The sequence below is a fragment of the Desmodus rotundus genome, chromosome 5, assembly GCF_022682495.2.
Source record: "Desmodus rotundus isolate HL8 chromosome 5, HLdesRot8A.1, whole genome shotgun sequence".
NCBI lineage: Eukaryota > Metazoa > Chordata > Mammalia > Chiroptera > Phyllostomidae > Desmodus > Desmodus rotundus.
This window is the reverse complement of record NC_071391.1, coordinates 131,005,209-131,132,524: the sequence shown is the minus strand read 5'-3', so window position 1 is coordinate 131,132,524 and position 127,316 is coordinate 131,005,209. Positions and strand designations below refer to the sequence as shown.

At 39.5% G+C, this 127,316-nt stretch overlaps 2 protein-coding genes across 3 annotated transcripts; one reads left to right on the top strand and one right to left on the bottom strand.

Moving 5' to 3' along the window:
• Positions 1-13,764: 13,764 nt before the first annotated feature.
• On the bottom strand, positions 13,765-124,313 carry ACYP2 (acylphosphatase 2). Of its 2 annotated transcripts, none has more exons than XM_024552796.4 (4): positions 123,929-124,256; positions 114,241-114,257; positions 112,646-112,755; positions 13,765-14,551 (listed from the first exon to the last, which is right to left on the bottom strand). In XM_024552796.4, the coding sequence occupies exons 1-4, from the start codon at positions 124,065-124,067 to the stop codon at positions 14,437-14,439; spliced, it is 381 nt and encodes a 126-aa protein (XP_024408564.1). In that variant the 5' UTR covers positions 124,068-124,256; the 3' UTR covers positions 13,765-14,436. The 2 variants fall into 2 exon arrangements, with proteins under 2 accessions (XP_024408564.1, XP_045045375.1); XM_045189440.3 differs by lacking the exon at positions 13,765-14,551 and adding an exon at positions 52,597-52,855 and having other exon boundaries at positions 123,929-124,313.
• Positions 44,650-46,025, top strand: TSPYL6 (TSPY like 6). The gene is given in 4 exon segments (XM_071221357.1): positions 44,650-44,714; positions 45,262-45,371; positions 45,374-45,670; positions 45,673-46,025. Coding segments are annotated over 4 exon segments (825 nt in total).
• Positions 124,314-127,316: the final 3,003 nt, after the last annotated feature.

The window sequence follows — 127,316 nt, the reverse complement described above, 5'->3', positions numbered from 1 at the left end:
TTCTCAACTTCCTCCCTCTTAAAACAAACTCACCTGCAGCCATACAGAATGATAGTTGTTCACTTCTATTTTGAGCCACGGAGTATTACTCTAACATATAAATATATTTATGTCAATCCCTTTCCAGCTGTGAAGCAGTTCATATGTGTAGATGTTTATTAAGGGATATAAGAAACATTAAAAAAAGTGTGCCCATCACAGTCGTGACCACAAGGAGGTCACAGTTTAGATGTGGATACAAGACAGACACGCAGGAGAAAATTCTGGGCAGCATGATGCACAATAGCAGCATGTTATCGATGGTCACAAGTATTAAATTTCAGTAATGATGATACAGTATTATAAAAATAAGCCAGTTGTTCATTATGGGTCCGTCCTCTGCAACATAATGTAGATTTTACAGTAAGTACTGACTTTGTATTGGATAGAAAAAGCCCTGGACTGCTGTTAGTTTTTTCCACTCCTGGCTAGCTAATCTGCCCCGGGAGGGACGCTTCAACCTCTCTGCTGTAGATTCCCACTTGTAAAAAGAAATAGCCAGATTAGATCACCTTTATGATCACTTTCAGCTGTACAATACATTGATTCTACTGGAAAATTTCTAACAGAATCAGTGAACACATTAGCCTAGATAATACATGCAATTTCTCGTTAGTGTTAGGTAATTTGGATACTTGTCAGCAAAGAGTAATTCAAAGTACAATAGTTTACTAATACTCTTTGAGCTAGAACACCATATGTGGGGAAATACAATAGGATAGAAATTGCTCATTGAAGATGTTATAGATACAGAAAATTGTCACCGCTTTATTTTTGAACCATAGGAAAATGCCAAGAAGAATGAGTGGTATGGCTGCATAACCTGCTAGGAAAGCTGAGGCCCAGAAGATACAGCTTCCTCACAGTCATTCCTTCAGTGATATATTTGTGGTACAGGTTAGGATCTCAAGAATTTAGCATAAACCAAAACTATCTGTCATTTCTTTTATTTTAAAAAAAGTTTATTTGCCTGGTACACATGTGTTGTAAAGATTAAATGAGAAAATGCATGCAGAAGACTTAGCCTGCACATACTAAGCACTTATTAATAGTTGGCTGTTAGTATTCTTCCTATTATTGTTAGTAGGGGAAAAGTTCAAGTACATTCACTACATTGTTTTTGTTTTATTGTCTTAGATTATAAAATTTTTTCAAATTAAAATATACTGTATCAGGCAGTAAGAATGAGAAATGTTAGTGTTAGATTTGCCCATCTTTGAGGATGGGTAGGTTAAAAAGAATCCACAGATATGAAAGGGACCCCAAATTTTCTTCTGGTTCAAAGCTGAGTGATTTATATCACATCTTTAAGAGAGAGAGAGAGAAAGAGAGAGACATTACAAAACAAATAAGCATGTTTTGCATCTCCTAAAAGGTAAAGTCTCTAGTATAAATCATACAAATCACTTCTGATAATATGAGATCCTGGATAGTACATTTACATTTGTTCATATGGATGTATAAATAGATGTTTTTAATTTTAGGAAATCTTTTGAGATAACTAATACCATTAGAGTCAGTCTGGGTTACTCCAAAACCATTGTTAGAAATCTCTAGTTTTGAAATTCACCTGACTGAAGGAAGAAGCCTACACTTTATGAATTTGGAGAGTTCTAGCCACCTCTATAAACTCATGATTCAAAGTTCATCTTGAAATAACCCAATTATGATCACCTGTTTAGAAGCCATATGACCAAAGGATGAATGAAAAGTTGGTTTTAGGTGGTGAGAACAGTGAAGGACGATAGTGGTGTCTTAAACAGAGTGCTCATGTAGTAAGGATTAGTCGAATGAATGGCTACGGGCATACGGGTTCTTGGGGAAGGAACACTGCAAAATGAAAGATTGTTGGAGTGTTACCATTCTCAAAAGGTGAGACGTCACTAGTTTACTTTGTCTAGTTTTGATGGTTTTCTTTATCGTCTTGCAACTTTTTAAGGCTATTTTCCTTGTTCATTAGAAGAATTCCAGGTCTATGGGATCACCTTCCTTGCAGGGCATTACCACGTCTTATTATCTAATTACTTAGAAATCCAACATGAGTATCTTGTCTGCTGGGGCCTAATCTCGCTGGACCATGAGAGTTTTAGTTTATTCATCTGAGCTCCCTAGCACCCAAAAAAGCACCTTGCAAGTACTAGGCCCTATTAATGAGATTGACCTAGAAAAGATCTTCTTTATAGCCTACAAAATATATACAACTTTTAATTTTTAAGTGTTTTTGTGGACTTAGGCAATAATCATTCAACAAATTCCTTAGAGAATCTCCCAGTTTAAACATGGTAATTAAAACTTCCTTTTAAGCTAAGCAATTAAGTTCTTTAACTTTGATGGTACAAGTTGCCATTGCTGTACTTTCTCTAGGGCAGGACAACTTAATAGTTACTGAATTGGCGAGTTAGACCTGAATTTAAATTCTAGCTCTGTTATGAAAGCTCTGAGACACTGGGCAACTTATTTATACTTGTTGAGCTTTAGATTTTGGATATGTTTCTTGTTAAGCTTTAAAAAAATAAATGAATAAGATCCCATAAGAGTAGGGATATAGGAATTTATCTTGTAGGGTTTTTATATTAAATAATATGTGTGTAAAGCACCAAAGCAGGCACTGAGTAAGTATTTCCCCCACCCTGTCCCCCCTGTACGCATTGTCAAAGCACCCAGCTACCGTGTGCTACGGCTAGGATTTGTTGTTAGCTCCATTTCTCTTTTTTTTTTTAGACCTCATTGCCTCTAAATCTAGTTTCTCCACCTCTTTAAACCATGGCAATAAAAATTGAATGCAAATTTCTAAATAGGGCCCTCCTAATGTCGCCTAGACTGGAAAGATTAGGAACACTATGGTAGAAGGGTGGGTAAAATAACAAGAAAAACTAAAATTGGCTCAAGTTGTGAGCCCATGGTGAGTGAAGACAGGCTGTGATGCAGCGAACAACACAACCACTGGGCGAGGGCGGGGCGGGGTTGGTGGAGTGTGTGAAAGGTCAAAGTTCTGCTCCGCCCACATACGAAACGTGACCACCCCCACACAATGCATTCTGACAAATGTGCCGCAGTCGGAGCTGTGGTTTAGGTTCCACATTTGGTAAAACAGAAACAATGGCAATCAAGAATAAGTGACAGAAATCACCACCATTCGGACTCGTGACCTTATGGGGTGCCACAATTTGCGACGACACGAATGAACTGCTCAACAGTGGTCATTGTTTTGATACGAATGGGTAGATCTATGATACGTTTGATAATGCTTTCATTCTGCAACAAAAGGGAAGAGTTAGGAAATAACTTGAGCCTCCATTTAAAGAAAAGTGAAGGTTTTGACCTAAAAGGAAATCACAGTTGAGGTTTTAAATAGAAAAGTGCAACACTTTTAATTAGGAAAGGTCAGTTTAGTTCACCTCAAATAACTCCTAGACCTATGTCATTCTTTTCAAAATGGTGTGGCACATAAACATTTTACAAGTCATCACTTTTAAACTATCCTTCTAACCAATCCTTTTCCCCTAATGTAATTATAATGGTATTATGTGCTTCAGGTTATAGTTAATTATTTCAGTATTTGTAAGCTTTTCAAGAGTTTGGAAACTTAGCCATGTTTTTTATCCGCTTATTGTAAGCCTGGGAGCAAACTATTCACTTGATTTCAGTTTCCTTTTCCTTCTTTCTTTGCCAAATTCTGAGGGTTTAATAATGGGTTGTAAGATTCAGTAAAAGAGATTTTATAGGATTTTCCTTTATTTTAAGAGAAGGTAGGCAACATTGGAAAGAAATCTGGTATTTCTGCAATTTTTTGCCAGGTGGAGAATAGATACAGGAAATACCACAGTCTTTACTTCATCTGGATCGTGACTACTCACCCTCGTGGGGACTGCGGAGCCTTGTGAGCCCTTGTTGCAGGAAGGGGTTACCACAATGAGCACGAACCCGGGCTCTGGTGTTGGAAACCTAGACTGGGCGAATCAGAGTCCTCCGAGTGCCCCCGTGCCTTTGTCTGTGCACTCCTAATCTCTCTCCTACCTGCCTCGGCAAGGTTAAAGGAGAGTTACACATGAAGGAGCTTTGTTGAACTGCCCTTTATTAAATGCATCAGCTGGGCCTAGCGGGGTCCTAACATCACCTTCTTGGGGTAGTTTCATAGTACAAAGCAACTCCAGCTTATACTTGGCATCAACCTCTTCTGCAAAACTTTTAATTGCTTTTTGTTTATATTTTATATTCTGTTTGTTTGTTGAGCCTTCAGGTAATTCTTATTTTAAGCCGTATTTCATCACTGTAAGAATATTAGGCTGAGAAGCTCACCCACAAGATACTCTGCTCCCAAATCATATTTTCCCTCTTTAAAGATGGGCCTGAATAGTATAGATGATAGAATCAAATAATTAACTTTAGACTTTTGCTTTCACTGGAACGTGGTTTGATTAGATTGGATAAGAACAGAAAACCTCACTAAAAAATATAGTAATGTATTTTATAGTAATTCTGGTAATTACTAATTACTAGAAAATATAGTAATTCTAAATGTTATTTCACTAGTGAATGCTTATAGTTACATAAAATAAAATATATAGAAACCATATAATTTTATCTTGAGCATACTTCATGGGGTTCTATCCTAAACTTATTATTTCTTTCTATCATTTTCTATTCATATGTAGCAACGTGAGACTTGTGATTTTTTTTTTTTATGATTACTACTCTTTAAGCTTTTCATGTTTACCTTCGCTAGGAAAAAAACTGTTGTACTGTTTAAGTTAGATGCATTATATTCTTCTTTCTGAACTGATTTCTGTATAGATAGGATCAACATTTTGCTTCTCATTCCTATTTCAAGGGACATATAGCACAGACCATACCCCCGGAGTTGAAACCACTTCTTGGCTTGGAGCAAGTGTTATTTTTCTGAAACTTACTGTCCTCATCTGTAAAGAGGTAATAATTATTGCATCTGCTTTTTTTATGGAGTTTTTGTGAGGCTAAAACAAGACGGCCCCTAAGACTCCCTAAGTGACAGGTACTCAGTCCTTGTTATATATCAGCATTAATTGGAATGCACACATCTGAAAAGCTGAGATTGTCTCATACGCGACTGTGTGCCCAGCCTCGGGCACTGTGGTTGGCATCTGGCAGATTCTCAGCACATGTTTCCTGAATGAATGACAAAAGCACCTGGTCGGTTTTATCCAGTCCCTGCTCTTTGCCTGCCAGCCCACTGGTTTCTCCCTGCTTCTGGAACTTTTCACTGACAGTTACAGAGGGACTGGACTCACTGGGGTGTCCTGTGACTTTACTGTTTAGACAAGGAAGACTTCACGTTTTTCATCAGACTGCATATTTTTCCTCAGGTAGTTTCTCAGCCCTCTCTGGCTTTGGACTTCACACTCTGAAAAGGCCTGAGTCTCAGTCTTAACACCGGCTCCATGGGTCTCACAACTCCACAGTTTGGCTCCTCTAGTCCAAACAGTCTGTTCGTCCTGTATTGCTCTGTTTGCAGATATAGTTATACTTATGTGAACTGCTTTCCCTCCTATTTGGAGGAAGGAATTAATTTTCACCTTAGTTCTTGGAAGGCAGCTCTGCTCACCACTATACCTCCAACACCAACTCGCCTTAGTTCTTGGGTTAGAAGAAACTGTTGCTTCATTTCTGGCATCTCTCTCTCCGCCCACTTTCACTGCACTGGAGAAACACTTGTTCAGCAGACTCTCAGAAATGGGCACCGATTAGGACCATTTCACTCGAGGGTGGGCTCACTGCATTAACGGTTAGGGGTGTGCACACCCATGCCCTCTCTATCTCAGCTGGCCTGGCCTTCTCAGTCCTCTCTGTTCTATCTGTAGCTGGATGGAGTTGATGGACCAATCATCCATGGTCATACAGCTATTTGGAAAAAGTGTATAGAATTTAAGGCATGGTGTATAGGAAGTAAGAAGGCTCACATTGGCTTCTCACCCTAACTCAACTTATGTAACCTAGCTCTTGAGTTCTCCATTGTTAAACTGGATCCTTGTTCAGTTAATGAAATCAGTAGTTTGCTATTTGGCTATCATTTCTTGTCTATAAGCTCCTTCTGCAGAGAATCCCGGAATAAGACCAAAGCCACATACAAAACCAAATCCTTGATACCATTCTCTCCCAGGGATGTCCAACCCGTGGCCTGCATGCCACCTGAAGCCCAGGATGGCTATGAATGCAACCCAACACAAAATCGTAAATTTACTTAAAACCTTTTATTTACTTATCAGTTTAAGTAAATAAACCATGACTAACACTATGAATATTTAATATGTGGCCTAAGACAACTCTTCTTGCAGTGTGGCCCACAGACATCCAAAGGTTGGACACCCCTGAGAGAACAACTTACTTTGCGAAGCCTTTATAGCCAGCCACTATAAGGATCTCTTTCTAAAACTGGACCTTTTATAGTGTTGAGAGATATGGCCTATTCTAACCACCACCTATTCACCCCGCTGATGAGGGAGAGGTCCCTGCCTAGGATGATGGGGGTGGCGGAACACAGGACACCCGACACGGGCATATGCGACTGGCAGCAGTTTATTAGCCACATACATGCAGAGCCAAGGGCAGTAGGACACCATGCCATGCAGGGCCACACAAGAACAGAAGGAACCACCAGAGGCTGTGGGAGGCAGGCTTCGCAGTGTCTAGAGGATGAGGTCACTCCTGCTTTCCCCTGGAGGATGTGATTGGCTTGCCTGAATAATTTTGCAGGCTGTCAGGGAAACGGAAACTTGCTATTTAGGGATAAGCAGGAAATGCATCTGCTCCCTTGGAAGGAGGGTGGTTAGGCTAGGAGATCTTTTCCGTGGGCACGAGTGGAGAAGAGAACAGACCATTGGAAGCAGGCCTGAATTTTAGGACTAACGCAATACATCCTATAGTACCATGACATCATTTGCTTATTACCTTGGAATTTTACTCTAGATTTGTGTTTGTGAATGTCTTGTTTCCTAGTCAAATTGTGGGCTACTCGGGGACAGCCAGCACTTAAAAAACAATGCACATCTTGGTTGGGAAAGAAATAATTTACATTAAAATGATCTCTTCTGTCATATCTCAAAGTGATGTTGTCAAATTTAGTAATGCAAATACCATTTAGTACACCTAAATTTTGTCTTTGGACAATGTTAATATTTTAAATTTAGCCAAACATTTACTACTAAAATATGTGCTGGTTGAATTTATACTTTATTAGTGCAGAGTTTCAAATGAGGGCTGCCAAAGAGGCCCGGGTGTGCACCAGCTGCCTAGCTGCAGTCCTGTGACGTGCTGTGGCCCGGCAGCTCTAAACACTCAGGGTTGCCCACATTTGATGACATTTGAAAATAGCTAATGTTTTTTTCCCCACTCTGTTTCCAAACAATGGATGAAACAATAAAATGAATGGGACATTGACATTCTCTTTAAAATCAGAGTTAAGCTTCAGCCCAAATACCAGAATGCTGATGTCTCAGATGTATTATTCAGATTGCACATTGTAGGCGCTCACGGGGCCCATGAAGAGGCTTACTGTTGCTAAATTGAAGCAAATTGACACAAAAGTGGGATGATGAGGAGGTCACAGAGAGATTGGAAGAATTTACAGTATATTCTCTCAATTTTCTAAAAATCTAATTTAAATATTATACTCAACTTAGGTCCATTAAACTAACTGTTTTCTATTTTATTAAAATATTTGTTAAATTGTATGCAACCATAAATTCAAAGCTCTTTCCCTTTTAAAATTATAATATACAGTTAGGCAAATGGCTGAAAGTTTCCACATCTAACTTATTTTTATATTTTCAGAGTAACCCACGGCATCTCTGAGATGGAATGCCTCTCCTCGTGTTTCCTACAGATAACCCTGTCTAGATTCATCACAATGCCGACAAAACATTACTGTTGTAAAGAAACCATTGGTTTCACTTGAACGTGAAAACTTAAAGCTAATTTCCTTAAATTAAAATGAGGTTTCCATTGCTACACTCTTTGTTAACATAGAAATTTCTATCCAGAGAAAAGCACAACTTTACAGGATTAAATGCTAATTCAGTTTCTATACTATTAAATTTTAATTCTAAGTTTTCTGGTGGCCCTGGCCAGTGTGGCTCAGTGGGTTGCAGTATTGTCCTATAAACCAAGAGGCTGTGGGTTTGATTCCCAGTTAGGGCTTGTTTCTCTCCGTCTCTAACTCCTTCCCTTCCCCTCTCTCTAAGATCAGTGGGCATATCCTTGGGCAAGGAGAAAAGTAAATAAACCAAATAAAAATAAAATTTTTCTGGTGAAATTACCACCTCTCATTTCATATTAGATTATTAGGAATTTAATGTATTTGTATTATAATGTTTTAAAAATATTATAGAAAGAATACACACTACATAAAAGTTTGGTGAACACAGATATAAATAAAACAAAATATTACCAGCTAGAGACAGACAAATACTGTTCAATTTCAGTGGATGTTTCCATTTTCCCCCCATGAATCTAGAGCTGTGCCAGCCAACACGGTAGCCACCAGCCACACGTACCTTAGCCTCCCTAAACAACACTCTCCGCCTCAGACACTGTTTGGATTCCCCTTTCCTGCTCCTGCTGTCTGGAAATTGCCTCTAAGCAGAAAAATGCAGCAATTACAGAGCTCACTTCATTTGTTTCCCTTTTTTTAGGGATCAGGGTCCTGTGCTACCTGTTTTCAATGCCTGAAAACAGTTGTTCGTATATTTTGTCCAGTGTTCTAGCTATTTACAATGGGAAGTTAATTAAGCCCAGTGCTTGTCACTACGTCATGGATGATAGTGGAAATTTTTTGTCACCTTATGTGTCTCTTACAATCAGCATATGTTTAGATTGTATGAGGAATTTCACATATACTTTTCACAAAGTATGCATGTTTCAAATGCAAATGCATAAAGGTAAAGTAAACACGCCACACTGGCTTGAGAAAAGTAATCAAGAGAATAGCAAAGACATTTGAGTTTAGCATTTATAGAAATTTAGAAAAGAGGACTTCTGGTACTCAGTGTCTTTGCTGCTCCTTGTTTTTGTTTGTTTCTTTAAGGCAGAATTCTTCTCAAAAGATTCTCAGGGAGCATCCTGATCATATGAAAGAGATGAGAACAGGACTACTCTGATTGGAGCAGGGAGGAGGGCCCTCACCTGTCCTTCTTTCTCATGGCCCTTCTGCAGCTGTCCTGGTACCACCTCCTGGAAGGCCTCTGGCTTACTGGAATTGTGCAGAAGTCCTGATTTAATCCAAACTCTTTTTCAAAAAACTTATTTCCCAACCAAAGGTTAAGATTTATAGTCTGAAATTGGAATTAAATAGAAAACCAGTATGTGTTTTGATTTTGCACTGCCTGTCTTTTGGTTGAGTTGTCCGCTTATTTAGTTTATTTATCTTCAGGCTTGGCTCAGTAGGTACTCAGTTCAAAGGCAGTTCATGAGCTTGAGTTGAATTTGGATTTTTTTGACTTTGCAATTGAGGACACCAAGGCACACTGCAAATGAATAGGTGGGCTGGGCCCAGAATGCAGGTCTTCTGATCCCTAGACCAGACCATTTTCTACCATACTGTGCTGCCTATTTTAAGTTCCTGAAGTTAGTTCCAGACATGAAAATCTTTTCTTTTTAACCAAGTAATGACCATTCTATATTAATAGAGGTCAGGGAGTGCTACTGTATGAAATATATTTGTGGACTATATACTTCCAAATACAAGCTAATTTTTGGAAGTGGATTCTATTTTTCTGTCATTAATTGTGAGTATAGAGATACATGTTTCTGAAAAGTTGCTTTGGTATACAAAGTTGAAAAAATTTAGTTGTAAAAATGGTGAACAGTTTCAAGCCAGGTGAAACTCACAATTCTCACCCTTCCCTCCTACACTCCCACGCCTGCCCCACCCCCTCCATCCCCCATTAGTTCCCTCCTTCAGTGTTGCTCTGCTTAGTTAGCACAGCACCTACCTGGGAAGCACAAACGTTCTTCAGGCTGCAGGGTATTCCCAGTCTCAGATGACATTTGGATTGCTGCTTCTGGACCTTAGAAGCCCACACCCTTCCTAACAGAAAAACCTCACGTCTCTCTCTCGCACACCCGTGTTGCTTCTGTGTACCCGACCTGGTAGAGAGTCTGTCATTTGCCTATTCCCTCCAGCCAAGAAAATTCCATTGAGCGTTACTTCTTGAGTCAGCTTTTTAAAAAGATAGGCTTTTTTTTTCATTAAAAATTTTTTTAAATAAAAAAAATCTTTCAATTACAGTTGACATACAATATCATGTTAGTATCAGGTATTTAACATAGTGATGAGACATTTATGTAACTATGAAGCGATCACCCCGGTAAGTCTAGTGCCATATGACACCACACAGTTACGACAATATTGCTGACTATATCCCTGTGCTGTAGTTTACATCCCACGGCTGTTCTTGTAACTGGCAATTTGTATTTCTGAATCCCTCCACCTCCCCCCCCAATCCTCTCAACCCCCCTCCCATCTGGCAACCATCAGCCTTTTGTCTGTATCTGTGTTTCTGTTCTGTCTGTTCATTTAGTTTTTTAGATTCCACATATAAGTGAAACGTTATGGTATTTGTCTTGCTCTGTACGATTTATTTCACTTAGCAGAATGCCCTCTAGGTCCATCTGTGTTGTCAGAAATGGCAAGATTTCATTCTTTTTCATGATGGACTAATATCCCACTGTATAAACGTACCACATCTTCTTCACCCAACTGTCTATCAGTGGGCACTTAGGCTGCTTCCATATCTTGGCTATTGTAAATAACGCTGCAATGAACATAAAGGCGCATATTTCTTTTGAATTTAGTGTCTGGATTTTTTGGAATACCCACAAGTGGAATTGCTGGGCCATATTGGTTCTATTTTTACTTTTTTGAGAAACCTCCACAGTTTTCCACAGTGGCTGCACCTATTTACATTCCCACCAGCAGTCGATGAGGTTCCCTTTTCTCCATGTCCTCGCCGACACTTGTTTGCTGGCTCATTAATGACACTCTGACAGGTGTGAGGTGATATCTCGTTGTGGTTTTAAACTGCCATTTCTCTGATTATTAGTGATGTCGAGCATCCTTTCATCTCTCCATTGGCCACATGTGAGCTCTCTTTGGAGAAATGTCTATTCAAGTCATCTGCCCATTTTTTGAAATTAGATGGGGTTTCTTTTTTTGTGTGTCTCTGTGTTAAGTTGTATAAATTCCTTATATATTTTGGATACTAACCCTTTATTGAATGTATCATTGGCAAGCGTATTCTCCCATTCAGTAGGTTCTTTTCATTTTGTTGGTTTTCTTTGCGGTGTAAAAACATTTTAGTTTAATTTAGTCCCATTGGTTTATTTTTTATTTTGTTTTCCTTGCCCAAGGAGACATAGCAAAAAAATAATAATAATACTAAGAGCTATTTCAAAGAGCATACTGCCTGTATTTTCTTCTAGGAGTTTTATGGTTTTAGGTCTTACATTTATGTCTTTAATCCATTTTGAGTTTATTCTTTATATGAGAAAGTCACCCAGTTTCATTCTTTTGCATGTATCTATCCAGTTTTTCCCAATACCATTTATTAAAGAGACTGTCTCCACCCCACTGTATATTCTTGCTTCCTTCGTTATAGATTAATTCACCATACATATAAGCAAGTATTTATTTCTGGGCTTTGTATTCTGCTACTCTAATCTACATACCTGTTTTAATGCCAGTTTTAAAATGCAGTCACTTTTATATAAATATGAAAATGATAAATCATACTTCCATGATTCTGGCATGCTGCTTCCAGAGAAGGGTGTGGGCATGTGGAACATGGAGACTCCTGGCTGATTGTCACTGAAGTAGATGCCACCTTTTGTTTAATATTTTTTAAATGTCTAATTCTGACAAAACTAAATGTATCAAAATTATATAAATTAAAAATTCTTTGAGTTTCATATAAAATTTGACATATTAATGTTAAATATAAAATTTTAAGGATTGCTTTTTTCCTCTTGCCTTCTACCCATTCATGAACATCTACTTTTAATCATTTACATTTTTCATCCAGTAATAGAATTTAGTTACATATTGATCATCAAGCAGCCCTGACTGGTGTGGTTGTTGGTGCAGTTAGGAGACTGTGCCAGCCAAGTGTGATTTCCTTACAAGATCTGGGAAGGGCGTTGTCAGAGACAGCGGGGTAATCCAAGTGACATGTTGGTGGCACATCTGTGATCACCGTTTCTCTAAAATCATTTAGCCTCTTTAATGTATAGAGATTTTTTTCAAACTTGAGTGTGTAAGAAATGTCTATTTCCTCCAAATTAAGCTGAGCCTCCTTCCAGCCCCACCTGTCTGGGAGGTGGGGAGCTAAATCCGTCACTCTGGTACTTTGCACCCTCTCTCAGGAGGACATGTAAAGGTCCGTATGCAGAGAGAACATTCAGGAAAGACTTCTCTGGTCTCTAGTCCATACCAGTTACCATGACTACTGTCCAAACCACCACGGTCCTTTGTAGTCAGACACTTCGCAGCACTTTTGGGAGCAGGAATCTGGCTAGAGCCAGGAGCCCCTGGGGCTGGGATCCCACTTTCTGGATATACCACAGCTGCTCCCTTCCCAGGTTTAATCCTCCCCCAGATGTGCCGCTGAGGAGAAAGGCACAGGTCTCTATCGCTTGGGAAATCCACAGCCTTTGGTCCTTTTCCAAAGTTTAGGACAATATCCTTGTTTCTTTGGCTCTTGTCACTTCTTCTCTTTTACCCGCTAAAGGCCTATAGTTGTCTTTCTTCTCAACTCACAACATAATGCCCTCTTTAAAATAAAACCTTGGGAGGAAAGTTATCTTCAGGGTATCTGGCACCAAAGCCCTCCCCGAGGTGAGGGAACACAGCCTTGTCTGCCTCCCTTAAACCAGGAGCGGGGAACTACACAGGTACAAATGAGTGTTGCAATAGGTACTCTGCGTAATATTTGACACCTGTCATACTTAATATGATGATGGTATTAAAGAAATGGGAAATTTCCTTTATTTTAAGGAAATATTTTAAGGAAATATTAAAGGAATATTTTTATTCCTTTAATAAAAATAAAGGAATATTTTTTATTCCTTTACTTTAAGTGTATTTGGAAAGTATTAAAAAATATCTTTGTCATCCCCTAATGCTGTGTTGTCTTATATATGTATTTGATATCAATGTTATCATCATCCATAGAGTTAACCTTCCAAATAAACAAAGTCGGCCAGCCCTTCATCTCCTTTTCTCAGTTCTGATCTCGCAGCAGGTAGAGAGAGACCTGCATTCTTTCTCCGCGCCCTGGAGTGTAGCAATAGCAACTTCTTCCATAGATAGGATGGTGGTTTCTAACCTGTATTCCCAAGACGCTTGAAATTGTCCGGAGGACAAGATGCAAGAGGAAAACGAGACCAGCTGTGCAGCGTTCCAGGGACCTCGTCCCCACTTCACTCATGCTGGTTGTGCTTGTTCGCTTTCTTTATGTATTACATTCCTGGTAAAATCTTATTTTAATGGAGTATATATGCAAGTATACACCCATTTGAAATCCCCCAGTATTTTGAGTTAAAGTTCTTCCTTTCCAATAGTGTGATTCTATGGTATAGAAATGAAATTCCCCTTAAAATACTCTGTTGCTTAATCATTTGCATGACAGGCCAAGTTTAGGGGATAATATGATTTATTTAGAGTCTCCGTCGGTTCCTTTTCTAGTTAAAGGATACCCATCGCGGACGGCTGCTGATACAAATCTTGCTGCTTGCTGTGCTGAACTGTGGGTTCTCTTCAGTTGACATCCCTCCTCTGTTCACTACAAAGAACAGTAAGTTCACAGAATGCATGAGGGAGCGAGCTCCAACCCAAGTGCCGAATCATGTTCTCAGTCAGATTTTTAAAATTTAACTCTTTATTGATGTTATTTTATGATTATGCTGATCATTATATACATTTATATCTAACTACTGGTTCTTTTTGAGTAATTAAAATTACTCAACTTTAATAACAAATGATCTGGAAGGTGTTAGGGTTCAATTCAGACAACAGTACCTAAAATAATTTTTAAATGGTTAATTTTATTTATTTACGTCTAGCCTAGCCAAATAACATGTATACTATAACATTCATTAGAGTTAGTTTCCATGAAACAAGTTTAAACTAACGATTCGTACTAAATATTTTGTGATGACATTTTTTATTTCAGGACACTATTTTTTGGTTGTTAAAAACATAGTTGAATGAAACTATTTCAGGCTCAGACATTTTAGTAATACATACAATGTCGCAGCTTTCGGAACAGACTCCTTCTTTATACCCTACTCTGCTACTACCACCCTAGTACACAGACCTGAGAATATATCGTGTCTTGTGCAGGATGAACACTATGATTTTTATTCCTATTAGTATCGAATACTGAAATTAGAATATTCCAACTTAGAGATGGTTTTTTCGTTAGAAAAGTCCGTGCGGTCAATGCGAGAACTGGGACTTCCAACCTTGCTCAGCCAGGACTTCCTACGAGACACAAACAGATAAGCGCAAATGAGCGTGTGAAGTGTGCATAGATCAGCTGACATGATCCCACGTTGGGAGTTTACTTTCCCTAAGTCACTGTTGCATATAACAGAAAATAAGAACTCTTTTATATTGTATACATCACATATGTATCAGAATACCAGAGTCTACTAATAATTACACATGGACAAAATAAAGCTAATACCAAATTAAATACAGCCGACTAGTGTTTTTGAAGTTATTTCACCTCTCTTAAAACATCCAAGGCCATTATTACTTAGCTCTTGAGCTACAGAAAAAGATTAAAATATTTTTACAAAGAAGTAATAAAAATATTCTACCATTATTCTTTCTTATTACCCAGCACATGGTAGGTATGGCAGCAGGGAGGGAGAGAGAGGATGAGAAGGGGGAAAGAATGGATGAAATAATAAAGAATGTGATTTTCCATAAACATTTAGATGAACATTTTTTCTTATCTATTAAAAAACCATTTCTTACCATATATGAGCAAATTGGCTGCATTAAAGGGACAAGTTAAATGTTTTGAAACTTTTTCTGTTCATATAGTGCAATGGTTTTTAATTTATTAGCAGTATCCCTGTGTTTAACTTATGCATTTGGGTACTTACCCAAGATGCTTCCTATATAATTAAGGCTTATTGTAACAGAGTTGACAACTCAGATAACAGTTGGGATGACAGATTAGGTGGGACTGCAGGTTAATGACATGAGGCCATTTCACACCAGTGGCGGCAGTTGCCCGGCTTTTGCAGAAAGGTCCCATGACTTTCCTCGTATCTCCAAAGTTCTTTCAGGTTGTGAAACTCATGCCGTGTGAGCTGTGCGGTATCATATTAGCGATCTCATGGAACCTTGAATTTAAACATGGTCTGGGCTAAAGTTGTCTGATTAGCTGGAAATCACTGCTAGGCAAGAGAGGAATTCTAATGCTTCCAATTGCCATCGTGCTGTGTAACACTCTCTCTGGTTCTTATTTGTAATAGTTTTACTGGGAAAGGTGAATTTTTCCCTTTCTTCTTTCTTGGAAGCCAAGCCATGAGCACAGCGGCACATGTTCTTTAACTCATTTAATTAAAATCTTAAAAAGTGGAAATTGCATGTGTTGAAGAATAAAATTAGTTATCACGAAAAGGAGCTGCTGACTTCAATTTTACAAGTCAAATCTCCTTACAACCTTCTAGAAAAGAAAAGCCAGAAATAACAGAAGCTAACATTTATTGTGAACCAAGTGCTCGGCACTGTGCTAAGTTCGTCACACATACTATTTCCCTTAGTCCGCACACTAACCGTGTGAGTTGTAGTCCGTTATTACCCCTAGATTACTGACGAGGAAAGAGACACACAGAAGAGTTAAGTCACTAGTACAGGGTATTGCCGTAGTTTAGCAGTGGGGGGGTGGCAAGTGATCAGATTCTGGATGTATTTGGAAGGTACAGTCAAAAGATTTGCTGACAGACTGTGGTGAGAAAGAGAGGGGACTAAAGGGTGACGTCAGGGTAATACGTTTGAAAAACTACCTGCATGGTGCTGTCACTCACTGAGATGGAGAGGCTGGGAGAAGAGCGGATGTGGGAGAAGAGCGGAAGCTCAGTTTTAGAATGGTAAGTTTGAGGTCTCTATCAGACCGCTGAACAAGATGTTGACTGCGCAGCTGGATCGATGGGTCTGGCTGGAGGGGATGAAGTTTGGAGTTTGTTGGCAGATAGAACTAAAAGCCAAGAATGCATAGGATCACCAAGAAAATGAACATAGATAGAAAAGGGAAGAGATCCAAAGACTGACTGCACCTTAGATCTACCCTGTGGTAAGAGCTCAGGGAGAAGGGGAAGAACCAGCAAATGAGAGGAAAGCATCCAGTGAGGTAGGAGAAAAGCTGGGACAGCATCCTGTCCTGAGTCAGATGAAGCCCTCCGGGAATAGGGAGGGAGGCATCGGGTGAGTCAACACTGCTGCTCCCTGGTCAAGTAAGGTGAGGACTGAGAATTGGCCACCAGAGTTCACTGGTGGCCTTGACAAGAGCGGTTTTGGTGGACTGAAAGCCATATTTGAATAGGCTCAAGAGAGAATGAAAAGAGAGGAAATGGGATCAGTAATGGATAGTGGGCACAGGAGCTGCTAGGGACTAATCCACCGGAGCTGATAATTCAATGTATTGAACTAGTTGGGATCCTGACTACCTACCTCAGCTGGCCTTCAACTTCATCAAGAACCTCAGCAGCAGACCTATGGCCAAGGCGGAATCCATGCCCCTGGTGGGGGCAGAATGGTCATGTGGTTAGGTGATTCGGCTCCATGTACACTCTGTGTGTTTGTGTGTGTGTCAGAGGAGGGCCACTTTGTGCTATGGCTCCCCACATGCCACCCTTGGTGCTAGGAGCATCTTGTCTGACCTGCCTGTTCACTTAGGAGTGTTCTGGTCACCAGTCACTTGGCGAGCCCTACGACCTCAGTCTTCATGTGCTGCTCCTGCAGTCGGCCTGTGACAGGTGTGGCTCAGGTCTGGCGGTGGCAGGACAGTTCTTCTAAGCAAAAAAGAACTAGTCCCAGATTTTCACACAAATTTATGTCTAATTACTGAGGATTGGATACACCCACACACACACACACATTCACCCTTAGTGTGGAAAAGAACGACATAATCAACCACAACCAGTTAATTCAATTACATACATATTTAAGTGGCATTGAATGCAAGGCATATTCTAGATACTGGAGTTTCTTCCCTTAGTTACTCACACTCTACTAGGTTCAGCAAATAATAAAAATAACTAATAATAAGGCAATGTGATTTTTATATAAAGGGGGAGAGGAATTGGGGCTAACTTCTGGTCAAGGTACTCAGGGACATCTTTGTGGTAGCAATGGCATTTGAGCTAAGTTTTAAAGAAAGTACTATTGAGTTTTTCAAATCTTAGAATGGGGAATGGCAATTTAAGCATGACAGGAAACCAAGAAGCATAGGAAGAATATTGATAATATTAATTAAAAATGTAAAACTTTTACATTTTTAATTTCATTAAATGGTCGGAGAATGTCTCAAGCAAAGCCAAAACAAAGAGCAAACTGGAAAACTTATTTGCAGTATTCTCGCTATATGAAAAGCACTTAAACATCAATATGCAACCGTAGGAGGCGAGGAAAGGTGACAGGATCGGACAGAGGGAGAAGTTGGGCAGAGATGCTGCCTCCATTTAGCCCTCAGCCAGCACAGAGGAGCTCTGATGCTGGAACGCCCTTCAAAGCTGTCCAGAGTTGAGGTGAGAGGGCCGGGTCCGCATATTCCCACCTGAACCAATCTGTGGAGAAAAGCTGCCCAGAGAAGGAGGTGTGACCTTTCGTGAGGTGACTTCCTTCTGCAGAGGCCATTCCGGACTGAGGGCCACGTTCCAGCAGCATCTCCAGCATCTGGGGAAGAGACCCTCAGTCTTGAAAGGGAATCTGAGGCCACTGCACATGCTCTCACACATGGGCGAAGGGAAGGAACTGAAGATGCAAGGCAAAGGAAAGGCAGTTGGTGTGACGAGGTCCCAGGACAGGCTGGAAGAAATGGGACACACCTAATCTGCACAGAAGAGAAGGCAACGGGGTCGAAATAATTGGAGAGCAATTTGGATACAAAGAGGCATTCAGATGAGGTAGCCCCCATTTTCTGAGTAAAATAGGAGGAAAGGTAACTTACTGATGGGAGGTGGAGGTAGAGTTGAGGAATTAAAGAAAGGGTATTAATAATTGCCACAGGAATTAACAGATGTTGACTGAAATGAAAGAATTAGTGGAGAGCAATGAGGGCCCTGAGGTTAGACTGGATGGCCCGGGCTGCAAACACGCCTGCCTGCCGCTCCGTGTGCTTCCTTCGAGGCCTGTCCTGCAAGGATGGTCCGCGCTGGTGGGGGAAGGGGTCAATGCCTGGGCCAAAGGCTTCTCAACAGGGACAGTCCACCTGAGGGGCAGACGGAAGAATCACTCAGATGTTTCCTGGAGTGAGCAATGGAATGCGGGATCCCCATGTGGAATAGACTTGACTTTGGCCAGCTACACAGCTGTGGTCTTACATTTATCACGGTGAGTTGAATGAACCATTTCAGTGGGGAGCCTCTGATTTTGGTATTTTTATATCTTTTTTTCTTGGACTGGTCAGATCCTCCAGGGAAGACACACCTAATATCCTGCCTAGAGTGCACAAACCTGGCTTTGCATATTCTGGGACTCTGGGAAGAAGGTTAAGTCCTCAACATTCCATCTGTAACCTTCTCCAAACCCCTCTGCTTTCAGCACCATAGCCCTTTTTCAGTTGTGCCCAGAAGACCTCTCCAGAACATGAAACACCGGCTTCTGCCTGGGCGTGCGGGACAGCTGCTCCCCAGTGTGGGGTTGGTGGGGGGAGGAACTGCTCATTAAACAGACTTTCAATCAGTCCTCCTATTTTTAACCCCACCTTTCTACCCACTTCCATCCGCCTTTGCATTGTTGTGGGGGGGGGGCGTTCATTGTGTTAAATGGGCCATTTCTCTGCTCCCACCCACCCAAGTCTTATAATTCAGGTCTGCATTACCACTAGCTCACCTGCTTTCTAATTTCCAAAGTTTTGTTGCTATAGCTTTCTTTCCCATTCTCTGTTCTTGTGGATGTTTAAACCCCTTTTAAAAAAAATCCATTTTACTCATACTTAGGTGCAGTCTAGGAGGAAGCAGGTGAAGGTATATGTTTAAAATGGTAACACCTTTAACTGAAAGTATGGCTTTATCCTCTATACTTAAATCTTTAATCCATCTGAAATGTGATTGCATTTATGAAAAGAGATGTTTTAATTTTGAATGGCTAGATAGTTTCACCAGCACAACTATTACCATATACTCAATCTGCATATGTATATCTTTCTAGACATTCTATTTGGCTCCACTGATATCGTCGGTTAATCCATAAACTAGTTCCCAACTATTTTAATTATTATAGCCTTAGACTACACTTTAATGTCCAGTAGTCCCTACGCTGCTCCCCTACCTCATTAGTCTTCTATTTCTAAATATCCTGTTTGTCCTATGCCGTCTACTAGATGTTGGCGTAACTGTGTCCGATCCCTTCAAATCCTCTTTTGCATCTTAATATAATTCAGAGAGATCTGACAGTCTAACAAACATTTAACCTTGTCATCGAGAGTAACAATTTTCGCTACTTTACGTCTTTATGTTCCTTATCAAAATTTTGTCCTTTGCTTAATTCAAGTCCTGTACTTTTCTTGGTAAGTTTATACTTAGATATATTCTATTTTTCTTCCAATGTTGAACAAGATGCTTTTTAATCATCATGTTCTTAAACTAGCATATAGGGAAACTAGTGATCTCTTACATTGTAAACAGATGCCTTACTGAACTTTCTTAGTTGTGTAACAGTTTCTCTTTTCTTCGGGGCTCCTAGGCAAACCACTTTTTGTATTTTTCCTGAATTCATCCTGTCAGTCAATTGTTATCACATTGCCAGGACAATTTCAAATTGCTCTTTATTTTAGGCTATCTGACCACATTGGCCACTTACGTGTCTTTCAGAGAAATGCCACAGTAACTATGCAGAGAAAGCAACCTTAACAGTGTCCACTCAGCCAAGGGCTCAGTCAGCATGACCATAATACACCACTCTGGCTCCAGCACATTTTACCTATTCATTTAATAGACTCAATTAATATTAAATGGATGGTTGGATAGAAGAGTGATATAGTGGGTTGGCCAAAAAGTATGTTTAGTTTTTTCCATAAAATAAAAGACACATCTTTTTATTTTCACCAATAACTTTATTGATTTCGAATTTTGAGTATGTCGGCTCTCTTCCCACTATTGGCTTCTAGTGGGTAGAGGCCAGGGGTGCTGCTAAACATCTTCCAGTGCATAAGACAGCCTCACAGCAAAGAATTATTTGACCAAAATGTCAATAGTGCCAAGAAACTTCGCAAATCACTTTTATCACATTTGATCAGTCATAGCACCTTCTCCATATACTGCACAAATCGTCATTTTGCATTTCAGTTGCGTTTTTATCTTTATTGAAATAGTAAACCATAATAGGCTGAACATGTTGTTTCTTCTATCTTCAATACTAAAATGGCTTCACAAAAATTCACCAATTTTGGTAAGTTTTTTTAAATGCATGCTGCTTATGACAGCTGTCACAATAAAAATCTAACAAAATCATTTCAAATGAAGTTAAAGACAGCTAAGTGCTACTAGAGCCATCGTATGGAAAAAAAATGTTACAGACTTTTTGGCCAACCCAATATATTTTATTAAAAGAGACTGAAGTCTACTATATATGCTGTAAATCTGAATCTGCTTTGTACACATATATCTTTCAGGTATTTTTACTTAAGAAACATGATCCACTGTTAGGCTTTTAAAAAAAATAAGAAAGTTCAACTAATAAAAATGGAATAATAAGAATGTAAATTAGAAAATTCTATTGACAGACGTCATGTTACCTGATAACCCTTTAATACATTTTAAATGTCTAACATAGAGATCTTGAAAATGAAATCAATTTTATTAAGTCTATTTTATTCCCTTACCAAAATCATATTGCCTTTTCCAATTATACAGTAATAATATAAGAACGGATTTTCATTAGGGATGCATTTCTTACATGTTTGATGAAGATTCCACACAGCTGTGAAAACAATTTCTTTATGGAATGCTAAATGACAATGATCTTGCACGTATTACTTTTAAGTATTCTTCAGGCCATCTCTGCATTAAAGAAATGAGTAAAGCACAGAGTTGATAAATGGCCAAGGAAAAACCTGTGTGTTTAATAAATTAACTGGGCTGTGGGCTGTTTCTATTCAGGCAGTCACCAACTATATTGGTCCCCTCAGGGTCCCCCCAGCATTCTAATTCTTTGGTGCAGATGGGACACATTTAGCTATCAAGTACGTAAGTGCCACTCATTTATGGCCTTGGCTGCTGGCAACGAGGCCAGCTGCGGCCTTCTAAAACGCACTTGGGTTGCTGCCCTCCCAGAGGCCCTTCTTAGACCCCCCTGTATCTGAAGAGGGCCCCACCCTCAACCTGTTGTGTGCGTCATGGAAATGATCACAGGCTATAATTGCTATGTTTATGTATGCACTGCGTGCCCACTGAACGTTAAAGTTCTGAGAAGGCAGGGTTGGAGTCTTATTCATTATTTATCCCCAACATCTATCACTGTGCCCAGGGATAGTGGGCACTCAATAAATAAATACTGAATGAATCTTTGTCACCTGCCTGCCTTCCCTGAGCATGACCTTTCAACTCTAATTTTACCTCATAAGAAACAAAACACTTCTGGGTTGGATTTTTTTTTTTTTTACGCTCTTTGAAAAGGTAAAGAAATAGTTGCTCTATTACAGGAAATATTTTCCTCATGGCAATCTCCTATGAAATAACACACGTAATGACTATATTCATCCCCTTAAAGGAAGTTAGAGGCCTACAGACCTGCCCTGACACCTGAGTATAAGCACATGGGCCAAGTTTACACATAGAATCTGTTCATTAATTTTTGTCAGCCCCCAAATTTTACTGTATCTCTTGTGACTGTGAGTTTGCTTATTCTATTAACAAGCGCGGTCAGGGTGAGTACTACAACACCAGAGCGGGGGCAAGTCCATCCTGCAAACCTGGTCACATGACAGGCTGCCAGCTCAGTCAAGTTCAGTGCACGGTTGTTTGTGTGTGTTCAGACACACTGTGAGTATCAAATACAAAGCCTCAGACACTCTTCTTACTATCCCAAAGATGTACAAATACCTACTATTATATTTGTTGTGTTAATTCGGGATTTTAAAGCTTTTTTTTTTTTTAAAGAGTCCTTTCTTCCAACATAATCTTACGTGAAAGCTTAATACTTACAGTGGAAGTGAAGTGCTTCTCTGAGGCAAGGGGATGGTGGGAGGGGCAGCGCAGCACCTTTCCCAGCTGCAGCTCGAGCCCTCTGGGGAATCCCAAAGGCTCTGAAGGGCTCAGTGGGAAAACTGCTCTATTAACCCAACACTGAGCAAGGCTATTGGGGAGCGGAACACAGGGAGAATCCACCATATGTAGAAGTGGAAATCAACACAGGACTGTCTTTTCTATAATTTAAGTCAGTATTTCCTACAAAATGTAGTAGGCTCCTGAGGTGATATAAAATATTCCATTGAACTAATATCCTTCTCTGAAACAAAGAGGTGAAATTAAAGCTCTAGAAAGCCACTATTAATAATTCATAGCAATTCTATTTCCTGGGACTGAAGTGGGGCAGCGTTAAGTCCTTTCGGATATCTCTGCAGCACCAGTGTAAAATGCAGCGCACAGCAAGGAAGCAGACAGTAGAAAAACACAGCTAATGAATTAAAAGCTAATGTGGTGCATGCTGGACAATATTGAGTTGCCTGCCCATATCAAGCTTTCAAACTAGCATTAATAATGGAAGAGTTGTACGTAATATTTTTGCTATTTCCCCTTCTTCAGCAAGTTTCCTTATTCACTTACATGTGGGCAAATAATACCATATATTTTTTTAAAATCAAGATAAGCATTTTAATGGTATTTGAATATAATGTCCAAATTTTCTGTCAGATGTATAGCCCATGAGTAGTGAAGCGTTCCATGATTATCAAGGGCGATTCAGGACGTGCATATCAAACCTGAGATCAGATTCCTCATCTCGAGGATGGGGATAATAATACTCACCTCACTGAGTTATCGAAAGGATTAAAGAGAATGTATGTCAATTGCTTAATGTGCCTGACACACACTAGGTCTTTAAGATCAGTTATTACAGTGTTCTCTGCCTTTACCTAAGTTGGTGAGCAATGTTTTGCAAGATCTGTGACCCGTAAAGTCACACACTTGTAGTGCGATTCCACTAGTGATACCTCTTGGTCTTGGTGGAGCGACTTCTCAGCTGCAGTGGGAAATGGTATGTCAGTAACCTCAGTTGGGAGAGAGTCTGGACGAGCTACCCCAGGCATGAGTTATGCTCAGGATTCTGAGACCCAGCCGGCCGAATCAAAGGGCCTGGGAGCAGAGAAGGCAGAAGAAGTGACGGCATGACTGAAGCCTCTAGCTTCTCTGCCACCCCTTTTCCAGATCAGCAAAGTGGCAGATACACTCTTCTTTACGCTCTGTTTACAAAGTGGAAAGAAATCAGATGTTGGCACAGTGGTAACGTAAGTGGACTTTGGGATCATTCAGCCTGGATGTGTATCTAGCTACCACTTCTTAACTGGCCATCATGGGCAAGTTTCTTAAACTCAGTGCCTCACCTGTAACATGGGGTGATGCTGCCCATCACCTGGAGTTGTTATGAAGGTTAAATGAGATCATCTGTGTAAAGTGTTTCACACTGTCTAGAAAATAGTAAACACTCATTTTTTGCTACTGTATCAGTCAGGGTGCAGGTAATGAAAACCACCCTAGCTATTTTAAAATGGAATTTAACATAGGGAATTAGGTCCTTACAAACTCAGCAGAATGGCTGCAAGAAGAGATTTATATTGGGCCTGTTGGAGCAACTCTGTAGAATTGGCTGCTAACGTATCACATGTTAAAACTGTGATTCTCATGCAAATAAGACATGCGTTAAAGATTTTAATTCAATGCATTAACTACTAAGGGAACCTAGAGGACATTATGGCTGGTTCAGAGAATTTAGATACACACACACACACGCATTACACACACATACAATCAGGAATGCTAAACTCAACTTGCTAATAGATATAGTACATCCATACAGAATCTGAAAATTCCTGAAAGTTCCACTAGACAATACTCAGAAATTCCCTCAAGGATACCCTGTAATCTCTATTTGGAAGCCTTAGAGAATATTTTTTCTGATAGGCCCATTAGGGGAACTGCTGGGAATCAGGAGGCTGCCACCCAAATCACTGCATTTATGAACACGCTACCCGAACTGCAATCTGGGCATCAAGAATCCCGCACCCGAACCATTGGCTCCAGAGCCACGTAATGTCTGCCAGATCCTCGTGCCAGCCAAATGGGTGACTCAGGCACCGCTACTTGTCTCCCCACCTCAGCTCCAAATTTCACAGAAGGACTTCTGAGTGATGAAACCTGAGCCATATTTGAAACTCTAGCTGCAAGGGAATCAGGGAAAGAGCCCCTAGTTCTCCAGAGTCTGCCGTGAAGAAAAGAGAGCAGGGAGAGCTTCGGACAGGGGTTGAGCAAGACAGTATACCTTGTCTGCCGCTGCTATTATTCACTTAACCAGAACTTCTTGAACTTCCACACTACAGCATACAGAAGATTAGAAATGTTCTTTGCTTGTTTTTCTACAATGTGTTAGAAATGTTGTTTGCATCGTAACAATGCTTTTATGGACTTTGTCAGATCTTGAATTCTTTTCAGCCCCAGAACAGAAATCCCAAGGAACACCAACCTTGAAGGGTCAGGTGGAAAAGCAGAAGCAGACAGGGGACAGGTGGAAAGAGGGGTCAGAGAACAGAGAGATGACCGCAAAGTGTGGTGTTAGAAAAACTAAGGGCCCAGAGTATTTTAAAGAGAGAGCAGTCAACTTCCAAATGCTGCTGAGATCCAAGTACAACATGAACTGAAAAGTGCTTTGGGGACTTAGCAGGATCAGCTTCAGTGAAGTGGGGAGGGTGGAAGCCAGATGAGAATGATTTGGGGAGCGAAGGGGAAGTGAGTGAATGGAGACGGAAAGAACAGATCAATCTTTTTAGCTGTCTGACTGTGAAGGAGAGGAGAGACACTAAGCAGCTTTATACGTCTTTAAGGTTCTGTTCCTGGCAAGCCACGCCTGCCTTGACTCCGAATCCAATGCCTTCCAGCATTTACGAGCACCTTGTCTCACAGGAACAATATTTGAGAAAGATTGCTTTAAGGACACATAGTCTAAGATGTTTTCTATTCCAGATATGTTAAAATCTGCTCCTACATGAAGCCAAATGAAAAGGAGTTGGCCAGACTTCCCTGTATTTTCCATCCCTCACTTTGACCCCTTCCACCTGCTCCCAAAATGTTCATGAGCAAATTGAGTTTTGGGGGTGAGGCCATTAGCTGATAGTTTAGAGCCAAAGTGTAACCCACCCTGAACAGAGGTCATTATTTTAGACTTTTTTTTAAAAGCCCTGTTCCTGGCTCTATTTTATCTCCCACCCTTGTTGTTGCTGTTTTAATCCTTTTTTGCTTTTAAATGTACCCTCTCCTGTCAGTTTTACATATCCTTGTACATCACTTTAAATTCTGTTGGCAACAAAGAGATATAAACACATAAAACTGTGAGGTTATTTTTTTTTCCTTTTTGCTGATTCTGTTTCTTTGATTTTATAATGGAAATTATTAAGAGGAGGGATAGAAGTATATTTATGGAGTTCTGCTTTACAACAGACTTTCCTAGACACTTTTCCCATTAAGGTGAGGCCTGCATTGTTCTGAGGTCATAAAAACATGTATCTTCAGGCTGCCATTCTGTCTACAGCTTTGAACTTTGGGGCTACAAGCTCTCAGCTGCAGCCGTTGGGCGAGAGCTATTTCAGGCTAGACCACTCTCAGCGGAGCAGCCCTGGGGGCTCCAACTCCCGCTGCCTGTGCTGAGGGAGGCCCCCCACAGCACCTTCCTGAGGCTGTGGGGAGGGTGGCTCCCAGGCCAGCCAGGCTAGTCTAGCGGAAGCCCCGCAGACAGCTGCATGCACGGGCTTTGAAGACAAATTCATAAAGCATCTCTCTCTGACAACCACTTTGAAAATAATTTGTGCAAAATTAAATGAAAAGAATAGTTTGAAGGCAGAATGGAGAGGTAGCTAATGACACAAGAACCACTAGAAAAAAGATTCACTAGGTGGAAAATCAGAAAAATTTTTTTAATGTGTCAAAGACTGTTGGGCTGTGTTTTAAAGGGACCGTCTGTTTTAAAGGGATAGCGCATATTGTACTACATGTTGATAACCCCGAAGAGGGGAGCTGTCAGCATGCCTTTAAATATCTGACGAGAATTCAGAATAGTGAAACTCTTCTTCCCAGGTGTGTCTCATAGTTAGGAAAATAGCTTATCTTTTCAACTCCTGGGTTTTTGTTTTTGTTTTTAAAATTATTTTTAGATTCTCACTTCTCCTAGGGAGGGTGTTTTACCTTTAAATTCAAGTATGACTCAGTTCATAGGGAGGCTCATGATGGGAGTGATAGGAGGTGAGAATGCCATCGAAATGTGTCTGTTCCTAAGTGGTCATCTGCAACTGGTACTTGAATATTATCCTCTGAGTATTTTTTCAGCATTAGTGTGTTAAATGTTCATAAATTTCAGTCTGTTATACAAATAGAGATTCAGAAAATACCCATTTCCTATCAAAATGTTTTTCATTTTGTACTCATAAAAATACATGTCAGCTCATTTCCTTCTTTTCTAAAAGAAAAAAATAGAAGGAGAAGAAACAAGTGTGTACCTTTCTAATACTAATGATATTTTTGGAGGTGGTTAAAAAAAGTTATTGTTAAATCCCAATAAACATGTTTCTGTCTAAACTTTGAAAACAAAAATTGAGGGTACTGTTGTTACCCTAATAACAAAAATTTAAATAGTGTGTGCTTGTTGACTGACTTAAAACTGTTGTATTTTTCATAAAGAAATCTAATTTAGTCACACCGTGATGAATCTAAGGCAAATAAAAAGACATCATCTGCATATTGAAGCTGCCTCTCTAGTGGGAGGTGACAAATGAAAGAGGGGTGGATTAGAGGCTGAAAGGAGAAGGGAAAACAAAAGATTTAATTGAAGAGGTTGAGAGACATGTAATGATCCACTCTAAGAAAAATTATTCACAATTGTAACATTGCATTCTAAGATATGCTCAATTTCTCTGACACCAATAAAATGACCAGAGAAAGTGCAGTGACCAGAATCAAAATGCAATTTAATTAATTATATTACCTCTCCCTCTTTTGAACTGAAAGCTACTTCTATAGTAGATAGATGGTGGCCACGTTTAGTTTTCCAAACGACTTTCAGAAGCAGCTGCTCAAACCAGGCTTACAAACCAAACTCACTAGAGTGGTATGTTGCATTTGCATAGAATTAAAAGTCTGCCCTGACTGGTGTAGTTCAGTGAGTTGGGCCTCATCCAGCAGACTAAGGGTGGCCAGTTCATTTCCTGGTCAGGGCACATTCCTGGGTTCCAGGCCAGGTCCCCAGTTGGGAGTGTGCGAGAAGCAACCGATAGATGTTTCTCTCCCTTTCTTTCTCCCTCCCTTCCCCTCTCCCTTAAATAAATAAAATGTTTTTTTAAAAGTCTGAGGTCTCAGAATTTACAGTGATGAAATTAAAGCCAGAAGTTGGGTCCTACTGTGGAAGAAACTGAACTCCCTGACATTGGTTCTAGAAAGTGCTGTTTGGATCTGTAATCAGCCGGATGAGGACTAATGTTTGGGAGCCTCTCCTGATTACACACTATTTCCTGCCTCAGCTAAACTTGCGTCAAGGAAAGAAAAACCAGCAGCTTCCTGTAGAAGTCCTAGGAGGCATCATTACATTGGTGGTCTTCAGTGGTCTAGGAAATTGATCTTAAAAGCTTTCTATGCAATGGTCAAGTTTAGGGGAACAAATGCATGCTAACCAAATGCATAGGAGATCAATATATAAAATGGAATACCATGTACATTGGGCACTACACTTGTCAAGTACAGCATCCATGGCTCACACGAGAACATTCCAGCTGAGGAAGAGCACTGACGTGGAGTTGCATTAGAGTGCTCTTTCTCTAGCCTACGCATATTTGGCCTAGAAGACAGGTAGTGACAGTAACTACTGCCCTAGAAAACACTGGAGAAGTTGTAATATGGATTGTCTCTTTACAAACTACACTCACCACTGTTTTTCACTTAACACACCATTACGTCAGACAGGTCAATGAGGATATGGTTTTGTTTTGTTTTGTGTTACAGTTGCTTTGTTCCAGTCCTGTCTCCGGTCACCTGGATTATACTGAAACACACTGCAGTCTGTTCTCGTTTCTAGGGCAAAGACATGGAAAAGCCTATCGCTAATTGTACCATATTACAAACCACGTCTTAAGGAAGTGTACTTTGAAAGAGGTTATTTTATTTGCTTCAATTTTGGAAGGAAACACTTCTGATATCTTCCCTAGATTAGGAAAAGGTGAAGGAACTTAACCCCTTTCTAAATAGTGGCCACAGGAGTAGTAGGTGACTTCAAAAATGCCCCCTTCAAGATGGCACAGTAGGTAAAGGTTGTGTTCGCCTCCTCCCATGACCACATCAACATTACAATGAAATTACAGAACCATCACTGAGAACCACCTGAAGACCAGATGGACTAAAAGTCGTACAACTAAGGACATAACGAAGAAGCCACATCGAGACTCTTAGGAGAGGCAGAGACACAGAATGGGCAGATCCCCACGGCGTGGTGTATAAAAATCAGGAGGAATATCTCCACTGCTGAGGTTCCCATTTAAGAGAAAGGGGTCCCAGTCCCACAATAGGCCCCTCAGCCTGGGACTACAGTGCCAGGAAGAGGAGTTGGCACATCTGGCTGTGAAAGCCAGCGGACAGATTGCATCTGAGTGAGATGGTGGACTTCTAGAGTCCTATGCCCCCTCTTCAGGGGCCCATGCATAGACTTGCTCACTCACACTCTCCCTAAGCTCCAGCAAAGGGACAGCAGCTTGAAAGTGCCAGAGACACATGGGAAGGAATTAAACTGACTACATTCAGGGTGAGAGCTGGAGGATCAGGGGTCAGGCACTCTCTTTGGGATGGAAACACTGACAGGAAATATCACTTGTTTGTTGAGCCTGCCCCCATCCCCAACACACACAGCCAGGAGGCACAGAGGGGCACCGAATCTGTGCTCTCCATTAACCTAACACCATTTACCCTGCCCTGGTGATTCCTTGAGATCCCATTCCACCCAACTCTCACTCTGCCAAACTCATTCCAGCAGCTTTTCTACACAATTAGCCTGCCTCAGCTCATGATGTGGCCTTTCCTAAAATCTCTTACAGGCCCACAAACCCCAAACAAGCAGTGGCTGTTGCTGATGTGCCTTGTACCTCTTGCTAAGTGGCCTCAAGCCTTGCACAAACAGCAACTGGTCTCAGCTTGCATTGTAACTCCCATCAGCTGGTCCCAAGCCTGACATAAGTGGTTGCCAGTCTTGGCTTGGGACATAGCATCAACTAAGCAGCCACAGCCTGGCACAAGTGGCAGCTGGCCTCAGTTCACATCATGGTGCCCACCAAAGGGTCCAAGCTAAGCACAAGTGGCAACCAACCGCAGATCACATTGTATTCAATAGCTTTTACCAGGTGGCACCAAGCTGGGCACAAACTGCAGCTGACTTGTCCTATACTAGATCCCCTTTCAAGAGTCTCCAGAACTAATATACCTCGTGGTTGGCTTCAGAACACACCAGAGCACCAACCATCTCCACAAATGATACACCCCAAAGAATGACTTGTTTGGCACCAGAGCCCCACTAAAGTGACTTCTCTGTAAGGTTAGCCCAAACACAACAGCTCATCTGCTGTGGTCACAGACAGCTCTCACAGCCAGTCTGCCTGAGGGTCAATCCCACCCACTGACATGCCAACAGCAACCAAGGATCAACTACAACAGGAAGGCACACAACCCACACAGGAACACTGCTGGAGCACCTGGCTCAGGTGACCAGGGAGACTGTGCCACAGGGACCCACAGAACACCTACTCTATAAGGCCACTCTGCCAAGAGTGGGAGACACAGAAGAGCAACCTGATACATAGAAACAAACACAGGGAAGCTGCCAAAATGAGATAAAAAGCATGTCCCAAATGAAAGAACAGGATAAATCTCCAAAACAGAACTAAACAAAATGGAGACAAGCAATCTACCAGATACGGAGTTCAAAACACTGCTTGTAAGGATGCTCAATGAAATTAGGGGAAGAATAGATGAACTCAGAACTTCAACAACAACAAAAAGAAAAACCATAAAAAATGAAGCATACAACTAAAATGAGGAATACATTAAGGGAAACAACAGCAGATCAGATAAAGCAGAGGATCCAATCAGCAATATGAAAGACAAGTTAGCAGGAAATAGCCAACAATAACAAAAAAAGAAGAAATAATTTTTAAAAAATGAGGATAGTTTAAAGAACCCAAGTACAACAATGGAACAGAACAGAGAGCCCAGAAACAAACCCATGCCTGTCCACTCAATTACTCTATGACAAAGAGACAAGAATATCAAACGGGGTACAGGCGGACTCTTGAAGTAGTAGTGTTGGGGAAACTGGACAGACACATGCAAAAAATGGACAACTTTCTTACACCATGTACAAGAATAAACTCAAACTGGATTAAAAACTTAAACATAAGACTGAAAACAAAGTTCCTAGAAGAAATGACAGGCAGTAAACTCTTTGACATTGCTCTTAGTAATTTTTTTTTATATATCTCCTTGGCCATGGGAAATAAGGAAAATAAACAAATGGGACTGTATATAACTAAAAAGTTTATACAGTGAAAGAAACCATCAATGAAATTAAAAGATAACCTATTAAATGGGAAAATATATTAATCAATGATAAATCCAGTAAATGGTTAATAGCCAAAATATGTAATGAACTCATACAAAAAACAAACAATCAGATTTAAAAGTGGCCGGAGGACACGAACAGGCATTTTTCTAAAGAGGCCATACAGATGGCCAATACACATATGAAGAGGTGCTCAACATCACTAATCATCAGAATAATGCAAATCAAAACCACAATGAGATGTCACCTCACACCTGTTGGAATGGCTACCGTCAATAAATCAACAAACAAGTGTTGGCAAGGGTGTAGAAAAAAGGAAACCCTTGTACACTGTTGGTGGGATTGTAAATTGGTGCAGCCACAATGGAGAACAGTATGGAGGTTCCTCAAAAACTTAAAAACAGAACTACCATATGACTCAGCAATTCTACTTCTGGGCATTTATCCGAAAAAATCCGAAACACTAATTTGAAAAGATATGGCAACAACTTAAGTGTCCATTTACAGATGAATGAATAAAGAAGTTATGGTATACATATAAACACACACAACAGAATATCATTCAGCCATAAAGAAGAATGAAATCTGGCCATTTGCAATAGTATGGATGGACCTAGAGGGTATTATGCTAAGTAAAATAAGTCAGACACAAGAACACAAATACCGTATGATTTCACTTTTATGCAGAGTTTAAACAACAAAATAAATGAACAGCCAAAACAGAAACAGACTCATAGATACAAAAAACAAATTGATGATTGCCAGATAGGAAAGGGGTTGGGGAAATGGGTGAAAAAGCTGGAGGGATTAAGAAGAACAAATTGCCTGTTCTAAATATAGTTATGGGAGCCCTTGATGGGTAGCTCAGTTGGTTACAGCATCATCCTGATACACCACGGCTGTTGGTTCCATCCCTGGTCAGGGCACATACAAGAAGCAACCAAAGAATGTATAAATAAGTGTGGAACAACAAATTGATGTTTCTTTCTCTCTCTCTCTCCTCCCACCTCTAAAAACCAATAATTTTTTTTTAAAAAGCAAATAAAAATAGTCATGGGGATGTAAAGTACCACACAGGGAATACAGTTAATATTGTAATAACTATGTGTGGTGTCAGTTGGGTACTAGACTTATCAGGATGATCACTATTTGTTACATAAATGTCTAATCACCGTGATGTATACCTGAAACTAATACAATGTATGTCTGCTGTAGCTGAAAAAAATTTAAAGAGTACATATAAAAAAGAAAAGATTGCCACCAGTCTGGTTTTCTTATCCACCAAATGCTCACTCCCAGTGGCCTCACTGGGAGTGACTAGCTCAGTGTAGCTGGTTAATCACTTTAAGGCAAGTCAAATGATTTGGTCTGTTAATAAGGAAGTAAGTATTTAATTCAGTGCTTTTTCTTAAACATTCCTAGGGGTATATTAGGGAAGGCATGTGACCTAAACTAAGACCAAATCAGGCAGAACTGTGCTCCAGCTCAGAATTAATTTCTTGAAAGGTGACCACAAACAGGGTGACCTGCTTAGAGCAGAGTGAGAAAAAGGCTGGAGCTGGTGAGGACACCACTGAAGGTTGGGACAGGAGTTGGGAATTGTCTGAAAATGCCAGTACTGATTTTTAGTTCTCTGTCATCCCAGATGTCACTTATTGTTTTAGTTGTTTTATTTAAAGCCCCTGACCACACCACCCCCCTCAACAGACGGGGGAGTTGTATTCTCTGATGGATGTGGAAAACTTGGATATTCTTCTGTTGTCTTTCATAAGAGATTTTTATTTACTATTTAAGTCAAATTTTTGAAGCAAAAATACTCAAATTAACATACACTTCATTTCCAACAGAACTGGGGTCTCCTAGGTAATGAACTATAAATAAAACCAATAAAGTGAAGAGCAACAGTCATTTCAGCTCCTGTGTGGGACACAGGACATAAATAAGTCAATGAATAAATGAAAATAAACAGTAATTAAGCCTGCAAATGATGTTGGTTGTTTCTGTTACAACTCATTCATTCTAAAGAAGACAACAATTAGGTGATGGGGTATAATTACTGTTTTTATAACTCTTATTCAAACAAATTTCATTGAATTTGTGCAATGGGGAAAAAAGTGGAAATTGGTAAACTATTTTCTATAAACATCCAGGTTCTATGTTACTTCAATCTATATTTAACTCCTTCGAAAATGACCCCCAAATCAAGATCTTCCTGGTTCTCTCACCAGGAGTTACAACACTATCACTTACAAGAATATGGTTTTGATTTTGGCTTTTTAATTTTACTTCATAATACCGGGGCTTAGAATTAACTTTCACATCACAAAAAATTGAGCACAAAAACTCTAGCCCTGGTGGTTTCTGTCACATGATATCTTTGCTACTCTAATTCCAAGAAGATGGGGAGCCTTAGCCAACTGAAGTCTCGTCTAGGCCCCAACATCAGCCCACCCTCACGCTTCCTGGGCATCCTTAGGCTAACAGTTTGCACCTCCAGCCTGTTGATCGAGACACTGGTATTCACGGAACATCCACTAACGGTGCCTAGTACTTGCGCACCCTTGACTGACTTTGTCCATGGCACTTAGATTGATAGACTGAGTTAAATCAGTTACTTAAACATGGTCCAGCAACCCCATTTACGGCATTTCTCCAAGAGGACTGAAATCGAGATCTCGAAGAGATGCCTGCGCTGTCATGTTCACTGCGCACCATTCAGTGGTCATGATAGGGAAACAGCCCACATGTCTGCTGACAGATGAAGAGAATGTGGTGGACTGCTGGTTGTCAGACACTGGAGGAAAAGGAAATGAAGAGTTGCTAATTAACTGGCGTAGTTTGTTGAGCAACATGAGTACCTTCCATAGATCTGCTGTACAACGCAGTGCTTACGCAGTGGCCCCACCTTACCCAGTGTTGCTTTCCTTGGTTTCAGTTACTGGTGTTTCAGTTACCCTGGGTCAACTGCCGCCCAAAAATATTAAACAAAAAAATCCAGAAATAAACAATTCATAAGCTTTAAGTTGCACACTGTTCTGAGTGGCATGATGAATCTCGCTCTGTCTCACCCAGGACGTTAATGATCCCGCTGTCTGGCACAGACATGCACTCTACATGCTCTCTGCCAGCGCGTCACTTAGTGCCGCCTCAGTCATCAAATCGCCTGGCATTCTATCACCGTGCTTGTGTTTGAGTAAATCCTTATTTTACTTAGTAATGGCCACAAAGCACAAGAATAGTGACGCTGGCAATCGAATATGCCAAGGAGAAGCCATAAAGTGTCCCCTTTAAGTGAAAAGGTTAAAGTTCTTGACAATATGAAAAAAAACATCTTATGGGGAGGTTGCTAAGATATACGGTAACAACAATCTTAGATCCATTAAATGTCCGATAATTAAGGACCGGTTAAATAGGTTACCATATTTCCATAGGAAGGAACAACAGATAACCAGTAAAATTATGAAGATTAATCTTTACTAATATATAAATGTTTCTAATAAGGTATTAAGTTTTTAAAGAGCAAGTTACAAAACAAGATTCTCCTATGACCTCACTTTTGTAAGAAGATGTGTGTGTGTGTGTGTGTGTATACACACAAATTAAAAACTATTCATACTTATGAGATTTCACCTCTGTCAAACAGACCCTCAGAGCTAGTCCCCACTGTCCTATGGCTGGGAGTGACATAGCGAGATACATGACTGAGAGTGAGATTCCAGGAGTCAGATGTTCTTGGGTTTCGTTCATTGGTCTGGCTCAGTTTTAGAGAACAGAGTTGAACTCATACAATTTAAGGGCTTATATGAATTTAACATGAATAAATACAGAAGAATAGCCCAGTACAGTCATCCAGTACAGCTGGGTCAGTTTAACTCAGGGTCGAAATAAACTTTGTTCGAGCATTTACTAAGACCAAGGTTATTTAGGTGAGGGGGTGTTTTCTTCTTCCATATCTTACCTTGCACAGAACTTTAAAATAATATTAGGAAGCCTGAAACACGATCTACAGAATTCAGAACCATCTTAGTTCTGTACATTCTTTTGCAAACTAAAGTAACACTGAGAATGTAAAAATTACCCACACTAAGAATAACCAAAATTTAATTAACGTTTTCCTTTTCCTGTTCTGAGACAATAAAGCTAACTGCTATCACAAAGTGGTTTAAAAGGTTGGAAGTCAGGACATTTTGTGACTTGATCGCCTGTTCCTCTGGTTGAAACTGAACGTGGACATGGGATTCAGTTGAAGGCGAGTAAAACACCACTGGTGGCCTTCTCGTGGCAGCACGAGACATCCTTGCGTGGTATCCATCTCAGAGAAACTGGTTTTGGTTTATGTAATGTTTTCATTTCCTGCAAATTCTGTGGCTCACAAAAACAGTTTGGGTCCTATGGCATCCCCTATGCAAGCTGCCTTTTACATAAAGATCGTAAGTTTAAGTAATTTTCAACAACAACAAAAAGCAATGTTTAATTTCTCCCCAGATTTTTCTTTCAGTTTCAGAAAACAATAACTTTATAGTTTCAATATGATGCTGGTCTTTTTGAAACTCAGAAAAAAACAGACACCGGTATATGCTGCAAATTCCTGTTTTTATTCCAAAAATAACCTTTGTCAACTATTGACAGTGCAGGTCTTCCCTCCCCACCTTGGCAGGGGATGGCAGAAGGGGCAGGACGGTTGCTGGGGTGTCTGCTTGAAAGTCTTGAGGCAGAAAGATTTAGAAATGTTAACTAAAGACTTCGATGAGACTTGAAGTTTAAAATCGGTAATTACAAAATCCACAGATTCTATGCCTCCTGAGGGCATGTACTTTCATTTGGATTATTTTTGGCATAAAAAGAGAACACTATTAAATAATGCACAAGTAACTGCATTATATCTTCTAAAACATTGTGTGTTTAAATTATAGACAGGAACGTAAGATTTAGTAGTTCTCTACTGCATGCCCAAATAGAGATGTTAAGGCATGCACCCATTGTTCATCGCTTATTCAAAATGCGGTTTGGACAGGGTCTAGTTTCATTAGATTTGAATAGTCAGTTTTGTCATTTGTTGCTATAACAGCAGCACAAAGATAAAAATAGCCCAAACAGCTTTGTTAGACCCAGTTCTCACCTTGATCCTCTCTAGGCTTCCTGCTTTCCTAACCTCAATTCTTTGTTCTTTTCAGATGAGAACAAGGTGACCCTTGCTAAGCATCTTGCAAAGAGGCTCTTGACAAATGCGGTCTTTATAAAAGATTCCACAGTTGAATGCGAACCCACGAGGTGTTAGGCTCCCGCTCCCACAGGTGCTTGTGTTCTGGCATTGAAAATCTTGTCATGGTCTGGCTAGGGGGCGCAGTTGGTTGGAGCATTGTCCCATGCACCAAAAGGTTGCAGGTTCGATCCCCAGTCAGTGCACATACCTAGGTTGCAGGTTTGATTTCTGGTTGGAATACATACCGGAGGCAACTGACCCACGTTTCTCTCTCACACCGATGTTTCTCTCTCACTGCCTCTCTTTCTAAAATCAATGGAAATATGAGAGGGGAACCTCCAAAAAATGGAGTTATCTTCTGGAGGGCAGGCCCCTTATAGGACAGGCTTCCCCTGCTAGGTGAGTGTTCTAGGAACCCATCCGGATCAGTGTACCAGCTGGCATTATTGTGAGAGGCTGCATTCAGCTTCAGTGGGTTTTTTTAAGACTCATTCAAAGCGTTTGCCCATTTTATGAGGGGTGATTTACACACGCACCTGCCCACACCACACTGAGTGTTCAGCAGTTTTTGATCCATGCCTCACCAGCCCTATTCACCTGATTTCACCCCAAGGGACTTTTTTCTTGTTTTTCCCAATGAAAAAAAGTCCTCAAAGGGAAACGCTGTGCGGATGTGGAAGAGGTGAAACAAAAAACAGAAGCACTAAAAGGCATCAACACTGATGAGTTCGAAAACTGTTTGGAGCAGTGGAAAAAACGTCTCCATAGGTGTATTGTATCAAATGGAGAGTACTTGGAAGGTGACTGAAGTTTAAACATGTAAGAATAAATACATAAATTTCTATAAATAAATTCCATTTGGGGGGCCTCCCCCTGTATCTTGGGTGATGATTAAAAAAAAGAAAATCTGTTGTGAAAAAAAAATAAGCCTATTTTCTTATTTACTTTTTAGAGAGAGGGAAAGGGATGGAGAGAGAGATGGGAGAAACATCGCTGTGAGAAAGAAACATTGGTCCACTGCCTATGGCGCATGTCCCAACTGGGACTGAGCCCACAACCCAGGCGTGTGCCCTAACGGGAATCAAACCCGCGACCTTTCTCTTTGCTGGCTGATGCCCAACCAACTAGCCACACCAGTCAGGGCACTATTTTCTTTGTTTTACTCGTTCATTTATTCATTCATTCATTCTACATCAACAAATGTTCACTTGTTAATTTGCAAAGCAATTTGAGTGATTCAAGAATGTAGAAAGCATAGTCTCTGTGTTTAAGGAATTTGCAGTCTTGAAGAAAACAAAAGAATCCCTTAATGTGCATTCAACAATAGAGTCTGCCTGGATAATTTATTTCCTTCTTCATTGCACAGTTGAGGCAATTACAGCACAGAGAGGTGAAATGACCCGCCCAAACCACATTGTTGGCGTAGACATCACTGGGAGAATGGAAAGACCACTGGCTGTAGAACAAACCTCTTATTCCATCACTCACTATTTATATGATCTTGGACAAATTACTTAACCCACTGAGTTAAGGCAGACCTCAAAGGCCTAATCTGGGTTAAAAAGTTTATGAGAATGAGAACGGACTGCCTTCAGCAGGAAGGGTGAAGCTCACATACAAGATAAGGATAAAAATGAACTAATGCAGCTTCTTTATGCCTCCCCAGTTCCTCACAGACCCTTGACCAAAGTTTAGGGGTCTGCAGCCCTCGGGGAGGGATAAACCTGCCAGGTCAAAGGCTCCAAGGCCACAGGCCCATGGCCTTTCACACATAAACTGCCACAGTTAGGCACTTTGCTGTTTCATTTCTTACTACTTCTTTAAGATATAGCATGGAACAGCCTTGTCAAACTATACCTGCTAAACTTCAGTTTCCACACCTATGATATTTAATTATATATATATATATATACTCTGTGGGCCTAGAAAAGTGCCAAGTACAGTGCCTGATGCAGAGAAGGTGCTTCATAGATGGCTTTCTTAACTGAGGAATTGAGAGTAGGATTCAAGTTTCCCGATTCTCCAGTCTATGCCCTTTCAATACCCAAATAACAGCAACTGCCATTTCATGGCACTCCCTTTACGCCGCTGGAATGACACGTTAGAGAGTGAGACAGGACTCTGACTGCTTGTAGAGAGCACTGCATGTCTAAAAAGCCCAATGACTCTGTTTAAATTCATTAGCCTCTGAGTTTGTCAAAGTGACCGGGTTTATATAAACTTATCATAACTAGAGGCTTTCTTTATCCTGGTAACCACCAGCTCAATAACATAATCAAAAGGGAAGAAGTTCCATTCAAAATAGCAAAGAAAAAGGGGGGAGGAGTAAACAAAATCCTGTATGTCATTTATAAAGAAAATTACAAAAAATGTTATGAGCCATATATAAAGAAAACTACAAAGCTGTGTTGGAATATATAAAACAAGATGAACAAATTTCCTATATAATAACATGGTAATATATACCATGTTATTATATAGGAAAACAAATTTCACCAAGTAAATTTATTTACTATTTGTTAAATAATAAAATTCTACACTAACAAAGAAACCATGCTAATCTAGCTCCGAGGATATCCTAAAACATAAAGTATATTAATTAAATTATTAAAGTAATCAAAGCAGTGTGGGGCATATAAAAAGTTAGTATTACATAAATGTCATGATATTAGAGAAAATATTTAATAATTGCCTCATTATACTTTAATAATTGCCAGGATAGCCACCTAACATTAAACACACACACACACAGTGATTTAGATCTGCTCTTATTCCACAGAGCAGAGTAACCTCAGTGAATTAAGGAGTGAAATATCTCTTTTAATTCTTAGCAAAGCTAGGAGAAAAAAAGAATCAATTGTTTATGAAATCTTTAGAGGGACAGTATCTTTGAAAAGCTAATGGCAATAATGGAAATCACAAAAGGAAATATAAATAGCTCAAAAGCATCAAGAAAAGAATGTATATATACATAAAAAAACTAACAAAAATTGAAAGAAGAGAAACACAATTGGGAAACAGCTGTATTATCATGACAGAAAAGAAGTTAGTATATATACTATATAACAAACTTATTGGAGGAGAAATCATGCTACCTGATATCAAACTATACTACAAAGGCCATGGTAATCAAAACAGCATGGTACTGGCATAAAACTGGTATATAGATCAATGGAACAGAATAGAGGGCCCAGAAATAAACCCATGCCTTTATGGTCAATAAGTGTTTGAGAAAGGAGACATGCACATACAATGGGGTAAAGATAGCCTATTCAATGATGGGGAAATTGCACAGATACATGCAAAAAAATGAAACTAGACCACCTTCTTATACCATATACAATAATAAACGCAAAAATCAATGAAAGATTTAAATGTAAGACTCAAAACCATGAAAACTCTAGAAGAAAACATAGGCAGTAAAATCTCAGACATCTTAGCTTATTTTTTCTGATCCATCTCCTTGAGCAAGTGAAACAAAAGAAAAGTTAAACAAATGGAATTACACCAAACCAAAAACTTTTTGCAAAAAACCATCAATGAAATAAAAGGACAGCCCACTGAATGGGAGAACATATTCACCATTATATCTGACAGGGGGTTAATATCCAAAATTTATAAAGAACTTACAATACTCAACATCACAAAAACAAAAACAAAAACCAAACAGCCCAATTAAAAAATGGGCAAAAGACTTGAATAGACACTTTTCCAAAGAGGACATACAGAGGGCCAATAGACATATGAAAGGATGCTCAATGTCACTAATCATCAGAGAGATGCAAATTAAAAACACATAAGATATCGCTTCACGCTTGTGAGAATGGCTAGCATTGATAAATGAACAAACAAGTGCTGGTGAGGATGTGGAGAAAGCAGAACCCTTCTGTGCTGTTGGGGGGAATGCAGACTGGTGCAGCCACTGGGGAAAGCAGTATGGAGTTACCTCAAAAAAATTAAAAATGGAACTGCCTTATGATCCAGTGATTCCACTTCTGGCAATTTATCTGAAGAAATCTGAAACACTAGTTCAAAAGAATACAAGCACTCCTATGTTCACTGTAGCATTATTTACAACAGCCAAGATTTGGAAGCTGCCCAAGTGTCCATAAGTAGATGAATGGATAAAATAGCTATGTTACATTTACACAATGAAATACTACTAAGCTGTAAAGAAAAGAAGAAAATTTTACCACTTGTGACAGAGTGGACGGATCTGGAGAACGTTATGCCAAGTGAAATAAGCCAGTCAGAGACAGACAAATACCATAGGATGTCACTCACATGTGGAATCTAATGAACAAACTAAACTAACACGCAACATAGAGACAGACTCATAGAGAGCAGGCCGACAGCTCTGGGGCGGGGTAAGGGATGGAGGAAGGACTGAGCAAAGGAGAAAAAGAACTAATGGACATGGACGGCAGTGTGGTGATTGAGAGGGGAAGGGGTGGTGGAGGCAGAAGAGGGTATGGGGGGATAAATGGTGGCAGAAGGAAACTTGACTTTGGTTGACGATCACACAATACAGCGTACAGATGATATATTATAGAATTGTACACCTAAAACCTCTGTAATTTTATTAATCAATGTCACCCCAATAAATTCCATTAAAAAACCAAATGGGACTTCCTCAAACTAAGAAGCTTCTGCAAAGTAAGGAAACCATCAACGAAACACAGAGACAACCTACTGAATGGGGGAATATATTTGCAAATGATATATCCGATAGAGTGTTGATATCCCAAGTGTATAAGAAACTCATACAACTTAATGACAAAAAAATAGACATTCTGATCAAAATATGGGCAGAGGACATGAAAAGGCATTTCTCCAAAAAAGATATGCAGATGGCCAACAGACATATGCAAAGGAGCTTGACATCACTAATCATCAGGGAAATGAAGATCAAAACCACAATGAAATACTACTGCACACCTGTCAGAGTAGCAGTTATCAAAGTCAACAAACACCATGTTGGTGAGAGCCCCTTGCACACTGTTGATGGGACTGCTCAATGGTGCAGCTACTACAGAAAACAGGATGGAGGTGCCTCAGAAAACTAAAAATAGATCTAACATACAACCCAGCAATTCCACTTCTCGTATTTATCAAAAACAAACAAAAAACCAAACCCAAACATTAACTTGAAAAGGTATGTGCACCCCCATGTTCATTGCAGCATTACTTACAACAGTCAAGATATGGAAGCATCCGTAGTGCCCATCGACAGGTGAATGGAGAAGATTATATATATATGGAATACTATGCAGCAATAAAAGAGATAAAATGGCCTTTTGTAATGGCATGCATAGACCTAGAGGGGATTATGCTAAATGAAATAAGCCTGATAGAGAAAGACAAGTACTGTACTGTTTCATTTATGCTTGGAATCTAAACAAAACAAAACAAAAACAGATTCATAGAAACAGAGACCAAAGGGATGGTTATCAGAAGGAGGGGGGTAAGTGGATGGGTGAAACGGTAAAGGAGAATGTAGTCAGCGGCTGGTACAGCTCAGTGGATTGAGCGTGGGCTGCGAACCAAGAGAACATAGTCAATCATGTTGTGATGAAGTTACACTGTGACAGATGATTACTAAAATCAGTGCGGCAATCACATTGTAAGGTATAAAAACATCAAATAACTACATTGTACACCTGAAACTAATATAACTAATGTAATACTGTCTCCCAACTATGCTTAAGTAAAAAAAACATTCTTAAAGGAAAGTTCCCTTATTTTTCTGGCCTGTGTTTGCCTTTTTAAAGATACCTTGAATCCTTTATGGAATGGAATTATGTATAAATAAATAAATATACCAAATTCCTTAATCATCACACCTAACTGGAAGTTTTCATTTACTAAAACTACAGAAAAAACAAAATGGGAAACACACTCGTTCAGTCCTGGCTTTGTGACTTCATAGTCCACGACCTCACGTCGACTCCTGAAGTCTGCAGTGGTCAAAGCTGAACTACGCAAGTGTTTGATATGGTTCGTGTTAAACTTTTAGAAATGAAAATGAATCTCAGTTGAAGAGTGCAGGTAGGGGGGAAGCGGCAGTTTAAAGGAACTCAGCGCTGTGGCTGGGGCTCCCAGTAAGCATGGTCAGCAGGAAATCAGTGCTTTCCGTATTCTATCTTGGCGGTGTCAGTGAGTTTTTGTATGTGCGTTTTTTAAACACTCCTTGAAATCAAAAGGTGTAATATGAGCATTACTTGGACTTTATTTGAATTGATTTGAATTTCAACAGCTATCAACAGTACTTAAGATGAATAGGGCCCCGATTCCCAAACAGCATAGTATTTTAAATCTATTTTAGATTCTGAAATAAGAACTGATTCCAGGAAGACAGCTCTGATCCTTTCCCCCAGCTGCAGAAATAACTCCCCTTGTTGTCCCTCTGTTCGGAAAGATGTTCTTTTGCCAACAATCATTTCGCCATTGTAACCCACAAATGGGAAAATAAACTGTTGGCTCCTCTTCAGAAAGCTTATTTTCACACCACCCCCCAGAACCAAGTAGATAAATAAGAAAACCACAGAGTTCTTTTAATTCCTGTCTCACTTTACAAAACGATTTTTAATATTTTTATTACTTCAGCGAGCTTATAAAACAGAGCTTATCTATTAACAATCAAGTCACTATTGCCTTCTCCAAAATAACATTCATTCAAGGTTCTGGGCCTGTTCCCCCTTTGCCCCTGCCAGTTTCTTAGGACTTTGCTCCATTGGTTAATTCCCATTTCGTCTAAACCAATTCATTCTCCCTCCCTCTGGTTTCAACCCTTCAGTTTAGGATGTGCAAACTTCTCTCACTGGAAAGTGAAAACCTCTAACCTGAACTCACCCCTAGCTATTACCCTTATTTCTTCCCTTCACACCCAAGCTTCCAGAGCTGACAAATCCCTATTAAGTCAAATGGAAACTCTGACTTTGCTTTCAGACATAATAACAATGACTTTATTAGGAGCCTCTCTGTGCCAGGCACTCTTATAGGCCTTAATATTTTTCTTGATTAAAAAGTGCATGAATAATTCATGTTCATTATAACAAATTAAATAATACAGAAACGGATAAAGACAGAGTCAATGCCTCCCCCTCCCAAGCTCCATAGCTTATTTAATTGTTACAACCACCACAAGAGATAAGAATTATCGACCCCATTTTATAGATGAGACAATTGAGCCTGAAAAAGGCTCAGGGTACGTTCCCCACAGTGTTTAAGAGGAAGAGCTTTCGGTCTGATCGCCTCAGTTCATTTCTTGACTTTGCCATTTACTATGCGTCTGTCCATGAGCAACTTACTTATTTCCGAACCGCAGTTTTCATATCTGTAAAACAGGGCTAATGACAGTAACTTGTTCATAGGGTGTACTGAGAATGTAATGTGCCAAACATAAAAATATTGCTGTTTCTGAAGAAAGAAATCAAAAAGATATTATTTTTAAACGACAACTGAAAAGAAAATACTAGGAATTAGGGCCAAACCCTGTTCAGCATTCTGCCACCACTGTACAATCTGAGTGTTTAAAGCAGCTGGAAAAATTTGCTCAAAAATACGCTCGTATTGCAATGATGACGCCATCGATGCTCTTTATTTTTTAAGATCACACTATTTTTTTAAAAGATCCAATAGTATTTTGGTTCTTCATGATTACCTAAATTTTATTCATTTGCTATAGTATCAACTTCATTATTTAACAATTTAACCTCAATTATGCTAGAATGAGTACGTATGTTTAACATTTAGATATTATAAACATACTTTACATAATGTTTTATACTATATTTTAAAATTTTTGTAATGGCTCTGTGTAACCCTGGATGATTGGGTCACCCCTGCCACCCGGCGCTGCCAGCCTGGGGCAGCCCGCCCTGACAACACCCTCAGCAGACACACAGCCTCTTACTGTTTCAAGTACAGCACAAGGTATATTTGCTCTGTATGAGTGATATGTTAGTAGAAAATGATTAAGCAATAGGTATTAACTTTCTAGGGTAAATCATTACATATACCCTGGTACTCAAGTATTTTCTTCCCACTTCTCTATATGCTCTTCCTCAGAGGCAAGAGAAATGACTGCTGGGTAAAGCTAATTCTTGGTTAGTTCCTCAGAGTCTCTTTTCTGACCATTTCCTTCCCAAACACAATTTAATGGACTTTCTATGGGAGACAGAGGAAATTAACAAAGAGTACATCTCCTTTTCTTGTCTACCAATATTCTTTCCATTCTTTCCAAAGAACACATAAAAAGGTTCTTAATTTGTTAGATCTTAGGTAAATGCAAATTAAAACCAACATCCGATAGCATCACAAATCCACTAGAGTGGCGGAAGTAAGAATGGGAGAGACCATGGTAACAGACTTTGCTGAGATTTTGAAGAATGGACGTCACAAGACTGAACAGTGAGTATTGGGATATTGAAGGGTGGGTGTCGTGAGACTGGAGGGTGACTGGAGCAAAGGCTGGTTTGTGTAAATCCACCTTTTGTGAGGAAAATAGACACTAAGCAGTCACTGGCCAGGCTGCCACCAACACAAGCATCTTGGAGGGGGTCCAAAGGATCTCTCCCCTCCAAACCCACCACCCCACGACTCCCAGCCATGCCCTGGGAGACCCAGACCCATACCAGTGTCAGAAACTCTAAGAGGAGACACAGGTGATAACAAAGATAGGTGAGAGCAGCTTGAGGACTGTCACATGTCCCTTGCCCCAGGTTCCTGAAGGCGGAGTACCCCCAAAACCCTGAGGATTGTGACCATACATCCCAGATCCTAGGTGGTGGGGGTCGCAGTCATGCAATGGCAAAGCAGGGCAGGAGGAGGCCCCACCCTCCACAGGGGGCCTGGAAGCAGCCTCTGCCTCTGTGGTAACTGCCAGCAGCCTGAAAAATGGCTTTCAGCTGAGGAGCCACGCAGCCCTGGTGGGAAGGCCCTAGAAGCCTTGGCACAGGTCAGGGTCTGAGGTGATGGCTGGGGCATAGGCCAAGGACGCAAAGACTGAAAGGTGCACCATCTTCTCAACAGCAGCGGATGAGGAGGAGGGCTGAAGTGGTGGAGGTGAAGTCAGCAGGTGAAGATGGGGAAGGAGTGTAAGGAAACACTGGTAGGAGAGGTGCAGGACAAAGGACGAGGAGGGCCCTGGCCCCTGAATGTGGATCTCTACATGAACCCTCCGGAGGCTAGCCGGCTGGAACTGGACACTGTGAATGCTCAGGCTGATGGGGCCTTCCTCCAGCTAGAGCACAAGCTTGGGCCATGCGCCAATAATACCTAGAGTGAGGAACTATATCACCCAAAATATCCCTGACTCTGGGTCACCACCGTCCAGAACTACACACATCTGTTTGCCCTGATTAGGGGCTGAGGTACATAACCAATTTGGAGGTGAAGGAGCTCAGACACCCAAGAACTGGCTGCAAGTTCAAGTTCTTCTTTCGAAGAAACCCAAACTTCAGAAACAAGCTGATTGTCAGAGAATATGAGGTCTGATTCCCCAGTCAAGTGGTGTCTCTTTCCACTCTGATCATGTGGCACTGGGGCCATGAACCCCAGCCCTTCATTAGCAGGAACCAAGATGTCATCTGTAGCTTCTTCACCTGGTTTTCAGACAACAGCCTTCCAGAGTATGACAGAACTGCTGAGATTATCAAAGAGGACCTCTGGCCAAATCTACTAATTGGGTCACACTTCTCTAAGCCAAACACGATGCTATGACTGCACTGCCTTTTTCTGCACAGCTTGGGCCTTGTTTGTTCCCAGGGCCCCTAGTCTGGTTACTACCACCTATGTTTAAAAACCTGTTTTACACACTCTGCTCTGCACAGGGCCTGTGGACATTACTGGGTGTTAATAAAGTCAAGGGAGACCAGCAGCAGGCCACTTGGTCTATGTGATTTATGCAACTCCTTTGCTCTTCCTGCTCCTCTGGTCACCTATTGCTCTGCCTGCCACTGGCTATGCCTCCACCCCTTAGGCTACTGCTAGCTGGATGAACATTTTCAAGTCCATTGTCAGCTCCATTTTCTGGTTTTGTTAAACAAGGATCTCCAGGAACTGGTGATGGACCCAGGTTTCCTCCAAGCACATAAAAGACCTTTTATTCCTCCCATAAAAGATCTCAGCTCCTCCCCACCATTACCACCTGAGAGCCCTACGGGTTAACTGAGAGCCTATGACGAAGGGATACTTACTCTGTCAGGTGGTAATGGGAGGAGAAATACTTCTCTCAGGATTGGAATGAGAGAGCTGAAGGTGGCTGAAGTGTTAACTATATTGCCTAGAGAAGGGTTCTTTAAAAAAAAAAAAAAAGGCAACTTTGGACGTTTTTTCTCTTGTTTTCATAGACCTTATTTACATATGTGGAAGATTAATACTGAGCCATCATTTCACTAGGATTTAGTATAATTCTTTTACTTTGTCTGTTTCTGCTTACTGGGAAGATTCAGCTGTATCAGTTTTCGTTTGCTTTCACTGGGAATATTTTGAAGAATATCAGTCTCTTTCCTGTACAATAGAGACTTATGCAAATATTCATAAGAGTTTTCAACTTGTTTCTGTTAAAACTACCTTAGGGGACTTCCAGTCAAGATGGAGGCGTAGGTAGACACGCTTCGCCGCCTCATGCAACCACAGAGAGAATTACAACTGAACTTCAAAACACATAATACCCAGAACTGTCAGAAAATCAAACTGTATGGAAGTCTGACAACCAAGGATTTAAAGAAACCACATTCATCCAGATGGGCAGGAGGGGCGGACACATGGAGTTAGGCAGAGAAGTGAGGAGACATGATGTGGCATGGAGAGATGGCGGCAGCTGAATGGGTGGTCCCACACTCACATGTGGTGAATAAAAATCAGGAGGGACACTTTGGGAGTGAGCAATCCCAGTCCCAGGCCAGACCACATAGCCCAGGGTTCCAGCACTGGGAAGATAAACCCCCATAACTTCTGGCTATAAAAATCAGTGGGGGTTGGTGCAGTAGAAGAAACTGTTGGATTTTCAGGAGACTCCTCTTAAAGGGGCCGCATGGTCTTAGAACATAAACATTCCCACCCACTCTGGGATTCAGGGGCAACAGCTGGAAGGGTGCCAGTTGCATATGGGAAGTAGGTGAAGTAACTGGAAACAGGGAGAGTGCCGGGCAAACTTCGGGAAGGCAGGCAGCAACAATGGCCCCTCTCTGAGCCCTCCCCACACACAGAGCCACAAAGTGGTAAAGTGGGTTGCCCTATCCCGGCAAATACCTAAGGCTCTGCTGCACGCAATTTACAGGCACCTTTTTTACAATAGGCCACGCTACTATGACAGGGAGTCAAAGCAGCTCTACCTAATACATAGAAACAAACACAGGGAGGCTGACCAATTGAGGAGACAAAGAAATGTGGTCCAAATGAAAGAACAGAACAAAACACCAGAAAAAGAACTAAACAAAATGGGGAAAACCAACCTATTAGATGCAGAGTACACTGGTACTCTGGTGATCAAGATGCTCAAGAACTCATTGAGCATGGCAACAACATAGAGGAAGAAATGAAGGCCACACTAAGTGAAATAAAGAAAAATCTACAGGGAACCAACAATAAAGGGGAGGAAGCTGGGATTCAGATCAACGATTTGGAACATAAGGAAGAAATAAACAGTCAACCAGAATAGAACGAAGAAACAAGAATTCAAAAACAATGAGGACAGTAAAAGAAGCCTCTGGGATATTTCCAAAAGTACCAACATCCAAATCACAGGGATGCCAGAAGAAGGGGAAGAGCAAGAAACTGAAAACTTATTTGAAAAAATAGTAAAAGAAAACTTCCCTAATTTGGTGAAGGAAATAGACATACAAGTCCAGGAAACACAGAGAGTTCCAAACAATTTGGACCACACTAAGACACGTCATAATTTAAATGCTGAAGGTTAAAGATAAAGAGAGAATCTTAAAAGCAGCAAGAGAAAAGCAGAGAGTTACCTACAAAGGAGTTCCCATAAGACTACTAGCTGATTTCTCAAAAAAAAAACTTTCCAGGCAAGAAGGGACTGGCAAGAAGTATTCAAAGTGATGAAAAGCAAGGACCTACAACCTAGATTACTCTATCCAGCAAAGGTATTATTTAGAATGGAAGGGCATAAAGGACCCTTCGACACGACAGCCAGTGGCAGTACTTGCAGCAGCTTCTTGAACCCTGATTCCTAATTCTGCAATTCCAATTCCCAGTCCCTAATTCTTGACCCCTATGTGACCCCTGCACACACAGTGGATTGCATGATGGGAGAGGAACCCTGGGTTTGGGGAACCAGAATCTTTTGTAATGGAAAGCAAGCATGCCTGTTCTTTGCTGTGAAGGGAAGCATTATGTTTATTATACTGAACAGTATAAACATATACTTTGCTCCAAAGAAGCACAATCTCTTTTTTTCAAGGCTAGAAGCAAACCTGCCCTTTGCTCTGGAGGGAAACACTCTCTCTGTCTTCTAAGGCTACTCACAGATGTCCTTGAAAAGATTTTTCTGAACAAAGGCAGTTAGTGTCTCCGCTCGCAAGCTGGGCAGAAACATCAGGGACCCATGAGAATTGTCTCCCAGCAGTTTGGGGGGCGGGTACCTGTTTACTGGAAGGGAGTGTGAGGGTGGATTCTGGAGGGCTGGTGATGTTCTGTGTCTTCATCTGGGTGCTGGATACATGGGGGTATTTAATTTGTGAAATACTTCTATATGCATATTATATGTTAATAAAATATGCTTAAGAAAAACAAAAATTAAAAAGAAACCCAAACCGAAGAAAAATTTAAAACCAAAAAAATCCATCATTTTTCTGGAACCTCTATGCTAGAAAATGATTGGCCAATTTCAAAATATGTTTGAGAAATTTTGGGGTAGGCCACAAGTCCCTATATGAGAATTCTAATAGGAATTTTTACTATGCCACATTCAAATGGCTAAAATCCATTTTCTGAGAATAAACGATGTTCAGTTATCTGGGTGTGGGCCATCGACTTTTAATATTTAGCACTCCTGCTCATTTTATCAACAGACCTTCATCTGAATTTTTTAGTTATAAACAGTTCACCACTCATGGCTTGTAATGGCTCATTTTCAAAGCCCAGGTCTTCCAGGCAATAAAGGACAGAATGCACATAGGGTTTAGTCCTGTTGTCCAGCGAGGACGGCGCTGTTCTGGGCACGGGCCCATCGTGCAGTGCCGCTGTGTAAGACGGGACGTATCAAAGCTTCCTATCTTTTCTTCTGAGGCCTCCCACTTTGAGGTATAAATATTTCTCGTGACAATTAAGAGTTAAAAGAGGAATTTCAAACTGCACAGTTGGGACCCAGCACTGAAGACTGCAGTATTAATAGCAACAAAATCTGTAAAACTTCTGTAATGAAATCATTTCATTTGGGCTTATTTGAGCAAAATCTTCCCATTTCTGTATATAGCAAGGTATTTGGGGACAACACAGATAATGCAGTGATGAAAATGCAGGGTGTCTTTTTTTTTTCTTTTTTTTACATAAAGGATATAAAAGTAATTAGAAAAAGATTAGCATTACTTTTGAAACATAAGGCAGATTTAATTATATCTTTATAATTCCTACTATTGATTCATATAGTATATTATAATTTTAGTTTATTTATTATTTATACAAAAACCAACTTTTAAAAAATATTTTATGTACTTATTTTTAGAGAGAAGGGAAGGGAAGGAGAAAGAGAGGGAGAGAAACATCGATGTGTGGTTGCTTCTCATGCCGTCTACTGGGGACCTGGCCCGCAACCCAGGCATGTGCCCTGACTGGGAATCAAACCAGTGATCCTTTGGTTTGCAGGCCCACGCTCAATCCACCAAGCTATATCAGCCAGGGCTAGTACATCATAATTTTAAATAGTGTCTAAATACATGGCTTGCCCTGTAGTTTCCAATGGTATTGATAAAGGCGTAAGAAATACAGGGTACTTTGTTTTATATGAAGGAGTCCAAAATCCAGGTTTTTAGTCTGTTGTACCACAATAGATGAGGACAGGAAAGGTGGTAGGGGAGATTTTCAATTTTAGCATTAAACCAGAGTCTAGGGCATTACGCTAGTAGCACTTCAAGTCACAAGGGGGGCACCAGGGTCTTAAGAGGGCTCTGCCATAGACTGTAGGCAAACCACCGAATTCCAAAGACAATTTTCCTCATCTTTTTAAAGCAGGTTTGAAACATCACTTCTAAGTCTGAATTTACCTACCCTTTAAATATAAGCTTTCCACAAGGTTCTGTGGCCTCCACTGGCTTGCTTTCTCCGTACTCTTCCTGGGTGACCTTAGCCACTTCCAGGGCTTCTGCCATCCCCTTGGAGATAAAACTCTTCAACCAGGGTCTTGGATCCTGACTCCAGCCAGGGTCTGACGTGTCCGTTTGCACAGTTTCCAGAACTGCTCTCTTCCACATCCATTTTCATGTCTACATCTCTGGTCTACATGGCTGGAAACTTCCAGACTGCCCTTCCTGCATCCGGTCTTTCTACCCTTCAAAACCATTCACAAAATGATCAAGTCCCTTTTGCACATATATCCTTGTCAACACACCGCTGTCTGCAGGAGAAAAATCCAGACACCCTAGTATTGCATTCGAGATCAGCTACAGCCAAGCCCCTGCCTAACATTCTGGCCCAAGCCCACTCACTTGCCACACCCTTTTATTATTCCTCAAGCAACCAATGTACTGTTGTGCCTTTGTTCACGACGTTCCCTAATCTTGGATTCTGTTCCCCACATCCTCACCTATGGAAATCTTACCATTCCTTCCGAAGTCAATTTAAATGCCAGCCCCTCTAAATAACCTGCAAAACCACCTACCTCCTGCAGCATACACTTCGTAGCATTTACTTCATGGAAATCTATATTGAAGTTCTTTCATATGTTAGTAGTTTGTATATGTCTTTTTCACTCAATTGTAGGTTATCTAAGAGATGAGATCATGCTTCAGTTATCTTTTTCTTTGATGATAAATAAGACACAGTTTCTGCCCTCAAGTCGCCTAGAGTCAAGCATAGGATGCTATGGGACACGCAAGGGAACCATATAACCCTTACCTGAGGGTTGGGGTATCAGGGAAGGCTTATACTATTATCAGAGGTAGCTTTTAAGTTCCTTTCTAGACACCATACTAGACTGTAAGCTTCTTCAGAGTAGGTATCTATCTTTTCCTCTATGTATCTCTAAGACATTAGCATTGTATCTAGCACAAGACAGACGCTCCGAAATTACTTAATGAACGTGTAAATAAAAGATGCCCAAGTCCTGTATAGCTCTAAACATGTAAAATAGGGGTCATGTTAGTCTTTTGTAGTACTTTCGTATTTCACTTATTAGATGGTCAATAAATAATAACTGTCTGATGAAAACCTAATTTAAAAAGTTAACATATTTTAGGTTTGAGGTTTTATTTTTTTAATTAATTAATTTATTTTTATTCAGTTACAATTTCTGCATTTTCTCCCCTTCCCTCCACCCCACCCCAGCCAGTCCCACCTCCCTCCCCCACCTCTACCCTCCCCCTTGATTTTGTCCTTGTGTCCTTTATAGTAGCTCCTATAGACCCCTCTCCCCACTGTCCCCTCCCCACTCCCCTGTGGCTATTGAGGTTTTAGATCAGCGTTAATTGGCATGGCTGCCCGTATCAGCCCTAAGAAAGAAGAGCCAGTGCAGACCTCTGTCAAATCCCTACAAGCACCTTGGTTCTCTCTCTCAGAAAGGAGGACATGTGGCTAAGTGGGCGGTCTTGCAATCATAGATCCAAATTGCATCAAAACTGTGGTATTTGCTCATTAATCTCCAAATTCATATAAGTTAAGGAAAATCACAGTCGTTATTACAGCCCTTAACAATAGGCTGGACTAATAACAGTTTTAGTCAGCAAGGCCCAACATCAGAGCACCGCTGTGCTGAGCACTTCATGTACAGTAGTCTCTCGGCTCTCACACAGCTCTGCATCTTGCAGATGAGGAAAGTGAGACTACGCTGAGGTTATGTCACTTGTATCCAGTCACTAAACCGGGCAGTGAAGCCAGGACTCAAACCCAAGTCTGACTCCAAAGTCTGATAACTGTACGTGAATAGAAACACCATCCTTCATTTTGCAGCAGAGAATTATTAATCAATGTAATTTGCCCAATGGCTTAGATTTTTTCCAGTTGTATACAAACTTTCGTAGCATACAAAACTTTTTCTAATTTTGATGTTTATTAATTAAAGTTATGACACAAAAAGTGCGAAAAATGACAAAATCAGAAGTGCAGCACCAATACGTAGTTGCTTATGTTTTCCCTTTAATATTATAAACATGACCTAATTTATTTTGCAATCCAAATACCACACGAACGAATATGAGAGGCAACGGCACTGATGACACATCTACTGTTGGTTCAGATCTCTTTGCTAAAGGCTCCGTCACAGCTGCAGCGCATTTCCAGGTGTCCAGAGGCTCCAGCAAGCCGTCTTCCGCTCTAATTCCAGAAGTTCGGCAGCAGGAGACATTGCACTTTGTCCAGGAAGACCAAACGGCAGAGGTCTTTTGGGGTGGAAAAGGGATTATGTCACTGTCTAGAAATCTTTGATAAACTTGGCTCCTCGCAAGGGCCAGCTGGGGGAAGAATGCACAGGCAAGCAGCACATGCGAGGTGCCAGAATTGGGATGGGAGGAGAAGGATAAAATGGGAAAATCTCAAGGAGAATGCACAATGGAAGAGAAAAATAGTCGTAAGAGAAATTTTCAATGTTAGCTTTGTATCCCCAAGGGAATACTAAAAGAGGGTGATTTTTTTTTTTTTTTTTTAGTTCCAGCTTGTCTCCTAAAATAATTTTGTGACTTCTGGGGGGAATTGCAATCTTCCTGTGGTTGGAATTTATTACTCCAGATGGGAGGGGGGTGGACTAGAAAGTGTTAGGTTTCCTTTCTGAGCTTTGATCCTATCATTCCAGAGAGGCTGCAGACACCCCGGGGGCTTCGCTACTATTTAGAAACAGGGTTAAACTGAATAAAGCAGAGATAGATGGAGGCCTCCTTAACTTGCTAGAATACATCTTAGCCCTGAAGCGACTGCCACACTTGCTGGGGCAGCAGCAGGCAACATTCCCAGTAAAGTCAGGAACAAAGAAAACTGCTCACTTGTCACCGCGGTTACTTAACAGTAATGGATGTTAGACAATACAATTAATAACAGAAAGAAACTAGAGGTACAGAAATTTACAGAAGGCAAAAAAAGTATCACAATTTGTGATTGTTATGGAAAACCTGAGGTATGCAACTGAAAATGTGCTACAAACAGTAAGAAAATTTAGTAAAGTAGCATGATACAGAATTACTACAGATCAATACATTTTGGATGAAAAAACATAGTAATAGGATGAAGTGAGGGATGAATCCATTTACAATAGCAACAACCAAAGATGAAATACCTTAAGAAAAATTTTAGAAATATGTCAGATTTATGAATACAACTTTAAAGCATTCCTGAAGGACACAAAGACTTGTACAAAGGGAAAGGCAGACTGAGTTCTTACACTGCAAGCCTCAACCTCATAAAATTGTCAGTTCCTCCTAAGCTAATTTAGAAATTTATTGTAATTACAAAAACAAAGCCAAAAATCGAAGAAGGGGTGGAGGAGAGAATTAGACAAGTAAATTCTAAACTACGTATCAAAAAGTACACAAAACAAGAATTTCAAGAAACCCCCCCCCCCAAAAAAAAGAATAGAAATGAAGGGATTATTCCTAATGCTCACTATAAAATAACATGAAGCAACAATCATTAAAAGCATAGTCCTGACCCAAGAACAGACAGATGAATACATGGAACAGAACAAGAAGTCTAGAAATAGACCCCAGAGCATACAGAATTTTGTGTCTGATAAACGTGGCATCTGAAATCAGTGAAGAAGCGACGGACAACTCAAGAATTGTCTTGGACAACTGGAGAGACATTTTTAATAAAATTAAGTTGGATTCATGCCTTATGCTGTACGCCAGGTAAATTCCAAAGGAGCAAAGACTTAAAGTTAAAATATGAAATCAGAAAAATACTACAAGAATGCAAGGGAGAATTAACTTGCAGGGGGGTGGTGGTGAGGAGGCCTTTCTATTTAAAACCTGGAGGCATAAAGGAAGAGATTGATAAATACAAATACATGAAAAAATTTTAAAATATACATGGTAAGAAAAATTCCATGGAAGGGTCAAGGGAAAACTGACAAACTGGGAATACATAAATCCATTTCGAGCAAATTCTTAGGATGGTGGAAAAGGATATACACTTCGGGCTGCAACTCACTGTTCCAGGGATCTGCCAAAGAAGACGTTAATTTAAGATTATTTATTTTACCTAAAGCGCCAACTGTGTGTTTATTCTGTCAACTGTAACTCTGTTTTCTACTGTAATGGAGGAAAGCAATAACCGCCATGCCCCCGGGACAAAATGAGCAAGACAAGTCTGAAATCGTCTCACAGGACACCAGTGAGGAGCAGGGTCACCTCAGGATGACTAAATTCTGGAAGGCTGTTCTGTTGACAAGGCTGGTTGTTGCCCTTTTGTTAGATGCCGCGCTGCACTCGCTGCAGACTGCAGTGACTGCACCATGAAGTCATTTCCACAGTGGAGGGCCCGGGTGTGCACTGGAATGCTAAGCACACAGCAAACCCACTGTTTGCTACCTTCCCCAAGCATGCCACAGTCACGCCGTCTGCACTTCCACTGGGCCTGGCACAGCCAATTTCTCCCACATACTTCTATTACATCAGAAACGGTTTCGTACGCTTCACGGCAATACATTTCATGAATAAATCTGGTACCACTGGAATATGGTTGATCCCTTGAACAAGAACTTTATTTGATCATTCAAGAGAAGAATATGACTACCTCTGCGTCTCCAAACATAGAGAAATATCTCATAGAGGAAAAAAAACCTGCAAAAGTTTTTGTCCATCTCTTCCCCTGACTTCAGATAGAAACAACACAACACTATCAGAGGTTTGGGTTGAAGAAGTTTGAGAGAAAGCCCAGTGTTACTGCACCTTTTCAGTGACTTTTTTTCAAGTTAAGCCTACCTCCTGAGCACCTGAGTACATACTTCAAATACTTTTCTTTAGTAGAAGGTTTCCTTTTTTAGGTTCTACATCACACTTAAAGAATAGTCTGAGAAATTTTAGAATAGTCTGAGAACACACTTCGCTATAAGACCGCTATTTCCATGGAAATTTGGATAAGGATCAGCTGGCATATATTATAATTCCCCAGGATATGCCTAAATTAGAGATTAATTCAACTTTTACAATAACTCAATTGACTTAATTTCAAAAATGTTTTACATGGCTTGTCATTCACAAGCACTGGGGGAGAGGCAGGGGTGCTCCACTGTGGTGGTCCTTGCTCCAAATGTGAGAGGATCACACCCTCTGGACCGTGTCTATGATATTTAGTCTCCAGCTAACCAAATGAAGAGAAAAGAACACAAATAAAGGCTGCCTGATTATAAGTGCAGATGTTATCAAGAAAATGTTACAAAACCTCAGTGAGAACAGACATTCATCTTTGTAGCCTAAAAGTTTTCTCTCTAGAATTACTAAAATAAAATAAAGTGCTAAATCCGGGTTGCATGTCAAAGGTGAAAGGGATCTGATTTTGCAGCATAAGCCACCGAATCCAGAAAAACATACTCAAGGCCAGACTGTTAGATAGTAGAAGGCCCAGGTCTAGCACCCAGGTTTTCTGACTCCACGCCATGGTTGTCTTCACCTCATCTGCTGAAGAGCTGCTCATCTCATTAGAGAATTGCTGTTTTGTCTAATAACAACCAGCAATTCTTAATTTTAGAGAGAGAGGGAAGAAGAGAGGGAGAGAGATGGGGGGAGAGGGAGAGAAAGAGAGAATGAAACAGCTATGCTGTTCCACTCATGCATTCATTGGTTGATTCCTGTAGGTGCTCTGACTAGGGATTGAACCTGTAACCTTGGCGTACAGGGAAGGTGCTCTAACCACCTGAGTTACCCCTCCAGGGTGAGAGTTGCTCTTTTAAACTGCTCGCTTTGTAATATAAACCTCAGTCTTGGGGATTTCGTCATTGGTATGCTGAGACAGGGGATACTACAATGATGCACTTCCTAGGACCAAAATAAAAATGGGAAAATAAAAAGCTGGAGGAAAAGTTACTGATGTTTAGAGGACTTCTACATCGGAGACCACCTTTTCAACCTGCTAGTCAGAAAAAGAAACAGCCCCAGAGTGAAGAAGAGTGAGTTCTCCAGGCCACGAAAGTTTGACGTGTTACTCTTTGGAACAAGGCAATTTTCTTTTTAGATTCACTGCTTGCCAAGAAAGTTTCGGCACAGATGCAGACTGCTTACCGAATGAGGTACATTTTCCACTCTAATTTAATAAAGTGATATCTAGTTTATTTATCATTACCTTCTTACTTAAGGGATTGTGATTTCATGCCTCATCTGAAATATAGCTTCTAAAAATGCGACACTGAGGTCATGGTGACCCTTCCTCCTTCTTCCCTGGTCACCCAGGCACACCCTCCGTCCTGCCTGCCTTCCTTAAGCAACCCCAGATCCCTCTCCACCATTCACATGGTCACACAGGGAGGACCACACCTTTACCTGCCTTCTGAGAAGACATTCCCACCTCTAATGATGGAACCCTCAGCACCTGGACCACTGGAGTCACGCTTCCTTCTAGGGAACACTCTAACTTTTTAATTGGAGAGTATATGTATAATTTTTGTTATAAATACTTTAAATTTAGGGATTACTTATAAAGCCCTTAGTTTTCACAAGAGGTGAATCCTAAAAACAAAGAAATGAATAGGTTCATATGTAAATATATGACATTTAGAAATACTAGTATCTTCTTCCCTATTCCACAATGAAAACAGCATGTTTGGCTCTCTGGTGAGCCATGACTGAGCCCCTCTATTTAGAGTTTGTTGGCCACACCACCCTCCTAGGCTGCCAAGGGTGGTAAAGTAAGAATCTCATTAAGTTTTAGTTCAGCTGTGAAAATGCTGTGCCCTGTATAACCTTGGTAGCTTAGATGGCGTCCTGAAGTTTCTTAGTCATTATGAGCTCACTGTTTCTAGCAGGGACATATGGTACAGCCTCAAATACTCCTCTAGTTCATATCAGATGCTAATGATCCTATTTCAGGGGTGAGGAATGGGAGGAGCAATGGGGCGGTGGCTGCTTTCCTCCTCAACCTTTCCAGGAAGCATTTATTTACATCGTTAGCTTCATTCTAGACAAGAAAATACACAGGCAGAGGGCAGAGGTTCTGAGTTGATGACTTTATCAGTCCCATTTCTGTTTTTAAGCTGACTAAAGGAATAAGACAGAGCCGTTCTTGCTCTCTCTGAGGTAGTGAAATGTTACAGTATGACATCTTTCCTTTCAGACAGAATCCCTTAGAGACATTCCTGTAAAAGCAGCACAGCCCAAGAACATCAGGAAGGCATGCTGATAACCTCAGGCAATCTAGCAAAACACCGTTGGTGCCAGGGAGGCAAACACTTCACTATTAGGAAAGTCAAGTCTCCCCAGCCAAGCAGCTTTGACAGACACTACAGATTCTTTCTGAGTGGCTATAACAACTGCATATTGTACGTAGGTCTAGGCACTATAGGTGGATTTGTGATTCATTTAGGGAAAGAAATTTATGAAAGACATTTACATGATCTGAGTTAGGCTTTTTGCCCATAGAAATGATGTATTCATGTGAGTTGATAAATAGCTGCACACTAGATAGATATCCATTCAAACAACAAATGAAATAAACCAGGTAGTGCCCAGGTGCTGGCCAATTTCGCCTTTGTACTTAACAAGCACTCACAATATTTTGCAAAAATAATCTAATAAATTTGTATGTGCAGTCACAGGAATTATACCCTATGAAAAACACTGAAAGAGTATTGAATGCACATATTCATTAATTCAGTGGAGAATAATGAATCTTATTTTGTAGGTGCTATGGACTCAGTTATGAATGTTGAAGCTCCAATGTGATGATATTAGAAGATGGGGCCTTTGGGAGACAATTAAGTTCAGATGAACCTAATGAGTGTGGGGCCCTTATGATGGAATTAGTGCCCATGTGAGAAGAGAAGTGACACCAGAGCTCTCTCTGTGCCATGGGAGGACACAGAAAGAAGGCAGCCACCTGCAAGCCAGGAGGAGGGTCCTCACCAGAACTTACCATGCTGGCGGCCAGATCTCAGATTTCCAGCCTCTAGAACTAGAAGAAGATAAATTTCTGCTGTTTAAGCCACCCAGTCTATGGTATTTGGTTATGGCAGTCCAAGCTAATACAGTAGGTTTAATTTTTTAAATTAAATATCTTTTAATGTTCATGGAGCACATGTCTAAACTAAATGAGGAGATGCCAGTTGAACTAATGAAAGCAATATTTTCAAACATATTGTTTCATATTGCTACTTTAGATAATGAGGGTGGATAAAAATATGATCAATGAGGCTATCTTTACATACCAAAGAACAAAATATAGATAATGAAAATTAAAAGCCTTAGTTTACTTCTCCTTATCTTCTTTGTTCATTTTCTATAGAGAACTCTATCTTCCTATATCCATTACCTGTTAATCACTCATTCATTCATCCCACAAATTATCATTAAGCACCAAACTCTGGAGCAGGCACTATTCCAGGGGTTGGGATAGAGCTGTGAGCAAAAATTTCTCTTCCCTCATGGAGGTTACATTCTAATAGAGGGAGACAGATAATAAGCAAATAAAATTAAACACATATGTGTCATATTGTAGTAAGTGGCATGAAGAAACATAAAACCAGGCAAAGGTCTAGAGTACAATGGGGAGAGGAGGCAGGTGGGTGACAATTTTGAAAAAGTGATCAGGGAAAGCATCTCTGGTAAGGCCACACTCGAGCGGAGACCTGAACCATGAGAGGGAACGAATCTTGGGCATGTCTGAAAACGGTATTCCAGGCTAAGGAATCAGTACGTCCAAAGTCCCTTAGGCAGGAGCACGCTTGGCTTGTCAGACAGTCAGCAAGGTAGTTAGAAACAGCTAAGAGAACATGACAGAGTATGGCAGGAGACTGGGTCAAACAGGTTACCAGGGACGCATTTATGTGTGCCTAGTAAGTTAGGAACGAGAAAGTCCCCAGAAGGGGGGGAAGAAAGAATGAGAAAGCAGCAATATTGAAGATAACAGCTGAGACTTTCCCCAAATTGACAAAAGTCATTGATTCTGGTAGCTCTGTGAACCTATACCAAGATTTAAAAAAAAAAAAGCACACTGTGGCATATCAGAGTAAAATGGTTGAAAATCAGAGTTAAAAGAGAATATCAAAATTTAAAGAAAAAGATAGGTTTACATCAAAGGAGAAAATATTAGATTGGCAGCTGACTTCTCAAAAGAATTAACAGAACCAGAAGAAAATGGGATGGTATCTTCAAAGTGCTGAAAGAATATAACCATGAACCCAGAATTCCCTACCACTGAAGTTACTCCTCAGTAATGAAGGGGAAAACAGACATTTTCCAGGGAGAATCTGTGAAGTTTTTCACCAAAAGTCTAAAGAAAATATTAAAGGGATTCAGTTCCCAGATGGAAGCTCAAAGGTGCAAGAAAGAAGAAAGGACAAAAAGCAAAAACATATGGTTAAATCTAAATTAATTTTAACTGAGTATAGCAATTGTTATAATAATTTATTAGGGGATTTTAAGTATATCTAAAATGAAAATGTGTGAACAATAGCACATAAATTATATTTTATTGAAGGAGACTTTAAAGCAAAAACCATTACTAGAAAGATACAGGAATACTTCAAAATGACGAAAGTTTAAGTTCTTCAGTAAAAGATAATGATTCTACTTTTTATGTCCCTGATAACATAGTCCAAAATTATATATTAATCAAATATTGATAAAAACAAAATAGAGAAAGAAAAAAATCAGAGAGAATTTAACATACCTCTTTTAGGTACAAAAGAGAAAACAATTTATAAAGATAGAAAACATTTGAACAATACAATTCACATATTTGACCTAATAGTCACACATAAAACAGTGAACACTGTATCCCAAAACTGTAGAATATTCATTGCTTTCAAATACGCATGGGTCACTATAAAAATCAATCACATGTAAAAGCGGATGGCTGCAGATTCCAACAAATCAAATTCATACAGAGTAAATCCTTTGACCACTAAGAAATTAGACTAGAAATCAGTGTTAAGAATATGCTTGGAATGCTTATAAATTATGAACTACCTAACAACTCACGGGTCAAAGAAGAAATCACAATGGAAATTAGAACATATTTAGAAGTGAATGTTCTGAAAATTTATTAGATGTAGTAAATGCATTTTAAGAGGAAAATTCATCTCCCCAAATTCATATAATAGAGAAGAAAGATTGTAAGGCAATGAACTAAACATCTATTAAAGAAGTTATAAAATAAGTTGAATCTAAAGAAATCAAAAGGACAAACATTAAAAAATAAGAACAGCAACAAGTAAAATAGAAGACAAACATACAATAGAGAAGATCAACAAAGATAAAACCTGGTTCTATAACTGCCCACACCGCTCCCCTACTGTGGAGAATAATAAAGAAATACGGAGTAAGCTTAAATAACCAGTATCAGGAATAAAAGAAAGAATACCATTAGCATTACAGAGCCTATGGATATTAAAAGAATATTATAAAAACTGTACATCAATAAATTGTACATTGTGAAAATTCACCAAGTTTTATGCTTAACACGTGCATACTATATATTCTGTTATATTTCAATAAAAAGTCAAGAAAATATGCACCTTACAAAACCCTGCAGCACAAGAAGAAAAAAACTGTGAACAGTTCTGTATCTATTTTAAAATTGAATCAATAATTAAAAACCTTCCCACAAAGAAAACTCGAGGTCCAGTTGGTTTCACTAGTTGATTTAAACCAAATAACATCTACCTTAAACAAATTCTTCTAGAGGATAGAAAAGAGAATGGAAAACACCCTCCAGCCTGCTTTACGAGGCCAACAAACCTTGCTGTCAAAGTATGACAGGGGCATTAGCAGAAAGAAAAATCGCAGTCCAATTGCATTTCTAAACATAGGTGCAAAAACTCCAGGCAAAATGTTAGGTAAATGAATACAGAAATATGTAAGAAAGAGAGCTAATACGTAATAATTAAGGTGAGTTTATTTCAGAAATGGAAGGTTAGTTTAACATTCAAAAACGCAATCAGAAATGCAAGTAATCTACAGTGACAGCGGGTAGACCAGCGGTCGCCTGGGGCCAGCGCGGAGGGGAGGGTGGGAGGAGAGGCACTGCAGAGAGGACTGCAGAGGAGCACAGGGGAACTTTCAGAGGGGGGGATGAGTGTGTTCACGCCTTTGATTTCAGTGATGGTTTCACAGGCACATAGATACGTGAAAATGATCAAACTCCATACTACAAATATGTGCAGCTTATTGTACGCTATCATACCTCATTAGTTTTTAAAAAATCAGTGTAATTTACTATATTTACAAAAGAAAGAATCCACATGATTATCTCAACAGATTTAGACAAAACATTTGGTAAAAGTCAACTTTCATTCATGATTTAAAAAAATAACTCTTAGCTAACTGTGGGGGTAATTCCCTAAACTGATAAAGAGTATCTTTTTAAAAACTCCTATAGCAAATTATCTTAATCCAAGGTAAAACATTGAAAATTTCCCACGTGAGACTGGGAACAAGACAAAGATGCCTTCCTGGTACCACTTCACCTCCTGCTCCATTATGCCCCTCGGTGATTTCGGTGACATTGACCATGACATCAGGTACAGGTTTGAACTAAGCAGATTAACCCATTCGCTGTGTCCAGTGTATGATTCAGGAAAGGGCAGGGATAAGCCAGTCGATGCGCTCCAATGCCCCGCTCCCAGCGATTGTAGCAACGGCAACACAATATTTAAACTGGTCCAGTCAAAGGAAGCCAAGAGTTTTGTCTAGGAGAACAGGAGCTCCCCATTCCCATGGGGAGTGTAGCACAAGGATGACATGTCGGTAACTGCTGCAGCCATTTCTAATCAATGAGGGGAGCCATGGAAGCAGACGGAGTGCAAACTATCACAGAGAAATAGAGCCCCGCGAAGAATTACTCAGTTGTGTGTATAAAAAAAGAGTCCCTTTATTTTCTGAGCCAGGTCAGTTCTGATTCTTTGATATCTGCAACCCAAAGCCTCCTAACTAATTTGCTGCAAAAAGTACCATAATTAGTGCAAAGCAGTGGGTAGAATAAGGGAGACAAGAGTAAAAAGAACACGTGTTTTTTTAAAAAAATACAGATAGTCAAAAGTCATGGTAGAAAGTCACAGACCAAAAATTTCCTGAAAGGATTGTTATGATTAAATGAAATAGTGTATGTAAATCCCTTAGCACAGAATCAGAGGCACGCCCAACCATCATCATTAACTGCAGACAGCAAGAGCTAACGGGGCAGCAGGCTGTGTGGAGTGCCCAGGGAGGTGGGACCCAGTCTTTTGTAGCAAAAGCATTTTCTTATTATTTGAAATTATATAACTCTCTTGAACAGATAGTCTTAAAGTTCAGGTGCCAATGAGTGAGAACAGTTAGCTTTTACTGAAAACCAACATTTGCAATTTTATATACATTTGTTTTTCATAAGGACCCTGGGAGATAGGCAGGATTTGCAACTGACAGATAAGGAAACACACTCAGAGACTTGGTAGCATTTAAATGGGGACAGCTGGGCTTTGAGCACCGCTGCCTCAGGCCTGTGCTTAGGCTCCGCCTCAGGCCACCTCTGTAACAGGTGAGATGAAACTCACAGGTGCGCCTGAATGATGTCAACTGAAATAATTTTCGTGTCAGAAAGTAACTGAAGTTCCTGGAGGAGTCCTACGTTTCAGCAGTTTTTCTTCTGTAGATCTCAGATCCACTTCATAATAATAAAGCCATTTACTGGTCACAACACGACAAACGCACAGATTCAGCAAGAGAAATATTTTGGGGTAGAAACCACCCTGTATTATGTCAGCCATTTGGAGAACAGCTTCCTAGCAGAAGTGAAACTAATCTGGATTCTTAAAAGCATTTTGGGGAGATTTTTTAACAGCATTTATAACTAGATCTAGGAAAGCATGAACGTTAGAAAGCACAGATAATTGCACAGTCTTCAGAGCTACTATAAGATAAAATATGGAGCCAGTTGGATAAACACTACATGAAAGAAAAAATAAAATTTTTAAAAATTATTTTCTTCCACAGAATAGAGGACTAGACTAACAAATAAAAACTATTTAAATGATTCTCCTAAGTACTGCTATCTTGAAGATTTATCTTGTAAGGATACAAACCAAGAGCTCCTCAAATCATACATATTCTCCAAAAGTTATTACAAGACAGATAAACAAGTAATATGAATAATTAAATAACAATTTCCTATCCAATTATTTTTCCTAGTAACATTCTAAATGGCTTAGTGAACTCTACACCCAATATATCATATAACATATTATGTTTTTTATTTTTTTATTTTTTAAAGAGATTTTTTAAAAGATTTTGTTTATCTACTTTTAGAGAGAAGGGAAAGGAGAGAGAAAGAGAGGGAGAGAAACATGATGTGTGAGAGAAACAGCAAACAGTTGCCTCTCCCAGGCCCCCAACTGGGGACCTGGCCCACAACCCCCCAACTGGGGACCTGGCCCACAACCCAGGCATGTGTCCTGACTGGGAACCGAACCAGCAACCTCTCGGTCCACAGGCCTCAATCCACTGAGATACACCAGCCAGGGCATATTATTTTTTTTTAAAAGTAAGAATAACAACTTAATCTGGGTCATAAGATATATGAAAGGATGCTATTGAATTTTGTAATTACAATATGAAAATTCATCTGCCATTCCACAGTCTTTGGATCTCTAATGTCAGTGTTATACGATGCCTCCTCCCATAGAAGCAGGCGCTGCCATGGTGAAAAAAATAGTGTTAGTAAAATTAGTAAAATTTGACTCTTGCCTGGAACTGTAATGGCCTACCTGGCTTGGTGCCCTTGCTTCTCTTTCCTTCAGAGCTGAATCTACTAAATTAACCCTGACTTATAGCTATGCATCTGATTCTGGGGCCAACTCCAGCCCTCGGAGGGGGGGGGGATAACATAAGAAATCCTTTGTGGAGACATTCCTGCCTCTGCCCTGAATTACTGTTCCTCTGATTTTACTCCAGTCCACTGTGACTAGGTTCCTTGCCTTGTATACATTTCCAGTGGCTGGGTTTCTTACTGTGAAGTCTCAATCTCCTTCTTAGGGGTCTCTAATACTTAAGAGGACATTCCAACAATATCCAATATCCAATTCTTGTTGGAATAAACCTTTTTTTTTTTTTTAGGACTACCTTGTTATTTGGGCCACTTCCTAAATTATTTAGAACTTGGACCCTGTTGGGACCAGATTCCCCACCAGTTCACACCAGCACCGCCTATTGGTGAATTACGAATTTACTTTTCAGATTCATGGGAGGCAGTACTGCACAGTGGTTGAGAGTGTTGTTTCTGCAATCAGGGTCCCTGGGTCTGAAAGACAGCACAGCTACGTCTGACTCTGAGTAACATTCTTAACCTCTGTATAACCTGATTTCTTCATCTCCAAAATGGAGACCGACAGCAGCTACCTCCCATACAAGTAAGCTACAGCTAACACATAATACTGTGTCTGGTAAATAATGAACACTCCATAAATGTCAGCTGGTGCTATTATTATGGTTTCCATCTTCCCATCTAGAGAATAATAGGCTGCATCACTATCTTTAGTCCTTGCTTAAGGTTCAAGGTTTGCCTGATCCCATATGTCTATGAATTTATGATCTACTTCCATTCTTGTATGTGAAGTATTCCTTCCTAATTCATAGTAAATGCGATCACTTTCCTAAAAGAAAATAATAAGGGACTGAAAATCATTACTTTCATCTGTGTTCCCTCCCCTTCCCTCCCCTCTTCTCTTCTCCCCTTCCCTTTCCAAGACCTGTTCATAGTTCTCTACATCTATGAGATGCTGTTTTATGGCCACTCTGCCATATGGCTTGTCTTGAAGAGCAGCTAGGATTTAGCTTTCTGAGCAGCTGATTTGAAAGTTTTGCAAGATCAAGCCAAATGCTGGTAGTTTTGAGTCCCGGCCTGGTTCATTCCTACAAGGCCGCTTAGATCCCTGACCCCGAAAATGTAAAGCTGTAACTGGAGGTAGTATCTGAAAGCAGACACGCAGAGACCTTTGGTTCCCTTTCCACAGTTCCAAATACTTGTGGAATTTTTATAAAACCCAAAGAAATATAAATACTTAATATGAATAAGAATAAAAATGACATAGCATTCATTCACATAATTTGCTCTTATTTTAAGCAACACGGGTACCACTATTCATACACATAAAAATACCTCAAGTTGATAAAGTCTTAAAATATCACCATTTATTTCTGATATTTTAAGGCTTTATCACAAAGAACATAAGTATGACACCTTCAGAAGCAGGAGGCCAGAACTGTGTGTATATTTTAAAAACCAAGTAAAAAAGAGGAGAGAGATGAAAAGTGAGTGACTGAGTGACTAACTCCAAACTCTTGAAAGGAAGAGCTGAACGAGAACCCCAATCCCTAAACACCTAATACTTAGCTAAAATGCCTTTGGAAAAAGAAAAAATTCGTACTCATTCTTTGAAAAAAGACACTCTAAACACATACAGGTATTAAGGCTGGATTTAAAACTGAATATGTTTCTAAAGGTCCAATTTGGAACCCAAAGCGGCCAACTTCCAAATTCAACTCACATTCAACATTTGTACCTCATAGCTCTCAAGACAGATCTTCAGAAAATATGTATCTTTAGCAAAATAACAAGCTCTTACCCAATTTCATAGACTCAGACAGCTTTTTATTATTCCAGCCAAAGGTATTAATAAAAATCCTAAATTGCTTTAGAAAAACTTGATCACATTTCTTCAAGCATCAAAATGAGTGTGCTACTAAGATTTAGCTTGGGTACTAGGAATGCTGTATAATTTTCAATGTCATTCCTGAAACTCTAACTTAGGAATAATTTTTATACTGTGCTTCTATAGTTTCCTAAGTGTTGATTCACTGTAAGCGGTGGGGGGTGAGGGCTTAAAGGAGGGGTGTAGCTGCTGCCAAATCTCAACCTGGGCAAGAAAATCGAATTGTAAAAGCCTCTGTGTTCCACTGCTGGGGCCGAACCCTGTCACCTCTTCCAGTATTTACTTCTCGGTTTCACGGAGGGATTGATTACACAAACTCCTCTTGTGACTCGAGGCCTATGAATTCCCCTGCTGTTGCTTTACAGGGGTGCATCACAGAACGCACATTCACAGCTGTTTAAAATTAACACTTCTTTCTTATCAGAAATGGCTCCACTCGTTTCCTGACATCAATACATTATTGAAGGTTCTGTACTGTAAATTCTTTGTCCTTCCTGACTCTGCGCTTTCTCGCTGCCCCCAGCCAGTAACCACAACAAACTGTCTGTCAGAGGAAGCTGCAGTCTCACAAACGCACATAAAAATTCCAGACGCTCAACATCTTTGAAAGGTGGGTCCAGACTGATCTAGGAGAATCCGTTTTTACTCGCTTGGATATTGAAATATTTTGTTTTGAATTCTGAACGTGGGGCTGGCTACCACCTCCCAAAGCATCCAGCATGTCACACGAATTTACGGTAACAGTTAACACTTGGGCCACACTGGTGCCGCTCTGGGATTTCTGCAGTAAATACAAGTAATTAAGACCAGCCTGTTTATTATACAAGACTTCATTTTTTCACAAACTTTCCCATATTTTCTCTAAATATTTAAGTTACAGTAGGCACCAAAGTAGCAACTCCAGTGGAGTAAAACATGAGCTAGACACAGTAGAGAATTTAGTTCAACACCAGACTACCCTCCACTCCCCTGGGTTTCCTGCAGTTTTTCATCTTGGGTTAGCTTTCTTACATTTCTTGGCATCTTCTGGAATGTCGCCCCTCCCTGTTGTCCAATGTATTCAGAAAATAAATGCATATTTTGTTATATGTCTAAGAAAGAAATAAAGAGGAAAGAAATGCTTCAGACCTTCAAGAGCCAAAAAAGATTACCACTAATTGGGAATAATCTTTGTCATTGGGTCCTTATTAGTATGAATAATATATTATCCACTTATTTCCTTTAAAAGCTGTCAAATATAGAGATTAGCAGTTTAACTTTTGAATACAAGAGATAAAATTTAAAATGATGCTGGAAGATTTAGTGTCCCACAACAGAAATACAAACATCCAATTGATTAGAACCTCGTTGTGAAAATAATGTTCCTAAAACCTAAAAAGTACATATAAAAACCTAAAGTATGACAAAACTGTAAAGAGGAAGCCAATCCTGTCACTCCTCATCGTTTAAAAGAAAAAAAGTGTTATTACAGAAGTTTGTAACCAACCTTTTAAAATACCCTTAATATTTTTTTCTGTGTGTCTTCAACAGTCAAAAATATCATGGTTTATTTTTAAGTCATCCTATTTAATCACAGAAAAACGTGCAAGACCCAGTCACAATCACCAGCTTCTTTTCTGCTCTAATCCCTCTGCTCAGCCCTTTTCCCAGCTCGAGGTAGAGGCACACAGCTGTGCTGTCCACAGCTGCATCAGGAACTGCGAGAGGACTAGCACCATATCCCGTCACTGTGTGTATCCCTAGTAACTAACACAGTGCCCGGCACAATGCAGACATTCAACTGTCCTTACCTGAAAGGATTGGAACCGACATTCACAGGGTCTAGTTAACGAGCCCTGTCTCTGCTGTGCACCCAGGCTGGTAGTCCCTTCCCTGGCCACCTTTCCGTGCTTTAGGATTTGAGGATTATCCATTTCAACCACTTGCAGGAATGGATTTGAGAACAAACTTCCTTTTCCCACATCCGCCTACGTTTTTGCCCCACAAACACAATCTCTAATATCTGAGGCTACTACTGTACAATACAAAGCACTTTCAGGGGTGTTTTTATCTGACCCTCACAACCACTTTGGAGTTAGGTAAGGCAAACATTATACCCATTTGACACAGAAGGAACGAGAGGCTTAGAAAGGTTAAAGAATTTGATCATGGTCACACAAAGAGAAAACGGTCTTTTTGCAATCTTAGTATTAAGACCAGACTAACAGTAACACCACCAGTAATACCAACGTTCCCGTGTGGAGACTGGGGACGACCCACTTCCAGATGCACCTCACATTCAGGATCTGCTTTGCCTTTCACTCACTCTCTTCCATGTATTATTGCTCACATGTGTGAAACGTGCCCAATGCAATGCTTTAATAAAGATGATATTTGTCACATAAAAGACAGCACCACTGTACTCATGGCATGTAAGAAACCATGAGCTCCTCCAAACACCACTAAGGCAGTATCTCTGGGAAGCTTTTTCTTAAAGGAACTACTGTCTGCCAAATTACTAGGAAAACTGCCTCCCAAATTAAAGATGAACCAATTAAAATTATATTAGAAATGAGTGAGAATTAAAGTTCTTTTAGTCAACTGATTTTCAGGCTTCTCCCTTTAAAAATAATTCTGAAAGGAATTAAAATTTTAGTGGCAAGTCATGCAGGACAAGTCAGTAGTCTGGGCTCAACTAGAAGCAGAAAGCGGTTCTGCAACCGTTTCTTAACATTGTTGCAGAAGCTAGTGCTTCAGAAAATTTAAATTTATGCTGCTATCTAAATTCTAGGTCACAAATCAACCAAGCTCTCAAATTCCTGAAGTTCTCTCTGAATAGCTAATAGGAGAAGTGGTCTGGAAAAAGTCCAGAAGAAGCTTACACCCAGATTCATTCCGCAATTTTTGTAAATTACATTTTTGGAAAGAGGTAGGAAGTAAAATTATAAAGATAGGCTTTTTCTTAGTTATGTATTTTATTTCTAATCTAAGAAGAGTAGCTGTTTCTTTTTCTTATATTAGAGATTTTCAATTCTCACCATTTAAAGTTAATTGAACAAAATTGTTGATGTTGGAAATTCAATGAAATTCAATTAAAAAATTTAAAATTCAGCTGTCGGGCTAATGGGACCGGTTACAACTTTTGCCATTTTCCCAAGATACGCTCACTATTTTTGTTTCTAGTGAGACAGAGACAGAGAGGCACACACTGATACTCCAGCTTGGGGGCTGAGGTGTGGCTCCCACAGTCATGGTACCTGGGCTGTGGAGGCTTCAGAGGAAGAGGAAAACTATTCCACAGAACAGAAGAATTTGGGGATGGGGCAGTTCACGGACAAGGCTGAGGGGAAAAGGATAGCGAAAACCTTGTGTTTTGCACGGGATCCTTACAAAAACTCAAAATGCTTGGCCAAGGTGTGTGCTGTAAAAAACCAGAAGGGTAGAGCCTTACACCAGATGGACGTTGAAAATCGAGGTGGCCTCAAAGACACAAGAGGGGGGCCACACAATGTAGGGCCTAAGAATTAGAAACAATAGGGAGAACTTTCGACTTTCATGGGTTAAAAACCATTAGTGTCCACGCTCACTACATGTAGATTTCTGAAAGGAGAGGCAATTCCTGGAGAAATCTGGGTTATATGGCAAATGATCATTAGGGATAGCTCACCAACACAAATGTTAGACAAATTGGTTTGTAAATTCTATCTTTTCTGACTTCCACCACCCTTCCAAACATGAACACGCTTAGAAGTCAGACAGAACTCAAGTCTAATCCTAGCTCTGCCCTTTCCTAGCTGTGAGACTTGAGCTAGACACATAACTTTTCTGAGCCTTACTTCTCTCAACAAAAATGAAATAATACACACTTTGCGGTAGCTGGTTATAGTAAGTGCTCAGTAAATATGTGTTAACTGACAAGTTTCTTATGGAAATTAGATGCGATATGGATGCCATTTGCTATGTTAGCCATGGCTCCTATGCCATTCAATTTTATGATTAAAGTACCAACCAGATTAATTTCTTTTTTTAAAAAACCACTCCAACAACTTATTCCTCAATTTTCATTTCAGGCATTTTACTCAATAAAACTTGCAATGCCCACTAGCCAAAAGAAACTCTCAATTAATTAGTGTAGTGTGCTACTACTTTTCATCTCATAAAGCAATAAAGCAGGGAGTTAAGAGTGTAACAATTTATAATTATGCTTTTTCTTACATGAAAACATAGAAACCTATTTCTTAGACTACGTTAGTCAGCTATTGTCATAACAATCCCATAGGGCAAAGCCTCCCAAACTCACGGCTCACAAGGAACATTTACTCCCATGCAGATGGGTCTGTATGCTGACTGAAGTCTGGCGTGTGTAGGCAGGGCTCGGTGGGTGGCTCTGCTTCACACTGAGGGTTTGGCTCAAGGCTCACTCCACCTGTGCTCACTCTGGGACCTAAGCTGATGGGGCAGCAGCTGCCCAGGAAAAGTTCTTCTTTTGCCAAATTACCAGAGTGCAAAACCAAAGGTAAACCATGAAAGTATATTTGAGGCTTTATGCCATATCCACTGACATTCCATTGACCAAAGCAGTCTCATGGCCAAGCCATCAGCAGAATGGTGGCTGAACAAGAATCAGAAAGTACCTAACAATGAATACTAACCTTTTAACTAGTTGGATGTAATTGCATTATTTTTACAGGGAGTTAAATTCACATTATCAGACTTTGAAAGGAAAGATCTGATGGTAATTAAGGAGGAGATTCTGGAGAGATGAGGTGCTAATAGAGATGAAAATTTGAATATTCCAGTTATTAAATAAAAGAGGTAACTCAGCCTTCAGATACTTATTTATAATTATATAGGAAATAATTTCAAGCATGTTTTACATGTTTCAATGGAATCAGACTGCCTCTTTAATCAAACTATGTCAAACCATCAAAGTAATTGATCTTATTATTAAAATAAAAAGTAGGAAATCTTTGCTATTTTGTGAGATTTTTCACTTGAATAAACATCTGTCATTTAAAAGATGTGTAAGTGTATCTAGGGAAAGCTCTACCATACCTCACTTATTTGAAAGAAATTTTGCAAAATGCATTAAGATTGACATCAAAAGGAAATGAAAACATTAAGCCAATGTAAGCACTTTGAAGCTTAAGCATTTTCAGCAAATTTGAAATTCTAGGTTGAGAAAATAGTGGACAACAAAAGTACATTTAATCAAAAGAGCACCAGTCTGTTTTCAATCATCTTATAAATTATTCAGTGAAAGCTTAGAGAGATGATTTTAATTAAGAAAGATTACTGTTGGATATTAATGATAAAATGTGCTGACAATATTTAAATTCTATGTGGTGATAACAGAAACAAAGATTTCCTTAGCAACAGAAACAAATAAATTCAACAGAAAATGTGATTTCTGGAGCTCTATTGTTCTGTAACTCGGAGCCTCAATTATAAGAATATTAAATATCTATTTTAAATACTGGAGACTACTTAGGACCAGTTGCTTTGGTAAAAACCTTATGAATTATCTTAATTACTGGGTAGAGGGTACAGCATTGGGTATTAATTCTAATGAGCTAATCTGTGAATTAACATATTATTTTAAAATCTAACATATTGTCACTTCTCTTCTATGTTTTCATAGTCTACCTCTTTTCAGGAACCTGCAATACATCTGCCGATCTGAACAAGTCTCAAATCCAACTCACTGCGGTGGCATTCAAAACCCTCCATTATGTTGGCCCAACTTATTTGCTATTGTCCCATGAGAACATTACTCTTGCGAAGATGCTCTAGTGATTCAAAGACATATCTTAAGCATGTTATTCCTCACTTGCACAACTTAGGCATCCAGTGCCTCCGTCCAATATTTGACCCATTTTTAAGACTCTGCTCAAGCCCTACCTCTCACACTTAAGATTTCCTAGTTGGGCCCAATCTACCAGGCAGCTCTTTCACCTCTAATCTTTATAGCACGTACTGTGTGAATCTATCACGTAGATGTCTTGGATTGTTGAACTTTTCACATGTATCTTATCATCCCCTGTAGATTCTAATGGTTTTACATGTAAATTCCATGTCCAAGATTCATACTCCAGATTGCCCATCCGAGACTCATTCTCCATTGGTTTCTTAGGAATAGAATCCAAATTTTGCTTACATGGCCATGCACCCAGTCAAAAATACCCACCTTCCAAAATTCCCTGGCGCACAGAAATGCCCATGTGACACTAGTTCTGACTAAAGAGATAAGAGCAGAAGAATATTTGTAGAGACCTTCAGAAAAGCTACTGATTTCCCAATAGAAAGAAACAGAAAGATGGATATGGTGCTTGGAAGAAGAGTCTCACATAATCAGGACAAAAGCCCTACGTTAAGGACAAAAAAACCTGAGACATTGATGACATCATCACACCTCTGTACCAGCCCTAGGTTGTCTACTTCCAGACTTCCTGTTTACTTCTGAGAAAAAATAACTCCTGTTTGATTAAGCTACTTTAATTATATTTCCATTACATACAGCAAAATGGCAATCATAAGTGACATGTGCTATTCATAACACTATTATGAATAAATTTTTTTAAAATTACCAAACAATTGTTTAATACTTAGCATTGTGTTAGTATGCAGAAAATACAAAAATACATGTGCTCCCTGCTCTCCAAAAGTTCTCAATTAAAGAAAAGGCACACAAAATATAAATGATTAATACATTGGGTTATGACTCATTCAATAAATATTTACTGAGCACATGTACATATATGCAGCACATCAGCAGAGGGACCCTAAACGACAGGAAGGCAAATCAGTCAGGGATTATTTCCTCAAAGAGCTTACAGTAGGTATAGATGTCTCTTGTAATATTTATACTATCTATTATAAAACCTATCTGTATAGTAGTACAGATATGTATCTGATGGTATGGATATCTATTTTAATATTTATAATATCTATTATAAAACTTTTCTATGTAGTACATATGATCTGATAGATACGCTAATAAATAACTGTCAGACAAAGTGAAGGACTAAGCACTACAAAAATAAAGCACTAATTAAATACTACCTAAAATGAAGACAAACCTGCTGATTGAGATCAAGAAAGGGTTCTTTCATACAGAAGGTACACTTGTGAAGGACGCTGAAGAACGGGTAAAATGTAGGCTTGTGGAAATGGGGAGTGGGTGAAGGAGCATTTAGGTATTAAGGGACAAGAAAGAGAAAACTAAAAGAAAGGTAATAAGGTTTGGGGCCAGAATGATAGTGGCTTTATTAACAGAAATAAGGAACACTGAAGAAGGTACATATTTGGGAAGGCAAATAAAGTGCTGGAGACTGTACTTAGTAACAAAACAAACATAGGAAGCCAGCTTTCCTTGAGCCCTCACCTCACTCTGGTTACTCTTCTGGTCTCTCTCACACCCTACTAAAGGCACGTGTATGTTAATCATCCACCTGACAACCTCACTTTTATCCCATCATCTGTGCTCTGAGCTGCCTTTAACATGCTAAAGATCCACTGGAAATAAATACTACTTAACATAATTAACAATGAAAATCTCAAGCTGTGGCTGTTTAAATCTAATTAAAATTAAATTAAATTAAAATTCCACTACCAATATCGTTAACCACATTTCAGTGCCCAGTGGCCACATGTCTTGGACGATGGGAGAATACTTCCATAAGTGCAGAAAGTGCTATTGAACAGTAATGACCAAGAGTCTTTCTGTTTGAAGGTCAGGAATAAGGCAAGAAAACCCAATTATCATCCCAATTTTCAGCAGTTTTCTAGACTAGTTTTGAACCTTTGAGTCAATAAAGGGAAATGAGATCTAACTAGTGGAAAGGAATGATTGTCTCTACGGCAAATAAAATAAAAATCTGTTAGAAAAATGATTAAAAATTAGGATATAAAACAAATATAATCAAATTCACATATATTTGTACTTGCAATAATCAGAAAGTAAGAAAAAGTTCCCATTTACAATAGCAACAAAGGATAAAATATTTTGAAATAAACTTAAAAAAGTATAATAGCTATATGAATAAAAATGCCAATAAGAGGTAAAAATAAGATAAAGTAAATATATGTTTTTTCTAGATTTATTGAGAAATTATTGAAATAACATTGTGTAAGTTTAAGGTGTACGACATGGTGATTTGATATGTGAGTTGGTAACCATGGTAAGATTAGCTAACACATCCATCATCTCATATTTATCATTTTTTTGTGTGAGGACAATATCTAAGATCTATTACTCTCTTAGCAACTTTCATGTATACAATACAGTATTGTTAACTAGTCACCATATTTTATATTATTTAATGGGAATCTATTATGTGTCAATCTTCCAAACTAATCTTTACATTTAACACAATTCCAATTAAAAAATTTAAGTTGCAACTTGAAAAATTATTCTCCAATTTATATGGAAGCTGACCAGCTGTTAGACTAGCCAAAAACCTTTGAGAAAAGAAGAGGTTTTGCTCAACCAGACACCATATAAAGCATGTTACAAGCACTCGATAATTAAAACATTATGGATCTGGAACAGAAATACAGTAGATTAATGAAAGAAAATTTATAAGTCTAGGCACAGACCCAATTATTTATAATGGTTATTGTTTATAATAAAACTAGTATTTCAAAATAGTGCAGGGATGAATACTTAAAGCGTTTTAGAAATAAACAAGATTACTTTCTTATAATATATAAATTCTATATTGGTTAAAGTGGTCAGTGATAAACCATCAAAGTACTAGAAGAAAATAGAGCTGAATAATAAAAATATTTATATGGGGAAGGAATTCCTAAGCATGACCCTAAAGGCAGAAATCACAGTAAGACTGATAGATTGAACTAATAAAAATGTAAAACTTATATGTATGGTATTGAACAAACCTCACGATAAATAATTATGAAAGAATTTTTCAAATGACCTCATTTTTATCATCATAAACTTTATTAAATGAACTTGTTTATTTTATACATCAATACAATGGAGTGTCACACAGCCACGGGGACACATATTACTAACATGAATAAAGAAAGATTATGTGTAAGTATGTATAGTGTGCTTCTAGTTTTATTGAAAATTTTGTACCTCCTTATATATTTACATGGCTTATTGTTCAATTAAAAGGCTGAAAGAAAATAATCCAAACTCTTAATATGAGCGATTTTCAGATAGTAATATAATAGATATGTTTATTTTTATTTAATCTATATTTTCTAATTTTTCTAGAAGTAAATATGTATTACGTGGGTAATAAATAATAAATATTTTTAAGTTCTTGTAGTGAAAATAGCCAAGGCATTTTTGCTTTGCAGGGATGACACCCAACCAACTGAGCCACACTGGTCAGGGGCCAAGACATTTTTTAAAAAAGTTAAAGATAGCTTCTATTAAAATTAAGTTATTTCTAAGTGGTAGGATTATAAGTGATTTAAATTTTTTTACATAAACTTTAAAAATATTTTTGTACAGGAATACATTTACTTTTATAGTCAAAATGAAGTAAACTTGATTTATCAGGTGCATCTGGCTACTGCAGCTACGAATTACGCATCGCATGGCACAAGGACACGCGCAGACCCCAGGGGGGAGCTGGCTGACGGGGAGGCACGTGGGCCCCTCGGTCTCGCGCCCTCATTGCCTGGGTCAGTGCAATAAACCACCGTGTTTTGCCGAGTACGATGCGCTCCCATGTATATTGTGCACCCGCATTTTTGGCCGAAACTGTCAGGAAAAATATCTCTCGTTTTAATTTTTTATTGATTTATCATTAGATACTTGTTCTTTTTGTATTATAAAGAAATTTAATATTTATTTTTGAACATATTATGGTACAAGAAACTTTATGTAACAAATAATTACAAAACTCAAGAACAGATATGAGGTATTTAAGGTACTACCCATGTATAATGTGCATCCTTATTTTTCCCTCAAGAATTTAGGCAAAAAAATGAGCATTACAGTGAAATACAGTATGTGTGCCATGTCAGAAATAAAACAATTTTCTATGTATTCTTTTAGTGTTTTCACTCCTGTTTTGATGCTGGGATCAGGGAAGCAGGTGGCAAAGGCCCGAAAGACAGCCCACCACTCATATGATCATAACTGGGTTATCCAGCCCCCGGAAAGCAAAGGGAAATGCATTCTTGGTTAGCAGTGCAGGAAAAAGGACAGCATCTGAGTCGTGACCGGTTACCAGCAGGACAGGTAACTCAAACTGAAATTAAAAAGCAAAACAAAGTAGAAATTAGATGTGCACTTTGATGTTTGACCTGGAACAACTGTTTCCTGTAATATGAAAGGTAATCCGTCCACGTGGTTATCCGAAGATCATGCTCATCCTAAGTGCTTTAGCCAGAGGAATCAACGAATCTTCCAAAAGATTCATGCATCTCCCAAATTAAATAAAAGTTCAGGCAATATGAAGGTCAGTAAGGCAATGTCTCCACAATCCAAAATGTGCCTCCGCTAAAAAGCTAACATGGCCACGCCGTCACCACTGTTACTGCACCAGATTCACCTGTTCATTCATTCACCTGCAATGGACACCTACTGTGTGCCCAGCATGATGACAGGGGGTGGGTGAAGCTTACAATCAGCCCCTTACCAGATGTAAACATGTTGTGCCCCTGACTGAAATACTGCCAGATAGAAATTAGCTAAAAATAAACTAGAAAAAAAAAGGAATAAAGTAGAGTTTTTGGCATCATGAAGGATTACAGGTTTGCTCTGTTTGAAGTTTCAAGCACTGATTATGTCCCACCCTTCTGGTCCATTAGAGATAGAAATATGAGTCTTAAAGACATAGGAGAAGGAGTTCACTGTAACACAATACATAGAGAAACAGCAGATGTCATTTCAATGCTTAAAACACAAAAAGAGCAGGGGAAGAACTGGTGAGACAAGATAAATTTATTCTTTGGTAAATGAATCACTTCTAATGTTTAGAAATTAAATATAACCAGTAGTAATACATGAAAATTTGAACACCATGGTTCTCAAAGTAAAATAAAATAAGAATTATGAACGCAACAACACTGCCCACTGACAGAACTCGACGCAGAAAAGAACCCAAACTGGGCCTCATGATCGTTTCGGCCCAGCTAAGCAGACAGGACTGGAACAGCCTCGGCAGAGCAAGGACCAACAGCCATTGGGTTTGCCTCTTAAATCCTAGGACAGATCTGAATTCTTTGTAACACATATTTCACAACAGGTTCTGGTCATCAGATTTAAATATCACTGTAATGTTATATGTTAACGGTGTATCTAAAAATAAAAAATAACTATTTACAACTTTATTTAAATAGATACAATTTGGACTTAGAACCCAAAGTCTTTTTTTCACCATCAAGAAACTGTTGCATACTCTACAGCAGAGCTTCTCACACTAAATTCTGTAGATATATAAATAAAGGTCTTTAAATTCTTGATGATGTTTTTTAAAATATGTTTAAATTTTCAGGGTAATCTTTTATGAAGAAATGTAAAGACAGTGTACGTTTTTTGGACGGCCCCATGCAACTGCGCGGTGCAGCAACACTTTCATGCAGCGGTTTGTATGGACAACCAAGTTCTCATCGGTTGGCACCAGGGACAGCTGCGCGACGAGAAGGCCCCATGGTCCACATAAGCGCAGCGGTGGGAGAGCCCATGTCATCTCTGTGCCAACTCCTCTCCACTTATTAGAAATAAGAAATACGCAAAAAAAGAATTTTTCTATTCCTGACTGTAGCAATAGCTGCATCAGATACCTACTTAATCGAACTAACTTTAGTTCAATTACGCCAACTTTATCTTCAGGTGAGGAATGAAGCTTTACAGAATTGCTAAGTGATACATCTTTAGAGAACTGTTCCAAAACTACTCACTGACAGAGCTTTATTAAAGATAAGGCTTGATTAGCCCAGCTTCCAATTAGAGACTTAAAGGTGTTAATATTATTTGAATAACATACTTATGTAAACAGGCATTTGCTGAGTATTTTCAAAATCCAAATACAGAAACAGATGAACTACAGAAGCAGACTTGTGATAACATCTTCCTACAGTAATTCCCCGAATCAACAGCTATTTCAGCAAAGCTGTATCAGCCATCCCATTAAATTCATGTGGAATTGAATTGAATTATGTTCATTTGAAGTATAATGGTTTTGTAGTTTTAGTTATATTTCATTTGTAAATTTATTTTGGTTTTATTCAGTGTAAGAGTTGTAAGCATAAAATATTATATGTAGTTTTATGTTTGTGCATATTAAGTAACATAATAAGCAAAATAAGTTAAATACGTTATTTAAGTAATATTATAATAACAATCTCAGTCAACCCTCAAAGTCCACAGGGATTTCATTTTCTGTAAGAGGGTGGGGTACGTCCCCCAACCCGAGGAACACCGCTTTATGCATACGTTAGGTTTTCTCTAGGATTTAAGAGAAAAGGAGGTGTGTTAACATGGTTCTCTGTTGGCAGCTTAAACTTCACTTCTTGATTTGAAACTAAGTTTCTCTGCATCTTCGCTTCTGCTTTATTCCCCAACTTCAAAGCTCAAACAAAGTTCAATCTGGAGATGTCCTGAAACAGTAAGGAACAGGCAGGAACGGGAACCTCTCTTGTAACAGTCACGACCCTGAATTTTCATTACTTTCAATTTTTGCCTAAACTGTCAGTTTCTGTAGACACAGGACCACATCGAAGTCTGGGAGGCTTAACAAATGACAAATGAAGACATGAACGGTTCCAGGTCACTTTCTCAACTCATTTCTCTCCAATCTGGTTCAAAGAAAATGCATCCGAACAAAGTCTCAATATAGATATTGTAACTACAAGAAGAAGTACATTTGAAATCTGTATAATTGTGTTAACCAGTGTCACCCTAACAAATTCAATAAAACAGAAGTATATTTCATGTTGACTGAACAAATAGTCACAACTGATTAGTAATTATTAATATCCTTGGAGACTAGCATGTAGAGGAGGCTCTCCACATGAAAAGTACTAATTGTAAGATGACATGAACAGTATATTCAAATTTACCAAAGAAGATAAACATGAGTGACTTTTATCTCCTATCCATAAAAATCATTAACTATAACATAATGAAAACATCAACCTAAAGTAAGAGTCAAAAAGCAATGTGGAATTAAAATATGCTGTATATTTAAAAGCAGCATTAAAATGCATCATCTAAATAAATTTTTAAAATCTACTAGTTCACAAAAATGGAAAGATTCCCTACCTCCCCCAAATATCGTATTTTAAGAAAACAGATTTTTTAAAATTTCTGGGTGGTTCTAACCTAGAAGCCAGCAAACATTCCTAGCTTCATTCTTAAGAACTGATGAAATACATCTGCAAAAATAAACAGCCTGAAAAAGCTGAGCTTGCCAAAATAAATTAAAAATAAAGTGTTTGTCATTTCCTCAGTACTTTTCTTTAATAAAGGAGAAATCGAGAAAAGCTAATAAAGTTCTTGAGATTGCCTCAGTGAACATATATGACCGCCCCAGACACACAATCATACAACAGGGTATCAGCACACCATCTGACAAATAACTAATCCGATAAAGTTTGATTCATGACACAGAATATAGCTCAATACTGTATGCAAGTAACAGTTTTTCTTCTTTTTTTCCCTATACCCTGGAAAAATATCTCACTTTCCTTCCAAAGTCTGAACGTAAATTCTTATCAGCAGGCTGTCTAATGAGTTAAGTCAATCACTAAGCCACTATTTCAATTTGTGCTCCTGCAGCAAAGAGGCTTTGGAGGTAAGAAAGTCATTTCTGTTGTAACCTGCTATTCTGGACAAAAACTCATTTCCTGCTCAACCCTAGGGGTCACATGAGGATGTTAAGCTAATGGAAAGTCACGTGGAGATCCAGCTCCCACATTTAAAGACACACAAATATGCACACACATATGTGCATGGACACACATACACTAACACAGTTCTAGGATTTAAAAAGTAAATTGTAATAACCTTAGGAAAGAAAATACAGATGAAGACTCACATAAATTGAAAATAAGAAGTATAAGATTAAGGACAGTATGTTATTAACATCAGGATCAGAACTGAGAGGGAGAGAGAGGAGGAGGGAGGATAGAGAAAGGGAGAGTAAGAGAAACACTGCAGGACTGTAGGGGGAAAGATAACTAAAAAGATTTTTTTAACTTGGAGACCAAAAAAAAGATTTAAAGGGTAAGGGGCAACTAGAAGACATCCAAGCTTGGCATCTCCTTGAATTGGAAGTCTACACAAAACAAACGAAGAACATAAGCCAGAAGACACATTTTACGGATCTGTGTGAGGTCCTGGAACATCCTGTGTTATAACAATTTTAGGATTTTAGAAATTCCACAGGATAGCAACTTGATTAGCCTGCTCTCTTTAATCCACATTTTGGCCAGTATTCTAATTATGTGTTCAAGATTGCCCAATATTGGTTGCAGACAAAAACCTTGAAAGATAAGTTTCAAAGAACAAACTGAAACAATACTATTATAGGAAACTGACCAAAAAAATATTATGAACAAAAAATCCAAATTGACAAAAAGTATGGTTTATGGTTTATATGTATCATATCCTACACATCCAACTTTAAGAGTACTATGATATATATTAACATCTTTACTACTTCTACTTCTACTACTACTACTACTACTACTATTTAGTACTACTGCAGAGTTGTACTAAATATTAAAGCCAAGCTACCAAAAACCTAGCAACCATTATCTTTAATTCAGGTCGCGCCTCCATTGATATAAATGTATGCAAGATGCTGGTGCTGATTCATTTAACCTGTCAGCTTGGCTAGACTATAGGGCTTAGTTGTTGGCCAAGTACTAGTCTAGATGTTGCTGTAAAGGTGTTTCAGAGACATGATCAACATTTACAATCAGCAGACTTTAAGTAAACAGATTATCTTCCATAATGTGGGGAACCTCATCCAGTCAACTGCAGATCTTAAGAGTAAAGACTGAAGAGTCCAAGAAAAGGAGGAATTTTGCCTTCAAACTGCAGTTTAGAAACTGCCTGAGTTTTCAGCCTTCAGACTCAAGACTGCAGCATCAACTCCCACCTGAGTTTCCAGCCTGTCCTACAGATTTAGAGCTTGGCCGCTACCACAGTGACAAACCGCGCTCTCTCTCTCTCTCTCTCCACCTCTACCTATGTATAGAATGTACATGTGCATGTATGTGTATATATAAATAACCTAAAAATTTAAATGTATACATATATAAGTGACATATATATACATGCTATTGGTTCTGCTTCTTGAGAGAATCCTGATTAATGCTCAAAACCATAACAAAATAATAAATGTACTGTTTTTATCCTAACATTACTCAAATTTTATAGCTTGAGGAAAACATTGGCTATCATCAAATTTACGCAGTATTCAAACCACTTAAAAAACCTGTGTTAGAACACAGAGTGCCTTTGAATGCTCCCTCGATGGCTTACAGCTTTTATAACACATATTAAGAGTTTAAAAACAGACTGCACCCCCTACATGGGAACATTAATGTGCATTTCTAAATTACATTTTAGAGCAAGTAAGTAAACTTTATTTACTCTATAATTATGGAAAGTTGACAAAGAGGATTTGATTAAACTAAAGTGAAGTAAGTGGCACACCTGTGCCAGGAAACAAAGAAGAGACAGTGGTGCCGTGGAGACTTTATACCATGCTAATAGGTGCCTGGCGTAAATGAAGGGTGACAGCTGCAAAAACTGCAAGACTCAGGTCTGTCAAAGCATCAAGGATAAATTATCTTGTTTTCAAAGTGCTTCTTAGTATATTAGTTTTGAACCAAACACAATAGATGTATCACTAATGATATCTTTAGCAAAATGACAGGCAACCAAATTAAATGAAAACTTAAAATAGCATGTTTCAGATAGAAACATTTTAGAAACAGCATAGACTTGTTAAAAAAAAAGAAGCTTTTGAATTGGATAGAAAAACAATTCAAAGTCATTGTCTACGCACAGTGAACAATGACAGTAAATAAGAGATCTAAACTGCAGTTCATGACATGTGCCTCTAATTCACAACATCATCCATTATAAATATTTAAGAAAACGATTAGCAGGCAAATAAATTACAATGACATTTTGAGCCCAAAGTCCCAAACTTAAAACTCAAATGGCTTCAATGATGGGTGAGTTCACGGTGATGTGGAAAATGCCGGGTGCATGTCCCATCAGAAGGCAAGTTTACATTAAAACACAATGACAACTTTATTACATCCCAACAGAATATGTCAGCCCCAGGTTGAATTCAACAAACAGCTGCCAGTTTGTGATCCTTGAACCAGACAAAAGAAGTAAACTAGAAGAATAAATTGAACTTTTTGGCTGAGTTGGCCAAAAAGTTCAATTTAGGTTTCTTCGTACTATGGCTCTAGTAGTGCTTAGTTGTCTTTAACTTCATTTGAAACAATTTTGTTAGACTGTATTGTGACAGCTGTCATATGTGTGCATTTAAAAAAAACTTATCAAAATTAGTGAATTTTTGTGCAGCCATTTTAATATTGAAGATGGAAGAAGATACACAACATTTCTGGCTTATTATGCTTTATTATTTCAAGGAAGATAAGAATGCAACTGAGGCACAAATAAATATTTGTGCAGTGTATGGCGAAGATGCTGTGACTGATTGAATGTGTCAAAAGTGGTTTGCAAAGTTTCTTGGTACTATTGACATTTTGGCCAAATACTTCTTTGCTGTGGGGCTGTCTTATGCACTGGAAGATGTTTAGTAGCACCCCTGACCTCTACCCACTAGAAGCCAACAGCGGGACTGAGCGAACATACTCAAAATATCCAGAACAGTAAAGTTATTGATGAAAATGAAAAATGAGTCTTTTATTTTACAGAAAACACTAACCGGACTTTTTGGCCAACCCAATACATGAATTAGTAAAAGACAAGAGAGCCATAAATATCTAGAAAATATTCAAACTCTAAAAAGAGGTTTGTGTTTGATTAATACATTACTCATAATTATTGGTATATATTTAACCCTACAGCAAAGCCTGTATCACATGAAAATTTCAAAATTAGCTTCAGATGGGCATCCCTACCTCAATTATGTGAGACACGCCGGTAACTCTGTACAGATTAAAGTCTCTAGGGAGAGAGTTAAACTTTGAGGAATGGAGGAGAATTTCAGGAAAAGGGATTTAGGAAAAGAGTGAAATTACTTGGAAGAGATTACTGAAAAGGAGATCCCTGGTCAGGTAAATCCAAGTCACCACAGAAGGAATGTTAAGAGATGGGTCCCCACTATTTCACCAGCCCTGTGCGAGAGGAAAGCATCCCACATCAACAACTGCTGCTTGACCTGCGAGGAGCCATCAACTCAAGGCACCTCAAGAAAGGGGTGGAGAGTAGGTGTGTGGTACGAGTGGGTGGGAGAGGAGCTATGTAGGAGGGTGTGCAAAGGTTTAGTGAGACACAAAGGGCAGTGATGAAAAATAGCAGGCCTCCGTGTCAAGAACTGAGCCTTCTCTTCCTCACAGATGGCCTATCTGCTTATCTCTGGGCATCATCTCTTCAATGCGACTTGCCTCCTGTGGTTCTTCATCTTGCCTTTGACTAAAAAGGTCTTTCTAGGCCCAGATGCTGACTCACAATTTTTTTCTAGCTCAGCTCCCACAGGTTATTAGCAATATCTACCAGGGCCCAACAGACTCCACCCACCACACCTACAAGTTGCTTGGGAAAACACACTCCCTGACCTAAGATAGCAAAGAAACTTCAGAGACATCACGGGGACTTAGCAGTTCACACTAGGGGAACCAGAATAGACAGAATAGGCAGCTTCTACCAAGACCAAGTTAATGGGAGAAACCATTAAAATGTAATAATGTATAAGGGGATAAACATAGAGAATAACCACAGAAATTGGGGGGCAGCATAAAAGACACATGAAATCTGGGGTTAAAATAAAGGATGCAAAATGACTAATATTGAAAACAAAACTAGTAAACTGGAAGATAAAGCAATAATTACAAAGAAATGTAAATTATTGTTGAAACTATTAGGCATGGATGACAAATACAAGAAGCCTAATATACAAATACCAGGACTTACTGAAAGAAAGAACAGAAGCAATGATCAAATATGAAAACTTCTCTAAGCTGAAGAAAGAAATGAGTTTTCAGATCAAAGGAGTTCACCAAATGCCAATCAGTTATAGTGGGGAAAAAAATACACACAACTGAGATATTATGGTGATGTTTTTGAACTCCAAGGATACAAATTCAGTCTTATAAACTTCAAGAGAGTGCAAACAGGATATTTTAAAAGGCAAAATAATCAGACTGACAATGCATCTTTCATATACCATACTAGAACCTGAGAGATGTATACAGATTTTAAAGATAAAAGGACTACATTCTAAGAATCCTGTCTCCAAGCAAGATATATTTCTTAACTTGAATGAGAGAAATTTCAGATTTATAAGGATTCAGGAAATGAATCACACATATTTACCCTTTTTAGAAGGAAAGGGGAGTATCATAAGAGTACTGCAGGTTCAAAATATTTTTTTAAAAATCAGTCAACATAATAAACCATATTAATAGAAAGAAGGAAAACCATCTGACCAGTTCAACAGATGCAGGAAAAAAAAATGACACATTCTAGCACCCTTTCATGATTTAAAACCACTCAACATAGGAATAAAAGGGAATTTCCTGAGCCTAACAAAGGACATCTATGAGACACCCACAGCAAACATCAGACTTAATGATGAAAGAGTGAAAGATTTCCTTTTAAGATCATAAACAAGACAAGGATGTCCACAGTTCTGTTCAACACTGTACTGGAGGTTCTAGCCAGAGCAATTAGGCAAGAAAAAGAAAGAAAAGGCATCAAGATTAGTAAGGAAGAAGTGAAGTTATCCTACTTGTGCATGACATAATCTTGAATAATAGACAATCCTAAAGAATCCACTAGAAAACTATTAAAACTAATAAATGGGTTCAGTAAGGTTACAGAATGAAAGATCAAATACAAAAATCAATTGTATTTCTATATACTAACAGTGAAAAATTTGAAATGAAATTAAAAAACAATTCCATTTACAACAGAATCAAAAGGAATAAAATAATTAGGAATAAATTTAACAAAAGTGCAAGACTATGTACAAGAAACCACAATATTGTTGAAAAAATTAAAGAAGACCTAAATAAATGGAAAGATATAAGACCAATATTCATGGATTGGAAGATTTAATATTGTTGGGATGTCAATACTCCCAAAATTGACCTACATTTTCAATGAAACCCTTATTAAAATTCCTTTTTTGCAGAAAGGGAAAAGCTGATCCTAAAATTTGTATGAAATTACAAGGGGCTGTGAATAGCCAAAAAAAATCTTGAAAAAGAAGATTAATTTGAGGAGATTCACACTTTCCAACTTCAAAACTTATTATGACTCTGGTAATCAAGACTGTTTGGCACTGGCACGTGGACAGATACACAGGCTGATGGAGTAGAATTAAAAGCTTAGAAAGATGTCTATATTTCTATGGTCAATTTATATTCTACAAGGGTACCAAGATTATTCAATGGAGGAAGAACAGTGTCTTTAACAAATGGTGCTGAGACAATTGGATATCTAACTGCAAAAGATTGAAGTTGAGCCCCTAACCTTACACCATAAGTGAAAGTTAACTCAAAATGGATCAAAGACCTAAATATAAGAGCTTAAAATATAAAACTCTTAGAAGAAAAAAAAAAGGTATAAATCTTTGTGAATTTGGATTGAGCGAGATTTCTTACACATAACACAAAAAGCATAAATGCAGAAACATGGACATCATCAAATTTAAGAACTTTTATGCTTCAAAGCACACCATCAATAAAATGGAAAGAACCCACAGAAAGAGAGAAAATTTTTACAAGTTCTATGTTGATATAGGGGTCTACTATCCAGAATATATAAAGAATTCTTACAACTCAACAATAAAAAGATAAATGACCCTATTTTTTTAATGAGCAGAGGATTTGCACAGACATTTCTCCAAAGAGTATATTCAAGTGGCTAATAAACACATGACAAAATATTCAACATCATTAACCATCAGAGAAACGAAAATCAAAACCGCAATGAGATACCATTTCGAATGCACTAGGAAGTGCATTCCTAGTGCATAATTAAGAAGACAATCACTCTCGTACACTGCTTTGTAAAATGGTGCAATTACTTTGGGAAACAGTTTGGATGCTTTGTAAAATGTTCAACATAAAGTTACCAAATGACCCAGCAATACCAGTCCTAGGAATTATACCCAAGAGACCTAAAAACCTATGTCCACAGAACCATGTACATAATGTTCATAGCGTCATTATTCATAATAGCCAAACATAGAAACACCACAAATGTCCATCAATGTGAGTGGATAAACAAAATGTAGTATATCCTCACAATGAAATATTATTCAGCCATAAAAAGGAATGAAGTAGTGATCTGTGCTACAACATGGATGAACCCTGAAAAGATGGTAAGTGGAAGAAGCCAGATACCAAAGGCTATATATTATATGATACCATTTATATGAAATATGTTACCTCAGTACTTGTCAGCTTCAGAACTCACCAGACCTGGTACTCATCACATTTTGACAAGAAAACATGTTTCAGCACTCAGCGCTTGCTTGTGATTCACTGCCTTGCTAGAACTTGTATGAATCATGATACTACCCCGCAAGAGAAAATGCTTCATCAACGGTCCCTTGCCCGGCACTGGAACAAATTAATGAGTGCCACTGTATTCAGAATACATATACTACGGAGACAAAAAGCAGGTTAGTGACTGTCAGGAATCGAGGGTACAGGGGAAGGGGGGGTGACCACTGATGGATACAGAGTTTCTTCTGGGGATGATGAAAATATTCTGGAATTAGATGGTCGTGATGGTTGCACTGCAAGTATTTTAAAAACCATTAAATTGTTCTTTTAATGGTAACAGAAGAGTCAGAGATTTGAAGCATGAAAAGCATTTAATGCATGGTTGCTGACTTAAAGATGGGGGGAGTCATGTGACTCCTGAAACTGAAAGTGACCCAGAGAACAACCAGCAAGAAAGTGAAGATCCCAGTCCCACAACCACAAGAACGAGATTCTGCCAACGACCTGAGCGGGTGGAGGTGTATTTTTCCCAGCGCTTCCAGACAAGCACTGGGCCCAGCCAACACCTCGTTTCTGGCCTCATGATCCCTTAAGCAGGGAACCCAGCAAAGCCATGTCAGATATCTGGCCTACCAAACTGCGAGCTAATAAATGAATGTTGTTTTAAGTCACTAAGTTTGTAGTACTTTGATAAACAGTGAGTAAAAACTAACACACTCCCCAAGGGAGGAACGGCTCAATACCGTTCACCACTATCAGTGAAGGGAAGAGGGCGTTAATGCTCCTGGGGGTAATCAATGGGAGAGTCAGGGCCCAAGGAGCCCTAGGGTAACCAGCTCTCAGCTCAGCATCAAGAGCTTATTGGCTTTTCTTCCTTCCCTTCTCCATCACTCTGCTTCCTGCAATCAACTCCCACATAAACTGCCCAACCCAAACCTGGGTCTCAGATTTTGCTCTCAGGAGAGTCCAAGCTAAAATAATCTTTAAGCTTCATTTTCCTCATCTGCAACATGGAAGTAATAATACTATCTAATATCATTAGTATCTTCTAATTCAGTGTTGTAATTAGGTATAAATCAGGTAATGTATGTAAACTTCTCATCATTGTGCTTGGTACACAGTAAAACTTCAACAAATACTACTGGGTTGGCCAAAAAGCCCATTTATCTTTTTCTGTAAAATAAAAGACACATTTTTTCATTTTCACAAATAACTTTATTGATTTGGATATTTTGAGTATGTAGGTTATCTCCCGCATAGTAGAATGTTGATGGTTCTCAATTAATGTCTCAATTTGATCACTGTCAACTTCAACTGGTCTACTCAACTGCGGAGCATCATCCAGCGAGAAATCTCCAGCACAAAACTTTGCAAACTACTTTTGACACATTCAATCAGTCGTAGCACCTTCTCCATACAATACATAAATTTTGTTGTGTTTCAGTTGTGTTTTTACCTTTCTTGAAACTATAAAGCACAATATGCCAAAAATGTTGCGTATTTTCTTCTATCTTCAATATTAAAATGGCTACACAAAAATTCACAAATTTTGATAAGTTTTTTTAAATGCATGCTGATATGACAGCTGTCACAATACAATCTAACAAAATTGTTTTGAATGAATTTAAAGACAACCAAGCACTACTAGAGCCATTGTACGGAAAAAACCAAACGAACTTTTTGGCCAACCCAATACTTTGTTCATAACACCAACAGTGAGTAACACTTAATCTATAGCAATATACTTTTTAAGAAAATCAAATGGCAATTCAAATAAATATTGGGTTATCTCTAGCACAGGGCTTCCTAATGGGAGCAATTTTGGCCCCCAGAGACGTGTGGCAATGTGTGAAGACAATGTCATTTGTCACAACTGCAGTCGCTACTGGCATCTAGTGGACAGAGGCCAGGGATGCTGCTACACACCCTAGTGCACAGGACGGCCCCATGATGCAGACTTACCCGGCCCCAGTGCCAACAGTGCCAAGGTTGATAAACCCTGTCTAGCACAATACCCTGATTAGGATAGGAGCCTAATAAATATATATTTAATGTAATTCATCAAACTTTAAATAATTTTTTGAAATAATCACATCAGTAGAAAAAAAATAAGTCTTGTAGAATATCTGTTTAGGTTGACCGCAGAAACGGAACCCTATGAAACATACCTCATGGCTCACTTGGGAAAAGATGATAAAGCTTAAAAATAAAATGGGTTAAATATGAAGGTGTGGCAGAAGTTTCTAGATGCTCATATAATGCACATTTAGCCCCTTTCCATTGGTAATAGACCCTCAATCTTAACTGACATGACAATGTACCCGGCTAAAAGAATTTATTTAACATCCTTTCTGCGACTGATGAAGCACGAGTCACTGAATGGAGCCTCTAAGAAAATGCTTCGGAGGCAGTTGACCCAGCCAGGAAGCACACCCTTGTCTTTGTTGCGCTTTCCATCTTGCTTTCTGGGCTGTGGATGTTACATTGTAGCTAGAGCTATGGAGGCCTTTTTGCAAATATGAGGTGATCTGGGGAATGGAGTCTGGGATCCTTGTAACCAAGGCACTAACTGCATGCAAGCCTTGAACTGCATATCTTTAGACTTCTCTCAGTTAAGAGAAAAATAAACCTCTATTTTGTTTCAGCCAATTTTACTTGGGTTTTCTGTGGCATGCAGCTAAACCTATTCCTAAAACTGACTCAAGAGATTCAATCTACAAACTACAGTCATGAAAGATGACTGAATGTCAAAGGAGATATATCTAAAATATCATCTCTCAGTTCATCATCATGTCAAAGAAAGACGTATAGGAATCCGAGAAGGTCTGCTGAGGTACAGGAGGCTGGCTGAAGTGGTCTGTGGCAGGCACTGGCCTCCCTCCAGGCTGGAAGCACCACGTGAATCTAACCCTTCGCCCCAACAGCAGTAACATTCCCAAAGGAGCTAACAAGGCTAACAGAAAAGAGACACCAACCTGCAGGCAGATGCACACGATGTTCTGTGAAGACGAAACCCTGCCACTGAGAACTTAACTGAAAAGAGAGTGATGTAGTTTACTCACTGAGTTTTGAGGTCTCTGTTCTGACCTAGTCTGAGGAGGTCTCAAAAACTGGCAAATGTATATGGTTCTCTTTTCAACTTCAAAGACACAATTACATCAATTCATTAAAGAATGCATGAGTGCCTCTGTTACCCAGGATGTGGCGCTTCAAACTGAAAAATGCAGGCACTGGTCCTAAGCTTTATGTAGCCTAACTTATAGCTGGATCCAGGGTCAAAGGATACTGTCAGGGTAGGATGGCTACGGATAGTCCAGTTATATCCCAGCCTAGCAACTCCAGTAAGAAGTGCGCTTCTTTCTCTAAGTGTTTCCTAGTCCTGCTTGGATCACACACGTATGCCCCAGACGAAATCATGGTACCCAGGGAATGCGGGGCCATGACCAGACCAGCAGCATCTTATACCCTCCCCTTGAATCTGGGAGTTGGTGGGGACACATGGAGTAGAGGGAGGTGTTTCCCTAAAGAAAAGATGAGAACAAATCTCTTGTCACTAATGAATAAATAACTCAAGGAACATGCTCTACCCATAACATAGCAATAATTTTAAAAAGCGTTTATTGAGAGGTTTTAATGGCATAATAAATACTTTGCTGTGCCATGATAAAAATCAGTATAAAAATTGCATAAACACTCCAACAATAGGGACTTAAAGAAACATGGTAAGGCTATGTGATAGGATTTTACATGGCCAATGAAAATCATGTTTAGAATAACACTTAAGTAAGAAATGCTTTCAGCTCATCTTCATCAGACATGGTCCTCCCAGGCACACTCAAAAGGGGTGACTGGGCAGGGATAAAGAAAGCCAAGGGGAGATGGATGGAGTGCTTCTTTTCCCGGGGGGAGAGGGGACACGCCACTGTGTCCACTAAGATGTCAGTTAACAACAGCTGACTCTGGGAGACAAAATTATGACCAAGTGTTTTTCCCTTTTCGGGGGTAATATTCTGTTGTCTAAATGTTCTAAAATTAGTATTGTATTAATTAGGAGAGAGAACAGTTCAGATGCTATAGTAGAGAGACTTAATAGAGGCCTAAACTGAACTAATTTCCCTGTCCTGCAAATTTCTGGACAAGCTAATATGACGACTTGACAACCATCCAGGGCACCTGGTTCTTCTATCTGGTTGCTCTGGCCCCCTGTATGTATGGCTTCTATCTCATGGTCCAAGAGGGCCGCTCCGGCTCTTGGCTTCACACTGACATTCCAGCAGAGAGGAGGAAAGAAGGCAGTGGAGGGCATGCCCTTTCCCTTTAAGAGCACAATCCAGGCATAACCCATGTACTGCACACACCATTTTCCTTCACATCCCATTGGCCAATTTATTGCTATGGCTACATTAACTTCAAAGAGACTGAAAAATACAGTCTTACGAAAGGGGGCCATGTGTACAGCTCAGGTTCAGAGCTTCTGTCACTAAAGGGAACAGCTGGACATCAGGACACAACCGGCAATCTGTATCACAGTATGTATGAGTTTGATAATAAATAAACTTACAGTAACAAAAAAGGAAGTAAGAGTTATTGCTGTTGGTAATCCGCCGACTCCCAGAAGATCAAAAACCAATCTTTCTCTTCCCTTAAAATTCTTGCAAATTCTCAGTGGGGTTCAGATATATGTGACAGAGGTCAGTGTCCTTGGCCACCCACCCCTATGGGATTGAAGTCACAGGCTACTCTCAGCTACATGTGCTAATCTTTCTATACAGTCATTGTGATATTAAGTAGGTGCCAGTTAATTTGATGCCGGGAGGTAACCTACTACCAAGAATCGCAGTCCGGACTGATCAACCAGCATTATTTTATACTGAAAAAGGCAACATTCCAGAGGCAGCTTCTACAAATCCTTCTGCCACTCAGATCAACAGATGACCCCTGGCTAACCAGTATGCTATTTTATTAAAAATCCGTCTTTACTGGCGAGCTAGTGGCTTGTTAATCAGCATGCTAAATGTTCAAAATGGACTATCACTGGTGAAATTAAAAGGTATTCCAAATATATGGATTGGCTCAAATGGATTACAGATATTTTCCAATCCTTGTACAAACACAGTATAAGAATTTGGCAAATTACAGCATGGACTCTTAGGGATGACATCAGGGATCTGAATCGCTAATTGGTCCCAAATTAGCTACTGTTTCAGAGGAGTTTTGACTGCATGACCTTTCTTGCCCTGAGGATGCTGCGTCTGTCTTTAGTGAACTCTGTGTACAAGATGAAGTGGAAGCACTTTACAGAATACAGCACGGAGAGTCCACTGGATTTATAGAGAGTTTGAATGCACTGATTTGGTCCACTTGCTAATGAATGCTTGGGTAACTGAGGCCTGAATTTTGTTTGAACCTTGATTTCATTATTTCCTGGTCACAGGTTGATGAGAGAGTACTAACCACACCACCTCAAACCTCCTTCATAGCTGCTTTTATTCACCAAAAAGAACCTAAGAGTTATGCATGTCTAAATTGGTTTAGTCTCAAGTTGCAATCTGCTAGTCAGGCCCAATACAGAGACATCAAAAGATGATATCATCCTTATTCCTCCAGAATAATCTATAAATTCAGGATGGATTTATAGAAATATTTTCCCATTCTATTTTTAGGAATAAATATATTGATTTATTCATGTAAAATTCCTCCCTATCACTCTACTTTATTATTCATTCACAGTAACAACTGCAGGAAGTGCCAGCTAATCAATGTTCTTCATTATGGATCAGTAAACTGCAGCCCGCAGGCCAAACCTGCTGTTTTTATACAGCTCACAAGTGAAAGTGGCTTATGTCGTAACGATTAGGAAAACTGAAAACAACACTATTAGTAACACATGAAAATTATGTGAAATTCAGGTTTCGGTGTCCATAAATAGTTTTATCGGGACACAGCTTCACCCATTTACATATTATCTAGGGACGTGCTTGTGCTAAGTGGCAGAGGTGAGTACTCTTGACAGAGACTGTTTGGCCAATGAAGCCTAAAATATTTGCTATCTGGTCCTTCATCTTAAAAAAGAAAAGGGCTGAATCCCTTCTGCTGATGATGGGATAGATCATTGAACAAGGCAGGAGGTAGGCCCAATTCTCACGGAGCATAGATTTTGGAGGGAGATAGAGAATAAATAAATACAAAACTATCCCATGGCAACAAATGCTATGGTTAAAAATAAGGTGACATGACAGGGAGTGACACTAGACCTTCTCTGATGGAGGGAGCAACAGCACCCTCTCTGAGGAAGTGACATTTGAGTGGGTGACTGAATGACAAGGTGACAGCCACATGAAGATGGTGGCTTCCCAAGCTCAGTGTTCGCGAGGAAGAAGAGGGCCAGTGGAGCAGGTGCGTGGCAACGGCAGGAGAGTAACAGAAGAGCATGTGAACTCTCCACGCCACCACAGATCATCAGGGCCAGTGAGGGTTCCCCTGGAACTCGGTGACAGCAGCGGAAGAGTCATTAATAACCGCATGGTCACTGTGAAAGACAACATCAGAAGGGAAGGCGGGCTGAGGGACTGCACCACTTCCCTTGGTTTGCAACCCCAAAAGAGGCAGCAACTAATCTGCTAAATCCCCCTCTCCTCCCACTTTGATCTCTAAAGTACCTGGGAAAAGGCGTGCAGAACGCGTGGAAGTCAATCATGTAAACCCTGCAATGCGCAAGGTCGCCAAGCTACAAAGTAGACACAGGCGCTGCGAGGTGACCGCAGTTCACTTTCCCACCACAGCTCCTCTCACCCTCGCCCTGCTTCTGCCGCAGGTGGAAAGCTCCCTCTGCCTCCACGCCCATTGGCTGTGGTGGGCTACACCCAGAGCTGTGCAGCAGCCACCACGGCTGAGGATGTGCAGATGAGGGAAATCCGACCCAGCCCTCACTTCAGTTGCTACAAATGTGCTCACAAAGAAAAGCATGTGACCACACTAAACAACTTCAATTTCAAATCCTTGAAATTTGTGTTTAGCAAAAAAAAACGAAATAAAAAAAAACAACTTTGATTTCAAAAGCTTTGCTTAAAGCACTTATCCTTTATATTATCTGTTTGGCAGGATTTAAATATATATTTTTTAATATATAAATATGTATTTATATATTTTAAAATGACTTTTATGTTATCCCTTTGCCAGGCTTTAAATATATATAATATATATTATATATATTAAAAATATATTTTTTAATGACTATGGTTGGCAGGGATACAAAGTTTTAAAACCAATATTCCTATCAGTACAAGCAAAGAACTCAGTACCTTTTTAAAGAAAAACAACTCAAAAGAGGAGAAAGAAATGTAATTAGAAATGTATTAAAGTCTAAAGAACTGTTTTTAGCTTGTTTCCTAAGAAACCAAAAATAGAACTGACAAGTACAATTTCCAAAGCAGCTTAGATTTACTTACTCTATTATTAAATTTTCCAGTTTAAAATTTTTAGAATCACTAATTTAAGGGGTGGAAAAAAGCTCTTACATGAAGTAAAATTAAGTTCCCAGTTAATTCTGTTTGAAATTCTTCTGCTAGTGAAAACTGACCCCCATGAACAAAAACTGCCAGGGCTGCCCTCGAACAGATTCATAATGTATTTAGCAACCAACAACGTATTGTAATTCTTATGTAACCACAAATGCCACCAAAGGCAGCTAAATTTACTTAAGATGTAAATTCAACCATCAGGAATTAAAATTCTTAGCAGAGAGACAGCGGTTAACCCATTCTTCTATAACATGCCCCTTTTTCCACTTGGGAGGAAATCTGTGACTGAAAACTGGGCTCATATATTTCTTTATTTTTAAAGCTCTTCTAGGTAGTTTTATGAGATGAAAGGATTCGTATTTGAGGCTGGATAGAGCAGACATCCCAAAAGGCGCCAGGAAATTCTGGGAATATAAGATAACCCAGGAGCCTCAAAAGCCACATGTTCAGCCTCCCACTGCCCCCCTCCAATTTCCCACTGAGAAGCTATAAAAAGAGGAGCAGTAAATGGTCAATGTTCCATTCCAGGAGTTCCAGAGCTTCAGGAAAAAGGGTCCAAAGACCAGGTGTAGACGGCACAGCCCCCTTCCACGCATGGGCCTATCCAATCCGAACCTTTCCTTCTCAAAGCTCCTACTCTTCACAAAGCCATATGCTCAGTCCCTGCCCTCACTCTTCACAGTCTAACAGAGACACCAGCATGCTTCCAACCATCTAAGAGGTCACGTCCATTCTGTCATAAGTGTTTTAATAAAGTGGAACAGGATTCGGGGGTAAAAGTTTTCCTATTGCCTATAAATGACAACCAAGTATCACTAAGTATCACCCAATTCTAAAAGAAGAGGGAACAACTGGAGCCAGTTGCCTTCTGGGGGCTTCTCAGGAGGATGATGAGTAGCTACACCCCCTTCCAGGCTTCAAAAGAAGATGAGAAGGGGAGGTGAGTCACGGGCACTGCGACGGCGGCCTGGCGTGTGCCAGTGTTCTTGGGGACTACGACAGACTGCCTCACTGAGCCGGGAACACGCAGTGCTAAGGATATGGACACAAGGATGTGACTGCCGATGCATTTAACCAAAAGTCGGATGTAACTATTCTGGGGAAGCAAGAAAAGGAAAGTGTGGCCTAATCATTAAGAGTTACGTTTTATATAGAGAGGGTATATACAGAGTTACATCTTAGGACAGAGAGCTCATCTGTCCTTTTAGAAAGTCAATAGATTCATCTATGATAACACAAAATCAATAGAAAATGTCTAAAATAATGACTTTAGAGATACCAGTATACTACTTTGAAATGGGGGGAATGTCCAAAGAAACCACTAAAGTAGTTGTTGATGGATGGGATGGGTTGGAGAGGGGTGGCTGCTGGGCTTTGCTTGTTTGTGTGTTTGCTCAGCACTGTGACTTTTTTAATCCTCATCCAAGGACATGCTTATTGATTTTAGAGGCAGGGAATGGAGGGAGGGGGAGGGAAGGGGACAGAGAGAGAAACATTGATCAGTTGCCTTTCGTATGTGTCCCGACCAAGGACCGCTCATCCATGCCCCAACCAGGACAAAATCCACAACCCAGGCATGTGCCCTGACCAGGAATCCACCCTGCGACCTTTCGGTTCGCAGGTTGATGCTACAGCAGAGTGAGCCACACTGGCTAGAGCGGCACTGTTTGACGTTTTAAAACACGCGCAGGTATTATTTTATTAGAAACAAAATTAACTTATAAAAGCAGAGGTACTATTTTCCTTCAGGGAAAATCGAGTAATTTTTTGTGGACCTTTCCTGTATGCCTTGTCCAAATGTCTACAGTAATACTGAATATAGATACAGCTGGTAAATCATAGCTAGTCTTAAGTTCCTACAGGTTGAAGATTGTTTCTCGAGTAGTCTAATGTGGGGGCCAAATAAAGGCGAGTAATGCCATATGGCAGTAATGCCCACTGATTAGAAGCTGCAGTGAGTGAGGAGCGGAGAAGGCTTCCGTGGGCATGCCCCAAAAGTGAAACAGGAATAAAGACAGGCGGACCCAGCACAGTAGGGAAATAACGTACAGGACACAAGGACTCCAGGGTGCGGCGGCCATGTGCTTTGGCACAAGTGGCGCTGTCCGTGTTAACTGGCCCTGAGAGATTCGTCACTGAAATCACAGGCTGGAGTGGTTTCAAAAGGTTCGCCTCTGCTAAATAACTCCTAATTCAGATAAAAAACAAAAGTAAGGGAAGAGTGTAAAAAGAATACCACCTAAAATGGCTTAGGTGAAAAAAAAAATTCTTCTGTGACATTTCTCATTGGCTCTGGGCAGCAAACCCAAGTTTTGCAAATCCCAACAAGTATACAGAAACGAAAACTGGTGCCAAAAGGGGAGTTTTGGCTCATCTTACCAGTGTTTCACTTGGCTGCCCATTTATATGCTATTCAAGTGACATGCACACAACATAAATTTTGCCTTTGTCATCCTCAGTCACCCAGAAAATGGCAATACTTAAAATTTGATTTCTAATAGTTATATATAGAGCCAGAGTACAATTAATGTATTGTCCATAATAGTCATCCTCTAAAGTACTAGTGTCTTACCCATTTTACATTTTTTCCAAAAGATATTTTATATTCATTTCCACAGCTCTTCCTCTTTATTGAATCATTGAGTTTCTTCATTAAGTTCAGTGATTACCATACATATATTTTAAAATAACTGAGCAATATATAACAATACTTAATTCTACACTTGTCTAAATATTATCCTAGTGAGTTGTCTAAAATTATATTAATAACACTTCCCTTGGGAATAGCCCCTTATTTTTCATGGCCCCTAATTCCCCGTGCATGCCCCTTTCTTCCTGTCCCTGACCGTTTGCTCTGCAGGACACTCATCCAACTCAGCCACACCAGTCAGGGTTGTACCTCAAACTTATTGAATGAGAATTTTACCTCTGAACTAAATCCCTAGGTAATTTTTAAAAAAAACACTCAACAACCCCCAAAATGGGCACAGCTTATTGAAAAGAATGAGTATTTTTTATGTAGGCACCAATGAGTACAGGATTTTTATCCTTTCGAAATAGCCTATGCCAGCGGTTCAAGCTGGACCGTACCCCCCAGGGTTTCTGGTTCAGTAGGCCGGCGGAGGACCCTGAGAATCTACGTGTCTCAGAGACTTTCAGGGGACAGTGATGCTGCGGGTCCAGGGACCAACCCCTGGCTTACATGATCTAAGAATCACATGCTGCATATTCTGGGGACGCTGCTTCAAGTGCGTTCCCAGTGGAAGGCAGAATACTGAGCTAGGAAAGAGGAAAGAGAAAAAGAAAGGGCAGCGAATGTCCCATTCATGTGACAGGAAAGTAGCTGTTACCACTTCTTTGTACACAATGGGGAAAAAATAGCTGAAGAAATTACTGTATCAACAGTTATGTCATCGGCAAGGTCTTTCTCTACTGACGTTACTCAGAAAAGAAAACCCATCTTACAGAAATTCTGTTTCATCATCCAGACTTATAATAAAAACCATGGACAACAAATTCTGTCTGTTAAACATAGTAAGGTAACATTACAGGTTTAAGACAGATTTGAAAATGACTCTCAGGGGCCTGGATTTGGATTTTTTGGTCAAGCAATGAAACAAACACAGGAGTCTGTATCTACAGGACTCTGTAACTAGAAAAAATGAGACGAGCTGAGAAACGTTGGGAATACTTATTATAAATATTTATTTTTTTAAATCCAAAATAGTTCCTTTCTAAAACAGACTCAAAATGATACTAAAACAATATATAAACCAAAGAGCTCCACCTAGAGTTTGAAAAAAGGGTTATTACTTACATACAAAGCTCTATTTATCTATAGCTTACCTGTTACATAAAAATATACACACTTTACATGATGTTCACACGATCTAGAAAGGATAACTTTCTAAGGTGTAAAGCACTGTAACTGAAGGAGAACTGAATTTTTTATAATGCTGCCTCTAACCTTTTTTCTTCTAAAATTTTGGCAGTTTTATTCACTACTGTGAATGATTTAGAAGCCATTATCTTAAGGCAAATTATCAAAAAGTTGGAATAGTATTTAAAGTGTCACGGAGAAGACAGCTTAAAAAGTTGATCCTTACCTGAACTTGCTGTATGACCTTGAGCTTTTCATCAATGGGGGTTAGACAAGATCAGTGACTCTCAGCCCTGGCTGCACACTGGAATCACCTGGGAGCAATGGAAATCAGTTGATGCCTAGATCCCATCCTAGAGATTCTGCTAGTTGTTCTGCTGTGGGGCTCAACCTAGTTGTCACAAAAGTGCCCCAGGTGATTGTAGCATGCAGAATGGTTCATCAAATCAGATGATCTTCAAACTCTTCCACCCAAGTGTCTATTGTTCTAGGGAGGGGTGTCCAGCCTTTTGACGTTTCTGGGCCATACTGGAAGAAGAGTTGCTTTGGACCACACATTAAATACACAAACACTAACGAAAACAAAAAATCTCATAATGTTTTATGTAAATTTACAGTTTTGTGTTGGGCAGCATTCATAGCCATCCTGAGCCTCTTGTGGGCCGCGGGCCGCAGGCTGGACACCCCTGCTCCAGTTAGTGACTTTCAGGCTTCAGATACTTCAGTCACTTGGAGGGCTGGCTAAAAGTCTGGAGTGGGTCCCACGAATTTTTGTTTTTAACAAACTGCAGACGCTACTGGTGCAGGATCATACTCTGAGAATAACTGTTCTAGAGGATGACTTCAAAATTACATTTTCCAAATTGCCAGAACTGTTCTTCCTCCACTTTACCCAAGTACAGTATATTATTAGTCTCCCTGATTCCAATCCCTCTTCCTCCAGTGCCTGGCCCACACTACCAACACAGTTAACATTAATGCACAAATCCTGTGTCACTCCTTCTGAAACTTCTCAATGCCTCCCCCCAAAGCAGATGGAAGAACTAATATGATAACGTAAAGCTTTTCACAGTTTGACTCCAAACTACCTTTTCAGCCTCAATTTCCAATAGTCCCTGTCATCTGTCCAGGCTCCAGTCAGTTGTCCCCAAACACAGAATGGAGGTTCTTTCAGCTCAGTGCCTTTGCACCTGACATTCCCTTCTCCCCAGTGTCCTTGTTGTGCCTTCTCTTTCTGACGTACACGTCACCATGCATTCTGTGTGCCAGGTACTCTGCTAGGCACTGGGACTTCAAGGAAGAAAGGACAGACAATCCCTTTCCTAAGGAACCTTGAGAAGTATGGTAGACATGGTTGAGTGGTGAAGCCAACACCAGGCAGTCTTAATTACTCCCCACTCCCTTATAGCATTGTATATATTTTTTATTTTCTGTATATTGTGTTTTGATATCTTAAAAAAAAAAAAACTTTCTAGGGAAAGGCTAGAGAAAGACTGCCTTTTCTGGGTGCTTGCAATTTCCTGAAGATAGTAAAGAGTTCGGCCCTGGCCATGACTTTAATAGGCAAAGTAATGAATCCAGAGCCCTACCTCCTCTATCAGGCCTGTGCGTCCCCAAAGGTAATATTCCTCTCTCAAGCATGCCAGGGCCAGGTACCAGGCAATGAGAGGCCACTCCTGTAGCCCACAGCCCTCTGGAATTACTCAAACTAGCCTGACCTAAACCGCTTACCCTGCCCAGCCCTGTCCGGCCTTTCCCCAAAAACCCAACAAAGGCTCTGGCCTCCCCCTCACTCCCTGCTGACCACCCTGGTGTTTTCCCCTGTGACCCTACCTGGCATGCCATGCCTTCCATCTCTAGGACCTGTGCGTATAATAAACTTGTGTTTTCCTGAGTCTCCCTGTCTCCTCTTGCAGCTGCACCTGACCATCCGATAAAAGAACACAAGACACTCACCTTCCTTACCAGTGGCTGCAAAAGCTGATCATAGCTAGAGAAGGCCAGTAGCCTTGAGCGTGGGTGTGGTACTGGGAGCTGGAGCACTCATTTCAGAACCCCGGGGGAAAGGACGAAAGACTCCTATGTTCCCAGATCCTGACACTGATGATCAGCTGACCAACTGTAATGTCCACTGGCCTCCAGCCCCCTTTCTACCTGAGAAGAGCAAAGCTCCATCTGCTTAAGTCACTTGTTTATCAGGATTTGTTACTTACAGCTGAAGGCATTCTCATGGGGTGGAGGTGGGGGACATTAAGTAAGTCTTCATAACAGCTGTGATGAGTGACGCGAAGAAGCAGAGCATGTGATGAGAGGGTATAAAGGGTGAGTGGGGAACCACCCCAAGGTTTGGAGACAGAAACAGGCATCCACTCCAGGCGGTGGGTAGAGTGTCTGTAAAAGTCCTAAGGCAGGAAGAACACGGACTCAAAGGCAGTGAGGCAGCTCGCTTCTACTGTGCGCAGGCACTCACACACCCACGCACCATTGTTCTTGACCTCCTGTGCCGAGTCCACCTGGTAGACTGTTTGGACTTTTCACAACCCCTGTAGTCACTTTGTACCCCAGCACGTAGCAGGGGACATGGGAAGACATTCTAAACATGTGCTGAATGGAAAAAAAAAATGATCACGATAAAATACTTCAACTGTTAGAAGTTTTACCCAGAAGTCGTAAGGGGGCTGATTTATGACTTCTGAGGCCAATCCTGCAGCGGAGTCCCAGCACCAGCCCACGTATGCCCTCTTCACGGGACCGAAGGAGGCGCCTGTTCCAATGGGACTTTACTGGGATTAAAACAGTAGTTGACCTTTCATGAGCCTGAAAGCTTGACAATTTCCTGGTTTTGAGTATTTTTTAAAATCACCAGGAGCTTGACTTTTGTACAGGGAGAGAGAGCAAAACAGAAAGTTCCATTATGTATCAAAATATCTGTATTTGTTTTACAACAGTGGGTTAATGGGTGATTTTATTTAATTCCCACTTCTTAATTTTTTATCATTGGCTTGATTCACTTAAATAACCTAAATTGATACAATTATTTATTTACAAAAGTACACAGAACAAAACTTCCTCATCCATGAGTCCTTAGTTTACTCAGTATTAATTTGAAAACTACTTCATGATTTTTTAATAAAAAATGAATCACCAAGTTTAAATGTAAAATGCACATAGCCTCTGACCCATGCCCAGAAATCGACACTTCAGAAACAGTGGGGAAAGCGCACACTTAATGTTAGCATCCTGTCTGTGGGGCAGGGAGGCAGGGGCCAGTACTGGTCAGAATTGTTAGCACATGTGGTAACAGAAAGTGGGCTGATTTTAGCGGTTTTCTTGTTGTTTTCAGACTCCCCACACCCATGTTCCCTCACTGTCTGTGCTGGGCACATGCCCCCCGCCCCCAGACTCAGTGCTCGGCAGCCTCCTCTTCACCAGCAGCTCTCAGTCCAGATGTCACCCCCCTCCCTGGGAAAGCCCTTCCCTGATCATCCCATCTCAAGTAGGAAAACCAACACTCCCTTCACGGCATTTACCACCATCTGAAAATACCCAGTTTACTTATCGTTTGTTTGCGGGGTTCCCCACACAAGAAACCAAACCTTCTCTCTCCCTCACTGCTGCACCCCAGCACCTAGGGCTATGTCTGGTACACATAGTAGGTACCAAATAAATAACTGTGGGATAAATAAAAAGATACATATGTGTGTACAAGGATGTTCACCGCAACATGCTTCATAATAGCAAAAAAAAGAAAAAAGAAACAAGAAACTTCAACAACTTGAATGTCCAGCGATAGGTAAATAATTAAATTATGATTTATCCATACAATGGGATACTCTGCAGTGACTTAAAAGAACATTTACTACCACGTACTATGAAGTTTTTTAAAGTTGCAAAAGAATAAAGAGATAAATGTAACTATATAAGTAGATAATAGTTGTGTTTTTTACACAAACAGGATTATACTATATGTATTTTTAACATATGCACGTTTTTATTTATTTATTTTTAAGATTTTATTCATTTATTTTTAGATAGAGGGGAGGGAGGGAGAAAGAGAGGCACAGAAACATCAATGAGTGGTTGCCTCTTGTGTACCCCCTACAGGGGACCTGGCCCACAACCCAGGCATGTGCCCTGACTGGGAATCGAACCAGTGACCCTTTGGTTCACAGGCTGGTGCTCAATCCACTGAGCCACACCAGCCAGGGCCATATACACATTTTTATACACATAGAAAAAAGTATAGGACTATGGTATTATGAGGACAGACAGGGCTTACATATTTTATTCCATAAATTCTGTAGCGTTTGAATTTTTGGAATAACCATGTAAACCTTTTGCAAATTAAAAAATATTATCATTTATTGTGCAGTGAGTAGACTGAAACAAGTTTCAAGCTTTTGGAAAGTTAAGATTAAAAAAAATAGTTTGTGCTCAAACGTGTGTACTGTAGGCTAACTTTAAGAAACATAAAAGTAAATACTAAAAAGTATATTTTATTTACAGTATCAACTCTTTAAAAAATCCTCAACTGAGAATATCTTTATTGACTTTAGACAGAGAAGAAAAGAGAGAGAGAGAGAGAAAGAAAGGAGGGGGGGACAGAGAGAGAGAGAAACATCTATCAGTTGCCTCCCATACGCACCCTGACCAGAGATCGAACCCACGACCTAGGTATGTGCCCTGACCAGGATCAAACATTTGGTGCCCAGGATGACTCTCCAACAACTTAGCCACCCAGCCAGGGCTACAGTATCAACTTTTAAAAGGTAATTAATTTAATAACGGCTGAAACTTGGAAGCAACTAAGATGTCCTTCAGTAGGTAAATGGATAAGCCAACTGTGGCACATCCATACAATGGAATATCATTCAGCAAAAAAAAAAAAAAAAAGAGAGAAATGACCCAAATCCATGGAATGTACAAGACAAAGAGTGAGTCCTAAGGTAAACCATGGACTTTGGGTGACAACGATGTGTCAGTGTGGGTTCATCTTGGCTTAGAAAAAAGGACCATCCTGGTCAGCAATGCTGGTAATGGGCAGGCTGTGCATGTGGGCCTGGGGGTGTATGGGAAACCTCTGTACCTTCCTCTCAATTTGATTGTAACCCGAAACTGTCTAAAAGAGCAAAATCTTTCTGAGAAAAAGAGAAGTGTTAGGGGAAAAAAGTAAATATTCCAAGCTACACAATAATCATCTAACCAAAATCTGCTTTTGAAATAATTTTTTTTTTAAAAAGCTATCAAGTCGCCAAAAGGCACAGAGGAATCTTAAAGGCATATTTACTTCTGAGTGAAAGAAGCCCATCTGAAAAGGCTACATAAGTGTATGATTCCAAATATGTGACATTCTGGAAAAGGCAAAACTACTGAAACAGTAAAAACATTAGCGGTTGCTAGGAGCTAGTGGGAAAGAGGAGGGATGAACAGGCAGAGACAGGAGGGTTTTAGGACAGTGGAGCTGTTCTGAATGGAACTATAACAGTGGATACACCTCATTATATATTTGCCAAAACCCACAGAATGTACAACACAAAGAATGAACCCTAATGTGAACTACGGACTTTTATCAATAATAGTAATCAATATGGGTTCATCAGTTGTAACAAAGATACCACATTAATGCAAGACATTGTAATAGATGGTGAGAGGGGAGAAGCCAATGTGAGGGGTATATGGGAACTCTCTGTCTTTCCTCTCAATTTTTCTCTAAACCTAAAACTGCTCCGGAAAAGTTAATTCTAAGACATGGCTGCTGCAGTATGGGGGGTAACTCAGCACGGATACTAGCGGCTGTTCCCTCAGTTCTCTCCCCAGAGCCACCAACCCGGACTCTCCTCAGGCGTCTCTAGTCCACTCTGCCCTCCCTTTGCCAGCACCCAGGACACCAAGTTAAGTTCATGTGGTTTCTTGTGGATATTATTTCTGCAGTTTTCATTTTTGCCATATTTTATTTTCATTGGTGGAGAGAAACAAAAATGACTTGGAAAGCACCAACGCTCACACAGAGTACAAGCCTCAAAAAGAGAAAAAGTGAGAAACGAGAAGCTTAAATGTCTCTGTAGAGCCACCCTCCCGAGCTGCAGAAAGACCTTGGACTCTAAAACCCCTCTACCCAGCTTTAACCAACAGCACAGAACCCAAGCGGCTCTCGCCAGTTTTCAGCAGTCCCCAAGAAGAAAGACAACACACCAGAGCCAGTCAAGAAAAGCATCACACCACTGATGCCTGCAAGGATGACACTAGACAACTGATACGCTGTAAGGACTTTGATTCCATCCAAACTCCCACCTGGATGACCACCAGGGAGGCCACCCTCCAAATGGCATTGCTTGCCTTGAAGGTGAATGAACTGACAATTTCCCCCATAGAGGTCCCTCATTCTGAATCACAACCCAAAAGGACTTCCACTATTGAATCCCCCCAAGCATCACCTCTTATGATATCTTCTACCACATCCATCAAGTCCTTCTCCTTTGGGCTGTCTTCAAAGAAGAATTAGCTCCCTCTTTCCACCCTCCTCTGCTTCCTTCCTGTGCTAGTTCAGTGATAGTAGAATCGGTCTAGAAAGGAGTGCAGAAGAGCCATTAAGAGAACGGGATGATGTTCTGGTCTAGCCTCTTTATAAAGGATGGAATTCCAGCGTGTGGGCAAGGCAAAATCAGTGGGCGTGGTCTTGGAGCTGGAGCTCATTGTTCTCTGAGTGATACAGGGTTTGTCTCATCCTAACCCTTCATAGTACTCCCTGCTAATGGAGCAGCTGTGGTAGACATCAGTATGTAAATTAAAGCAACCTTTCAGGAAAAAAAATAATTCTATTAATTTTTTAAGCAACTACTGCTGCATTATGCATCTTTTATTAAATACGATTGTCTTATTAAATTTACATATTTCAAATATAAACTTTAAAGCAAAAACCATGATAAACATATTATATTCCAAAAGGAAATGACTTGGTATTTGAGGTCTAAAACCTGGTGTTAGAATTCCAACTCTACTACAGATATTTTTTATGTTTCTAGTTTCCCATTAATGTATATTAATTAGGTTATATCAAAATTTTTTCCATTATGGCTCCTCCATGAATTTTTGTTCTCCTGTAAAATGTACAAGTCTTCTATATTTCAACAGAACATCCATTGGAAAACACACACACAAACAGAACATCCATTGAATACTTTCTTAATAACTCCATCTTTTTGTGTAAGAAGGACCTTATGAATAAGGTATAAAATATTAGTTAAGTGCTTTGAGATTCTTAGATTAGAAATGTTAGAAAAAGTTAGCAACTCTCGTTACATAGAAATTCATGCCACCAATGGTCTGCCAAAGAAAAGTTATTTTTAAAAATATTAAATAACTTTGAATCTGGCACTACTGAATTTTTCACAAAATCCATTGCTTTATTCCAAACCACTAGTGTAACAGCTGGAAACTAAAAACAATGGCATTTCATAGTGAAACCAGAATGCTATTAAAATTTCACATTTCACACAAATGCTAACTGTCTGTGGAAGAGATAAGTACAATTATATTGTGACTATGTCTATTCCACTACTAACTCTTAAGCTATGAACACATTTTAACTCTGTGCATACTGTCAACTCTGTAGAATTTTAGTTGGGCAGGACCTTAGCGGTCACCTACATTAGCCGTAATCCAGTGAGTTAGATCTTCTACAAACCCTTGACTTGTCTGAAGTCTACAGCAGGGATCGGCAAACTTTGTCTGTAAAGGGCCGGAGAGTAAACATTTTAAGCTTTGTGGCCATGGGTTGCAATTACTCAACTCTGCCACGGTATCACAAAAGCAACAACAGATAAAACATGAATGAGTGGGTGTGGCTGTGTAAACCTTCATTTACAAAACCCGCAATTGGCCAGATCTGGCTCAAGGGCGGTAAATTTGCCAAGCTCTAGCACAGACCACTCCTAGTCATTGATGGAATTCCACCATTCGATACATTAGATGCCTTCACAGGAAAATTCTTGACCAGGTGAACTGAAATAAGCGAATCCATTCAATGCTACATCCAAAATTATTCCCTCTGGAAGACAACATCTACCCTTTCCCACGAATCAGCCCTTCCAGTAGTGGAAGGAAACTATCCTTATTTCCTCAAGTATTCTTTTCGCCGGTCTCAGTGTCCACAGTGCCTCCAAGCAGTCCTTGTATTATGGCAAATTTGATCATCCTCTTTTATACACCACACTCCAGTCTGTGAATGACACTTTGAAGTACAGAATACAGATACATGACATATGGTTTTAAAAATATGTGGCAATAAAGACATAACTTAGAACTTGGCTCCCTGTCTGCAAATACGAATGTTTTTAGTTTTTGTGGGGTTTTTTTTTTGCAAAATTACCATTAAGTCTTAAAGAAAAATGTATTTTTGTAGATTTAGTCAAAGGTTAATGCTCAGTGTCATAACTCTTTACAAGAAATAGGAAATATTTTTGTTTAATTTTGAAAAGGAAAAAAGTAGGTTTAATAAAACAATAGACTCAAAATGGTTTCCATGCATCAAAACACGTTGGCAGAACTTACCTCTACAATTCAAATCATGTAACGCAAACTGCTAAAGAAAGCCATCAGTCACTGTTTCTGAGAAAGAAAATGAAACACAGACAGGGAAGAAAACACACACACACACACACACCCGCATGCGTCCTTGGGTGCTGCGGTCTCGTTGGCAAAACCGGACCAGGGCTGCTGTAACCGCAGCCAGGCCACCTCTAAACAATAGTCCCTGAATTCCACATTTCACTAACTTGGGAAGAAACCACACCTGTATTTTTAAAGACAAGTTAACTCTGATTTCTGTGACTTACTGTCACAGCATGCTACTAGACGAAAATAAACCAATATTTACACAGCTACAGATGCCCCATGTTTAGTCTGGCCTTACAACTGATTTCTGTAACTTCTCTTACTCTGGTTTGATTTTTTTGATAATTCATACCTTAAACATTGTACTGCTGCACACAGTTGAGGCTAGAGGAATAAGTTCATTCTTTAAAGCCTAAGTATTTTTAATTGTAACAACATTTTATAATGTTTGTTAAACTTGATTTACACTCTCTGATGTCTGGTTCCTGCTTGCTCGTCATCAATCACATCAGCTCTCCCTGCATAATCCTGTCCGTGCACCTGGCTTCAAACACCATCCACAAGCTGATGACAGCCAAATGTACTTCTCCAGCCCAGCTTCTCTGCAGGGTGCCCATATATCTAAGAGCTTAGTGGCATTTCCACCAGGACAGTCCGACTGCCGCTGAAACACGTGCAAAGACAGCGCAGTGTGGGTCACGTAACAGCAAACGTTTACTGATTACTTACTACGCGCCACGCGCTTTATGGGGACCTTCTCAATCTTCACAATAGCAAGCCAAGAAGAGAGAGGGAGAAGAAATGGCCAGAAAAGACAATTCTCCTCTTGCAAGAGCCCACCATTGAAAGTGAAATTAAAACATGGACAAAGGCACAGGATTGTGAAAATGCAGAAACAGGGAACATCTAAAAAACTTTCTGAGAGGAATAAACAGTTGTAATTCCCAATCCTTTCTATGAGAATAATATCGAATCTCTCAAGTGCAACATAGTGCTGTGGAACTATGCCTTTAAGATTCTGAATGGGCGATTATTTTTGACACAGAATTTTATAACTCAAAACAATCAAATATGAGGGTAAATGAAGGCAGGCAAAAATACAGGGTTTTGGGGGTTTTTTGTGTGTGTCTCATGCATCTTTCCCTGGGAAGTTTAGAGAATTATGTTTCAACAAAACAAGGGAATAAATCAAGAAGGGTGAAAACAGTTTGGTGCTAGCCAGAGGGAAAGGGGCAGGGGGTAGCAGGGGGGAGTGAAAGAGGGCAAAGGGGTGACAAATGGAGACAAAAGAGACGTTACTTGGGGCGGTGGATACATGGTGCAGTGTGCAATGATGTTTTGTTTGAAACCTGTGCGGTTTTGTTAACCAACGTCACCCCAACAAACTAAAAAAAAATAGTAGTTCCAGTATTATTTAAATTATTCCCAAATGAGGGAAATGATGGCAAACTTCCTTAATACATTTTATGAAGGCAGAAAGACTTTAACACCAAAACTTACTATAGTAACCCCCAAAGAAGGAAACCATATAATAAATATAGATGCGAAAACTCTAAATAAAATATTGGCCATGATTCAAAAGACTAACATACTGTGACCAGTCACAGCTTCATTCAAGGAATGCAAGAGTGAAATTCAATGTGATGAAGAACATTTACCAAAACCCACAGCAAACATCCTGCTACTTGTGAAATAATAAAATCATTTCAAATGAAATCAGAAACCACACAGAGATTCCCACTATTGCTGTTATTACTATAGGTTGTCTTGATGAGTCCAGCAATGAAATAAACAATGAAAAAAGATACCCTATTTTTGCTAATTATATAATTGTATACATAAAAATCTAAAGACTATATAGTTTACAAAGAAAAAACCCTAGTAGAATTAATGAGAATATTTATAAGGTACTCTATGATATAAAATAAATATACAAAAGCATTACGATTTCTCTATTCTAGCATAAGTATGCAGAAAGAGAAATGAGAAAAGTATTTCATACATGATAGTGAAAAAAGGAAATAAAACATTGTGATGGACTGAATTTGTGATGGATGTGAATTTGTCATAAAATATTGTGATGGTTTGCAGGGTCCCCAAAATTCATACATTCATATCTAGTTTCCAATATGGTATTTGAGAATGGGGTCTCTGGGAGAAATTAGGTCATAAAGGTGGACTATCATGAATAGGATTAGTGCCCTTATAAGAAGAGGCCAGAGAGACAGTAGCTCTCTTTCTGCCGTGTGAGGATATAATGAAAAGATGGCACTTTGCAGCCCAGCAGAGGGCCCTCCCCAGAACCTGACCAGGCTGGCACCCTGATCACGGACTTCTCTGGTTTATGAATTTCTATTGTTTACAAACCAAACTGACCAAGACTATTGTTAGCAGCCCAAACTGACTAAGACAACTACTTAGTATAGATTCAGCAAGACAAGCACATGATGACAACTATAAAACCAGGCCCTGGCTGGTGTAGCTCAGTGGATTGAGCGCGGGCTGTGAACCAAAGCATCACCGGTTTGGGCACAGTCAGGGCACAGGCCTGGGTTGCAGGCCAGGTCCCCAGCAGGCCAGCTCCCGAGTGGGAGCTACGTGAGAGGCAACCACACATTGATGTTTCTCTCCCTCTTTGTCCCTCCCTTCCTCTCTCTCTAAGAAATAAATAAATAAAATCTTAAAAAAAAAAGACAACTATAAAATCATATTGAAGGGTAAATTTAAAAATCTGAGCCAATGAAAATACATCCATATTCTTAGATAGGAGGATTTAATATTAAGTCTCTTAATATTATAAAAATGTTGAGCTAAAAAGTAAGCAAAATATGTTCCTAAAAGAAAAAAGGAACATTAGAGAAAAGCCGAGGAAATCTGAATGAAGTACAGATTCTAGTTAATACTAATGCATTAACATGGATTAACTAACATATGTATCACACTAACGTAAAATGTTAATAGGGGAAACTGGGTGATGAGTATATGGAAACTCTTTGTATTATCTTCACAATTTTTTTGTAAATCTAAACTTCTAAAAATAAAGGTTTTTTCTTTTAAATTATTTTATTTTATTTTTTTATTGTTGTTCAAGTACAACATTGTCTCCATTTTTCCCCCACTGAAATAAAGTTTATTTTAAAAAGCACATTTGTTAGACAATTAAGATTTAAAAAATCAAATATAATTCCAATTAAATGGGTAAAAGTATCTTAAACTTTAGAGAGAAAATTAATACACAGTAAAACAAATACATGAATGAAAAAGAAAGGAAATATACTAGAGAGCCACTTTAATTAAATCAATATGGAGTATTAATCTAGGAATATATAAGTAGATCAATCAGTAGAAAAGAGAACGCAGAAGTAAAATCCAGTTGATATGAGATTTTAATATGACAAAAATGTATTTCAATTCAAAGGGAAATAGTAATTATTTAATAAATGCTGCCGGCACAACTGGCCATCCATCTGGTAGAATACAGTCCGTCCCCAATCTCATACTAAAAAATAAAAATTCCAGACGGAGTAAATAAGTAATGTAATAAATAAAGCATCTAAAAGTTGGTAGGAAACAACACTTACGGTCTGTTTATTAACCAGAAAAAAAAGAGAACCATATCTGAGTTTATAAAAATTAAAAATGCAAATTACAGTAAAAATCATATATCACTCTACCCCCAATCAGATAAAAGGAAAATTAGAGAGCAGTAATACCAATGACTGAGAGGATAAATAGAAAAGATGTAATTTGTTTACAATTCTTTGGAAAGCAGTCTGACAAATATTTTTAAATTAATGGTACACAGACACTTCAACCAACAAATCACATTCCTGGGAATCTATCCCCTAAAAATTAAGTTGCCAACAAAATGTCTCTTATGGCACTGCTCTTAGTGCAAAAACACCAAAACCTCAGGAAACAAAATGAATTCCCAGCAACAAGGTAATGAATAATGGTACGTCTGTATCATGAAACATTAAGCAGCCATTAAAAAGAATAAAGTCGAGCTACGCCATTGGCCTTGGAGGAATGTTTATGGGTGTATTTTTGAATGACGGCAGTAAGGTGCAGAAAAGTGCACACACCCTGAGCCCATTTTAAACAGCAAACGCTGATCACCACCCAAACTGCATGTGTCCCAAGTGTGTGTGTGCATGAAAGCTGAACACGGAGACAAATACAGAAGAAAAGCGCCAGGTTGCTAACACAGGTTACTGGTGGCGTGAGGGGGGCAGGGGTGTGCAGGGAGTGGAAAGAAAAAATGGGCAGAGTGTATGATATGACTGCACTGATGTTAGTCAAAAGCCTGCTACAGTATGGGTTAGGGTTAACATGACTGGTGTGAGTGTCCCTCCCTCCTCCACATAGTCCCCACACTCAATCGCCCTCCAGTCATTGGGCATTTCCTGTGCATTGAACTATTAGTCCGGTACAACATTAAGTCTCACCCTTTGCTATGGTATCTTTTTCATGGTGTAACAATCCTACCAAAAATACTGTTTCCATTAACATTTTATGAAATTGAATTTTTGGACCCACTTTTCAAGTAGGGGTGCAGTTTCACACACAAGCACAAGTAAGTACCAACACATAAAGAAATTAGACAAAATAAGAAGAGTTATATATTTACCGATTTTTGACCATCCATCAAATTACAAAACTAGTTACAGAAAAATATGCATAAAGTATTCTATTGCAATAAAAACAAGCAAAACCCTAATTATAAATGTATGCTTAAATACGTTTAAATGAAAGGGAAAGCTTCAGAAGGTTGGCACGAGTTACATAAAGGGAGAGAAGTGGAGGGGAAGGGGTAGATCTCTAGCTTTGCTTTGATATTTCTCTGCGTCTTACTACTTCTTAAAATAGACATTACAACAGACAAAAAAGGTATTGCTTTTAAAATCTAAAACACCAATAGTGAAAATAAAAATAAATTGCAAAGAATAAAATAAAATAAATTGGGTGTTAGTTAGTACCTACCTCATAAGATGCTTGTGAAGATTACAGGAAATAATCTATATAATGTAAATGCTCAGCATATTGCCTAACATGTTGCATATGCTCAATAAATGTTAGCTACCCTTTATTTTTTTAAAAAAAGACTACAGACAGCAGTGGAATTTACAAACCTGAAAAGATAAGGCCTTTGAAAATGACAGGGCACTTATTTCAGTATGTCTGAATCTGCTGTCCTCTGGTGTGCAAGGGCTCATACCATGGGAACCATACAGCTCATTAAACACACTTTCACCGACAGTAAAAATAAAATTACAGTTAGTTAAAAAAAGACATTTAAATAATAAAAAGGAGATGAAACTCTTTTTGCATTGAAGGCTACTTGAAGAAATGCAAGAACCACCGTAAGGTGTATGCTTCTGTCTCAACCACGTCAGATGAAAACATATGGACCCTGGACATTTCTCCCATGTTAGACAGGAATTAAAACACAACTCATAGAGGCTGGAGAGTGATGCCATTTATCTTTCTGAGGGTCTGACCCGTGGGAAACCCATTCCTAAATGCAGAAATTCCATTCACAGTTCTGAGAATTTCTTTGCTGGTCTGCCTAAAAGCATGTTAGTTTAGTTACAATCTACAAACTGAATTTGGTACATCAACACGATTCCTATTACCCAATGAAATATTCAAATAAGTTCATAAATTGCATGAGTGTGTTACCAGTCTTGACACTTACATGGAATTGACTTTCTCTTCCGGGCCTTGCACTTGGCCTGTCACAGTGCCTTGGCTGGTATTCTTCACCCAGCCAACCACTCCTATTTTCTTAGCCTCACCTTCTGTGTACTGGTTTCAGGAGGAAAAAAAAGGGGGAAGAAAGTCCACCATCAAAAGTCTGAATTTATGACATACTTGATTCTAATATTCAAAAAGTGCTAAGCTGATCATTTTTTTCTCTAAAATACAGTCTATCCCAAAAAATCATGTAGCTGGCCTATAGTAAGACCTTTATTTACAAGAACTTCAATTAAGTGGAAGGTTTTCTTAAATTCCACTTTCAGTAAAGACAAGCATGTTGTAAAAAAATAAAGTGATATTGGGAATTACTTCAAAAAACAGTTTCTGTCGTGGGTTTTGGGATCCATACAATTCAGATCCATACAATTGAGGTAAGATGCATTGCCCTTACCTCAGCTAATACTACATTACATTGTTAATCTAGGTTCCAAATGATGCTCACTCTGAAATTCTCAGTCACTAAGGACAAATATCCAGTTATGATCAACAGAAAGTACTGGGTAAAAATAGTTTTCTGTTGGCTCTGGGCTCTGCATTTGACACACAAATGTTATAATTTTCTATGGGTAAATTTATTCCTCCTATTATTCTCAACAATTTTTTTAAATTTATTTTCCTGGTTCCAAATTGTTATGCTATTGGCAAATACAAACTAGCAACATTTTGGTTTTGAGTTGTCTTAACTACATCACACTAAAATTCTTGTGGACCCAGTCGACTAGAACTTTTTAAAAACATGCTCTTCTGTTTGGAAGCCACGGTGACCAAGATCTGTACACTCCACGTTCCAGGCAACATGAAGCAACGCAAACCGAGACGGTAACACCTGGGGTGGCTGCAGCTAGGGCTGAGGTATGAGTCGGTTCCAGTAATAAGTCAAGCTCTAAGTAACAACGGAAACGGGGACAATATGTAGAGGATGCAACTATCTCAAGATGTGGGGACGTCATAGGTGGGAAGGCGTTAGAGTGCCCAGAGGTTAGGAACAGAGACCTAAGCTAGTGACTGACAACTCAGGCGGTCAGTGAAAATACAGGCCACAATTAACTTCTAGGCAAGGAGTATGTTAACAAAACTAAAACTTTAAAGGCAACAAGGAGTTTTAACTTCTAAAACCCTGGGAACCACTACCTTATGCAAAATGAGCATTTTTCATTATGCAATTTGAGACACATCCGCTCATGGAGAGGATTTTTTCCACCCAGAAAAAGATCCCATATTTTGTATTTAACATACCTAATCAAAATGTTCAATTTGATCACCTCAGAAGAGGTATTTTGAAATTCAGAGGCAACATTAGCTAAAGGCTAGGAAGGTTGTAATGTTTTTAATGGACTATTTTGTAAAGGCAGCTCTAATAAAAATCTCAGCCAGTCATTTGTGTTTGAAGAAGTACAAATACGCTTTTATTTGCTGTCAAGGATGGGAGATAAGCAGTAAACTAGTATAAGTAGAAAAATGCTCTATCTTTGTGAATAGAAATAACTGTGGGAGAAAAATGGCAAAAAGAAAACACAGATTGTATTGACTTACCATTCTGAAGCACACACCTGTATAAAAGAAAAATTAAAAACAGTCAGCTTGTTACCCCTAAAAAATTTTATATTTCATAACTTAATTTTCATCTATTGTACTAAATAGTAAGTAAATGAAATAAACAAAAGTTTTACTATCTGAATATATTCAAAAAATGTTTCTTAGACTTGTATTCTCTTAAAAAGAAAAAGGGAAAATTACTTTTGGAGAAAATTAGCAATCCGAATATTTCATTTTATTTGAATATTTTATTCAAAGTATAATAAAATATCAAACTTTATATTTATTCTATTGCAGTGATTTTCAACTGGTTTGCTGCAAGAATTTTTAAAGCATGCAATATGTGATTATTAAGTCAGGGGTGCTGACTTCTTTTCCCTTAGGTTATGAAAGGGAATATACCAGAAAGCCACTTTAACTAAGTCGGTAAGGAGTATTACCGTATTTTGCCATGTAGAATGAGCTTCCATGTGTAATGCACGCCCACAGTTCTGATCCAAACTTTCAGGAAAGAAGTCTTTCCTTTCAAGTTTTTAATTCAATTATTTATTTATTTATATTTAGAAACAAAACCAATTATCATATTTCAGGGTATTATTTTGCTTATGGATATCGTTTGCTTTCTAGAGATACTTAACACATAAACAAACATAAGTAAAATAATTAAAAACATTTATATAGATATGGAATTAGTACTACCCATGTAAAATGCATATCCTTATTTTACCTTAAAAATTTGGGCAAAAGAGCACGCATTATACGCAGCAAAATAAGGTTGTCTAGAAATATTTAAGTTGATCAATCAGTAGAACAAAGAATCCAGAAATAAAATCCAGTTGATAGGAGATTTTAATATATGACAAAAATGTATTTCAACTCAATGGGAAAATAGTGATTATTTAATAAACAGTGCTGGCACAACTGGCTATCCATCTAGTAGAATACAGTCAGTCCCCAATCTGATATCATAAAATAAAAAACAAATTCTAGATGGAGTAAATAAGTAATGTAATAAATAAAGCATCAAAAAGTTAGAAAATTCATTAAAATTACAACTAAAATATAGAACAACCATCACTCAGAACCATCAGAAATCGAGTTGAATAGAAGTCTGACAACTACGGAATTAAAGAGCCACATCCATCCAGACTGATAGAGGGGCGGAGACGCAGAATGGGCAGATTCCACATCCACGTGTGGTGGATAAAAATTCAAGAGGGATGTCTCAGGAGTGAGGAGTCCCAGCCCCGCACAGGTCACCCCGCACAGGTCCCCCCGCCCAGGGTGCCAGTTCCAGGAAGATAAGTCACCATAACTTCTGGCTGCAAAAACCAACAGGGGATGAGTTGGTGGAAGAAACTCCTGGAGTTCCAAGGAGTTCCCCTTAAGGAACCCACACAGGGACTTACGCAGACTCACTCCTCTGAGCTCCAGCATCAGCGTAGCAGCTTGAAATGCACCAGTGGCATCCAATAAGGAACTGAAGTTCTGGCATCAAGGTGGGAGCTGGGGGACAGCTTTCTCCCAGACAAAAAGGCAGACAGAGGCCACCATCCCTTTTCTGAGCCCTTCCCCCACAGAGTCACAGAGCCAGCAAGCAGGTGCCATATCTGAGACTCCATCAACCTAACACTGTTTGTCCCGCCCTGGAGGTCCCCTGAGACTCCATCCCACCCAACTTATAGGCCCACCCAAGCTGTTAACAGAGACTTTTCCATATGAATGGCTAGTCTTGGCTCATGCTTCACAAACTCCTATCAAACAAACAACAGCTGGCCTCAGTAATCCTCCTGCCACCATACTTCTTGCTAAGGGGCCCCAGGCCTGGCACTAGCAGCAGCCAGCCTAGATTCACAGGTTGGCTTCCTCTGGGTACCTCCAAGTCCAGCACATGTAGCAACTATCTCAGATTGCTTTATAGCTCATGCAGGGTGACCTTGGGCAGAACACAGGTAAAGGCTGCACCACCCAGGAAACCCCAGAACCTGTGCACCCAAAGGACATCTACAGACCACACAGGAGTGCCCCTGCCCCTGCATAGCTGATCCTCCATGGAGGGCAGAGGTTGGTGGTCAGTGGTCACAGCCAGTCCTTGCAGCTGACTGGCCTGGGTAAATCCCTCCCACTGATCTGCCAACAGCAACCAAAGCTCAACTACAAGAGGAAGGTGTGCTCAGTCCACACAAAGGACACACCTCCAGTACCCAGCTTGGATAATAGGGGAGGCGGTGCCAATGGACTCTACAGGACACCTACTACATCAGGCCACGCTACCAAGACACGGAGTCAAAGCATCACTACCTAATACATAGAAACAAATACAGGGAGGCTGCCAAAATGAGGAGACAGAGAAAGATGGCCTAAATGAAAGAACAGATCAAAACTCCAGAAAAAGAGCTAAACAAAATGGAGATAAGCAATCTGTCCAATGCAGAGTTCAAAATACTGGTTACTAGGATGCTCAAGGAACTTAGCAAGGACCTCAACAGCATAAAAAAGATCCAGTCAGAAACAAAGGATACACTAATTGAAATAAAGAACAATTTACAGGGATACAATAGTAGACTGGATAAAGCCAAGAATCTAACCAATGATTTGGAACATAAGGAAGCGAAAAATTGCCAATCAGAACAACACGAAGAAAAAAGAATCCCAAAATATGAGGTTAGTGTAAGCAGCCCCCAGGGCAACTTCAAGCATTCCACACATTCATATCACAGGGGTGCCAGAAGGAGAAGAGAAAGAGCAAGGAATTGGAAATCTATTTGAAAAAATAATGAAAGAAAAAATTCCCTAATTTGGTGAAGGAAATATACATGCAAGCCCAGGAAGCACAGAGAGTCCCAAACAAGATGGATGCAAAGAGGCCCACTCCAATATACATAATTAAAATGCCAAAGATTAAAGATAAAGAGAGAATCTTAAAAGCATCAAGAGAAAGGCTGTTAGTTACCTACTGGGGAGTTCCCATAAAACTGTCAGCTAATTTCTCAAAATAAATGTTTCAGGCTAGAAGGGATTAGCAAGAAGTATTCAAAGTTGTGAAAAGCTGGGACCTATAGCTGATACTGCTCTACCCAGGAAAAGTGTCATTTAGAATCGAAGGGCAAATAAAGAGTTTCCCAGACAAGAAAAAACTAAAGCAGTTCATCACCACCAAACCATTATTATATGAAATGTTAAAGGGAATTTTATTTAAGAAAAAAGATTACAACTCTGAACAGTAAAATAACAATAAACTCACAACTATCAACAACTGAATCTAAAAAATAAACTAAGCAAATAAGAACAAAGACAGAATCAAGGATACAGAGAGTGTTTTGATGGATGCCAGGTAGAAGGAGAATGTGGGAGAATGGGTAAAGAGGTGAGGGGATTAAGTACAAATAGGTAGTTACAGAATAGCCATGGGGAGGTAAAGTACAGTATAGGAAATGAACTTATACACACGACCCATGGACATGAACAATGGTGCGGGATTGCCTGAGGCTGTGGGAGAGGTGCTGGGTGGGGGGAATATTGGGACAACTGTAATGGCATGATCAATAAAATATTTTTTAAAAGTTAGAAGGAAACCTAGGGAAAAAAACACAGTCTGTTTAGCAATCAAAATTATAACTATTTTTTTCATACTGGCCAAAAATATTTTTGGCATGCCACAGAATTTAGTAATTAGTTTACATTAAGCCACGAAATGATAAAGCTTGAAAATTGCTATTCTAAATGCTAAATAAAATAAAATGCTTATTACAAGGACAGTTGACATATAAAATTTACTTAACCGCAGCTTTTAGAATCTCTTCTTTAAATACAAGAACTAAATCCAACTTTAAATGTAATAAAACACTTCTGTTTTAATTTTAAGTCCACATTCTGGAAAAGGCAAAACTGCAGGTACAAGAAACTAGTCAGTGGCTGCCAAGGCCTGGGAGGGGAGAGAGGAGTGCCACATGGGGCACCAGGGAATGTGGGAGACAATGACGCTGTTCTGGATTTCAGCTGTGGTGGTGACTACATGACCCTGCAGTTTTCAAAACTCCTTGAACTGTACACTAAAAAGGGTGAATGTTACTGAGTTTAAATTATATTTCATTTGAAAAATAAATAAGAAAAAAATCAGAAAATCACAGGGGATAAATCAGCCAAAAGACAATGCTTCTGTTACATCAATTGCACCTGGTGAAGAAAATACAGAAGAAGGAATCAGAGGGTTAGGTAATCTTACGTACTTCTGTAAGTGGGTTTATAGTAATAAGAGGTATTATGTGTTTCCTCATGGTAGTGTATTGTGGTACCAAGTGAAGAAATGTAGTGAAGCCATAAAGACAGGATAATACCACAAGTGGAATTTTTGTAGCGCTATAAAAATACTTTCAGTTCTACATACACAAGGTGGAGGAATGATGAGTGGAAGTAGGGGTCTGCAGGGGAATCAGAAAAGCAATCCATTATACAAATAGAGGGAGAGACATTAGCTTGCAGACAAAAAAGAAAGTGGCAGAAAACTCAAGAAAAATGCGTTAAACCAGACCGTGTAGAAAGGAGAAAACTGGAACAGACACCAGTCCCTTCGGCAATACAGACTCAGCACAATGTGCTGCTCAGCTGAGGCTCAGTCAGCCGCAACCGGACCCCATTTTGCAGAAAGATGCGACAGCGAGAAACTCTGAGGTGACTATTTGCAAAGGTAATCACACTTTAAATCTAAAGTGCTGCTCCGATTCTAAAACTAAGTTAATACCGTCAGTAAAACAACTTGAATTTCTAAAGCACAGGTAAACCAACAAATTGCTACAGTCCACTTCCACAGGTGTCATTAGTATTCACCTGAGAGCTGGTAAAACATCAAAGAATCCATACACAGCTTAATCATTTTCCCTCTCAAACTTTCAGAATATATTATTCTAGATGTAACTGTAATGAAACATTACAAATCATGCCATAGTTACAAATGCTCTTAAAAATACAGGTGGTCAGCCCCCTGACCCTCACCTGAAAGCCCCAAAGCAACACAAGTTGGTGGGGCAAAAACATGGAGCTTCTTGAAAATGTAGAAATTAAAAAGTAGAGGATGGAGAGGGAGGAGAAAAAAGAGGAACTTCACAGGGAGAAAGCTGACAAACTGGATCTCAGCCAGGTGATCAAGGTCAATATCAATAGTGGTAAGTTATATTGATAGTATGTGCCCTTTTGATATGGTGTGACGAATGCAGCACCTTACCTCTGTGGTCTTCCTCCCAATAACCCATAACCTTAGTCTTAGCAGGACAATAATATCCGACAAATCCCCACTGGGGAGCATTCTACAAAGTGCCTAACCTCAAAGTACTTCTCAAAACTGCATAGAAAACAAGGGAAGTCTGAGAAACTGTCGCAGCCTAAAGGAGACTAAGGGGACAAGATGACTAACTGTCATGTGATGTCCTGGAAGAAGTCTAGGACAGAAAAAGAACTTTAGGTAAAAACTAAGGAAATCTGTATAAAAGTATAGACTTTAGTTAATAATAATGTATCGATATTGGCTCACCATTCCTGACAAATGTATCATACTAATATAAGATGTTAATAATCAGGGAAACTGCATGTGGGTATACAGGAACTCTTTCCAACTTTTCTATGAATCTAAAACTATCTTAAAATTAAAAAAAAATTATTTCAAAACAAAGTAGAGATAGAGAAGCAGCAACGGAAAGCAGCAGCTTCCCAAGGCTCTAAGCGTAGGCTCTGCGGACGGACCCGAGAGGCGAATCCACTCTTTGTAGCGTGATTTCTATCAATGTATTTTCCTGAATTTCAAATAATCGACTTATAAACTAACTCTTGGAGTACAATGTATTTGTAAATTAGAGGGTATGTAGTGGAGAACAATGCAGGTACATTTGATTCCTAGAACATACCGACTGCCATCTTGTCACCAAGGATGTTTGAAATTCAAACGTTCTAAATGGAAATATAACAGCACCCCTTTGTTTTGGTTGGGAAATATTTTGTCAAAAATTTTATGAAGCCAATTTAATTTACTGATCAATTTTCTAGGACAGGAAGGTTAAATCATTTCCATGTTCATTTTTATGTCATTAAAACCATTTTCATTGGGAATATTTTCCATCTAAATACTTCATGGTAATTTTATTTATCACTTCATATTTTGTCCATATTAAATGTTGCCAGTTTTAACTTCTTCCACTGTAAGTTTACTTAGCCATTAATTTTAACAAGACAGTTTTCACTATTTTATTATTCCATACTTTTAAATTAAAAGTTAATCTTATAATGTTCTCTTTAATTCTTATCCATTTTATAGTGTTAAAATTAAATTTTTCATTTTTGGCTATTTAGTGTAAATTATTTCTACACAATCACTATGACTCAGCTAAAACACGAATGGTTTGTGTTTATTTCGTAGGCAATCCACAAGAAAACTGTGAGATACAGACTGATACACAGAAATAGTGACAGGCATTGTGAGCAAGTGACAGAGAGAGTCAGAGGCTGCAGCTTTTGAGTGTACTGTTTACTGACCAGGTCAAACTTCCTTGGAACCAAAAGTACCATAAAATTGTCCCCAGGGTCATCTGAGGAATAGTCCAAGGGGCTGGGTCCAAATGTCCTGGGCCAGTGTGTATATGTATTCAGTGCATAAGTCAGGAGGAAGGCAAAAATAAAGGGGGAAAGGGAGAAAGGGTATTGAGAGGAGAATCAATGTAGTGATGAAGAGCATGGGTTCTGGTATCAGAGTGCCAAGGTTCAAATCCCGGCACTGCCACTTAACTCACTGTGTAACCTGGGAAAGTCACTGTCTATGGCTCAATTTCTCCATGTGTTAAATGAGGAAATGGTTGAGGTTACAGGATTAAGAATTAAATACATGTGAGACAATGCATGTAAAATATGGAGAACAGAGCTTGGCACATCCTAAATTCTCAGCAAATGTTGAGATATATATACATGCAAATATGTGATTGAGAATTTGTCCCACGAACTGTTACCATAGGTAGTTAGCTAACTATTGATAAGAAAGGGAAGCAAAAGGGAATTAGACATTGAGCTTAACAAACCGGGAGCAGAAGCTACAGCTTCCAACCCCAGGGGACCACAGCATTGCTCCACCAAGGGAATTAACACTCCACCCTTTCTCCCTCTGGTACCGGAGCGGGTTTTGGGGGTGTAAGGGGGGGTGCTGGATCATAGAGGCCTGTCAGTCTAACTAGGGGGTGCAAACCTATCAAAAGCCTGTGAAAACTTGGGAAGTTGTTTGGTTCTTTTGAAAAACCACCTGGTCCTTCCCAAACCCAAGCTAATATAATCCCAGGGGAATAAAGAAGCATGCATGTGCTCGCTCGCGCACTTTCTCTCTCTCTCTCTCTCACGACCCGCACTCGCCCATTCATTCCTGAACTCTCTCTTGCCCAGGAGCATGCAACCACACGGGTCTAGCACCTACTGGGGCCTGAGGCAGATGTGTGGGCTCCCAAATGACTAAGCTTTCATACGAAGCAGAGACTCTGGACCCTGGCTTTTGTTTTGGCCTTGCTGACGACCCTTTGAACTTTTTAAATGGCAGGACAGAGGGAGATGGGAAATTAGAAACCCAGGGGCAGCTTCTAGTTCCACATGAATAAACCGTCTTGTCACACCACAGTCTCCCATGTGTGGGTCCTTGCGATGCTTTCCTCATGGTGCCGTGGAAGAGCCGTATTTCCACCGACAACAATACTATGCCTTGATAAATCAACAGCATGCATGTACTCTCTTCCACTTAACATACTGCAAATTACAGGGCTTATGGCTCTAAAGCTCATTTTTTTAAACGCCACTGTTTACGTACATTACTTTTACCTTTCCTATACTTGTACTGTTGCCCAAAATTGATTTTCATAAGCCATGTGACCCACAAGTGCAATTACACAATTAAAATCAATATAAATATATTATGTATTCACAGAAAACATTGCATAATGGAAAAGTGAAAGTTTCAGAGTTAGACAGATGCAGGATCAAATCCCATTTGTCAGTTTAGGGCTTGTCCAAGTTACTGAACATCTCTCTTTCTCATTGAACCTGTTTTCTCATTGTTAAAACAGGAGTAAGATATGTTGTTGAAAAATTGTGACAAGGATTAAGTAAATAAAAGTAAGATCCTTGGCACATGGAACACTCTCAGTAAATGTGTGTCACACACACACACACACACAAACACACAACCTTAATCACTGCCATCTCTGTCCAGTGGCCCAAATATTTTGTCAGGCGATCTTTGCCACCATTTTCATATAGTATGTGTAATGTGTTTCAGTGACTTATTGTAGCAGTTTTCAGTCCAGAGTACCATACTCCTGGTGTACCCAAAGACTTTCTACAGAGAGCAAACCATGGATAATTTTAAGGGAATCAGTTTCCAGATCCTCAACTTCCATATGTATTCTTTTCTAAAACTGACTGTCTGAGAAGGCACCTGTGGTCTGCTTCTCAGACCTACCCTCCTGCTCTACCTCCCTTCTCATAATCACTCCTTGAAAGAAACATCCATCTCTGCACAAAAGACATCATCTCATCCATCCTTAATCTTACCCCGATACACTGCCCCAAACTGTAAAAATCTCTAGAGTACCAAAATAAAAGGATAATTCAATGCTTCCTTTCATCAAGATTACTCCTTACAAAAGAATTTTTCAATACAAATTGACTTTTTAACTTAATAATATTTACCATACTTTTAAAAGTATTTGTATTATTTTCATCAATTGTGTTCTAATAATAATTGCAATACTAACTCAAGCCAGAAAAAAATTAATAGAGCTTTATGGACAAAGGAAATCAATAAAACATATTACACCTATATATGTGTGTATACATACACACATACATACTGCATGTACATACTGCACAAGAGTGTCATAGGTTCTCCATGAGACACTCTCAGGCATAACCGTGGGATCGAACTTGGTGGGGGAAATGAATCGGAAATCGGATTCCAAAAGTAAAGATATGATGTTAAACTTCCCAATGTTAAAAAGCTTTATTTTAAACGAAATGATAGTATTAAATCACAACTGTATTTATACCCTTGTATAAATTTCAGTGATTTAACATTTTAACTTACAACTATCAACAGTTAACAATAAGCCAGACATTATGTCCTTTGCAACTACTTAAATTAACGATGAAACAAAAATTAGATAACATTTAAGAATTATTTTAAGAGTTACAGTTAAATATACATATATACATATATGCATATGATCTCCAACAGACCGAACCCTGCAACATTATATAGGTGTCTTTCCTGAAGCTCAGGTCAAGCCCAGTATTTCCTGTGGCAAGTAACAGGATAACTAGTTTAAGGACCCTCCTTTTCCTACCCAACTTTATTTTTCCCTCTCAGTCCGCCTGCCCCCTTTTAGCAAGGCCGCTGGTGATCCCCAGTGGTCTCTCCTTCGCTCGGCCCCCTCCCGTTCCCCCCGCCCCCGGGTCCCGCTCGTTCCCCGCCCCCGCCCAGCGCAGCTCTCCAGCGCATGCGCTTTTCGCTTCCTTCCCACTCGTGGCTGCTGTGTCATGGGCGGGCGGAAGTCCCGGCCTCTCCGGGGAAGGGGATCTTTAAGATGAGAGGGTCCTCTCCCTGTCTTGTCTCCTTTCTCCCTAACAGCCCTTTGGTCTCCCACAGTGGGGGGTGGGGGTCCCCTACCCTGCACTCTCCCGAACACCTCGTAGTCCACGGACTTGAGGGGCCCTGCGGTAGACATGGCGGCGAGCCCTGTGCGGAGGAGCCGGAGCGAGGTTCGGGGCGTGGCAGCTGCGGCGGCCTTGAGGAGAAGGGTGCACATGGGACCGCTCCGCGCACTCCGCGCCTGTCACCGGCCCCGGACGAGCGCGCGCCGGGGTCACGCGTTGGAAGGCGGCAAATGAGACTGCGGGGCGTGGGAGCGAGGGCCGCCGGGCACGCCTGGAGGCAGAGGCCTCGCGCCCGGTGCCCCGGCCTGCGTCCCCGCCCCGCCCTCTGGTGGGACCCGACTGGGATCCCGGGGAGGCCGCGCTCGCTCCGCGGCGCCCCTTTTCGCACTGTTTGTAAATAAAAGCCCGATGCTGTGCCCACGTGTCAATATCCAAAAATGGGTGCTTTGAAAGGAAAGACCTGCTAGCCTGGTGGTGGAGAGTGTTTGGTTGGTGACTGCCAAATCGATCGGCATTTTTTTTTAAGATTTTATTTATTTATTCTTAGGGGAAAGGAGGGAGAAAGAGAGGGAGAGAAACACCAGTGTGTGTGGTTGCCTCTCACGCAGCCTCTACCGGGGACGTGGCCCGCAAGCCAGGCACGTGCCCTGACTGGTCTACCGGGACTTTGAGCCAATCAAGGTGGTGTCTGCGCCTCTCCGCCTCCTCCAACGATTCGGAAAGTCACTGGGCTGCATCCATCTAGTGGGTTCCGGTATATGCTGGTTTAGAATCTGAACCCTTCCCCGGCTGGTGTGGCTCACTGGATTGAGTGCTGCCGCGATCGTCAGGATCACAGAATTGATTCCCAGTTAGCGCCCCTGCCTGGGTTGGGCCAGGTCCCCACCCCAGTAGGGGCTGCGTGAGAGGCAACTGATAGATGTATCTCTCTCACACATCCCTGTTTGTCTCCCTCTCTCCCTCCCTTCCCCTCTCTCTGAAAATAAATAAAATCTTTAAAAAATAAAATAAAACCTAAACCCTTTTATGCTAGTGGAAACAGAAAAAAAATTATCTCCTGCTCACTAGTATAACATTGTTATAGTTGGTTACTATTCAGCAATATCCCAATTGCCTAGAAGGTTAAAACAATTTATGCTTAGAAAATTTTACTTCTTGGTGAGCTAATATGAAGTTTTAATTTAAAGCAACTCACCACCTCAAAGAATCTTGATACAGCTATCGATAATCTGCTGCCTTCAAGAATTCCAAATCCTTTTACTCATGAGAATTTGCATTTCTCAATGTATTTGTTGGCTTCAATACCTTTACATATGTCTCTGCATCTGGCCATAGAGTTAAAATAATCCTCTGCAATCTGATTCAATATTATGTGCCAGTTCTATTAGAGAACACCAAAAATCATCTAAAACTATGTTCGAATGCAGTTAAATCATTTTAAAGTAAAATATATTCTGGAAGCGCTAATTTAGATAATTTCATGTAATGAGTTTCCTGGCCTATTATGGAGACCTCACAATTTATGCCTTCCTCTCATCTCCCTTCCAGTTCACTCCATGGGGACTCTAAAATTAACATAGATCTTATGTCATTCCTCTCGATAGTGTATCTTCAAAGTCTCTCTACACTGCATTCCAAATAAAACCAAAGGTTTTCAGCTTCCACTAACCTCTGATTACCTGCTTATCTCCATCCTATTGGTTATAGGTATCCTATAGTCAAAACACTTGGAATTATTCTGCTTTCTGAACACACCCTGACCTCATTTTTAAAAAATATTTGTTCGTGGGTCTACTTCATCTAAATACCTCCTCCTACTCCCAAATCTTCCTCTGTCCAGTTCACTGACCTGTGCAAGTATTTACTGGGTTTTATCCTAATTATAAATGTCTTTCTCACTAGTACTGTGCTTTCCAAGAAGTAGTATTTCAAATTGGATTGAGGTCCTGTCACTATTGCTAATCCTGTCACTGACTGGAAAGGTTGACATTTTCCTTTTCTTAATCAATCTTTGACTTTTCTCCACATTTTCTCCACATTACTCCCCCTGTCAATTGTTATGTAGCTTTATTGTAATGTTAGAGGTGCTATAGCAACAACTGACGTTTGCTTAGCTAAAAAATTTACTGTGTCTGCCAACACCACTACATCATCAAAGAGAAATTTACATACCATTTAAACATGGATTGCCAACAATATGTGATTTTTAAGAGTTTAGAAATTTTAAGTAAATATCACTAATATTTAAGCTAATTTTAAATAATAGAAACAGCTACTTATAATTAAAGAAATTTTTTAAATAGAAGGAAAAATTATTTATTACCCTAACATAACCTTCATCATTTTTAGTACGCTTCCTATATATTTTTAAGTAATTAAGATCATAGTATACTCTTCACTGTGGGCTTTGCTTGTTCTTTTTACAAGGCCAGGATTATCCTATTAATTCTAAAACTAGATAAGACACTATAAGAAGAAAAAGAAAAGTATATGCCAATATTCCTGATGAACATAGATGCTAAAATCCTCAACAAATTATTAGCAAACTGAATACAGCAATACATCAAAAAGATCATATACCCTGATCAAGTGGGATTTATTCCAGGGATGCAAAGTTGGTACAGCATTTGCAAATCAATAAATGTGATTTACCACATAAACAACATGGAAGATAAAAACCACATTATTGTATTAACAAATGCAGAAAAAGCATTTGATAAAATCCAGCACTGATTTATGATAAAAACTCTAAGCAAAGTGCTAATAAAGGGGACATTATCTAAACATAATAAAGGCCATATATGACAAACCCGCTGCCAGCAGCATATTCAACAGGCAAAAATTGTAAGTGTTCCTTTTAAGATCAGGAACAAGACAGGGATGTCTGCTTTCACCTCTCCTATTCATCATAGTACTAGAAGTCCTAGCCACAGCAATCAGACAAGAAGAAGAAATAAAAGGCACCCAAATTGGAAAGGAAGAAATAAAACTGTCATTTTTGGCAAATGACATGACACTGTTTAAAACCCTAAAGACTCCACCAAAAAACTACTAGGACTGGTAAATGAATTCAGTAAAGTAGAGGATTCAAAATTAATATTCAGAAATCAGTTGCATTTCTATATGCCAATAAGAACTAACAGAAAAGGAAGTTAAGAAAACAGCCCAATTCATAATTGCTTCAAAAAGAATAAAATACCTAGGAATAAATCTAACCAAGGATGTAGATGACCTGTACTTGGCAAGTTATGACACTGAAGAAATAAACTGAAGAAGATACAAGTAAGTGGAAGCACATACTGTGTTCATGGGTAGGAAGAATTAGCATTGTGAAAATGCCCACACTACCCAAAGCAATCTACAGATTCAACACAATTCCTATCAAGATCCCAACGATGTAT

What these genes read in the sequence shown, in the direction of transcription:
- ACYP2 (XM_045189440.3), bottom strand. Translation starts at nt 124,067, where the DNA reads ATGTGCACCCTTCTCCTCAAGGCCGCCGCAGCTGCCACGCCCCGAACC. An exon ending in GAAGAGAAAGTCAATTCCAT is followed by an intron (nt 52,856 to 112,645) that starts GTAAGTGTCAAG and finishes CCACCCCAAAAG; the next exon opens with ACCTCTGCCGTTTGGTCTTC.